The following is a 121,896-nucleotide window of genomic DNA, read 5'->3' as shown; positions in this document are numbered from 1 at the left end:
CGGCTGGAGGCGGAGGGAGGCGCTCAGGGACGCCGGGTGCAGACCCGGGTGCGGGCAGCGCGCAGCGGCAGGAGGCGCCTCCCTGGGCCGGGGTCCGCCGGGCAATGCCCGCCCAGCGCGGCCGCGAGGGAGGAGGCGGGCGGAGGGCGCCTCCGAGCTGGGTCCGCAGCGCGGCGGTACGGCGCGGGTCAGCGGGCCGGGCGTGGGTCCCGCGGGGCGAGCCCGGCAGCGGCGCCTGCGTCCTGGCGCGCCCCGGGGCCGCCTCTTCCTGCCGGCGCCGAGTTTCGGTTTCGCCGCGGGGCGAGTGCAGCCCCGCGCTCCGACGGCCGCGGCTCCCGGGCTGCTGACGGCAGGTGGCGTGCGGGGCGGCCCCTCGTGGGGTCCCGAGGACTTGCCCGGGCCGCGGCCGCACAGACGCGCGTCTCCGGGGCTCGGTGGCTTTCACCGGAGCGGCGGGCGCGGGACCGAGGCCAGGTGGGCGCCGCGGGGTGGAAGGCGTCGGAGGTGGGGCGTGGAGCAGGTGCAGAGGGGCGGGGAGCCACCCGGCCCGCAGCCCGCTTTCTTCGCGGCTGGGGGCGGGGAAGGGGGGAGGGGCTATTGGCCTTGAGTTCTCAGGTGCCCCCTGCCCACCTGGGACTGTGTGACACCAGCGGGTCCGTAGGTAGATTTCAAGCAGGGTGTTTGGAGAAACTGCAGGCCTGGGTGTAACTCCGATGTTGTGTTTGGTCAGGAGGGTTGGACACCTGGTGCATAACAAGAGGGCGGCCTCAGGGACCCCCCACCAGCCCCAAGCCCCCTTCCGTTCTCAGACTCCCGTGTCTGACCTCCCCCAGCCCCTGTCTGGGGGACTGCGTGGGCTTGTAGCTAGTGTGTATGGTTTTCCTGCTGTTCTCTGTGCCCAGAGAGCCCAGGCGGCAGGGGGGAGCCACTGTTCTGCCTCCTGCAGAAGCGTCTGAGTGAGGGGAGGGGGTGCCCGGACCCCTGGGTGGTGGGGCGCAGTGGACGCTGGGCTTGGCCAGGCCAGCGAGCTGCACCACTGGTGTCCATCCCGGGAGGAGGTTGTGCGAAGGAGCCGCTGCTTGGCCTGGCTCCACGGAGTTCTTGGCCCAAAGCCCGCAGAGAAGGGAGTGTCTCGGTGCTCCTGGGTTCTGCCACGAGTCTGAGCCGCGCCTGGCTGGCGTGCACACTGCGTCAGTGGAGGCCGAGCGCGCCCACCCCTGCTGACCTGGGCGTGGGACTCAGCAGAGCTCAGAGCGGGGCGGGCAGCGGCAGAGGGGCAGCGGGCGGCAGGCCAGGTGTCAGTGTCCCATGACCACAGGGGACACAGGTCGCCCTAGCCCGGGGTGTGTGTGCCCCAGGCAGATTGCCGCCGGCTGGGGGCATTTCCATCATGGGGGGGTCACTTCCATCACGCGGGGCTTCTGTTTTGCTGGGGATTTTTGCTGGCGGCTTCCTCATTGCCAGGGGTCCTGGGCCCTTGACCTGGCTGATGCCACTGGCCACAGAGGGGGTCAGGGATGGGGCCTGCACACATGGCAGCTCTGCTAGCCCTGCCCTCCCTGACCCCACGTGGTCACCGGCGATTCCGGGGTGCTGTCGGGCTCTTCCCGCGTGGCATACCCAGTGTTCACCTGGGGTTTCCCCTGTGAGGCAGGTGTGCCTGCCCCCTTCCCAGGTGAGGTACCAGGACAGGCAGCAGCCCCCTCGGGGTTCCGCAGGCTGGACCCCAATACCGGCTCCCATCCTGTGACCAGCAGCCGTGCTGGGGAAGCCCACCCGGCCCACCGGCTCCCCTCTCACTCAGGAGGGAAGGTGCACGGCGCAGAGGCTGGGTGAACTTGCTATGGGAGTGTTTTCTGTAGAATCCCAGGACTGGGTCCATGGGCCTGGCCTGCAGAAAGCCAGTGCAGAGTTAGAGAGAGCGAGAGAGAGAGAGGTCTTCCACCCACGGGTTCACTCCCCAAATGGAGAGAGAGAGAGAGAGAGAGAGGTCTTCCACCCACGGGTTCACTCCCCAAATGGCTGCAATGGCTGGGCCAGGCCAAAGCCCGGAGCCCGGAGCTCTGGCCAGGTCTCCCACGTGGGTGGCAGGGACTTGGAAGCTGGACTCAAACTGGTGCTCACACGGGACGCCCATGCGATGCTGGTGGCGTGGCAGGCGGCAGCTTAACCCGCTGTGCCACAGCCGGCCCCAGGGCAGTGGATCTGCTGGTGCAGATGTTACCCGCGAGGCTGGGATAGGTCCCGGTGCCCCGGAAGTAACCAGCTCCAGGTTGTGGAGGAGCAGCGGTGAGAGGCGGGGCCCTGGTTCAGGTGGCTGGGCCGCTTCTCCCCTGTGTCTCCCCACTCCTTCTGGGATTTCGCTGGGCCAAGGGCTTTCCAGGAGTGAAACCCCCTTGTTCTCAGCCTGATTAGCATCGGAATAGCTGCCGTGGTGCCCAGCCCGGAGGATGGTCCTGGGATGCCCGGGGAGCAGGCTGGGCCCCGGGACTCTGCCGGGCAGTGCTGCGCCAGCCGCTTCCTTTCCTGTCACTTCCCTTCGTCCCCATTCACAGGCGGGGCTGGGGCTGGGGGCTGTGGGGGGGCTGGGGGCTTCTGGTTGGTCCACGGGGGCGTGGCCAGTGATGGGGGCCAGCGCGTGGCCAGTGGGTTGGCGGGACTGAGTCCAGGGGCAGGGTGGGTATCAGTTTCTCTGATGGGGGGCTTGGCATTCCTGAGAAAGTCTGTGGGACAAGTTGGCTGCGGGGGTGGGGGTGGTCTGGGAGCGGCAGGATTCCCGGGAACAGAGGCCGGCATTGACATGTTAACCAGGCAGTTGTGCTCTGAGAAACTAAACGTTGCAAACTGAGGGAGAGATAAGGATGCAGATGTGTCCGAGGGTGAGGGGACTGGGGCAAGGTTACAGGCTCCGGACGGGAGGGGGGAGGAGGAGGAGGAGGAGGAGGAGGCTGTGAGGGCGTGAGGGAAGTGGTTCCTGGGTGGAGCAGGTGGAGCTGGCCTTGGGACCGGGGGCAGGTGCAGGGGTGCCCTGGGCTGGGTTTGCGTTGACTGGGGACCGCGGGGCTGCAGGATTTTCAGTTTCCCAGAAAATGAAACCTAAGCGGGCGGGCGGTCACGTGACGGGAGGCGTGGTTCCCAGCTGCCGGCTCGCGCTTTCGCCTCCAGGTCGGCAGCGGTCGGCACCGGCTGCCAGAAACCCCCAGGCGGGCGGACGCATGGAGTGTCCGGCGTGCCATCACGTCTCCAGCGAGGAGGCCCCCAAGTTCTGCAGCGAGTGTGGGGAGAGGCTGCCACCCGCGGGCGCCCTGCCAGGTAAGGCCCGTGGGTGCACCGGGGGGACACTCGTGCCCAGCAGGCACCCAGGTGCCCCCAGTGTCCTGCGGCTCCGACTCGGTCCCGGGCCGAGGAGGAGGCCGTGGGCTGCCCGGGAGGGCGGCTGCGTCGGGCCCTGCGCCCGAGGTGCCCCTTGCCTTGTAAAGTCCACTTCCCACCCAGAACCCAGGGTCCCCCTTCAGCCTCGGGCTGGGGAGTGTCGGGCAGGGCTGAGAGGTTCTCAGAGGACTTCAGGGGTGCTGCTGGGGTGGGGACCCTGCCTGGGTCTGTTTGTAAAGTGAGGGGTCCCTGCCGGCCCCTCCTGGCTCAGGGCGGCGGCGAGTGACTGATAGGAGCTGGGCCATGCACCTGCCGACGCCGCCTCAGCCGGTGCTGCCCTCTCCGACCCGGGCCCCTCCATCATCTCCCTCTGCTGGCCTCGTCCGGTTCTGTGGTTTTAGTTACTTATATTAAAAAGTATTTATTTACTTAAAGAGTTAGAGAGAGGGGGAGAGATAGAGAGAGGTCTTCCATCCGCTGGTTCACTCCCCAGAGGGCTGCAATGGCCAGGGCTGGGCCAGGAGCCGGGAGCTTCCTCCGGGTCTCCCACGCGGGTGCAGGGGCCCAAGCACTTCTGCCGCTGCTTTTCCAGGCCACAGCCAGGAGCTGGATCAGACGTGGAGCGGCACCCATACGGGACGCGGCGCTGCGGGCCATTGCTTTCCCCGCTCCGCCGTTCTGTGGTTGCAGTGCCGCCCAGGTCCCGGCAGCCCCCAGGTTCTTCCTTTCATCTCAGCTGACCGCACGGCCCTGAGGCCTGGCTGCCCGGAGGACACCCAGCACCGTCCCTGGCTTCTCTCCCTTCCTGCCGCACATCCAATTCCAAGGAGACCCCCTGTCTACACCAGCACCACCTCCTGGCACCCCAGGATGGCTGTGCGCCCAGGTGCATCCCCCACCTGCTAGGGCTCCCCAGGCCGGGCCTCTAGGAGGAGCGTCCGCGTGGTGGGGCCCCGAGGACTCCGGGGCCCCACGGGGCTCTGCCGTGTGGAGAGCAAGGTAGCTCACCTGTGCGCGCCCAGCCCAGCGGAGGGAGCGCCCCAAAACCCTCATTCCAGAGGTGCTGAGAGCGAGGCACAGAGAGGCCTGTAAGTGGCCTGTGGTCACACAGCTGAGCAGCTGGCAGAGACAGGAGTGGGCCTCCGGGGGCTGCTGGTCTGGGGACTCCGTGGACGGCCCGGGCCCGCGGCCCTGTACCTGCAGTCCTGGGAAAGCCTTCCTGGCTGTGAGCCTGGGGTTAGAATTCATCCCTCGGGCTGGGCAGAGCAGGGGCCCCGCGCGTGGCTGGCGAGAGGTGGTGTGGACCATGGAGCGCCCGCCGGCTCCCTCCCGGGCAGCGGTGACCTCTGGAGGCCTCACATTCCTCCCCTGGGCATGTGACGTTCTCTCCAGATGCCCGTGTGCTGGGAACAGAAACCGAAAGCAGGATGTGGGCTGGGAGCCGGCCGCAGCTCCTCCTCCCGGCCGCTGCAGGTCTGCCGGCTGCCCGGTCTCTGTCAGCTGCCTGGTGGTGGGAAGAGGAGCACCGGGGTAGAGGCACGGAGTGGGGGGTCCCTGGCTGCCCACCCGCCCCACCCCGCGCCCTGGCCCCAGGCGGTTACCGCGAGGGCTGAGGGTCTGGGTGATGGATGTCTTTTTCCTTTTTGTGCTCTGAGCTTTCTTGAAGGATCGGGGTTGCTGTATCTGGAGGAATAAGATGGGGAGCCTGAGGCCGGAGTCCAGGCAGGGGCGCGTGCGCAGGCGGTGGTGGTGGGGTGGGCACTGGCTGAGAGGGGGCGCGGGTGCAGGACGTGGTGCCTGCAGGTGCCCTGGGCAGCTCGTGCGGCTGAGGGAGGCCTGTGCCGGTCTCGGCGAGGGACCTCGGGGTGCCCAGGTGGGCGTGCAAGGGGCAGTGGACGTTTCGGTGTCTGGGGCCACAGATGTGGGCTGGGAGAGCAGCGTTTTCTGTCGCGAAGTGGACATAACACGTGACTTGGCTTTTTTTTATTTTAATCATGTATTTATTTATTTGAAAGGCAGAATTACAGAGAGAGAGAGAGAGAGAGAGATGTTCCGTCCCTGGTTCACTCCCCAAGCGGCCGCAGTGACCAGGGCTGGGCCAGGCCCAAGGCAGGCGCTCCATGCGGGTCTCCCATGTGGGCGCTGCTTTCCCAGGTGCCTCGGCAGAGGGCTGGATCAGGAGCAGAGCGGCCGGGCATTGAACTGGCGCTCTGACGGGATGTTGGCATCGCAGGCGCCGGCGAAACCCGCTGAGCCACACTGCCGGCCCCGCAGCGTGCGGGACTGCCCTGGGGCGGCACCAGGCACGGCCTGCTCAGTGCTGGTGGCCGTCGTCCTGGCCCCCCTCCTGAACCTTCTCATCCTCCCGAGGTGCAGCTGTCCGAGCGCCCACTCCTGAGCCGCAGCCCCCCACGTCTCCCACGTCCGACTTCCCGCGTTCCTCCCGACAGGGGCCTCGCCGGCTCTGAAGTGCACGTGTGGCTTCCTTCTGGGAGGGGCCGGGCTCGCTTGGGCTTCACGGCTGCCGGAGGCCGACCCAGGGGGGACAGCGTCACGGTGGGAGGCTCGCGTGGACGTCGCCCGGCTGACCCCTGAGCGAGCACGCGGCTCCTGCCCGCGAGCTCCTGGCTCCCTCCGCCATGACCGATTTCGGGATCTGTCTGGAGGAGGGCGCGGCCCGCTGCGCTGTCTCTGGGTAGCTGTGCCTCTGTGTCCCTGCCCACAGAGCCCGCAGCCAGCAGGGCCTGGTGCGCTGCACGCTCCCGGGGCTGGGGCGGGGCTGGCTCTGATTCTGCCACGGGTCGGGGGGCGAGGACTGAGGCCTGGAGCCTGGGTTCCAGCCCTGCCGGCTGGGAGCGCGTGTTTGCGTCATGGCACGGCACGGCACGGCACGGCGTGGTGCGGTGCCGGGCAGGCTGCTCCCAGTGCTGCCTGGGGAGGACGCCCTGAGCTGACTCGCTGGACGCTGTGGGTGCTCGTGCTTCTCAGCCCCGCTACTTTCCCCTGGACGGTTCTAGAAGTGTACTTGCAGACAGAACCAGGAGGCCTGAAGTCCCCCGCCCCTCTCTGTGCCAGCTCCATCCTCCGGCCAGACGCAGACGGGCCGAGGTCTCTGCGTCAGATCTGTTGGTCCCTCCAGCAGGATGCGGCTGAGACCCCAGCAAGGAAGCCCCGGCCCTTTCTTGAGTCCGATTCTGTGGCCCGGGTGGATGCCAGGTTCTGATTGGGTGCAGCCAACCAAGGCCCGCCCCTCCCGCTGGAGGAGGGGGCGGCAGCCAGCAGAGTCCGGGTGTGTTAGGAAGCCCAGCAGGCACCCGGGCTGTGTGTGTGGCTTCTGACCGTCGGGTCTTGAGTGTGCTCCGTCCCGAGTCCCGCCCCGGAGCTGCCTTCAGCCCACGGCTCCTGAGGGCTCTGGGTGTCCAGGCGCCACGGCCAGCGTGGTCCCTGCCCTCAGAGCTCAGCGTGGGGGCAGGGCAGTGAGAACAGAGGGCGCGTGTGGAGAGGCAGAGGGAAGGGGCTGGGGCAGCGTCAGGCTGGGGGAAGCCCCCGCTGGGACCCTCGGGTGTGAGAGCCGTGGGGTCACTGAGACCCTCAGAGCAGGCAGGGGGTCAGGTGCTCCGTGCTGGCGGGTGACGGCTCAGTGTGGGCCTGGTCCTGGGGCTGACCGACGGGATGGACGGATGGGTCAGGGCCAGGATGGGAGGCGCTGGGCCCCTGGGGACTGGGCGGTGTGTCCTGGAGAGCGGGACATCGGCCCTCATCCTGCTGCGTCCTGGCAGAAAATGCGGGTGTGGACCGGGGGGGGGGGGGGACGTCTGGCTGCCCGGCCTCTGTCTGTCTGGTCGGTCCCCTTGTTGCGTCTGGGGCCGGGTCCCTGGCTCCGTCCTGCCCGCCTGGCTGCAGGGGCGTGGCCTGCCCTTGCCCGTGGGCCCAGCGAGGGGGTCTCAGAGGCAGCCGGGCTCCTGTCTCAGCGCACGCCCTGGAGAGTGCTCATCCCGCTTCCTTCCTGCAGGCTCCAAGAATGACAGTGGCGCTGGCACCGTGGCGGTGGCCTCGGTGGCCCTGGAGGCAGGTGTGCAGTGTGTGGACGCGGCACAGGCAGGAGACGGGGCCCCTGCCTCGACCCTGGGCTCAGGTGATTGGCAGGAAAGCACAGACGAGCCCGGCTCTGACGCCCCCTGGACCGTCCAGTTGGTGAGTCTCCGCCCCCGCAGCTCACCTGCACCCCTGCCCTGCCGGCGAGCTGTGCCCGCTCTCAGGGTGGCTGGGCCAGGCTGGCCCCGAGCCCGCTCACCAACCGTGTCCTCATGGCAGCCGCCCCGGAGCCGCCTGGCGGCACTGCTGCCCTGTGCCCGCCTCGCCCACCACGGAGTCTCCACCTTCTGCCCTGTGTGTGCCATGCCCACCATGGTCTCTGCACAGCCGCTGCCCGGAGGCCTCTGCCTGCTCGGGCAGGGGCAGGTGCAAGGCAGCGCGCTGGCCGCGGGCCACCCTTCCTCAAAGGCTGAGCCCTCGCTGTCTTGGACGAACTGGACAGGATCGGGGGTGGTCTCGGCAAGGCCCTCGCCAAAGCCTGACCTGTTCAGGAGGGGGAGGAGGGGAGAGTGGGAGGGGTCAGCTCCGGGCTCCCCGAGCCCCGTGGTGTGGATTGGGGGTCAGCTCCGGGCTCCCCGAGCCCCGTGGTGTGGATGGGGGATCAGCTCCCGGCTCCCCGAGCCCCATGCTGTGGATGGGGGGTCAGCTCCCGGCTCCCCGAGCCCCGTGCTGTGGATGGGGGATCAGCTCCCGGCTCCCCGAGCCCCATGGTGTGGATGGGGGGTCAGCTCCCGGCTCCCCGAGCCCCGTGCTGTGGATGGGGGGTCAGCTCCCGGCTCCCCGAGCCCCGTGCTGTGGATGGGGGGTCAGCTCCCGGCTCCCCGAGCCCCGTGCTGTGGATGGGGGGTCAGCTCCCGGCTCCCCGAGCCCCGTGCTGTGGATGGGGGGTCAGCTCCCGGCTCCCCGAGCCCCGTGCTGTGGATGGGGGGTCAGCTCCCGGCTCCCCGAGCCCCGTGCTGTGGATGGGGGGTCAGCTCCCGGCTCCCCGAGCCCCGTGGTGTGGATGGGGGTCAGCTCCCGGCTCCCCGAGCCCCGTGGTGTGGATGGGGGGTCAGCTCCCGGCTCCCCCGAGCCCCGTGGTGTGGATGGGGGTCAGCTCCCGGCTCCCCGAGCCCCGTGCTGTGGATGGGGGTCAGCTCCTGGCTCCCCAAGCCCCATGGTGTGGATGGGGGGTCAGCTCCTGGCTCCCCCAAGCCCCGTGGTGTGGATTGGGGGTCAGCTCCGGGCTCCCCGAGCCCCGTGGTGTGGATGGGGGATCAGCTCCCGGCTCCCCGAGCCCCATGCTGTGGATGGGGGGTCAGCTCCCGGCTCCCCGAGCCCCGTGCTGTGGATGGGGGATCAGCTCCCGGCTCCCCGAGCCCCATGGTGTGGATGGGGGGTCAGCTCCCGGCTCCCCGAGCCCCGTGCTGTGGATGGGGGGTCAGCTCCCGGCTCCCCGAGCCCCGTGCTGTGGATGGGGGGTCAGCTCCCGGCTCCCCGAGCCCCGTGCTGTGGATGGGGGGTCAGCTCCCGGCTCCCCGAGCCCCGTGCTGTGGATGGGGGGTCAGCTCCCGGCTCCCCGAGCCCCGTGCTGTGGATGGGGGGTCAGCTCCCGGCTCCCCGAGCCCCGTGCTGTGGATGGGGGGTCAGCTCCCGGCTCCCCGAGCCCCGTGGTGTGGATGGGGGTCAGCTCCCGGCTCCCCGAGCCCCGTGGTGTGGATGGGGGGTCAGCTCCCGGCTCCCCCGAGCCCCGTGGTGTGGATGGGGGTCAGCTCCCGGCTCCCCGAGCCCCGTGCTGTGGATGGGGGTCAGCTCCTGGCTCCCCAAGCCCCATGGTGTGGATGGGGGGTCAGCTCCTGGCTCCCCCAAGCCCCGTGGTGTGGATGGGGGGTCAGCTCCCGGCTCCCCCGAGCCCCGTGCTGTGGATGGGGGGTCAGCTCCCGGCTCCCCGAGCCCCGTGCTGTGGATGGGGGGTCAGCTCCCGGCTCCCCCGAGCCCCGTGCTGTGGATGGGGGGTCAGCTCCCGGCTCCCCGAGCCCCGTGCTGTGGATGGGGGTCAGCTCCCGGCTCCCCGAGCCCCGTGCTGTGGATGGGGGGTCAGCTCCCGGCTCCCCGAGCCCTGTGCTCACGCACACGGCTGTGTGCAGCTTGCCGGTCCCCACTGGCCTTTCTGCTGGGCCCTGCGGGCTGCTCTGTGTTCTTGGGGGGCGGGGGCAGTGACAGCTCTGGGCTGTGACTGAGCGGTGCGTGTGGTGCTGCTTTGGGGTCTGGGGCCGATGGGCGCTCGGTGCCGGGCTGTGTCTGGCGTGTGGCCTGCTGTGGTGTGTCTGTGTGGGATGTGTCTGTTGGGATGTGTCTGTGTGTGTTGTGAGGGACTGCATGAGCCTTGTGTGCAGGAACAGAATGTGGTTCCGAATCTCCCGTCCCGGGGCTGGGCGAGGGCAGTGAGCAGAGCACTCTGGGCTGTGCTGACCTGGGGGTTCACTCTGGGTGAGAGGACGAAGCCCCACGCCCACGCTGTGGGGGCCTTGTGCTGCCCCCCCCCCCCCCAGCAGACAGGTGTGGAAGGCGAAGCCCGTTGATTTGAGCACACTCATGTAGGGCTGTGGCTGTGGCTGCTGCTGCCCTGGCCTGGCCCCACACCTGTCAGTCACCGTCCAGGTGGTCCTGGTGCCGTGGTGGGGGGTGGGGGTGGGGTGAAGGGACCGGCCAGGGCTGCGCCGCCCTCCCTGGGTTTGCCGCTCACAGCGTGGGTCCCTCTAGGGAACACAGAGTCCCAGGTCCCTCCCAGCCCTGCCGGGCGCTGTGTGTGTGGGCGAGGTCTTCCGTGGGTCACTTCCGTGGTCACTTCGCTGGAGAGTGTCGGCTGCAGGAGGGGGCTACTCAGAGTCCTTGCTCCTTTTCTTTCTTTCTTTCTCTTTTTTAAGATTTATTTGAAAGGCAGAGTGACAGAGAAGGAGAGAGAGTTCGTTCTTCCATCTGCTGATTCACTCCCCAAAATGGCCGCAATGGCTAGGGCTGGGCCAGGCTGAAGCCAGGATCCAAGAGCGCCATCCGAGTCTCCCACTTGGGTGCAGAGGCCGAAGCACTTGACCGTCTTCTGCTGCCTTCCCAGGTGCATTAGCAGGGAGCTGGACCAGAAGTGGAGCAGGGGCTGGCGCTGTGGCGTAGCGGGTAAAGGCTCGCCTTGCGGTGCCGGCATCCCGTATGGGCGCCGGTTCTAGTCTCGGCTGCTCCACTTCCCATCCAGCTCTCTGCTATGTCCTGGGAAAGCAGTGGAAGATGGCCCAAGCGCTTGGGCCCCTGCACCCACATGGGAGACCGGGAAGAAGCTCCTGGCTCCTGGCCTCAGATCGGCCCAGCCGTTGCGGCCTCTGGGGAGTGAACCAGGGGATGGAAAGCCTCTCTCTCTGTCTGTAACTCTACCTCTCAAGTAAATAAATAAATATTTAAAAAAAAAAAAAAAGTGGAGCAGCGGGACTTGAGCCAGTGCCCATATGGGATGCCGGCATTGGAGGCTGCGGCTTTAACCGCTACGCCACAGCACCGGCCCCTTGTCCTCTGCTTTAGTTCGGTTTCTTGTTGCAGAACGAAGTGTGGGGCCAGCGCTGGCGGCCGCTGGTGCCTGAGCCCTGCCTGTCGCGGCCTTGGTGCAGGGATGGGGGTGCGGTCGCGCCAAGTGCCGCACGGGCACGGGGAGAGCGTGGCGGCCGAGCCGCACACTGATGGAGCTCTCGTTCCATTCAGAGTAAGAAGAAAAGGAAGAAGAATCAGGGCAGTGCTGCTTCCTCAGCGCCGGGCCCCTCGCCCCTGCCTGCCCCCGGCCCCTCCAGTCTGGTGCCCCAGGACACAGCCCGGCCCCAGCCGCCGCTGCAGGGCACAGGCCCCGAGGAGCCGGCCCCGGGGGACAGCCGTCCCAGACCCCAGGACCTGTGCGAAGGGGCGGGCCTGGACCCCGGCCATCCCCTCGGGGGCAGAGGCCTCTCCGGGGCGGGGCCCAGCCAGGCTGCTGCCACTGCTGCCCAGGAGCTCCTTCCGGCAGAGTCGCCGCGGGACGACGCTGAGCCCGGGCAAGGACCCAGGAGCGAGCCGCAGCCAGCCAGGCAGCCGGAGCGGGCCCCCGCCTCCGGGGTGAGTCACCGGGCGGAGGTGGCCAGGGATGGCAGGGTGCCCCCGCCCCTCTGCTGTGTCATGCAGCTCCCACGTCCCTTCCTTGTCCCAGAGGGGTCCTCAGGGGCCTGCTCCCTGGGAGGGGGCCAGGGAAGGGGCGCCCACACCCAGGCCTGTGGCTGCCCCCTTCCATCTTGGCTCCTGGGCTCTTTGCTTATTTTAGAAGGTTATTTGAGGCCGGCGCCGCGGCTCACTAGGCTAATCCTCCACTTAGCGGCGCCGGCACACCGGGTTCTAGTCCTGGTCGGGGCGCCGGATTCTGTCCCGGTTGCCCCTCTTCCAGGCCAGCTCTCTGCTGTGGCCCGGGAGTGCAGTGGAGGATGGCCCAGGTGCTTGGGCCCTGCACCCCATGGGAGACCAGGAGAAGCACCTGGCTCCTGGCTTCGGACCAGCGCGGTGTGCGGGCCACAGTGTGCCAGCCGTGGCGGCCATTGGAGGGTGAACCAATGGCAAACGGAAGACCTTTCTCTCTCTCTCTCTCACTATCCACTCTGCCTGTCAAAAAAAAAAAAAAAAAAAAGGTTATTTGAAAGGCAGAGCGCGAGCGAGCGCGAGCGAGAGCGAGCGAGGTCCTCCATTGCTGATCGGCTCCCCGATGTCCACTACAGCCGGGGCTGGGCCGGGCTGCAGCCAGGAGTCAGGGACTCCATCCGAGTCTCCCACGTGGGTGCCGGGGCCTGAGCACTGGGCCGTCTGCCGCTGCTTCCCCAGGTGGGTCGGAAGTGGGGCAGCCGGGACTTGAACCGGCACTCACATGGGATGCTGGCAGCTTAACCAGCTCCCTTCTTAAAGATTTCTAATTTTTCATTAGAATTTTAATTTAATGTATTTGAAAGAGAGAAGGAGGTCTGCCTTCCACTGGTTCAGTCCCCAAAAGTGCACACCAGCTGAGGCAGGGCTGGGCCAGGAGGACACCGGGGCCCGGGGCTCCATCCCAGTCTCCCAGGACTTGAGCCCTGAGGGTGAATGTCAGCAGGCAGCTGGCCCAGGACCCCGGCGGGGACAGAACCCAGGCACCCTGGGCGGGTGTGGGCGTCTCAACTGCAGAACCACGTGCCCACCCTGGCGCTGGGTTCTTTCTTCATGAAGATTCATTTATTTGAAAGGCAGAGTTAGGGATTCTAGGAGAGAGAGAGAGAGAGGTCTTCCATCTGCTGGCTCACTCCCCAAGTGGCCGCAACGGCCAGGACTGGGCCAGGCCAAAGCCAGAAGTCAGGTGCTTCTTCCAGGTCTCTCACGTGGGTGCTGGGGCCCAAGCCCTTGGGCCATCTTCCACAGCTTTTCCCAGGCCATAGCAGGGAGCGGATTTGGACGTGGAGCAGCCAGGACTCGAACCGGCGCCCATAGGGGCTGCTGGAGCTGCAGGTCGCGGCTTTAACCCATGGAGCCACAGCGCCGGCCCTGAGCCCTCTCTCTTGCAGGCTGTTGAGGCTAGAGCTCAGCCAGCTGCCGGCGCTGGCGAGGAAGTGAACGGCAAGGCCCAGAAAACCAAGCCGCCGCCAGCGAGTGCCCCCGCTTCCCAGAAACAGGGCCAGGTAGGGCAGCTGCTCCCGGCCAGGCCGGGCCTCCTGGGGGGCCTCCTGGCTGCTGCTGTCTGTTCCTCTCCCGAGCCTCCACCCTTGCAGAGGGAGAAGGGAGCCGGCCGGGCAGGGCGAGTGCCGGGAGCCAAGCAGAGCCCCGGGGAGACGCCGTGGGGGCAGAGGCGGGGAGTGGGAGGGTGGGCGGGAGGGTGGGCGGCCCGAGAATGACTTGTGCAAAGGCCCTGTGGTGGAGTGTGGTGGGCGGGAGAGGGGCTGGAGGCCTGGGAAGGTTCCTGCAGGGGGAGTGGAGGAGCGGAGGGCAGGCCTTAGGCTCGGCGTTGGTTCCCGGCTCCAGGAAGCTGAAGCCCAGGACGCCACAGCTGTGACCGGAGACAAAACGCAGAAAAACAAGCCGGCAAAGCTGGAGGCCCCGAAGAGGCCGGAAGGAAGCAGCAGAAATTGTGCGGCTGCTCTGAGGAGCGAGAGGAGCCAGGAGGGGGGTGCCCGGGAGGCCCCGGAGAGGTGGGTGTGGCCGGCCGGGGCGGGCGGGGCCGGGGCCGGGGCCGGGCGCGGGGCGGCGCGGGCGGGGCATCTGTAGCCCTTTCCTGATGGTGCCTGGGATGCAGCTGCAGAGCGGGGCGCGCTGCGGCACAGCAGGTAAAGCTGCACATATGAAGCCGCCATCCCACGTGGGCGCCGGTTCGAGTCCCAGCTGCTCCACTTCCCGTCTCCAGCTCCCTGCCATGGCCTGGGAAAGCAGTGGAATTTGGCCCATTCACCCTTGGGCCCCTGCACCCACGTGGGAGACCCGGATGGAGTTCCGGGCTCCTGGCTTCGGCCTGGCCCAGCCCCGGCTGTAGTGGCCATTTGGGGAGTGAACCAGTGGGTGGAAGACCTCTCTCTCTCTGCCTATTAAATAAATAAATAGACGAGTAAATCTTTTTAAGGGAAGACAAGCGGGGCATGTGTGTGCACACATGGGCGTGTGCATGCGTGGACGCGTGTGTGTGCGTGTGCACAGGTTGTGGGCGGGACTGGACATGACCGGGTCTCCGTCTTGGCCTCCCTGCAGCGGGCTGAGCCCCGGCGAGGGAGTCACGGTGTACTTCCACGCTATCCTCTCTAAAAACTTCGACTTTGACCCCAGCCACCACAAAGTGTTCATCAGGGGAGGAGAGGAGCTGGGAAAGACCAAGTGGACGGATGTGTGCGAGATGAACTACACCAGGTGAGCACATGCAGGGCCCCACGCACACAGCACGTGTGCACAAGGAGGGCCCCGCGCACACAGCACACATGCACTTGGAGGGCCCCGCACACACAGCACACGTGCACACGGAGGGCCCCGCACACACAGCACACGTGCACACGGAGGGCCCCGCACACACAGCACATGTGAATACAGAGGGCCCCGTGCACACGGCACCTAAGTGAGCACATGGAGGGCCCCACGCACACAGCACACGTGCACACGGAGGGCCCCGCGCACACGGCACCTAAGTGAGCACACGGAGGGCCCCGCACACACAGCACACGTGCACATGGAGGGACCCGCACACACAGCACACGTGCACACGGAGGGCCCTGCGCACACAGCACATGTGCACACGGAGGGCCCCGCGCACACAGCACACGTGCACACGGAGGGCCCCGCACACACAGCACACGTGCACATGGAGGGACCCGCACACACAGCACACGTGCACACGGAGGGCCCTGCGCACACAGCACATGTGCACACGGAGGGCCCCGCGCACACAGCACACGTGCACACGGAGGGACCCGCACACACAGCACACGTGCACACATGGAGGGCCCCGCACACACAGCACACGTGCACACATGGAGGGCCCTGCGCACACAACACGTGTGCACACGGAGGGCCCCACGCACATGGCTCCCCAGGAGTACATGGAGAGCCCAGTGCACACGGCTCCCCGGTCAGTACACGGAGGGCCCTGTGCACACAGCACACATGCACTTGGAGGGCCCCGCACACACAGCACATGTGAATACAGAGGGCCCCGCGCACACGGCTCCCCAGGTCAGTACACGGAGGGACCCACGCACACAGCTCCCCAGTCAGTACATGGAGGGCCCCGCACACACAGCACACGTGCACACATGGAGGGCCCTGCGCACACAGCACGTGTGCACACGGAGGGCCCCGTGCACACAGCTCCCCAGTCAGTACACGGAGGGCCCCACGCACACGGCTCCCCAGGAGTACATGGAGAGCCCAGTGCACACAGCTCCCCGGTCAGTACACGGAGGGCCCCGTGCACACAGCAGCCCATCACGGAAACCTGTGGATGACCTCATGCTCGCTCAGTAAGGTGCCCAGCTCGGGGCAGTATCCCCTCGGGCCCGTCTGGGACCCGTGTCTTGTTTTGGAAGCACTGCTCCGGTTGGCTTTGGTTGCTAGCGCTGGGTCTGCGCCCGGTGCTGTGGCAGCGTGAGGAACTCAGGCTTCCGGGCTGGGGTCGGGGGGTGACCGGCTGGCATCCTGTGTTTGCAGGGACTTGCACGAGAACGGGTCCCTCATCGAAGGCAGCTTGGTCATCTCCAGGCAGCACCTGAACACGGCCATCCCCTACAAGTACGTCGTCCACCGCGGCAAAGACTCCGCGGAATACGAGTTCATCTACAAGCAGCAGCAGAGGTGGGGCGAGCACGTGAACCGCTGCCTGTGCGTGAAGTCCGCCCTCGTGGGCTCGGGAGGTGAGCCGGGGCCGTGGGGACGACCCTGCCCGAGGTTCCCCCACGGACAGACGGACGGACGGCCCGGGGAGAGCCGACACCTGCGCCCGCCCCGCTGGGGCTGTCGGGAGCGCCAGGGCCCTCTGCGGTTCTCCTGGCCGTTCCTGGGCCCTCTGTCCCCAGCCCTGGTGTCTGCCTGCGCCCCTCGTGCCGCCCTCAGCTCCCCTCTGTGCCTGGACACGCGCCGTTGGTCGGGGGAGCCGGGCATCGTGGGCTGGCTTTCCTCTTCTCTGTGCATCTGTGTCCTCGGGAGTCCGTGTCTCCAGGGTCTTGTTTGTCGTGTCTGCGTCCTGAGCGTTGGTTAGCGGGCACAGAAGGGCAGAGGCCTCGCCCCGTGAGTCCCCGGGCCCAGAGCCGCCCCGGTGACTCTGTCCAGCTTCCGCGATTTGGTGCGTTTCTGAGCGCTGTTTCTGTCCTGGGTGGTGGACTGAGAAGCCAGCTCCCCGGCCAGGGTGGGAGGCTGCCCAGGGTGGCCCAGAGAGAGCTGTGGCTTCTGTGGCACTGGAGATGGCCCCATTGAAAGAGCAGGAGGCCGGGGGCTGACCCGGGGCCTGGGCAGGTGTCACCGAGGAGGCGGCCCCCAGGCGGGGCGGGGCGGAGCTGGGCAGCCGGCCACTGCGCCCTCCGCCTGTCCTCTCTCTGCTTCTGTCTGCCTGTGTCCCCGTGGCCTCTGACCGTGGCGTTGCTCTCGTCCGTCTCCCGTCTTCTGGGGAGTGCCCCGTGCTCTCGGCCCTTCCCGCCCACACTGCTGTTATTTGCCGCTTGTGCCCGGAGCCAGGGGTTCAGCCCTTGTCCCGAGCAGGCGGCTGTGCCGGGGGCTCCGTGTGCGGCCGCCGGGACTGGGCATCCTTTGTGGGGTGGAGGAATGGGCGCACGTGCCACCTGGCGAGCTCACGTTTTAAGGGACGTCTTTGCTGGGCCTGCCTGCCGGTCACACAGAGATTCCGTGGCCGTGGACTCTTTGCCTGCCTGTCCCCCTCCAGGGGTCAGACCCCCAGTAGCCGGGGGGAGCGAGTCCAGCGGCCCTGAGTCTCCCGCCCCTCCCTTCCCGGCCGCTGTCTCTGTGTCTCTGCCTCGCGCCGGGCCCTGGGCGTCCCGCCTACAGCCTGGCTCTGGCGTCCCCCAGACTGGCACCAGTACGACGACATCATCCGCATGAGGCCGCCCGGGAAGATTCGGAAGTTGCTGGATAAATTCACGGACAACACGCGGAAGGACCTGGTGCGCGGGAAGCAGCTGGCGGCCGGCGTCATGCTGGACAGCATCTTCAGCGTCCTGCAGCCCTGGAGCCCCGTCAACCTCGGCAGCTTCTTCACGCAGCTGCAGCAGTTTTACGCCGTCGTCCGCGTGCCCATGGTGTACGAGGGCCAAGCCCAGCCCTGGAGGTCACTGCAGTACGAGGAGGCGCAGGTACCGGCGGGGAAGAGCGCCCGTCTGCTGCGCCAGGCCAAAGCCAGGAGCCAGGAGTCCGTCCTGGTCTCCCACGGCGGTGCAGGGGTCCAGGCGCTCGGGCCGTCTTCTGCTGCCTCTCCAGGTGCATTTGCAGGGAGCTGGATCTGAAGTGGAGCAGCCGGGACTCGAGCCAGCGCCCATATGGGATGCGGGCGTCATAAGCAGTGGCTAAACCCACCACGGGGCAGCGCCGGGCCCCAGGCTTCACTCCAGCCGCCAGCAGCCCCACCTGCCGGGCGGGCAGCCTCCCCCACCTGCCGGGCGGGCAGCCTCTCCCACCTGCCGGGCGGGCAGCCTCCCCCACCTGCTGGGCGGGCAGCCTCTCCCACCTGCCGGGAGGGCAGCCTCCCCCACCTGCTGGTGGTCACGTGAACCCTGACTTCCTGGCCAGTCAGTCCGTCCTGCCCGGGAGCACTTGTCAGCCTGTGCCCTTCTTCCTTGTCCCCGCGAGTCCTGCCCAGTACTGGTTCCCCCGGGCCTTGGGCAGAGTGGACATGAGGGGTAGAGGCCCCCTTACTGCCCCTCAGCCCCAGCGCAGTGCGGCCTGGCCCAGGCAGTTTTAGGCAGACTTGGAGCCACCTTGGAGGTGATGGTACAACTGCTCCTGCCGCCCTGCTGCCTGGCTCTCCGGGAGCCGAGGGGAGGAGCTGGGGGAGGCAGAGCCGTGCTCTGCGCGGGGTCCGGCTGCGGGCGGCCCCGTGACGCCCGCGTCTTCCTCCTGGGCCCAGGTGAAGGAGGACCTGTGGCAGTATCTGAAGAAGCAGATGGCACCGTTCCTGGAGGGAAAAGGCGGCGAGCACGCGCCCGGCGACGGCCCGGTGAGCAGCAAGCTGAGGATGGGCCTGATCATCCTTTTCTCGGTGGAGAAGTTTGACCTGTGCCTCCCACCGAGTGACCTGGGCCTGCTCTGCCGCCTGCTCGTGCCGGGTGCCCGCAGCGCCGACGCCCTCCATCACGACCTCAGTCACTTCCCCGGAACCTTGCACAGGTACGTCGGTGCTGCCGTGCGCGGCTGCCTCGCTGACCTGCCTTTGCCTACAAGAGCAGGTGCCAGCCCTGGAGTGGCCGGGCACGCCAGGGTCCCCCCGCGGGGTGGCCAGCGCCCTTCCTCTGCCGTGTTTGTGCCTGAAGCCATTCGCACTATCGGCCGCCCTGCCTCTGGGAAGCCCCGCGGTGCACAGGGTCTGGGGACTTCCTGGGAGCAGCCCAGATGTTCGCCCACGGCACTGCCCGTGCCCTGTGCTTGCAGAGCATGATTGTCACCGGCCTGGAAGGGTCGGAGGTGACAAGGCCAGGGCCTGTGCCAGGGAGGCTGCCTGGGGGCCTCCCTGAGCCCGCCTCTTTCCAGTCTGGTCTGCAGCTCTGATTGGTGGAACCTGAGAGTGACATTCGGGGCCTCCATGAGCGGCAGCTCTTGCTGGGACATCTGGTTTCAGGGGTTTTAACACTGGGGGTGGGGAGCGCCAGCGAGGAGGCGCGCGGGGTTAGCGTGTGCCCCCGGGCCATGTGCGGAGTGAGCGCACGTGTTTGGAAGGACGAGGACGCCCGGGCTCTGCAGGCTGCCCCGGCCTTGGCACTGCCCGGTGCTCAGATCGGCAGTGGCCTGGCGGCCTGGGCCCAGCCTCGCCCTGCAGCACAGCCCTCGGCTCTCTGCTCTCCCTGGGGGGCGGGGGAAGCAGCTCTGCAGCGTTTGCGGTGGGGATTGCCCGGTGTCCAGGGTCCCACTGGAGCACCCCAGCCCGCAGCCATGCGGTGCTCACCTCCCCGCGGGGCGGGCCCCACACGGCCGACGTCGGCTCACCGCGGCGTCCCCCGTGCCTGCAGCTGGCGAATGTTCTTGGTGAACCTGTGTCAGAGGTGCATGGAGAGCAAGGTGGACTCCTGGCTGGCCGTGCTGCCCGTCCTGCACTACTTCATGGAGCTGTCGCCGCCCAGCAGGGACGTGGCCAGCCAGCCCGAGGACAGCTGGGCGGCCCTCCAGGGCATCTCCTTCTGTCCGTTCCGGGAGAAGACGCCAGAGCCGTAAGTGGCCGAGTGGGGCCGGATCCTTCCCCTCAGGGTGCCCCCGCACCGGGGGGCCCGCGGCTGACGACAGCGCCTCGCGCTCTGTGCGCCTGGGACGGTCAGGCTGCGTGGGCTTAGAGAGCCAGCTCCGCGGAGCCTTGTTTGTCCTGCACTGACCAGTGCCCCGGGAACAGCTTTGCCTGCCCGGCTGGAGCAGGGCTGCCCGTGTCCGCCTAAGGCGTGAAGGTCGGCGACTCCTCAGCCGGCCGCTTGTTCCTGGGCACCTGGGCACCGTCCCGCTGGGGAGCTCCGCCCGTGCAGCTGTCGCCTTGAGATGAATTCCTGAGGGCGGAAGTGCTGTGACAGGCTCTGTGTGCGCCTCGCCCGGTGTGGGCTCCGGGCAGCGCAGTGGGCGGGGGACAGACCCTGACCTCGGCCACACAGCAGGGCCTCCCCTGCGTCACAGGAGAGTGATCGCACACACAGAGCCACACCACGGGCTGGGGTGGGGGATGGTCCTACTAAATACTGAGTTCATTTCGTTACAGTTACAGAGGTCATCCCAGGGCCCGCGGCACCGGGTTGAGCCGCTGCCTGCATCCCCTGTGAGCTCCGGTTCCAGTTCTGGCTGCTCCGCTTCCTGCCCGGCTGCCTGACAACAAACTGGCAAGGTGGTGGAAGACGGGCCGAGCGCTTGAGCCCCTGACTCCCACATGGGGGACCCGGATGGAGGTTCAGGCTCCCGGCTTCGGCCTGGCCCAGCCCTGGCCGGTGTGGCCGTTTGGGGAGTAAAACAGTGGATGGCAGATTCCCTCTGTTTCTTACTCTCTCTATTTGTCTCTCTGCCTTCTAAATAAATAGATAAAATTTTAAATGTCAGAGTAAGAAAAAATTAAGTATATGACCTTATAATGTGATTTTATAGTTTAAACAAGGTTGTGCTTTATATTTTTAAAAGATTTATTTACCTATTCGAAAGGCAGAGAGAGGTCTTCCCTCTGCTGGTTCACTCCCCAGTTGGCCGCAATGGCAGGAGCTGTGCTGATCTGAAGCCAGGAGCCAGGAGCTTCTTCCGGGTCTCCCACGTGGGCGCAGGGGCCCAAGCACCTGGGCCACCTTCCACTGCCTTCCCAGGTGCTTTAGCAAGGAACTGGATGGGAAGTGGAGCAGCCGGGACTTGAACCAGCGCTCACGTGTGATGTGGTGCTGCAGGCGGCCCCACTGGAGTTCTGTGTTCTCGTGTGCCCCTGGTTGTCAGTCCTGGTTCAGGTCTGTTTCCTCTGCACAGGAACCAGCTGCTTCAGGTCATGGAACGGAACCAGCACTTGCTGGGCCTGGATCAGTATCTCTTCCGCTCCTGGTTTAGTTTGCTTCCTCTGGGGCAGCTGGTGCACTACATGGAGAACTTCGCCGAGCACCTGACTGGCTGTCCTGCCCGGGTCCTGGACTGTTTCCTGGGGACTGCCTACCGGCTGCAGGAACATTCCTGGGTCGGGTACCTGAACACAAAGGTGCGTGGTCTGCACTGGGCCCTCGGGCTGCGGCAGGGGGCGGCCTGGCCTGGGGCGGCCCTTGCTCCTTGGAGCTAGGAGTGGATTTGAGTTGGGTCGTCTTCCACTGCTTTCCCAGGCCATAGCAGAGAGCTGGATTGGAAGTGGAGCAGCCGGGACTTGAAGTGGCGCCCATATGGGATGCTGGCGCCGCCAGCAGCCACTTAACCCGCTATGCCACAGCGCCGGCATAGTTAAACACAATTTATTTATTTATTTGGAGGGCAGAGTGACAGAGAGAGAGGAAGAGAGAAAGACCTTCCACCCACTGGTTCACTCCCCAAATGGGCGCCACAGCCGGAGTGGGGCCAGGCTGAAGCCAGGAGCTTCCTCCAGGTCTCCCATGTGGGTGCGGGGATCCAAGCCCGTGGGCCACCTGCTGCTCTCCCAGGCCTTTCGCGGGAGCTCCATGGGAAGCAGAGGAGCCGGACTCCAGCCCGTGGGTGGTTTACTTCATTCTGTTCTCAGCAGACATCGACGTCTTACTTCCGCCCCTCCCTGCCGCAGGCTATCAAGAAGGTCTTCCAGATGCTGCTGCACCTGCTGGACATCTGTCAGACCGCGTGAGTAAAGAGCGAAGGGCGTGGTCCCACCGTGGGCTTGCGAGTGTCACTGCTCGTCCCTTTGATTGACAGTGTCATGCTACTGTTGTCCCGGGAGAGCCATTGTCCATCACAGTGTATTCTGTTTCTCCTTGTGGGTCAGTCTTGTAGCCATCAATTAGTTGAAAGGTTTGTTGATTTGAAATGCAGAGTGACTGACGGAGAGAGAGAGAGATCTGTCCAGTTCACTCCCCAGGTGGCCGCAACAGGCAGGGCTGGAGCCGGCTCTCCCACGTGGCCGTCTGCCCTGCCTCCTAGTGGCAGGAGGCTGGGTTGGACGCAGAGTAGCCGGGACTGAGACCGGGCCTCCCAAGGGGTGCTCCGCGCCCTCTGCCCCGCCAGCCCTGGCATCTTCAGTTTTCGAACCACAGACACCCGCTGCTGGGACCTGGGTCGTTTCCACCCGGCCTTCGTCCCGCGCGTCCTCCCGTGTCTGTGTCTTCACCCCTTGAACGTTGAGTCCTTGGGTGACCCGGAAGTCGGGTCGGCTTCGAGTCATGCATAAGGTGACTGCACCATCCCCTGCAGTGGTTTGCTCCCGGGCGTCTGTGGGACGTCGTCTCCCTGTGGGACGGGGCGCCGAGAGTGAGTGGAAGTGCAAGGGGGCTGTGGGTGCCTGCCGAGATGCACTGGTTCGCTCCCCAAATTCCTGCAACAGCCAGGGCCCAGCCCCGCTGACGCCGAGTCTGGAACTCAGCCTGGGTCTGCGCGTGGGTGGCAGGGACCCGGGTACTTGAGCTGTCACCGGCTGCCTCCCGGGCGCTAAACACGAGCAGTGGGGACTCGAACCCAGGTACTCAGATACGAGAAGTGGGCGTCCCACGCGGAGACCGGACGCCCGTGCTGGACGCCTGCCCACTGACGGGGCAGAGCCCGAGGACTTGCTTCCTTGTCACCCTGGTCGTGGGTTTGACCACAGGGCTCGAGAGAACGCTGTAGTCGTCGGCATTTTCCAGGGAGGGGTCTGGTCCGGGGGGCTCGGGGCCGCTGCCCGTGTCCTCGGCGGCGTGGACACGCTCTCCTCGCTCTGGGGCAGGATCGTCCAGGAGGACTTGCTGCAGGCCTGCCGGGCGGTGTGCTTGAGACTCCATGAGCTCGCCTGCGGCATCACCAAGAGCGAGAAGTTCTACAAGATCCCTGCCTTGTCTGCGGAGGCCGTGTGCAAACTGCTCGTCCTGCAGCCCGCCGCGGTGAGTGGGGGTGACTGCGACGCGCCCTGCCGGGCGGGCTCCCCACTCGCTCCCCGGGGGCTGGAACGCCACGTGCACCCTGCCGGGCGGGCTCCCCACTCGCTCCCTGAGGGCTGGAATGCCACGTGCACCCTGCCGGGCAGGCTCCCCACTCGCTCCCTGGGGGCTGGAACGCCACGTGCACCCTGCCCGGGCGGGCTCCCCACTTGCTCCCTGAGGGCTGGAATGCCACGTGCACCCTGCCGGGCGGGCTCCCCACTCGCTCCCCGGGGGCTGGAACGCCACGTGCACCCTGCCGGGCGGGCTCCCCACTCGCTCCCCGGGGGCTGGAATGCCACGTGGACCCTGCCGGGTGGGCTCCCCACTCGCTCCCCGGGGGCTGGAATGCCATGTGCACCCTGCCGGGCGGGCTCCCCACTCGCTCCCCGGGGGCTGGAATCCGACACGGTGGCTGATTTAGATCTCAGATACTTAGTGGACACCTAAGAGCAGGGTCTGTGCCCTGGGTCTCCTGGGACTTAGCTGGGAGGCAGGGATTCACTCGGCTCTACAGCCACAGGGAAACCACGGGGCCTCGAGGCCAGGCAAGGACTCTCCCACGATAACCGTCCTTGTTCCCTGATTCCATATTTCACAGGGGACAGGGACCATTTCTCTCTCTAAATAACCCACACGTCCAAGCCCGGCCGTCCCCACCGAGGTACAGCAAGCAAGGGCCACAGGTGCAGGTGCAGGGCTGTGGGCCTGTCTCCCTGTGTGCACTCTCGGGCCCTGGGCTGATCCCAGCTCCCCTGCACCCCTTCGTCGTCCCGACTTCTGTGCCTGCAGTCAGCCTCGCCCGTCTCTGAGCACTTCCTGTCCTGGCTGTCACTCAGGCCCGCACGTCACTGGTGCTGCTTCATTTCCCGGCAGCATTGGTCCTCTTGGGTTTGTGCGCCTCAGCCTAGAGTGATGTAAGGCCTTGTAGTCCCACTGTCCACGTCTTCTTGCTAATGCTTGTTTATGTTCCTCAACTTGGAAGGCAGAGAGAGTAAGAGAGAGGGAGGGAGAGAGAGGGAGATGAAGGTTCTCGGTCACCCCTCTCTGTCCACCTCTGCTGGCTGCTGGGGAGTTGTGTGTGTCTGGGCGACAGTTCAAGACCGAAGGTGGCCCTGGGTGATCACAAGGGACACTTCTGGATTGTTCTAGAAGGTGCCGTGCAAGGGCCAGCATGTTCCATTCCCAGTTGGGAGCCACCGGGCCACCTGGGGAGGGGCAGGCCAGGCCGCCGCTGGGGCCCTGCCTGGAGGAGGCACAGCTACTCCACTGGGCCTCTGGCCGCCCAGGCAGAGAGTGCTCGGCTCTCAGCCTTTCACGGAAGCTGCTGTGGCTGATCCTTCCCCCCACTGTCTGGCTGGGTCCAGAACTTTCTGGGGAAATCAGAGAGCCTGTCCAAGGTGGGCTTCACATGAGGGCTGTGTGTGGCATCTGCAGGGGGCACTGGGGACAAGTGACGCATGGTGGTGTCCAAAAGCCCAAGTGAGCCCCCCCGTTCTTGCAGGACTCCGTGGGGGGGCCTGGGGCGGCAGCCGGGAGGAGCTCGGGCACGGCCGCCTTCCAGGGGACGCTGGCCGCCACGAGGGCCTGGCTCCAGGGGGTCTTCCAGGAGAACATGCTCAAGAACTCGCATTTCTCTGCCGTCCGGTTCACCTACCCCGACGAGATCCAGGTGACTGCTGGGAGCGGGACACTGCTCAGGGCTCCCGGGGAGGGGTGTGCCGCGGCTGAGCTTCCGTGTGACCGCGTCCTGAGGCCTGTGGGCACTGTGCTCCCTCTGTGGAATGAGGACTGGCCGTTCCCCCAGCAGGGCCGCTCCTGGGGCACGGGAGACAGCAAGCAGGTGGGAGGAGCCGCCGCACCTCTTGCCTGGCATGCGGCCAGCAGGATCTCAGTAGTGGTGGTGGTAGTGATGGTGGTGTTGGTGTTGTGTTGGTGATGGTGGTGACTGTGGTATCGGTGTTGGTGATGGTCGTGGTGGGGGTGGTGATGGTCGTGGTAGTGGTAGTGTTTTTGGTGGTTGTGATGGTGTTGGTAGAGAGGTGATGGTGATCATGGTGTTGTTGATTGTGTTGGTGTTGACAGTATCATTGGTGGTGGTGTTGGTGGTGTGGTGATGTTGATGGTAGTTATGATGGTGGTTGTGATGGTGGCAATGATAGAGATGATGGTGATGGTGGTCATGGTGGTGTTGATGTTGGTGGTGGTTGTGGTGGTGATGGTGTTTGGTAATGGCGGAGGTACAGGTGACAGTGTGATGATGGTGGTGGTGATAGTGTTGGTTGTGATGGTGTTGGTGGTAGAGATGGTGGTGGTGGTGATGGTGGTGTTGGTGGTGTTGATGGTGATGGTGTTGGTAGTTATGGTGTTGGTGGTAGAGGTGGTGTTGGTGGTGGTGATAGTGATGGTGTTGGTGGTTGTGATGGTGTTGGTAGTAGAGATGATGGTGATGATGGTGTTGGTGTTGATGGTATCAGTGTTGGTGGTGATGGTGATGGTGGTGGTGGTTGTGATGTGGTGGTGGTAGAGGTGATGGTGATGTTGGTATTGATGGTGTTTGTGGTGTTGATGGTGTTGATGGTGTTGGTTGTGGTGTTGATGGCATTGGTGGTGTTGATGGTGATGGTGTTGGTAGTTATGGTGTTGGTGGTAGAGGTGATGGTGGTGTTGGTGGTGTTGGTGGTGATGGTGTTGGTGGTAGAGGTGATGGTGATGTTGGTGGTGATGGTGATAGTGCAGTGGTAGTGATGCTGTTTGTGGTAATGGTGGTGGTACAGGTGATGGTGTGATGGTGGAGTGGTGGTGATGATAGTGATGGTGTTGGTGGTTGTGATGGTGTTGGTGGTAGAGGTGATGGTGATGACGGTGTTGGTGTTGATGGTATCAGTGTTGTTGATGGTCATGGTGGTGGTGATGGTGATGTTGGTATTGATGGTGATGGTGTTGGTAGTTATGGTGTTGGTGGTAGAGGTGATGGTGGTGTTGGTGGTGATGATAGTGATGGTGTTGGTGGTTGTGATGGTGTTGGTAGTAGAGATGATGGTGATGATGGTGTTGGTGCTGATGGTATCAGTGTTGTTGATGGTGGTGATGGTGATGGTGGTGGTGGTTGTGATGGTGGTGGTGGTAGAGGTGATGGTGATGTTGGTATTGATGGTGTTTGTGGTGGTGTTGATGATGTTGGTTGTGGTGCTGATGGTGTTGGTGTTGTGGTAGTGATGGCACAAACAGGTCTTGTGGGCTCCTGTAAAAGGCTCCATCTGAGGGCAGCTAAGCGGTTGGGTGGGGCAGCCGGGGAAGGTACGGAAACTGCCTCTTCCTGTGGAACCTGACGGGTTCTTGCCAAAGACATTTCGGTGGGACTCAGATCCTGGGGAGAGGGGAAGACAGAGCTGCTGGGGAGACAGTCTACCACGGGGGCGGCTGGGCTTTCACCAGTCCTCACCATCATCAGAGGAAAAGGCCTCCGGAAGTGGGAGGCGACAGCAGAGTCCCTGGGCTGGGCCCGGATGGGAGAGGTGGGGTCGTCGGGGCAGCCCCACGGGGCGTCCTGGCCAAGCAGGGAGCCGCTCGTTTACAGAGGGGGGAGACAGGGCTCCAGGGGGACGCGTTTGGGTGTCCTTGCAATGTTTTTGTACGAACAGAACTCTGGAGTGCAACCCTTTCGATAAACGACAGTCATGGTGCAGGTGGCCAAGGTGGGGCCTGGCGCAGCGGGGCCTGGGGGTGGAGGCCGAGGTGGCCGCCGTGACTGCCGCCGGCACAGCCACGGGTGGTGGGCCCGGCGTCCTGAGTGCAGCACTCGCCGTGCCACCCCCGGGACCCGTCCTGGTGTCGGGGGCGGCTCTGGCCCGAGCTGCGTGGTGACTGTTGCCTTCCTGTGGGTTTTGTTTTGCAGGTCTGGAGGCGGCTGGTGGAAATAGGCTTCCCCGCGGAGCTGGGCTGGAAGGAGTCCCTGCTGGGAGACCTGGAGGGGAGGCTCAGACAGGTACCGGCGGCCGGGGCGCGGGCCTCAGAGCACCGACAACAGCCAACAGATAGGAGCGGCGCAGGGCCGGCCTCTTGTTGGCAGGGAGTAGAAGGAATCACAGCTTGGTGTTTCTTTCTTTTTTTAAAGATTTATTTATTTATTTATTTATTTATTCATTTAGAAGTCAGAGTTACAGAGAGAGAGGGAAGAGATGGAGAGAAACTGTCCATCCATTGGTTCACCCTCAAATGGCCACAACGGCCAAAGCTGAGCAGGTCCAAAGCCAGGAGCCAGGAGCTTCTTCTTTTTTTTTTTTTTTATTTTTTATTTTTTATTTATTTTTTTTTTTATTTTTGATAGGCAGAGTGGACAGTGAGAGAGAGAGACAGAGAGAGAAAGGTCTTCCTTTGCCGTTGGTTCACCCTCCAATGGCCGCCACTGCAGCCGGCGCACCGCGCTGATCCGATGGCAGGAGCCAGGAGCCAGGTGCTTCTCCTGGTCTCCCATGGGGTGCAGGGCCCAAGCACCTGGGCCATCCTCCACTGCACTCCCTGGCCACAGCAGAGAGCTGGCCTGGAAGAGGGGCAACCGGGACAGAATCCGGCGCCCCGACCGGGACTAGAACCCGGTGTGCCGGCGCCGCAAGGTGGAGGATTAGCCTATTGAGCCACGGCGCTGGCTACCAGGAGCTTCTTCTTGGTCTCCCACATGGGTGCAGGGCCCAAGCACTTGGGCATCTTCCACTGCCTTCCCAGGCCACAGCAGAGAGCTGCATTGGAAGTGGAACAGCCAGGACTCGAACTGGTGCCTGTGTGGAGTGCTGGTGCCACAGTGGCTTTACCTGCCTCGCCATGGCACTGGTCCCCCGCCTAGTATTTCTGTTTTAGATCCATCTTGGTTGTGTTTTTTGTTTGTTTGTTTGTTTGTTTTTTGGACAGGCAGAGTTAGACAGTGAGAGAGAGAGACAGAGAGAAAGGTCTTCCTTCCGTTGGTTCACCCCCCAAATGGCCACTACGGCCGGTGCTGCGCCCATCCAAAGCCAGGCGCTTCCTCCTGGTCTCCCATGGGGTGCAGGGCCCAAGCACCTGGGCCATCCTCCACTGCACTCCCTGGCCACAGCAGAAAGCTGGCCTGGAAGAGGGGCAACCGGGACAGAATCCGGCGCCCCGACCGGGACTAGAACCCGGTGTGCCGGCGCCGCAAGGCGGAGGATTAGCCTAGTGAGCCGCGGCGCCAGCCTTTTTTTTTTTTTTTTTTAATTTATTTGTTCAAAAGGTGGAGGGACACAGGAAGAGAGGTCTTCCATCTGCTGACTCACTCCCCAAACGGCCACAGCAGCCAGAGCTGGGCCGGGCTGAAGCCAGGAGCCTGGAGCTCCATCTGGGTCTCCCACGCGGGTGCAGGGCCCCAGCATGGGGCGTCTTCTGCTGCCTCCCAGGGGCATCAGCAGGGAGCTGGGGCGGAAGTGGAGCAGCCGGGACTCCAGCTGATGCTCTGACGTGGGATGCGGGTCCCGGGCGGCAGCCTAGCTGTGGCTGCTCAGCGCCCGCCCCCCGGTCCTTCCTGCGGAGTTTGACCCCAGAAGAATGGTTCATTGTTTTGTTGGGCTGTTGCAGAGTCTGGCCATCACAGAACCCCAGGAGTTCACGGGGTGAGCCCCCCCCATGCAGGAGCCCTGAGTGGCCTGCTGGGGACGCGAGTCTCACCCGACGCAGTGACCATGGAGAATCAAAAGCGTTCTTCCTTTTGAATTCAGACTGTGGGCCAATTCGTGTTCACTGGTCTGTGTGGCTGTTGCGTGGCTCTTTGTAGACTTTCAGGGGCGTGGAAAAAAGACCAGTTTCTCCGACTTTGCTGCTTTTGCCGGCGGCTCTTATTTCATTCTAACCGTGCCGGTCCGGTCTGGGTGTGGGGCCAGGGGACGGGTGGGTGTGGGCCAGGGAGATGTGGGCAGCCCCAGGAGCCCTCACTGCCCTCCGCGGTTGCAGGAGAGGCCGCTCGCCCAGATCTCCGCCTACTGCAGCACCCGCTGGGACACCGCAGGCCCCGAGGACAGCGTGGCCCAGAGCTTTGAGAAGTGCGTCATCGAAGCCGTGAGCTCAGCCTGCCAGGTAACCGACCAACCTCTCCTGGGAACACGCTGGGGCTCCCGTGGGTCAGCTCGGGGCTGCTAGTGAGGCCGCTGGGTCTGAGACCCTGCGTGGCGCGCGGCGTCGGGAGTGGGTGTCCGCTTCCTGCCCTGTAAGCTCTGCTCCTTCCCCACTCCTGAGCTGACCCCTCCTCCAGGTGGCCCCAAGGTCTCCTGTGCGTCACATGAGGTCATAGCCACACACGTGCTACCTTGGCCCAGTCTCGCTCTTTGCAGTTTTACTTATTTATTTAAATCTTTACTTTTTAAAAAAGTATTTATTTATATTTATTTGAAAGGCAGAGAGAGAGAGAGAGGTCTTCCATCCACTGGTCACTCCTCAAATGACTGCAATGGCCCGAGCTGGTCCAGACCGAAGTCAGGAGCCTGGAACTCTGTCTTCCATGTACTGGTTCACTCCCTAAATGGCCACGAGGCCAGAGCTGGGCCAATCTGAAGCCAGGAGCTTCTTCCAGGTCTCCCATGTGGGTGCAGGGCTCCAAGCACTGGCCCATTCTCTGCTGTTTTTCCCAGGCACATTAGCAGGGGGCTGGATCAGATGTGGAGCAGCTGAGACTTGAACCTGCGCCCATATGGGCTGCTGGCACCGCAGGCAGTACTTAACCCACGGTGCCACGGTGCTGGCCCCAGACTGTCCCCTGCATGCCTGCAACATGTGGGCCAGGGCTGGAGCCCAGGGCTGGGGATTCAGTCCACGCCTCCCTCTAGGGCGGCAGGGACCCGAGTCCTCACACTGCTGTCACTGCTTCCCGGGGTGTGCCTTCGAGGGGGCAGAGGGAAGGCTGGAGCCCGGGCACTCGACGCGGGTGGGGGCGCCCCGCTGCCTTCCCCTGACCCTCAGCTCGTGCGAGGCGCGCTCTCGCTCTCTCTCTCTCTCTCTCTCTCTCTCTCTCTTGTTAAGCGCTTTATTGCGGTATCGCTTGCGCACTGTGCAATCCACCCCTGGATGTAGCGTCCCGTGGTTCTGGGCACCTCCGCAGACCCGTACAGCCGCCTCCGCGTCACCCCAGAGCGCTGTCACAGCCTCCAAAGCGGCCCAGAGCCGCCAGCCTCTGCCGCTCCCGGCCCAGCCGCTGCCTCCCCGTGTCTGCGGGGCTCTGGGCGCTGTCACTGCAGGAGCTCCTGGGGCTGCGGCCTTTGTGTCTGCCGATTCCTCTTAGCCTGCGGGAGTGTGAGTGAGTGTGTAAGTGTGTGTGAGTGTGTAGTGGGTTAGTGTGAGAGTGTGTGAGTGTAGTGTGTGAGAGTGTAGTGTGTTAGTGTGAGTGTGTAAGAGTGTGTGAGTGTAGTGTGTGCGTGTAGTGAGTGTGTAAATGTGTGTGAGTGTGTAGTGTGTGAGTGTAGTGTGTGAGTGTGTAAGAGTGTGTGAGTGTAGTGTGTAAGTGTGTGTGTAAGCGTGTGGGTGTGTGAGCATATTGTGAATGTGTAAGTGTATGAGAATGTGTAAGTGATTGTGTGTGTGAATGTAAGAGTGTGTATGTATGTGAGAGCATGTGTGAATGTAAGTGTGAGTGTGTAAGTGTATGTGAGTGTGTGTGTATGTGTCAGACTGTGTGAGTGTGTGTGTGTACTCCCTCCTCGTGGACGAGTGTCCTCTGTCCGCTTGTCCACAGCCGGGTGAGTGTGTGTGAGTGTGTGTGTGTACTCCCTCCTCGTGGGCGAGTGTCCTCTGTCCGCTTGTCCACAGCCGGGTGAGTGTGTGAGTGTGTGTGAGTGTGTGTGTGTACTCCCTCCTCATGGACGAGTGTCCTCTGTCCGTCTGTCCACAGCCGGGTGAGTGAGTGTGAGTGTGTGTGTGTGTGTGTGTGTACTCCCTCCTCATGGACGAGTGTCCTCTGTCTGCTTGTCCACAGCCGGGTGAGTGAGTGTGAGTGTGTGTGTGTACTCCCTTCCTCCTCGTGGACGAGTGTCCTCTGTCCGCTTGTCCACAGCCGGGTGAGTGTGCGTTCGGCTGCTGGAGGCATTGCCGGGCCAGTCTCTGTAGCTTCAGGTCCTCTCTCCTGGGCTGTAACGGGTCCCGTGGGAGCTGCGTCAGGGGCTGACGAGTGGTCACGGGGATGGGCAGTGGCTGGCTGATGGCTCACGGTCCCCGCAGTGGGGGCTTCGCAGTGGGGGCTCCGCGTCTGTTTCCCAGCTCGGATTCTGGCGGTGCCAGTGGGCGTGGCTTTGACTTGCAGATCTCTGATGACCGCGGCTTCGGGCGTCTTCTGTGTCTTGCTTGCAGGAGTTCTGTGTTGCTCCTTCCCTGTGGGGGTCTCCGGGCAGCTACTCCATCTGCGTCTTCTCCCATCCTGGGGGCTCGCTTTTCACTGTGGGGGGGCGGTCAGGCCATTCATGGAGGGCTTGGGAGGGTCTCGAAGAAGCGCTGAGCAGGCGGGGCCCTCCCTGGCCTCCTTGCTCGCAAGCTGTGCTGGTTTCCTCTTCTGAAGCGCAGAGATGTTTGCTTTTGGTGAAGTCCAGTCCCTGTTGGGATCAGAGACTCCCTCGGCACACCCGGGCGTGGGGTTCACCCTCTCGCTCCCCTCTGAGGCCGTGGCAGGCTCAGCTCCCGGCCCCGGCCTGGGATCTGCCCGAGGCCCTTGCTGTGTTTGGGGTGTACCTGCCCGCGGGGCCCAGCTGTGCTGGCGCTGCTCCTGAGGGCAGCGTGCTGGCCCCCTTGGACGACCTTGGACTTGACCGCAGCCATGTGCGTTTTCTGCGCTGTCCGTCCGTTTCTTGGCCCGTTCACCGCCCTTTGCTTTCAGTGCTTTAGTTCCGGGGTTCAAGTATGCGCTGCTTCCGTTGGGTTTCTTTCCAGCGCTTTAGGCTCCTGCTGTGGCCGCCGAAGTTGTTCCTTCCCTTCCTCAGCTCGTTCACTGCGAGTGTGCAGAATCCCAGCTGCCCGGTGTCTGTCCTGCGGCTGTGCTGGTGAGAGTGAGTGTGCACGCGTGTGTGTGCGCACGAGTGTGTACCTGAATGTGAGCATGTGTGCACACGAATGTATGCACATGAGTGTGTACATGAGTGTGTATCTGCGTGTATACACGAATGAGCATGTGTGTACATGTGTGTGTATACATGAGTGTACACGAGTGTGTGTACCTGTGTGTACGCGTGAGCGTGTGTGCACGAGTGTGTGTGCACACGAATGTATGCACATGAGTGTGTATCTGCGTGTATACACGAATGAGCATGTGTGTACATGTGTGTATGTATACATGAGTGTACGCGAGTGTGACTGTGTACCTGTGTGTACGCGTGAGCATGTGTGTGCATGAGTGTGTATGAGTGTACATGAGTGTGTACATGTATGTGTGTGTACATCAGTGTGTGTGCCTGTGGGGGTGTGTGCACGAGGGTGTGTATTTCCGCGTGTGTCTTTGTGTCTGTGCATCTGTGTGTGTGTTTCCGCGTGTGTCTGTGTCTGTGTGTGTGCGTGCATGTCCGTGTCTTCACGTCGCTGTGCTGGTCACGGAAGCAGCTGGGACGCAGGAGGAAGCGGGCGCTCCGAGAACCGTTCGGTGCTGGCTCTGCCGTCGCAGCCGAGGCCCGGGGTGGTCGGTGCCGAGCTGCTGGGCCGCGCACGCGCCCGGCGCCTCAGCGGCTGCCCTCCGTGCCTCTGCCCTCAGTCTCAGACCAGCGTCCTGGAGGGCATCTCCTGTCAGGACCTGAGGAAATTCGGCACCCTCGTGTCCGCCGTGATCACCAAGTCGTGGCCCCGACGCCACGGGGAAGCCACGGACGACTTTGATGAGATTCTGAAACACCTGCTCACGGGGCCCGACGTCAAGCATCTCTTCAAGTTGTACGGTACGTCCCGGGGGCGGGGGCCGGCGCGGGGGGGCTCATGTTCATCAGAGGAAGCAGACTGGGTGGTGGAGGGGCCCAGGAAGGCCCGGGGTGCCCTCAGTATGAGACACCCAGCACCGGAAGCCAGCACTGGTCGAGTGCCTGCTGGGTACCAGCTCCCATGCTGAGACAGTGTCTGATTTTTTTTTAAGGTTTATTTATTTATTTGAAAGGCAGAGTTGCAGAGCAAGAGTGAGAGACAGAGAGAGAGAGAGAGAGAGAGAGCGCTTCCGTCTGCTGGTTCATGGCTGCAACAGCTGGGCCAGGCCAAAGTCAGGAGCCAGGAACTCTCTCCGGGTCTCCCGCGGGGCCGCCAGGGGCCCAGGCACTTGGGTCATCTTCCACTGCCTTCCCAGGTGCACCAGCAGAGGGCTGGACTGGAAGTGGAGCAGCCGGGACTTGAACCGGCGCCCACGTGGGATGCTGGCATCGCAGGCGGTAGCTCAACCTGTGGCCCTCGATGCTGGCCCAGACTCAGCGTCTGACGCCGTGCTTTCTGCGTCTGCTTTAAGCCTTCGGTTTCCTGGTGAGGAACTGGAGACGAGGCTGGCCACCGCCGGCAGCACCAGCGTCTCACGTGGGCACTGATTCGAGTCTCGGCTGCTCCACTGTCTTCCCGGTGAGGCAGCTTGGGCCACGAGTGGGCATGGCAGGGCCTGTGGCTCACTCACTGGGGGGCCCCCTGCACCCTTGCTTCTGCGGTTGGGACGGAGCTGCCGCGTTTCTTTTCAACGGTGCAGATAAGCGTGGTCCTCTCGCAGACACCGGGAGAGAAGTCTGCAGGTTAAACTAAGCACATCTAAGAAATTCTACCCCCGGTCCCGACCCTGAAGCTCACATTCCGGGTTTGGCGGAGTGGCGTCCTCACGGCCCTCGGCTGGCCTCCGGCGGCTGGGCTGCAGGCGCTCTCTCCCCGCCGTGGAGGAATGGGCCCGGGGCGCTGTGGGGCGAGGCGTGTGCTGGGCGCAGCCTTGGCAAACCCGGGCAACGCTGCCCTCCCGGCTGGTTTGGGCCACTGTGGAGCCATCGGCGTGAGCGAAGGCAGCCGGTCGGGTCTCCCAGCCACAGCGCCAGCCGTCTGGAAGCCTCCCGGGCTGGGCCGCGCAGGAGTCGGGCTGCTGGCTGAGAGCGGGCCCCGACTGAGTCCCCCGTGTCCTCCCCTGCTAGGAACCGACGAGAAGATACTGGCCAACATCACGGAGGAAGGCAAGAAGCTGATGGCCGCCGCCGACTCGGTGTTCACCATGGCCGCCGCCGGGCTCGTGTCGGGCAGCGTTCGGGTCGGGCACCTGGAGCTGATCCTGGGGCACAGGGCCCAGTTTCTCGACGTCTGGCGACTGCGTAAGCGCGGGCGGAGCCGCGTGCGGCAGGGTGCAGAGGAGCCACGGGCTGCAGCGCCTGTGTGTGCACGTGCGTGTGTGTCTGTGTGTGTATTCTGTGCACTGTATATGTGTGTAGCTGTGTGACTCTGTGTATCTGTGTGTAAGTCTGTGTGTCTGTATATGTGTGTGTGTGTGTCAGTGTGGATGTGTGCGTGGTTGTCTGCATCTTTGTATGTATCTGTGTGTGTGTATCTGCATATGTGTGTGTCTGTGTCTGTGTATGTGTGTTTATGTATGTGTACGTCTGTGTTAATTACTGTGTGTGTGTGACTGTGAATGTGTGTCTGTGTGTATCCATGTGTCTGTGTGTATCCTGTGCATCTGTGTATATGTTCATGTGTTTCTATATATCTATGTCTGTGTGTGTGTCTATCTGTGTGTGTATCTGTATCTCTGTGCTTATGTATCTGTGCAAGTGCGTGTCTGTGTTTGGTTGTCTATATGTTTGTGTGTGTGTGGTTATCTGTGTGTGTGTGTGTGTTAAAGTCTTTATGTTGCATGTATCAATGTTTTTATGTGTGTATGTGAATATGTCTACATATGTGTGTCTCTGTACATGTCTGCATATTGTGCATGTCTGTTAATATCTGTGTGTATTAATGTTTTTATGCGTATATGTGTGTCTATATGTGTATATGTGTCTGCATGTCTGTATATGTGTGTTAATGTTTGTGTGTGTCTCTGTGTCTGTGTGTGTATATGTCTGCATATGTGTGTATGTCTCTGTGTATATATGTGTGTGTGTGTCTCTGTGTGTGTGTCTCTGTGTGTCTGTGTCTGTGTGTATACGTGTGTACTCTGTGTGTGTGCATGAAGGGTGACCGTGTGGGCTCTGTAGAGTTGCTTTCTTGCAGTGATTCTGGGTGGCCCGTGATTCCCGGAGGAGCCCTGGCCTAGGGAGTGTCCGTGCTGGGTCTCAGGGCCTGGGGGCGTGGGTTCAGCAGTCTCGGGGGCTCGCGTGCGCCAGGCCCTCCCGGGCAGTGCAGGGGCCTTCAGAGCCAGGCGGCAGACGCGGCGCTCTGGGGGGTGCTTTGCCCTGTTGATCTGTGTGACCTGTCGCTGTGTGTTGTTTCCAGAGAGAAAAGCGTCTTCCCCCCGAGAGCGAGAGGACCAGTGCGACATGGAGGAGTTGCTGGGCTGGAGGAGCGCAGAGCTTGACTTCCTGAAGACCGAGCGGAGACGCGTGGGCAGCCTCCTGAGTCAGTGTGCGAAGGTGCAGCACCTGGTGCAAGGTGGTGTCTTTTTCCTTTCTCTGTTTGTTTGAAAGTCAAATTCACTCGCGAGAGAGGGGGAGAGAAGTCCTCCATCCACTGGTTCACTCCCCAAATGGCCATGATGGCCAGGCTGAGCCAGACCAAAGCAGGAGCCAGGAGCCTCTTCCAGGTCTCCCACGCGGGTGCAGGGCCCCAAGGACTTGGTCCATCTTCCACTGCTTCCCCAGGCCATAGCAGGGAGCTGGGCTGGAAGTGGAGCAGCTAGGACTCGAACCTGCACCCCAGTGCGGTGGCTGCACCTGCTGCCCGCGGCGCTGGCCCACCTGCTCCTTTCTTAAATCTGGTCCTGTTCCCGTCACGGTCGCTGCCTCATCCTCCCAAGAACACTGAGACTTTGACTAGGTGTTTTCTTCTTCTCAAAAATATGTACTTACTTGAAAATCAGAGTGACAGAGAGAGGGGGGGAGAGAGAGAGTGACAGAGAGAGAGAGAGAGAGACCCTCTTCCCAGATGCCCACAGCAGCCCCGATGGGGCCAGGCTGAAGCCGGGCGCCAGGAGCCAGGAGCTCCGTCGGGTCTGTCACGTGGGTGCGGACTCAGGCCCTCCGCCGTCATTCGCTCCCTCCCGAGGCGCATCAGCAGGGAGCTGGATCAGAAGCAGAGCAGCCGGGACTTGAACCGGCGCCCACATGAGATAGGGGTGTCCCAGGCAGCGGGTGAACCCGCCACACCATGTGTTCGGCCCCAGGTTTTCATCTTCCTTTTATTTACTTATTTCAGAGGCAGAGAGACAGACGGCTGCCATCTGTGGGTCACTCCCCAGGTTCCCAGTGACAAGTCTGGGCCAGCCTGAGGCTGAGAGCCAGGAGCCCAGGTCTCCCACCTGAGTGGCAGGGGCCCAATTATTGAGCCACTGCTGCTGATTCCAGGGTCCGCCCTCATACAAAGCTGGAGTCGGGATCCCCAGCTGAGGATCGAACCCGGGCATTCCGTTGTGGCATGTGGGTGTTTTAACCAGTGTCCTAACTGCCGAGCCAAACACCTGCTCCAAACTTTTTTTAAATAAAGATTTATTTATTTAAAAGTCAGAGTTACAGAGAGAGAGAAGCAGAGGCAGAGAGAGAGAGAGAGAGAGAGAGAGAGAGAGAGAGAGGGAGCGGTCTTCCATCTGCTGGTTCACTCCCCAGATGTCCTCAATGACCGGGGCTGGGCCAGGCTGAAGCCAGGAGCCAGGAGCTTCTTCCAGGTCTCCCACACAGGTGCAGGGCCCCAAGGACTTGGCCCATCTTCCACTGCTTTCCCAGGCCATAGCAGGGAGCTGGATCAGAGGTGAAGCAGCCAGGACTCGAACCAGCGCCCGTATGGATGCCGGCACTGCAGGCGGCAGCTTTACCTGCTATGCCACGGCGCCGGCCCCCAAACTTTTCTTTCTCTTTTCTTTGTCAGTTTCATGTTTCTTCCACCTTGATTTTATATTTTATAAAATATTTTTCCTTTGGACTTTAAAAAATATTTATTTGAGAGAGGGGAGAGAGAGACAGATCATCCCTCCACTGTTCACTCCCCAAATGCCTTCAACAGTCGGGGCTGGGCCAGGCCAAAGCTGGGAACCGGGAACTCAGTCCAGGCCTCCCATGTGGGCGGCAGGGACCCGGGTACATGAGCCGTCGCCTGCTGCCTCCCAGGTGCGCGTTACCAGGAAGCCGACTGCAGAGTGGAGGGGACTGAGAAGGGACGCGGGTGCCCAGGCAGAGTGGGGCTGCTGCACCCAGCGCCTGCTCCCCCAGATGGCTCCCCTCACCTGCCTTCCGTGTCGGGGACCCCTGTTTGTTTCTGTGAAAGGAGATGCCTACAAACGGGTTGAGACGGGGAGAGTGAGTTGGGCTTCAGGACCACTGGACAGACCTCCCCGGTCTCCTCTCAGGTTCCTGGCCTCCTGCCAGCAGGCCTGGGCCTGGCCGCCGCTCGCTGTGGGTTCTGGGGGTCGCGCTCGCCTGTGTGCGTCAGGCCCCGGTCTCAGTGTCGGTCTCCTCCCTCCTGTCTGCCTGCTCCTCCCCTCTGGTGGGATGCTCCCCCTCTGGTGGGATGCTCCCCCTCTGGTGGGATGCTCCCCCCGCTGAGTGCCACAGCCTCTCCACCTCCTGTGAATGGGTCCAGGTCTGGAATGACCCCAGCCCGACAGCCTTGCCCTCTGGAACACAGACGCCTGGGTGCTCGCCAGGGGGCAGGAGGTAGGGGCTGTCTGCCTGCTCTGTCTTCTCAGGGCTGAACCGGACCCACTTTTTTATTTTAAAGTGTATTTAACTACTTGAAGGGGCGAGTGACAAACAGAAAGAGAGAGAGAGAGACTCTTCCATCCTGCAGCAGCCAGGGCTGGGCCAGGCCGCAGCCAGGAGCCTGACGTCCACCCAGGTCTCCCCTGTGAGTGCCAGGGGCCCAGCTTGAGCCACTGCCTTCCCAGGCCCGTGAGCAGAGAGCTGGGAGCAGCGCCCCCTATGGGGAGCCGTCGGCATTGCAGGTGGCGCCAGCCCTCGGACCACGGCTTAAGTGACTGACAGCCTTCCTGTCTCTCAGCGCTGCCACCCCCGCCCCGTCCTGGCCACTGCGTGTAGGGACCCCTGGCCTGGCCCCTGGCGGCCCCAGTCCCCCCGCACCTCTGTGGCCGGGGGATCCCCGCCCTCACCCTCGCCGCTGTTCCCACGGCAAACCTGGTTTGCAGCTTCCGGAATGCTGCCGCTGTTGCCTCCTGTCCGATCCTTCCCTCCTGCTCCGTTCAAGGCTTCTTAAAGCCAGTTCTGCTGTCTTTGGAGTGGGATCGGGGAGGGTGGAAACCCTCGCGTGTTTTCAGCCTGTCAGGAACCCGCGTGGTACAGTGCGTGACCGCGTGACCGTGTTTGTGGAGGCACAGAGGGACCCGTGAGGGCTTTGTTATTTCTGTTTTAGCTGCAGAGCCAGACAGGATTCCCCGGACTCCCCAGTGCCCACGACAGCCCCCACCTTCCCAGGAGCCGAGACTCCACTCCTGGTCTCGCGTGGGCGTCGGGGCCCCAAGGCCGTCGCGCTGCCTGGCCTCCAGCCGGAGGCGGGGCCCGGAACCCGGCACCCCCGGGGGCCTGGGGGTCATGTGCTCACTTGAGTTGTACTGAGAGGAGATGGAAGGTTCTGTGAGCGAGGGCTGACGTTGGACGTCTCCTTCCTTTTCAAAGTGGACTTCGGCGAGATGGCCGTGAGGCACGCGGAAGACCTCAGCCGGGGAAGACTGAATGCGGCCGTGACCGTGAGGCTGCCCGGCTCCTCGGGCGAGGAGCTGGCCACACACTACCGCCTCAGCCCCCAGGCCCGAGGCATGGCCGAGCAGATCGACCTGCTAAAGGACAGCCACGTCTTCCAGCTCTTCTGGGAGGAGGCCGCACAGTCGCTGGGCCGGCCGCTGCGCCTCCCAGAGCCGCTGGGCGCGGCCGAGGATGAACCGCAGCGGCCAGTCGTGACGCTGGACGCGGCCCACGACGCTCTATTTTGTCCCTGCTATGAGAGGTTTCTCAGGTTTTACCGGAACCTGAAGTCAGGAGAGGTCACCCTGGCGGAGGTGGACGTGGTTTTCAGGGACTTCGTGAGCAAGTACAGTAGCCTGGCCCTGGAGCTCCGGGCCATGAGTGCTGTGGACGGGCAGAGCATGAGGGGCTGGATTTATGGCCGTGTCCAGCAGATCGAGGAGTACCACAGCCTGCACCGGGCCGTGCACTCGGCCAAGGTCATCCTGCAGGTCAAAGAGGACCTGGGGCTGACCGGCAGCTTCAACATCCTTTACACTTTACTCAACTTCGTAAGTCGTCTGCTGGGGGCCCTGGAGTGGGCTTCCCGGGGAGCTGGCGGGGGGGCCCAGAGCGGGCTCCCGGGTAGCTGGTGGGGGGGGGCCCAGAGCGGGCTCCCGGGGAGCTGGCAGGGGGGCCCAGAGCGGGCTCCCGGGGAGCTGGCGGGGGGGCCCAGAGCGGGCTCCCGGGGAGCTGGTGGGGGGGGGCCCAGAGCGGGCTCCCGGGGAGCTGGCGGGGGGGCCCAGAGCGGGCTCCCGGGGAGCTGGCGGGGGGGCCCCGGAGCGGGCTCCCGGGGAGCTGTTGGGGGTCCCCAGAGCGGGCTCCCGGGGAGCTGGCGGGGGGGCCCAGAGCGGGCTCCCGGGGAGCAGGCGGGGGCCCCGGAGCGGGCTCCCGGGGAGCTGTTGGGGGTCCCCAGAGCGGGCTCCCGGGGAGCTGGCGGGGGCCCCGGAGCTGCCTTCGAGCTGAACGCGAGGCCAGGAGGTCCCAAGCTTTGTTTTTGCCTTGCTTGTGATCGAGGCTGCTACTCAGCCAGTTGGCTTTCTCTTCTCTTCTCTTCTCTTCTCTTCTCTTCTCTTCTCTTCTCTTCTCTTCTCTTCTCTTCTCTTCTCTTCTCTTCTCTTCTCTTCTCTTCTCTTCTCTTCTCTTCTCTTCTCTCCTCTCCTCTCCTCTCCTCTCCTCTCCTCTCCTCTCCCCTCTCCTCTCCCCTCTCCCCTCTCCTCTCCCCTCTCCCCTCTCCTCTCCCCTCTCCTCTCCCCTCCTCTCCTCTCCCCTCTCCCCTCCCCTCTCCCCTCCCCTCTCCTCTCCCCTCTCCTCTCCCCTCTCCTCTCCCATCTCCTCTCCCCTCTCCTCTCTCCTCTCCTCTCTTCTCTCCTCTTTCTTCAGTTTTTCTTATTTGTCAGAGAATTAGGGAGGGAGGGAGAGAGACGTCCTCATTCACGGATTCACTCCCCAAACGGCCACAATGGCCAGGGCGGGGCCAGGCTGAAGTCAGCATCCGAGAACTCCATCTGGGTCTCCCACATGGGTGCAGGGCCAGAGCCCAGGCTGTCCTCCGCTGCCTTCCCAGGCTGTGAGCAGGGGCGGGTGGACGGTGGAGCCATGAGGACAGAGCTGGTGCCATGCGGGATGCCGGCCCGACCAGCCTTTGGTTGGCTTGAGGGTCACGTTTTTGAAGGGCAGCCTCTTCAGGTTATAGAAGCTAAACAGGAAACTGCTGCCGATTACCCAGTCATGCCCCCTCGACCTAGCGAGAACCAGCGAGGAGGCAGAAGGTGTATGATGTCATACGTTATAGCAAGGACAGCCAAATGCTCAAAATCTAGCAGATTTTGCACTTGACCTTGACCCCCACAGCATCAGTTCTCAGGTTACTGGTCTGGGCCTGTTTCTTTGTTTAACAGCAGACACCCACACACTTGTTGTGGAGAGGAATAGATTTTACTATTAAAAAGGTTTAATTACTTGTTTGAAAAGCAGAGTGACAGGGAGAGACAGAGTCAGAGAGAGCGAGAGAGAGAGAGAGAGAGAAATCTTCCAATGCCCAGCATAGCCAGGGCTGGGCCAAGTTGAAGCCAGCAGCCCAGAACTCCCTCTGGGTCTCTCGTGTGGGTGCAGGGGCTCAAGCACTTGGGCCACCTTCTGCTGCTTCCGTTAGCAGGGAGCTGGATCAGAAGTGGAGCAGCCGGGACTTGAACTGACGCTCTGATACGGGACACTGGTGTTGCAAGCAGTGGCAGCCCACTGCCCCCAGTGCCGGGCCCCGGGAACAGATCTAAAACTCTGTGCGACATTCTTAGCTGCATGCGGGGCCATGGGGGTTCGATGGGGGGTGTTGGGCTGTCCATCCTGGTGGCAAACGCGTGGCCCACTGAGTGGCCAGGGCGTCAGGGAGGGCGGTGCTTTTGGGACGGCCGCTGCTGCACAGACGCCGGCCCATTAGCTGGTCCCGGGCCACAGCAGGGCTTTGTCTTGCAGACGGATGACTTCGACAAATTTCGCCACGAGAAACTGGACCAGATCAGCCCGCAGCTCATCCAGGCCAAGAAGGTGCTGCAGGACATCAGCGAGCCCCGCTGCCAGTGCCTGAGGGAGCTGTCCCTGTGCAGGGAGTTCATCGGCTGGCTCCGCGACGCCCTGGCAGGTGAGGCCCGCGCGCCACGCTCGCGGGGGGTCGGGGGGCAGGGCCCCGTGGCGCTCCAGCTTGTAGGAGGCGTCACCTGCGTTCCGGAGCCGTCTGGGCCAGGTCCCCTCCCGGACTGCTGGTGGAGCTCCTATGGGGCGGGATGCCCCGTCTCTGCCATCAGACTCTGCCCTTGGCCGCTTTAGCCTTTGCTTCCAGTGGAGACTGACCAGGGCACCAGGGGGCGGGGACCCTGCGGCAGCGTCCTCCACAGGGTGTGCGTCTGCGCGGGCCAGGGCTTGGTGGCCCCGGTAGTTCTGAGGCATCACTGCCTTGGCAGGGAGCGGAGGGGGAAGGTGTGGGCAGGCGGCAGTGCCCAGGCGGGGGGGGGGGCGTGATGGAGCCGCACTGGCCCCGCTGCCTCCGGCTGTGGACGCTAGTCCTTCACCCCGTCCCTTGGTTAGTAATCAGGGGTGACCGTGCCTGTTTCTTGAGAGGAAATGAGGTATGCAGACGCCCGGCACCGTGCCTGGGCCCACGTGGCTGGTGAGGAGAGGTGAGAGCCCACATGGCTGTGGGGGAGAGGTGGATGCCCACGTGGCTGTGGAGGAGAGGTGGATGCCCACGTGGCTGTGGAGGAGAGGTGGATGCCCACGTGGCTGGTGAGGAGGGGTGGATGCCCAAGTGGCTGTGGAGGAGAGGTGGGTGCCCACGTGGCTGTGGGGGAGAGGTGGATGCCCACATGGCTGTGGGGGAGAGGTGGATGCCCACGTTGTTGGTGAGGAGAGGTGGATGCCCACGTGGCTGTGGGGGAGAGGTAGATGCCCACGTGGCTGTGGAGGAGGGGTGGGTGCCCACGTGGCTGTGGGGGAGAGGTGGATGCCCACGTGGCTGTGGAGGGAGGTGAGATGCCCACGTGGCTGGTGAGGAGAGGTGAATGCCCACGTGGCTGGTGAGGAGGGGTGGATGCCCACGTGGCTGGTGAGGAGAGGTGGATGCCCACGTGGCTGTGGAGGAGAGGTGGATGCCCACGTGGCTGTGGGGGAGAGGTGGATGCCCACGTGGCTGTGGAGGAGAGGTGAGATGCGGGTCAGTGATGTCCCCACACCCTGGGAAACTCACTGAAAACACAGAGTGGGTAAAACCCTGCAAACCCATGAGTGGGCGTCCGTAGCGCCACGTAGGACGACTGCCGAGACCGGAGCCTGGGGCCCGCGGGAGCCGCCCCGCACTGGCCTTCTCTGCTTCTCCCCAGACATCAATGAGCTGAAGGTGTTTGTGGACCTGGCCTCCATCTCCGCCGGGGAGAATGACATCGACGTGGACCGCGTGGCCTGCTTCCACGACGCCGTGCAGGGCTACGCGCCCCTGCTATACAAGCTGAGCGCCACGGCGGACTTCCCCGAGTTCATGGACCATCTCAGGGAGCTCTGGAAGGCCCTGGACAACGACCAGCACCTGCCCAAGAAGCTGGTCAGTCTCACTGTGGCCCGGAGGTGGGGCCAGCCTCGCGGAGCAGTGGGCAGCCTCAGGGGGCGACGTGGGAGTGCGCACCCCTGGCTGCCGGGACAGATGGGTGCTCGCGAGAACAGTCTTGCTGCGGAGGGCACTGCCTTCCCGAGCTTGTTGGTAAACGAGACACGACGTTGCCTGCCCCACCAGCGATGCCGGGGAGTCACACCGGGGACGTGCCGAGTGCTGCCGGGCGGTATCTTGGCTGCAGCGATGCCCACTTCTTGAAGCGCTGCTTTTGACCTTTTGACCACTGACAGAGACGGATTATTGTTTCCTCGGGAGGAAAAGAGCTTTTCGGGGGGGGGGGGCGGGCTCTCGGCTCCAGGGTCTGAGTGCACCCCCGTAAGTAGTAGTGCCTGGTCCCAGGCAGCTGGTGCTTACCCGGCAGAGGACAAGGACGGCACGAGCAGGGGCCTGCGGGCAGGCGTTTCGCGGACTCCCATGCACAGGAGTGCCGCTCTCGCGGTTCCCGGTCTCCCGGTGGTGCCAAGGAGCCACGAAAGGGCCTTCGGACCCAGGGCACCTTGGCCCTGCTGCGTGGGGCTCCCTGCCCACAGAACAGTGGCCCTCCACCGGGGAGCCAGGCCGTGGCCGGCTGTTCTCACCTGTTTCTCCACGAGTGACGGTCCCGGCCGTGAGGGCAGGGGGGCACAGCTGGTGCAGAAGCAGCCCCCACCTGAGCCACAGGGTCCTGGCAGGCACACAGTGAGGCGCCTGGGCCGGCCCCGTGCCCCGAGAGGGCTGAGCTGAGCAGGGGGCGGGGCGGGGGTGCCGCGGGCAGGTGGGCGGCTAGCACAGCGCCGGCCTGAGTGCCCGTGTCGTCCCCACAGCGCGATTCCGCCAGGAACCTAGAGTGGCTGAAGACGGTGAAGGAGAGCCACGGGTCTGTGGAGCTGTCCTCCTTGTCCCTGGCCGCGGCCATCAACAGCAGAGGCATCTACGTGCTGGCGGCACCCCGAGCCGGGCACAGGGTGGGTGGTCCGCTCGCGGGGCTGCCGCGGGGCGGGGCGGGGCGGGGTGCTTGCTGCCCTGCCCTGCGGCGGCGGCTACACTGCGATGTTCCGCAGATTTCCCCCGACGCGGTGCTGCGCCTGGACCTGCCCCAGGGCCAGGGCTGGCAGGACGAGGTGCGCAGGTACACCCTGGAGGAGCTGAAGGAGCTGCTGAACAAACTGATGCTGCTGTCCGGCCAGGGGGACCACAACAGCTCCGAGGTGGAGCGGTTCTCCGAGGTGGGCGTCGCCCGGGCCGCGGCAGGGGCTGGACCTGCGGGCTCACGGAGACTGCAGCGCGGAGCCCCAAGGCAGCCCCTTCGGAGAGGACGGGGTGCGGGGGTGGGGGCGCCCCGGAAGGAATTCACCCGCCGTCCTCACTGAGGCGCGCGGTGGCCCCAGGGGGCCCCGTACCCCCAAGCCGCCGCCGTCCACTTCTCCAGTGCCCGAGAGAAGGCAGCTGTTTGGCCGTGTGCGGGGAAGACAGGCCTCCCGTGCTAAGGGCCCAAGGCCCCACCTCGGGGCGGTGCGGGAAGCTGTCACCGCCCCGCCCCCGCTCACGCCCCGCCCCCCCCCCCCCCCAGGTGTTCTGCCGCGTGCAGAGGCTGGTGCAGGCCTTCATCGACCTGTACTCCGCGGGAAACGTGCTGTTCCGCGCCTGGACCGCCGAGGTGCGCTGCTCCGTGACCAAGGTCGCGTCCATCCGTCTGGACTTCGGCCTGGAGGTGCTGGCGCCGCTGACGGGCCGCGGGGACGAGCTGGAGCTGCTGGAGGCCGTGTGCCGGCAGATGGAGCGCTTCCTGGCGCGCTGGGAGGCCTTCGTGACGCGGCAGCGCGAGGAGCACTTCTACCTCAACTTCTACACGGCCGAGCAGCTGGTCTACCTGAGCGCCGAGCTGCCCCGGGCGCCCCCCAGCGAGGCCGCCCTCACCATGCTGGGCTTCCTCAAGGGCGGCTGCACCCCCGCCGACGTCTCGTGGGCCCTCTCGGGGAGCGGCGGGGAGGGGGCCCGGGCCCGCGCCAGCGCCACCCTGCAGGAGCTGTGGCCCGCACTCCTCGCCGAGTTCAACCTGGAGAAGCAGCTGAGCCTGTTCCTGGAGCAGGCCGTGGGCTGCGTGAGCGCCTTCCTGCCCCACTGTCTGGACCTGGACGCCGTGGGCCGCTGCCTGGCGCGCCTGGCCAGCCTGGGGGGGCCCCCGGTGGAGCGGCGCCTTCCCCAGGGCCTGCAGGCGGGCCGGCCCAACCTGATCCTGTGTGCCCAGGCCGAGGTGCTGCCGGCGGCGCTGGCCGTGTACATGCAGGCGCCCGGGCAGCCGCTGCCCACCTACGACGAGGTGCTGCTGTGCACGCCCGGCACCAGCTTCGAGGAGGTGGCGCTGCTGCTGCGCCGCTGCCTGACGCCCGGCTGCCGCGGCCGCCGGCTCTACAGCCTGCTGTTTGCCGACCGCCTGAGCTACGAGGTGGGCTGCCGGGTGGAGGCGTTGTTCCACAGCCTGTGCGCACGGCACCACCGCGACGACTACCAGCTCGTGCTGCTGTGTGACAGCGACCGCGAGCACTGCTGCCTGCCCTCGGCCTTCAGCCGGCAGAAGGTCCTGGTCACCCCGCAGGCGCCCCTGGACACCATCCAGGCCTACCTGGCGCGGCACTACCAGGTCCCCCAGCAGACCCTGTCGGCGGCGGCCGTGTTCAGGGACCGGATGTGTGTGGGCATCGTGGCCTCCGAGAGGGCCAGTGTCGGTAATGAGAGTGGCGGGCCTGCGGGGGGGGGGGGTCCCATTCCCCAGGGACCCCCGTGCCCCTGTCCATCCAGCAGAGGGGACCCTTGAGCCTGGGGGTGGGGGTTGCCTCATCTGTAGGGCAGGGTCCTCCCTGGGCTGCAGGGCGCCCCCTTACCCTGTGACCTAACTGGACACGTCCTGTGGACTTTGCGGCCTCGTCCTCCAAGCCCACTTCTGCAGTTTACTTGGTTTTTTATAAACTCTTCAGGCCTTCTTGGAGTTCATGTTGGGTGTGGGACCCGGGCAGGCAGAGCTGTGCGCTGAGTCTGACCCCTGAGGGACCCCTCAGGGACCAGGGACGCAGAACTGGGCACTGGCACCCTGACCCCTGAGGGACCAGGGATGCACAGCTGGGCGCTCTCTGACCCCTGAGGGGCCAGGGGAGGCAGAGCTGGGCGCTGTCTGACCCCTCAGAGACCAGGGACACAGAGCCGGGCACTGTCTGACCCCTCAGAGACCAGGGACGCAGAGCTGGGCGCTGTCTGACCCCTCAGAGACCAGGGACGCAGAACTGGGCGCTCTCTGACCCCTGAGGGGCCAGGGGACGCAGAACTGGACGCTGTCTGACCCCTCAGAGACCAGGAGAGGCAGAGCTGGGTGCTGTCTGACCCCTCAGAGACCAGGAGAGGCAGAGCTGGGTGCTCTCTGACCCCTCAGAGACCAGGGACACAGAACTGGGTGCTCTCTGACCCCTGAGGGACCAGGGACACAGAGCTGGGTGCTGTCTGACCCCTCAGAGACCAGGAGAGGCAGAGCTGGGCGCTGTCTGACCCCTCAGAGACCAGGGACGCAGAGTTGGGCGCTCTCTGACCCCTCAGAGACCAGGGACACAGAGCTGGGCGCTGTCTGACCCCAGGGGCCCCCGGCCGGCCCCGGCCCTCGCCTGACTGCCTGCTGTCGCGCTGTAGGGAAGTCGCTGTACGTGCGGAGGCTGCACAGCAGGCTGAGGCAGGTGCACGGGCAGCGGGTGCCCCTGAAGACCATTCGCCTGATGGAGCCCGAGGTGGACGAGAGCTGCGTCCTGAGCAGCCTCGTGCCCTTCCTGAACGCGCCGTCCCAGAGCACACCCATGATCTTCCACTTCGACGTGACCTCCTCCGTGAGTGCTGGCCCGCCCCCCGGCCCTGCTCCCGCCGCGCGCAGGATTCTCCGTCTTCTTCCGCACGGTGCTGAGCCGCGTCGCTGGGTCGCAGCACGGAGGTGGACCAGCCGGGCTCACCTGGGCGTCCGGCGCCGCCGCAAACGCACCTGCTCTGTCCGTAGGTGCGGGTGGGCGTCGAGGCATTCCTCTTCAAGCTCCTCGTGTTGCAGTACTTGATGGACGTCCACGGGAAGATGTGGCTGCGGAACCCGCGCCACCTGTACCTCGTGGAGATCCTGGAGGACAAGTCCGCGCTGGCCAAGAGGCCGTCGAGACGGGTACGCGGGCTCGGTGGAGCGAGGCGGCTTGGGGGCTCCCAACTCCGCTCAGGGAAGCGCCTGAGTGCCCTGTTAGTACGGAAACACCAACTTTTCACTCTCTTTTTAAAGATTATCTCACTTATTTAAAAGAGTGATAGGGAGGGACAATGAGAGAGAGCTTCCATCCGCTGGTCCACTCCCCAGATGGTCAACACCCAGAGCTGGGTCAGACTGGAGCCAGAGCCTGGAGCTGTCTCGAGTCTGGTGGAGGGCAGGGGCCGTCATCTGCTGGCTTCCCAGGCGCATTAGCAGGGGCCGGATTAGAAGCAGAGGCACCCGACTCAGAGCTCCGGTACAGGATCCGGCCCCTCCACTCTGTCTTTATTTACTTATTTTTGTCTTTAAAGATTTATTTATTTATTATAAGATTGATTAATTTATTTTAAAGGCAGAGTTACAAAGAGGCGAAAAAGAGAGAGAGGTCTTCCATCTGCTGGGTCACTCCCCAAATGGCCACAGTGGCCGGAGTGGTCCGTTCCAAAGCCAGGAGCCGGGTCTCCCACGCAGGTGCAGGGTCCAGGGACCTGGGCCGTCCTCCACTGCCTTCCCAGGCCACAGCAGGGAGCTGGATCAGCAGTGGAGCAGCCGGGACTCAAATCTGTGCCCGTACGGGATGCGGCGCTGCAGGCCATGACGTTACCTGCTACACCAGTGCCGACCCCAGATTTATTTTACTCATTTGAAAGGCAGAGTTACAGAAAGAGGTAGAGGCAGAGAGAGAGAGAGAGAGAGAGAGAGAGAGAGGTCTTCCATCCGCTGGTTCACTCCCCAGATGTCCTCAGTGACCAGGGCTGGGCCAGGCTGAAGCCAGGAGCCAGGAGCTTCATCCAGGTCTCCCAGGCGGGTGCAGGGCCCAAGCACCTGGCCCATCCTCCACTGCCCTCCCAGGTGTGTTAGCAGGGAGCTGGATGGGAAGTGGAGCAGCCGGGACTCACTGGTGCCCGTATGGGAGGCCGGTGCTGCAGGCCGGGGCTTTAACCCGCTGCCCCACGCGCCGGCCCCTCCACTCTCTTTAATAACACCTCGCAGGTGTGTCTTCCTCACTTGGGGTTGCTGCCGTGGGGGGGGCCGGGCTTCCCTTCCTGATGCAACAGACAGGGAATGGCACTTCCGTCACAGAGCTTGCTTAGCCGCGAGCTCCGTCTGCCCCACGTGCACATAGTAGGTGTTACTGAGAACTGAGTTAAGCGTGTGGCTCCCGCAGGTCAGCTTCTGCAAGACCCTGGTGCCGACCGGAGTGAGGGGTCCCACGGAGTGAGGGGTCCGAGACCGGAGTAAGGGGTCTGACCGGAGTGAGGGGCTCGACCGGAGTGAGGGGTCCAACCTGAGTGGGGGGTCCGACCTGAGTGAGGGGTCCGGCCAGAGTGAGGGGTCCGACCTGAGTGAGGGGTCTGACCTGAGTGGGGGGTCCGACGGATTGAGGGGTCCCACGGAGTGAGGGGTCCGACCTGAGTGAGGGGTCTGACCGGAGTGAGGGGTCCGACCTGAGTGGGGGTCCGACCGGAGTGAGGGGTCTGACCGGAGTGAGGGGTCTGACCTGAGTGAGGGGTCTGACCTGAGTGGGGGGTCCGACGGATTGAGGGGTCCCACGGAGTGAGGGGTCCGACCTGAGTGAGGGGTCCGACAGAGTGAGGGGTCCGACGGAGTGAGGGGCTCGACCGGAGTGAGGGGTCCGACCTGAGTAGGGGGTCCGACCTGAGTGAGGGGTCCGGCCAGAGTGAGGGGTCTGACCTGAGTGAGGGGTCTGACCTGAGTGGGGGTCCGACCTGAGTGAGGGGTCCGGTGGAGTGGGGGTCCGACCTGAGTGGGGTTCCGACCTGAGTGGGGGTCCAACGGAGTGGGGGGTCTGACGGAATGAGGTCTGCGGGCAGCCGCGCGTCTCAGTGACCCCCCGAGAGGGGCTCCCTCGGAGGGCGGGGGGCTGAGCGGTAACGCTGCCCTCGTGTCTCCTTCCCAGGGCACGCAGGCCCCGCACTTCAGCCTCCTCGACGTCTTCCCGAAAGTCACCTGCCGGCCTCCCAAAGAAGTGCTGGGCGTGGGGCCGACTCCCGGGCCCGGGCTGGACGAGCGGGAGTTCCGCAGCGAGACCTTCCAGAGGCCTTACCAGTACCTGAGGCGCTTCCACCTGCGCCAGGACCTGGACGCGTTCCGGTACCAGCCGGGCTCGGTGGAGGGCGGCCCCGGGGAGTGCCTGCAGCTCCTGCTGCTCCACTGCGGCGTGGCGGACCCGTCCTGGGCCGAGCTGCAGAACTTCGCGCGCTTCCTGAACTGCCAGCTGCGGGACTGCGAGGCCTCGCTCTTCTGCGACTCGGGCTTCACCGGAGACACCCTGCGGGGCTTCAAGAGCTTCGTGGTCACCTTCATGATCTTCATGGCCAGAGACTTCGCCACGCCCACCCTGCAGACCTCGGACCAGAGCCCCGGGAAGCACCTGGTCAGCATGGACGGGGTCCGGGAGGAAGACCTGGCCCCCTTCTTGCTCCGCAGGAGGTGGGAGTCGGAGCCCCACCCGTACGTCTTCTTCAACGACGACCGCGTGTCCATGACGTTCATCGGCTTCCACCTCCAGCCCAACCAGGCGGGCGGCGTGGACGCCGTCAATCACCTGAACGGGCAGGTCATCAAGAAAGACGTGATGACGCAGCAGCTGTACCAGGGGCTGCTGCTGCAGAGGGTGCCCTTCAACGTGGACTTCGACACGCTGCCCAGACACGAGAAGCTGGAGCGGCTCTGCCTGGCCCTGGGCGTCCAGTGGCCCCACGACCCCGACGAGACGTACGAGCTCACCACGGACAACATGCTGAAGATCCTGGCCATCGAAATGCGGCTCCGGTGCGGGATCCCGGTCGTCATCATGGGGGAGACCGGCTGCGGGAAGACCAGGCTCATTAAGTTCCTCAGCGACCTGCGTCGTGGGGGCGCCGTGGCCGAAACCATGAAGCTGGTCAAGGTCCACGGGGGCACGACGGCCGACGCGATCCGCTCCAGGGTCCAGGAGGCCGAGAGGGTCGCCCTCCGCAACAAGGCCCAGCACGGGCTGGACACCATCCTGTTCTTCGACGAGGCCAACACGACCGAGGCCATCAGCTGCATCAAGGAAGTCCTGTGTGACCGCTCGGTGGGAGGCCAGCCCCTGGCCGAGAACTCCGGTTTGCACATCATCGCGGCCTGCAACCCGTACCGCAGGCACACCCAGGAGATGATCCGGCGGCTGGAGTCGGCCGGCCTGGGCTACAGGGTCAGCGCGCAGGAGACGGCCGACAGGCTGGGCTCCATCCCGCTGCGGCAGCTGGTGTACCGGGTCCACGCCCTGCCCCCGAGCCTGGTTCCCCTGGTCTGGGACTTCGGGCAGCTGAACCTCAGCGCCGAGTGTCTCTACATCCTGCAGATCGTCCAGAGGTCGGTGGACCGCGCCCGGATCGACGAGGGCCACACGCGGGTGATGGCGAAGGTGCTGTGTGCCTCGCAGGCCTTCATGAGGAGCAGGGAGAACGAGTGTGGCTTCGTCAGCCTCAGGGACGTGGAGCGCTGCATGGCGGTGTTCCACTGGTTCCATGAGCGCAGCGAGGCCCTCCTGGGCAGGCTGGACTCCTTCCTGGACGAGGCCGGCGTCAGGAAGGGCGGCCAGGTCGAGAGAGACCCGGTGCTCTGGGCCCTGGTGCTGGCTCTGGGGGTGTGCTACCACGCCTCTCTGGAGAAGAAGGAGTCCTACTGGAGGGTCGTCTGCAAGTTCCTTCCCGAGCCGTACGACAGCAGCAAGGCCGTCCTGGAAGAGATAAGCCAGACACAGGCGCTCTTCCTGCACGGCGCGCCCCTGCGGCAGGCCATCGCCAGGAACTCGGCCCTGCAGGAGAACGTCTTCATGATGGTCGTCTGCATCGAGCTCAGGATCCCGCTCTTCCTGGTGGGGAAGCCCGGCAGCTCCAAGTCTCTGGCCAAGACCATCGTGGCGGACGCCATGCAGGGCCCGGCCGCCCACTCGGAGCTCTTCCGGGGCCTGAAGCAGGTGCACCTGGTGTCGTTCCAGTGCAGCCCCCACTCCACCCCGCAGGGCATCATCGGCACCTTCCGGCAGTGCGCCCGCTTCCAGCAGGGCAAGGACCTGCAGCAGTACGTGTCCGTGGTGGTGCTGGACGAGGTGGGCCTGGCCGAGGACTCGCCCCGCATGCCGCTGAAGGCCCTGCACCCGCTGCTGGAGGACGGTTGCATCGATGACGACCCGGCCCCCCACAAGAAAGTGGGCTTCGTCGGCATCTCCAACTGGGCCCTCGACCCCGCCAAGATGAACCGCGGCATCTTCGTGGCGCGCGGCAGCCCCAGCCAGAAGGAGCTCATCGACAGCGCGAGGGGCATCTGCTCCTCCGACGGCCTCGTGCTGGCCCGCGTCCAGGGCTACTTCGCGCCCTTCGCCCGGGCCTACGAGGCGGTGTGCCGCAGCCAGGACAAGGAGTTCTTCGGGCTCCGGGACTACTACAGCCTCATCAAGATGGTCTTCGCCACGGCCAAAGCCTCGCTCCGGCCGCCCGCCCCGCGGGACATCGCGCAGGCCGTCCTGCGCAACTTCAGCGGCAAGGACGACCTCCCGGCGCTGGACATATTCTGCGCCAGCCTGCCCGAGGCCCGCTGCGCCGGGGAGGTCAGCCCCCTGCAGCTCATCAGGCAGAACATCTTCGGGGACGCGCGGGCGTCGGGCGCGGGGCCGGCGGGGCCGGAGGGGCCGGAGGAGCCGGAGGTCCGCTATCTGCTCGTGCTCACCAGGAACTACGTGGCCCTGCAGATCCTGCAGCGGCTGTTCCGCGCGGGCCAGCAGCCCGAGATCATCTTCGGGTCCAGCTTCCCCAAGGACCAGGAGTACACGCAGATCTGCAGGAACATCAACCGCGTGAAGGTCTGCATGGAGACCGGCAGGATGGTGGTGCTGCTCAACCTGCAGAGCCTCTACGAGAGCCTGTACGACGCGCTCAACCAGTACTACGTGCGCCTCGGCGGCCACAAGTACGTGGACCTGGGCCTGGGCACGCACCGCGTCAAGTGCCGCGTCCACCCCGGCTTTCGGCTGATCGTCATCGAGGAGAAGGACGTGGTCTACAGGCAGTTCCCCGTCCCGCTCGTCAACCGGCTGGAGAAGCACTACCTGGACATCCACACGGTGCTGCCGCCGTGGCAGAGGGGCGTCGCCGAGGAGCTCCAGGCGTGGGTGGCCAAGTTCGTGGACCTGAGGCCGGACCAGCTGCTGGCCAGGCACAAGTACAGCCCCGCCGACGTCTTCATCGGGTTCCACTCCGACACCTGCGCCTCCGTGGTGCTGCAGGTGGCCGAGAGGCTGGGCGCCCGGGACCTGACCGGCGAGCACTACCAGCAGGTGCTGGAGGAGGCCAAGCTGGCCCTGCTGGGCTGCGCCACGCCTGACGCCGTGGTCCGGCTGAGCGCGTCCTTGCTGGGCGGCTTCACCGCGCAGGGGCTGTCACGGGAGTACTACAGCTGCCAGCGGCACGACTCCTTCGCCGACTTCCTGCAGGCCCAGCTCCGCACGGTGGATCCGGAGTGCCGGGCCGTCTTCACCGAGGTGATGACCGCTTGCCCTCCTGAGGGTCCCGAGTTCCTAGTGTCGGGGCCGCAGGCTGGGATCCATGGCTCCTTCGACGTCCACGTGAGGGGTGGTGCTGGGTTCACTGGCACTGCTGGTCATTCCCCGTATTAAGTGCCAGGACGCAAAGTTCAGTTTCACCAAGTTTAGAATACTTTTTTTTTTTTTAAAGATTTATTTACTGGGGCCGGCGCTGTGGCCTGGCCTGCGGTGCCAGTATCCCATACGGGCTCTGGTTCGAGTCCCAGCTGCTCCACTTCTGATCCAGCTCTCTGCTGTGGCCTGGGAGGGCAGTAGAAGACGGCCCAAGTCCTTGGGCCCCTGCACCCGTGTGGGAGACCAGGAAGAAGCTCCTGGCTCCTGGCTTTGGATCGGCGCAGCTCCAGCCGTTGCAGTCAATTGGGGAGTGAACCAGCAGATGGAAGACCTCTCTCTCTCTCTCTCTCTGCTTCTGCCTCTGAGTAACTCTGCCTTTCACATAAATAAATAAATTTTTAAAATTACTTATTTATTTATGTGAAAGGCAGAGCAATGAAGGGAGGGGAGGCAGATCCTCCATCCGCTGGTTTACTCTCCAAATGGCTGCAGTGGCTGGGCTGAGCCAGGCTGAAGTCAGGAGCCCAGAGCTCTGTGCAGGGCCCCGAGCACTTGGGCATCTTCCGGTGCTTTCCCAGGTGCATTGGCAGGGAGCGGGATCGGAAGTGGAGCAGGCGGCACTCGGCCATCGCTCTGAGATGTCGGCATTACCGCACCACAATGCTGCTGCCTGCAGAGAGGCGTAACAGCGGTCAGGGAGGGGGGAGGGAGGGAGCGCAGACCCCTAGCCAGTGGCTCTCCCCCTAAATTCCTGCGGCAGCCAGGGCTAAGTGGAGCCCAGGCCAGGGGCTGGGAACTGAATCCGGGTCTCTCACGTGGGAGTCGGGAACCCGGTCACCTGAGCTGTCAGCGCTGCGTCCCGGGCTGTGCGTCCGCTGGAGTCCGGCGCCAGGGCTGGGCACAGGCCCAGGCACTCTGATGTGGTGGGAGGACGAGGTAGCCACCAGCCTGACGCCCGCCCCTGCGGTGCCCGTTCTGCACCGCGTTCCCTGCCGAGTGCCGAGCTCAGGGCTCTGAGGACGTGGAAGGGAGTTGACGGAGCTGTCTTTGGTCAGCACACGAGGGTGAGGAGAGAGGCCCGGGCAGGTCCCGCGGTGTCCCTGGATCAGGACACTGACCAGTGCTGGGCCGCAGGTCAGGGTCCAATGTCAAAGATTTCCTTTCAAGTCCCCTCGAGCTGACCCTAAGGAGGGACTTGGGAAAGCTCAGGAGGCCGAAGCACTCCTAGGGCAAAAGTGACCAAGTGTGAAGCAGAAGGGCAGGGACCGTGGACGGAGCTTCAGGTTCAAGGCCGTGAGGAGGGCCTGTGCACAGCCCCGAGGGGCCCGAGGTGTCCCACAGGAAGCAGTGCAGGAGGGAGTGAGCGGGCAGTGGTACCAGGTGGACAGGAAGCACTGGGCGGTTAGGAGGCCGGCTCCGGGCTAAGGAGAGGAGCAGGTGGACGTGCAAGGCGGCGGGGGTCACCCAGTGCACAGAGCGGTCTGGGGCCAGCTCCCGGGCTCCTCCTTGTGTGGTCGGTTCCCTTCATCTGAGGGAGAACCCAGGAGCGAGCCGTGACGGCCTCTGGTGGGGGCGCACCTGCGGGAGGCTGGGTGGGCCCAGGCTGCAGCTCTGGTGTCTGTGCTGTGGACGTGGCCCGTGGGTTCTGCTTGCTTTCTGTGTGCGCACTGCCGGGCCCACGCCTTTCCTGTCCGCCGGTGACCCGCCTCTCCCGCCCTCGCAGGTCACCACGTTCTCCAGGCTGCTGACCAGTCAGGACTGCGAGTGTCTGGGGGCGGAGCTGGCCGGCCGGGCTCCGAGGCCCACGGTCCTGTCGCTGCAGCAGTTCGACACCGAGTACTCCTTCCTCAAGGACGTCCGGTGAGGCGCCGGGCGGCGGGCTCGCCCCGCTCCCCCGGGCCCCTCTCCGCCGTCACAGGCTGCCTGCCCCACACACGCTGCCCTTCTGCGCCCTGGCGGCCTGGCCGGGGTCTTCCCTCCGCCGGGGAGCCCTCGCGTTCCCTCCTCTCCGGGGACGTCAGGAAGGGTTCGTGGACGGGAGCTGATTGGGTCCGTCCTTCTGCTTCCAGAAACTGCTTAACGAAGACGGCCAGGTATAAAATCCTCATCATCCAGACGGACTTTGAGGACGGGGGCCACAGCGCTCAGCTCATCGCGTCGGCTAAGTACGTTTTTCCTGTTTTTCTCATAAACTACGGGAAATGCCGCCTTTCTCCCCAGACAGCAGCGTAGTCTCAGAATAGGTACGGAGACGAACGTGAGAAACCTTCTCTCCTTTCTCTCCTCAACGTGGGCCAGAGAGACAGAGACAGAGAAGACGAGGCTGATGGCAGTACCGTAGCTGGAAGATGGGAGAGGTGTAGGTAACAGGGCACCGACCGGGGAATGGCGCGGGCTGGCGCTGTGCCCGTCTGTCAAGCCTCACCAGTCACGACGCCCGCATCCCACCCACATCGGTGCCTGGCTCCAGCTGCTGGCTCTGGCTTCCTCCTGGTATAGAGCCTGGGGCAGGGGCGATGGCTCGAGTGCAGGGGTCCCGCCTCCACGTGGGAGGCCTGGACGGGGCTCCCGGCCCCCGGCTTTGGCCCAGCCCAGTCCTGGCCACTGCGGGCAGTGCTTGTCGGCCTCTCGGATGTGTAAATAAAGATACGGGTGTGGAAGAGTGCCCGAGGCGCACGTTTGCAGCCGTGCTTTAGAAGTTGTTGACTCTGCATTTCTTTTGACTTTTTACAAGTTCCAAGACCCAGCAGTGTGCACAGTCTTTGTTAATCTTTTTTGGACATTTTAAAGTGCTCATGGGAGAATGTCAGGATTTCCAGAATTAACTATGTTCCTTTATTACTAAAAGTAAAATTCACGTTTTAAAAAAAAAATTATCTACTTCAAAGGCAGAGTTAGGAGGAGAGACAGAGACAAAGAGAGAGAGACAGAGAGAGAGAGACCATGTGCTGGTTCACTCCCCCAGTGGCTGCAATGGCCTGGTCTGGGCCAGGCTGAAGCCAGGAGCCTGGCGCTGCCTCTGGGTCTCCCATGCGGGTGCAGGGGCCCAGGCACTTGGGCCGTCTTCCACTGCTCTCCCAGGAGCATTAGCAGGGAGCTGGATCAGAAGTGGAGCAGCCGGGACTCGAACCGGTACCCGTACGGGAAGCTGGTGCTTCAGGCGGGGGCTTGACCTTCTGTGCCGCAGCGCCGCCCCTAAGGAACTCGAGTGTGGGGCTGTGAGGCTGACCGAGGCTCCGGACACCGGACACCGTGCAGCCGCTCTCGGCCGCGTGTGCTCATTTGCTGGCCTCGAGCTGATCCGTCTGTTGTTTGAGCAGGTATTCTGCTACAAATGAAATCAACAAACTGCAAGGACAGGAGGACTGCGTGCTGGTCTACTTCATCACAAAGCTGTCGCGGATGGGGAGCGACGCGGCCTACGTGGGATTCCACGGAGGTGGGGCTGCGGGAGCGGGGAACCTGTGTCGGCGCTGGCTGCACCGCGTCTCGCGGGGTCGGTGCTGTGCACGGCTGAAGTCGAATGTTGGTCTCATCAGGACTCTGGCCTTGAGTCTTGTCCCTGTGCTGAGTCAGCATGGGAGTCCCTGTGCTGAGTCAGGATGGGAGTCCCATCCCTGTGCTGAGTCAGCATGGGAGGCCCGCCCCTGTGCTGAGTCAGCATGGGAGGCCCGTCCCTGTGCTGAGTCAGGATGGGAGGCCCGTCCCTGTGCTGAGTCAGGATGGGAGGCCCGTCCCTGTGCTGAGTCAGCATGGGAGTCCCGTCCCTGTGCTGAGTCAGCATGGGAGTCCCTGTGCTGAGTCAGGATGGGAGGCCCGTCCCTGTGCTGAGTCAGCATGGGAGTCCCGTCCCTGTGCTGAGTCAGCATGGGAGTCCCTGTGCTGAGTCAGGATGGGAGTCCCGTCCCTGTGCTGAGTCAGGATGGGAGTCCCGCCCCTGTGCTGAGTCAGGATGGGAGTCGCGTCCCTGTGCTGAGTCAGCATGGGAGTCCCTGTGCTGAGTCAGGATGGGAGGCCTGTCCCTGTGCTGAGTCAGCATGGGAGGCCCGTCCCTGTGCTGAGTCAGGATGGGAGTCCCATCCCTGTGCTGAGTCAGCATGGGAGTCCCTGTGCTGAGTCAGGATGGGAGTCCCATCCCTGTGCTGAGTCAGGATGGGAGGCCCGTCCCTGTGCTGAGTCAGGATGGGAGTCCCATCCCTGTGCTGAGTCAGGATGGGAGGCCCGTCCCTGTGCTGAGTCAGGATGGGAGGCCCGTCCCTGTGCTGAGTCAGGATGGGAGGCCCTGTGCTGAGTCAGCATGGGAGTCCCCGTGCACGCTTCTCATCTACTGGTTCACTCCCCAAATGGCCACAACAGCCGGGGCTGGCCAAAGCCAGGAGCCAGGAGCTTATTCCCGGTTTCCCACGTGGGTGCAGGGGCCCAGGGACCTGGGCCATCCTCTGCTGCTTTCCCAGGCCACAGCAGGGCGCTGGATCAGAAGTGGAGCAGCCGGGACTCGAATCGGCGCCCATATGGGATGCTGGCGCTGCAGGCCACGGCCTTACCCGCTGTGCCACAGCGCCGGCCCCTCTGTGTCCTCACGTTCATGCTGTGGGGAGCTCAGAGGACATCTCCCACGGCAGCACCAGTGCCCTGGCACCCGATGCCTGTCTCCGGCAGGAAAGCGCCGTCTCCCAGTCTCTAGGAATGGTCACCCTTACTCGTTAGAAGAGAAACTGGTCTTCTAGAGATGGGCAAATAGTTCCATGCTTTCTCAGCCGATGGCAGGCGCACCGTGCCAGCGCCTCCTGCGTGTCCTGACGGTGACGCGTGCAGGACGGTGACGCGTGTCAGCCATAGGCCACCTCTGTCTGTCCTCCACAAGCTGTTTTCTCCCTTTTTAAAACTGAGCTTTCGATGAAAGCTATTAATATGCATAGGATGGGTGTGGCGGTGGCCGCGCCCTGTGCAGCGGTGGGACTGACCCCTGGGACGTCCGGAGGCCACGGCGAGGTTCCCACGGCGCCTCTCTTCCAGGGCTGTGGCACTCGGTGCACATAGACGACCTCCACAGGTCCACGGCGATGGCCTCGGATGTGACCAGGCTGCAGAACGTCCCCATCAGCCAGCTGTTCCAGCAAGGAGACGGCCCCGAGCGTGAGTCACGGCGGCAGGGTCGAGGGAAGGCGGCGGGGCGGGCGGCGGACAGCGCTGTGCCTTCGCCACCTTTGAGCACAACACCTGCCCTCGGCAGGAGCCGGGGTGTGTGTGCTGCCTGGCTGGCTCCTGGTCACAGGGCACAGGCCCGGCGGGAGGCCACAGCTCCACGTGGAGGAGGGATCTGCAGGTGCAGACGGCCCCAGAGCACGCGTAGCAGCGGTCAGAGGCAGCGCTGGTGGACCAGGCGGCCGCATCGGGCAGCCAGACCTGGCGGGAGGCCGCGGGAGGCCGCGGCTGCGCTGCCCGAGCCGAGCCTCTCCTGAAGGCTGACTTGATGGCGCCCCCTTGGCTTGCAGCGAAAGGCGACCATGAGGGGGACATGGAAGTGGATGAGGCTGAGTCAGGGGCCGCGGAGGTGGTGGAAATGGAGACCGAGAGTCCAGAGGGGATGGAACATGGCGCCCCGGCCCCAGCAGGCAGCGACGTGAGTGCCACTTGCTCCTCCCACATCCCCGCAGGAGCTGGAGAAGATGGGGGGTGTGTGTGTGTGTGCAGGCTGGGGTCTTCCCGTCCCTCTGCGCTGGATGTCCAGGGGCCCTGGGGCGAGCTCTGGCGTCCCTGTCTGCACGAGGCCCCCGGGGGTTCAGCTTTGCTCCGTGGCTGCCGTTGGAGCCCCTGGTCGGTGGCCACTGTGTAGGGGTGGCAGGCGTGGCCCGCCAGCTGGCTGGGAGTGGGACCTTGGCCCACGGTGACCGTGTGTGTGTGCCCGTGGTGACCGTGTGTGCCCGTGGTGACCATGTGTGCCCGTGGTGACCGTGTGTGCCTGTGGTGACCATGTGTGCCCGTGGTGACCGTGTGTGCCCGTGGTGGCCGTGTGTGCCCGTGGTGACCGTGTGTGTGTGCCCGTGGTGGCTGTGTGTGCCCGTGGTGACCGTGTGTGCCCGTGGTGACCGTGTGTGCCCGTGGTGACCGTGTGTGCCTGTGGTGACCATGTGTGCCTGCGGTGACCGTGTGCCCACGGCAACCGTGTGTGGGGCCACCGTGCTTGTGCTCGGCCTGTGCGGGGGCACTGAGCACTTGACCGTGGCCGTCGGCAGGTGCCCCTCCTGGACAGCACCCAGCTGCTGCAGAGCTGCATGCAGAGTGCCGTGGGGATGCTCCGGGACCCGGCCGAGAGCGGCCAGCGCAACATGAGGAGGGTGGAGCTGCTGCTGGGGCTCCTGAGCGGGGACGGTGAGCGCCCGGCCCGGCCCCGCCCCTCCCGCCTGCCCTGCAGCCCGGCCGGCCGTGCCAGAACCTCGGAGCGGGCGGCTTCCCATGCGGACGGGGGCGCGGGGCGGCGATGGCGGGGGCGGGGGCGCGGGGCGGCTTCCCATGCGGGCGGGGGTGCGGGGCGGCGATGGCGGGGCGGGGGCGGGGCCGGTGTCAGCCTCCCGCCCCTTCGCAGCCGCCTTCCTGCAGGTGCTGAAGGTGCGGCTGCACGGCCTCCTGAGGAGGCAGGAGGAGAACCAGCTGCGCAGTCAGGACTGGGTGCTGAGGGCGGCGTCCAACCAGGACGCGCTGCAGGAGGCCGGCACCTTCAGGTACTGGGAGCGTCTCCGCGCCCTGCGCCGCCCACCGGGGGCCGAGGCCTTTCATTCTGAGCCCCTGCGGTCCCAGCCGGGCTCCGTGTTCCGGCGAGCACAGCACGACCCTGGTGGTGGTGGTGGTGTGTGTGCCCTGAGCTCTCTTCCCTGGTGCTGCGCCGATCCGAAGCCAGGAGCCAGGTGCTTATCCTGGTCTCCCATGGGGTGCAGGGCCCAAGCACCTGGGCCATCCTCCACTGCACTCCCGGGCCACAGCAGAGAGCTGGCCTGGAAGAGGGGCAACCGGGACAGAATCCGGCGCCCCGACCAGGACTAGAACCCGGTATGCCGGCGCCGCAAGGCGGGGGATTAGCCTAGTGAGCCGCGGCGCCGGCCATGACGAGGTTTTTAGCAGAGTGGCCGAGTGACGTTCCCAGGCCTCTGCTTGGTCGTGGGACCCACAGAAGTAGGACCCAGGGGAATCACTTAGTGTCCATGGTCCTTTTCTTTTATTTTTTCCTAAAAAAATATTTATTTAGTTGAAAGATGAGAAACCTGTCGGGAGGCGCAATCCTCGAATGCCTACAGCAGCCGGGACTGGGCCAGGCCAAAGGCGGAAGCCTGGAGCTCTGTCCTGGTCCCACAAGGTGGCGGGGCACCAGATGCCTGGGCCCTGACCTGCTGCCTCCAGGCCCATTAATTGGGAGCTGCAAGCAGAGACAGAACGGCTGGGACTCGAGCCGGTGGTCTGATCTGGGGAGGTCTGACCTCCGTGACAGGCACTGGCCTCACCCACCGTCCACGATGCCAGCCCCGGTTTTGTCAGTTCCCTCAGAGCTTCCCTTCACCACCCCTTGGGGTCCTGCAGTCCCTGTCCCGCGGCCCATCGCAGCTGGCCATCACCAGTGACGTCCCACTCAGTTCGCCTGTCTTGGGGGCTGGCTTCAGGTGCCCGCCCACAGAGTCCACCGACCCCTGTTGCCGTGGGGTTTGTTTTTAAAGATTTATTTTATTTATTTGAAAGGCAGAGTTACAGAGAGAGAGAGAGAGAGAGAGAGAGATAGAGAGAGGTCTTCCATCCGCTGGTTCACTCCCCAAATGGCCACAATGGCCAGAGCTGAGCCGATCTGAAGCCCGGAGCCAGGAGCTTCTTCCAGGTCTCCCATGTGGGTGCAGGGGCCCGAGCACTTGGGCCGCCCTCCACTGCTTTCCCAGGCCACAGCAGGGAGCTGGATCAGAAGAGGAGCAGCCGGGACTCAGCCGGGGCCCATACGTGATGCCAGCACTGCAGACCGGGGCTTTAACCTGCTGTGCCACAGCCCCGGCCCCTCGCCCTGGGTTGTCTCCCTGGGGAGGGTCCTTTCTCACCCTTAACGTACCTGGGATTCCAGCGCCACCCTGGTGCAGCGTGTGGTGCCCCGCCCAGGGAGCCAGGCGGCGTCCGGGACCGCGGCCCCGTGGTGACTCAGACCACAGCGGGGCCCTGTCTCCCGTGGCACTGCAGGAACTCCCTCTGGAAGCGGGTCCAAGGCGTGGTCACCCCGCTGCTGGCCAGCGTGGTGTCGTTCATCGACAGAGACGGCAACCTGGAGCTGCTGGCCAGGCCGCGCCCTCCGGCCTGGACACGGGCTCTGTGGATGTTCATCTTCACGGACACCAAGCTGCTGGACATCCCCCTGGTGACGAGTGACACCAGGTAACGGGAGGCCTCCCTCTGCCCCGGGCGCTCTCCCGAGGAGCCGATGCAGTGTAGGCGTCGCTGGGAGAGTCGTGGCGTGGTAGTGACCGGCGACGCCCGTCAAGTCCAACGAGCCCTTGTCCCCTCTTTCCTGTTCTCGGAGTTAAAACGGCCGCTGGGTGCGGGGTCCCCTCCTGACCCCTCCTTCCCTGGGGAGAGCCACTCGGCCTAGCTGCAGGCTGACCAGTTTGGGAGGTGGGTTGGGGAAGAAGGTAGAAGACAGGTGCTGCTGGCACCCAGGAGAGGCCCCTGGCCACGGCCCCCGCGTCCAGGAAGGGCAGGTGCAGCCACCAGCAGGCCCGGTTCTGCCAGACGTCAGGCACCCTGCTCGGCCCTGTCTGGCTTTGGTTTTGTCTGTGAGCCAAGGGGTCGCGAGGTCTCCCTCACATAATTCTCTCTGGACGGAGACCCTGGCCCCTGGGTAGCCTCGCCCCTTGTCCTCGGGGCCTCGGGGAGGGGCCGGTCCTGTGCGTCGGGCAGGCCTCGCGACCGTGACCTGTGTTCACTTGCCTTGCCGCAGATCCAAAGGCGAGGTGACCTCCATCTTGGTGCAGAACCACATGAGCCTCCCCGAGGGCGCCGACACCCCGTTCAGCTGGAGGATCAAGGACTACCTGGAGGAGCTGTGGGTGCAGGCTCAGTACATCACCAATGCCGAAGGTGAGGCCCCGACAGGCGAGCAGCCCGCGCGCCCCCGTGAACACGCAGGCGGCGGCGGCCCCGACTCCCGGGGCTCTGGTTCCGCTCGGCACGCGGAACGGCCTCGGGTACACGTCATTCCTCACGTCAGTTTATTTTTTTAAAGACTTGTTTGCTTATTTGACAGGAGCAGCAGATGGAGGGAGCTCTTCCATCCGCTGGTTCACGCCCCAAGTGGCTGCAGAGGCCGGGCCGGGCCGGGCCAAAGCCGGGAGCCTGGAGCTCCATCCGGGTCTCCCGCATCGGTGCAGGGGCCCAGGGACTTGGGTCGTCTTCTGCTCCTTCACAAGGAGTTAGCATCGATCTTCCATTTAAAAATTTCTGCTGGCAGGGCATTGTGGTACGCAGGTTAAGCCACCGCTTGGGATGCCAGAATCCGTCCCAGAGGGCTGGTTCCAACCAGCTTCCTCCTGACGCGTCTGGGAGGCAGCAGAAGATGGCCCACGTGTTTGGGTCCCTGCCACCCAGGTGGGAAATTCAGATGGAGTTCTGGCCTTGGTCTGGCTCATACCGGCTGTTGTGGCCATCTGGGGCATGAACCAGTAGATGGAAGCTCGCTCTCTCTCTCTCTCTCTCTCTGCCTTTAAACACACAAGTCTTTAACAATAAATAAGTAGAGTTTCTGCGGAAGGAGTGACGGGGGCACCTGGGCTCGGGCCTGTGCGTCTCACAGCGAGGGGAGCCCTGTGTGCTGCCCAGGGCTGCCGTGCAGTGGACCGCGTGTGGCCGGGAGAGAACTTTTCCTGCCGCTCCGTGGCCATTCCCATTCCAAGGTTCCTGGGCACCTTGGGTACCGGGATCGGGAGGTGTCACCAGTGAGCTTCGCTGGCCCACGCTGGTCCCCAGAGCGGAGTGTCCCCCTCCACACAGAGCCGGCCGGGCAGTGGCCACAGTCGTCCCAGGGAAGCCAGCGGTGACCAGTGCTGGTGGAGGGCCATCCGGTCAGCGCTCGAGCTCCCGGTCGGAGTCCTGAGCGTGCTTATCCTGGCGAGCAACTCACTTCCTCCTGGGGGGGGGGGGGGGCGTGCGACCCGGCGGCCGGCACCTTCATCTAGGGGGCAGACCTGCCTGGTCCGCGAGCCAGCCCCGCACAGCGGCCACTCCTTCCCCATCACTCGGGTCCAGGGGCTCCCCACGCGTGCACGGGCAGTGAAGACCCCGTCCGTGCCCGGTCTTTTCCCGCTGTGTGACCCGCGTTGGACACAGATGTATCCTGTCTTGTCCGCTGTCAAATGTCATCAGTGTCTGGACAGCAGCCATCTCTGCATGGCCGCGGGAGCAGGCAGCGGCTGCCCCGCGTCTGGGAGCTCCGGCCACGGCCGTTCAGCCTCTCAGAGGCTCCCTCTGCCCGCAGGACTGCCCGGGAAGTTGGTGGAGATCTTCCGGCAGACGCCTCTCGGCAGCTTTGTCGCGCGGCTCCCTGCGGAGCAGCAGCGGGAGCTTCTCCAGTGCTTCCTGAGGGACTTCGTCCTCTTGAGCATGAGTGTGTCCACGGGGGAGGAATTCAAGGTAGAGGCGGCCGCGGGTCTAGAGCGCATCTCGCGTGGGAGGGCCCGGCGGGCTCTGCCCGGAGCCGGTGCTGTCCTGTTTGGGGACCGGAATGTGGTCTGTGCAGGGTGCCGGGGGCTAAGTGCCACGTGAGCCTCCTGGGACACTCAGGGCCAGGGCCTCCTGGACGCTGAAGAAGCCAGGAGCCCAGAACGCCATCCGGGTGCCCACGTGGGTACAGGGGCCCAGGGACTTGGGCCTTCTGCTCTGTCTTCCCAGGACCATTAGCAAGGACCTGGACTGGAAGTGGAGGAGTCAGGGCTTGAACCGGTGCCCTTAGGGGATGCTGGCAGTGGCTTAACCCAGCGCACCAACGCCAGCCCCTGGAACACCTTCTTACGTGTTTAGTTTCTCTGCAAGAAAGTTATGTAAATATTTAACTGATCCCTCAGGGTAACTGAAAGACAGAGACTTTGACCACATGACAGTTTCAGACTGCACAGCACAGAGAGGGAAGTCCCCACTGTGGGGAGAATGTGCCTACAGCCGGCACGACTAAAGGGTGCCCCGGGCTGGGCACCAGCAGAGACAGGCCCTGACCTTTATTTAAGATTTATTTTATTTGTTGGAAAGAGTTACAGGGAGACACACACACACACACACACACACAGAGCTTCCATCCCCTGGCTCACTCTCCAAATGGTCAAAATAGCCAGGGCTGGGCCAGGCTGAAGCCAGGAGCTTCATCGGGTCTCGCACGCAGGTGCAGGGGCCCAAGGACTTGGGCCGCCTTCCGCTGCTTTCCCAGGCCACAGCGGAGAGCTGGGTTGGAAGTGGAGCAGCCGGGACTCAAACCGGCACCCGTATGGGATGCCGGCGCGTCAGGCCAGGGCGTTAACCCGCTGCGCCACAGCGCCGGCCCCAGGTTGCAATTCAAGGACTCAGAACTCCTTGTCTTTCCAGCTTCTGCAGATGGCTCTGTGGGCCTGCATGCGGGAGCTCAGCGCGGCCGCGGGCCAGCCGGAGGACGGGCTGTCCCTGCCGTGGGTGCTGCTGGCGCAGCAGCACTTCGCGAGCCGGCTGCAGAACCTGTCCCGCATCCTGACCCTGAAGCCGCAGGTCCTCCCCAGCCTGGCACAGAAGCACGACCTGGCCGGCAGTGAGATGGTACGGCTCCCCCGGGGCCTTGAGCCAGCGTTGGGTACTTCTGCCTGCCCCCCCCCCCGTCCCGGGCACGGAGAGCGCGGGGCTGTGTTCCGGACGGGAGGCTTCTCCGTGCGTCTCATCCTTGGGCCTACGGCTGGGTTGGGTTACAGATCGGGGCCCAGCAGGGTGTGGGTGGGGCTCTCCTCCGCGTGCCTGACCGGTCCCCTTCCTCGCAGACGCTGGATGTGTTTGCGGCCATGGCCTGTGCAGAAATGCTGACCAGAGACACCCTGCAGCCCAGCGCCCGGGACTGGCTGCAGCAGGTGAAGAGCCTGTCCACGCCGCTGGAGCTGGTCTGCTCCGAGGGCCACCTGCAGGGCAGCGGGCACGAGGCCAGGGCCGTCAGCCGGGAAGTCAGGTGAGGCCCAGAGCCGGCCCTGCCCGTGCCGAGCCCTGTGGGGGAGGCAGCGCAGTGGGGGCTGCTTTCCCACTCGGCCCCCGGGAATTCACAGAACCTTGCTTAGGCCCAGCCGTCGCTGACGCTGTGCATCTGGGGAGGGGGCACTGCGTTCGCGGGGGCCGTAGAAGGGGCGGGGTCAGGAGGCTCGCACACGAGGACAGCTCGGAGCAGGTCGAGGGGACAGCAGTGAGAGAGGGGGACGGGCCGCCAGGGTCTGCCCTGCCTCCTGAGAGTCCATTCCTGCCCGGGCTGTGCCGCTCAGGTGGGGACCCTGCAGTGGGTGGTGGACGCGGTGGCAAGCAGTGTCCCTGAGTGGCCGCTGAGCTGGCATCTGCGGGCGGCAGTGGGTGGACAGCAGGGCTGGCCCTTAGCCCGCACCGGCCGTGCCCTCCCCGCTCTGTCCTCGCTGCCCTCGGGTGTCTTGGTGGGAGCTGAGCGGCCCCTCTTGGACAGCCCAGTGGCCGTGCCCTCCCCACTCTGTCCTCGCGCCCCTCTTGGACAGCCCAGTGGCCGTGCCCTCCCCACTCTGTCCTCGCGCCCCTCTTGGACAGCTCAGTGGCCGTGCCCTCCCCGCTCTGTCCTCACTGCCCTCGGGTGTCTTGGTGGGAGCTGAGCGGCCCGTGTTGGACAGCCCAGTGGCCGTGCCTGCCCCGCTCCGTCCTCGCGCCCCTCTTGGACAGCCCAGTGGCTGTGCCCACCCCGCTCTGTCCTCACGCCCCTCGGGTGTCTTGGTGGGAGCTGAGCGCTCCTCTTGGACAGCCCAGTGGCCGTGCCCGCCCCGCTCTGTCCTCGCGCCCCTCTTGGACAGCCCAGTGGCTGTGCCCACCCCGCTCTGTCCTCACGCCCCTCTTGGACAGCCCAGTGGCTGTGCCCACCCCGCTCTGTCCTTGCGCCCCTCGGGTGTCTTGGTGGGAGCTGAGCGCCCCCTCTTGGACAGAGCCCAGTGGCGCCGGATCTCCTCCGTGGCGCTCTTCGTGGAGCACGTGCTGCTGGGCGCCGAGAGCCAGATCCCCGAGCTGTGCCCGCAGGTGACCTCCTACGTCTTCTCGCTGGACAAGGTGAGTCGCTGGGCCTGCAGCAGGGAGCTGATTCCCCAGAGAGAAGAACCGGCCGCGGCCCGGCAGTTAGAGGCGCGGGAGGCCGTGGAGACCCAGGCTGCGGGAAGACCACTGTGTATGAGGCAAACAGAGAGAGAGAGAGAGAGAGAGAGAGAGGCAGCACTCCCATCTGCTCGTTTCCTCTCCAGACGTCTGTCTTGGCCCCAGGCCAGGAGCCAGGACTCAGTCCGGGGCCTCCACCCCTTGAGCCGTGCCTCCCAGGGTCTGCCGTAGCAGGAAGCTGGGGTCAGGAAGAGAGCTGGGGCTGGAGCCCGGGCGCTCCAGTGTGGGACGCCGGCATCTTAAGCCACCCCTAAACACGTCGCTGGGTTCCATTTCTCCAGCATGGCCTCGACAAACCCGTGTCTCTAGAGAGGCAGAGGACAGGGTGTCCCCAGCAGGCTGCCCACCCTCAGTGTCCCTGTTCACGCTCCTTGTCCAGGCTGCTGAGTCAGGGCGTGCCGTCGGGAGGGGGGCAGCTTTGCGCGTCGCCTGCGTAGAGGGCTTCCTGAAACCCCCGGGAGCGTGAGGGAGTGGGTGCTGCCTGGGCTCTGGGGGCGCTGTCACATCGCCGTGGACGCGGGACAGGGCGGGGACACCCTGCTGCTGAGGCTGGGGGCAGCACTGCGCTGTCGGTGGGACATGGGAGCAGGAAGCCCCAGCGCCTCACAGAGCAGCTGGTGACCGCGCCAACGGAGCCTCGGTGCAGGGAGCTGCCGTCTCGTGAGCGCCGTCGCCGCAGCCAGGGCCGCTCCCGGGAGCCCTTGCGGCGGGCCTGGAGCTCTTGCCGTCGGTGCGTGAGCTGTGCAGCCCTGGAAACGCCCTGGGGCACCGAGGGCAGCTGCCGTGGAGCCCGGTGCAGCCGCCCCCCCGACCTGACGGCGTGCCCTCGCTCCCACACGCTCACACCAGACGGGAGTCAGGCACCCAGGCTCCTGCCGTCTCGTCCTTCGTTATCCTCAGTGCACAGCTTCCATCCCACGGCCTCAGAAGGCCGCCCCGGTGTCCCGGCCCCGGGACAGAGAGAAGGGGAGTGGGTGCCCCCTGGCCTCAGGCTGTGCCCTGCGCCTGGCTCCCGTCCTGTCCTGAACCTCCTCCCCGGGCCTGATACGGAGCAGAACTCACAGGCGCCTCTGACACAGGAGAAGGGGGCGGGAGCTGGCCGCTCGGACACCCGTGGCCGCCCACCTGGCCGCTCGGACACCCGTGGCCGGCCCTCTTCCCACACGCACCGCCTGTGGCCTCTCCAGTCTGCCATCCCTCCCCCAGCTGGGGCTGATCCTGGGAGTTCATGGGTGGCTCAGAGTCGTCAGGGGTGAAGCTTAAAAATAAACTCTAAGCAACGCTTTCAAAGGCTGGGAGAAAAGGGTCTGGGAGAGCCGGCGATGGTGGGGGGATTCTGCCACGGCTTGAGGCCCCCACCCGCCGCGAGCCTCATGTGAGTCCCAGCTCCTGTTCCAATCAGCCTCCTGCTACCGGGCTCCCCGCAGGCAGCAGGTGGTGGCGCAGGACTCGGGTCCCTGCACCAACGAGGGAAACCTGGGTGGAGCTCCAGCTGCTGCCTTTGGCCTGGCCTGGTACTTACGGGGTGAACCAGCAGATGGAAGGTTGCTCTCTCTGCATTTCAAGTGAAATGAAAATAAGTTAATTCTTTTACATTCATGGTTTGGAGAACAAGGACTGTGGGTCACTGGGGATGAGCGGGGCGAGGAGCCCATGGGGCTCGGTGACTTCCAGGCGTCCACGCGTCGCCACGTCCAGCCTCGGGTTCCAGAGCAGAGCTGTCCGCCCCTCCTCTCCCGTCCAAGCCCAGCCTTGGGTTCCAGAGCAGAGCTGTCCACCCCTCCTCTCCCGTCCAAGCCCTGCGTCCACGTGCAGAGCTGGAGAACCAGTGCAGGAATGCGGGGGTGGGACCGTCTGCACTGAGGCTGGCCAGCTCTGAATACCCCTCACCCAGACAGCAGGTGGCAGGGGGCGCTGTGCAGAGCTTAGCGTGGGCGGGCCAGACCTGTCAGATCAGGACCGCCGGCTGCAGGAGCCCCGTGCAGCCGCCGCCTCGCCCCCGCTGCTAAGCATCCCACACGGGCGGGAGCCGTGTCTGCGCGCGCACACGCGTGTCCTCCTCCCTGGGCCGGTGGGAAGGGAAGTGCAGAGTTGCTTGGAAAAGTGGTCTCAAAAAAATATTCCCGGGCGAGCGCCGCGGCTCACTAGGCTAATCCTCCACCTGCGGCGCCGGCACACCGGGTTCTAGTCCCGGTCGGGGCGCCGGTTCTGTCCCGGTTGCCCCTTTTCCAGGCCAGCTCTCTGCTGTGGCCAGGGAGTGCAGTGGAGGATGGCCCAGGTGCTTGGGCCCTGTACCCCATGGGAGACCAGGAGAAGCACCTGGCTCCTGGCTTCGGATCAGCGCAGCTCCGGCCGTAGCGGCCATCTGGGGGATGAACCAACGGAGGGAAGACCTTTCTCTCTCTCTCTTTCTCACTAACTCTGCCTGTCAAATAAAAAAAAAATTCCGTAAGTGCTGAGTCTGCGTGAAGCGTGGTGGTGGACCCAGCCGTGGCCACTGCACGCCTGCTCTTAGCAAAGTTTGTGTTTCTCCCAGCGTGGCAGGGGCGGGCCTTACAGAGAAGGTGCTGGAAGAGGGAAGGGGCAGGTGTGGAGGACTGGGTCCTGCTGGCCGCGAAGGTCACGGGGGGGGGGGCGCGTTGAGCTGAGGAAGCCGCCAGCCAGCGGGTCCCACGGGCCTGGCCCGCCGCAGGGCGCCGCCTCGTCCCTGTGTGGCCCTGGGGGCCGCCCTCCCCGTGGCTGCCACCTGCAGCCCGCCGAGAGCTCGGTGCCATCCTCTCTTGCAGTGTCTCCAGGAGAACTCCGACTTGAAGGAGCACAGGCCCTTCCTGGCCGTCCTGGCCACCCTTTGTGAGTGCAAGGACGCGGCCAGCAAGGCCCTCGCCAGGTGAGGCCAGGCCGTGGCCGCCGCGGGGGGCGGGAAGGGGCCGTCTCCCAGCCGCGCCAGTGCTGCAGCACTGACGGTCCCTCCCGGCTCCAGGTTCGGGGTGGAGCCGTGCCCCATCTGCCTGGGGGACGCCCAGGACCCGGTGTGTCTGCCGTGCGACCACGTGTTCTGCCTGCACTGCCTGAGGACCTGGCTCGCTCCGGGCCAGATGCTGTGCCCCTTCTGCCTGACGGACCTGCCCGACGGGTTCCAGCTCACCGTCTCCCAGGAGCACAGGTGGAATCCGAATGGGGTTTCCGGGGAGCCCCGTGTGGCAGACACCTGGCCTGAGAGGGGGATGATGGGAAGAGGACCCTCCCCTCAGCTGCCCGTGCGGGCGTCTGGGATCGTAAACTCTCTCCCCGAGTCTCTGCCCCGAGCCAACGTGTGTGGACTTGGGAGAGGGCGGAATTGAGGAATAAGCCAGAAAGCCGGGTGTTACAGGAAGACACAGCTGGTGGGCCGTCCTGATGGTCCCTGCCCCGGGACGGGGACAGAGCAGCCGGGTAGAGCCACTCACAGCTCCCTGTGCTCAGCTGGCCTCAGCCCTGCCCGTCACAGCCTCGGCCCTCCCCTCACCCCATTGCTGGACCCCCTTAAAGGCGGGCACGCAGCAGCCTGGGCAGGGGGCCGCTGAAGGGCCGTGCCAGCCCGTCCACACGACCGAGGGGCTCCCCGAGGTCCGGGATGCTGAGCTCTGTGGGTCCCAGTCTTGAAGGCCGGCCCCAGGCTGTCTCCTTGGGGCGCGGTGGGGTCCCGGCCTCCAGCCGCTGGGTTTGGAGGGGCCTGAGCCCGCGCGTCCCTGTCCTCAGCATGGCCATCGCCAAGCACGCCCAGTTCCGGCAGCTGTGCAACAGCTTCTTCGTGGACCTGGTCTCCAGCATGTGCTTCCGGGACGACTCCCCGCCGCACAGGGACGTGGTCCAGGGCCTGCTGTCTCTGCTGTTCGTGCAGAAGGAGCTGCTGCGACGTGAGCCGCAGGGTAAGCTGCCCTCCGGTCCAGCCCGCACCCCCTGCTTCTTAAAGATGGATTGATTTGAACGTCAGAGTTACAGAGAGAGGGAGAGACAGAGAGGTCTTCCGTGCGCTGGCTGACTGCCCAAATGGCCGCAGTGGCTGTGGCTGGGCCCGGCCGAAGCTAAGAGCTCCCTCAGGGACTCCCACGCGGGTGCAGGGGCCCGAGCACTTGGGCATCTTCCGCTGCTTTCCCAGGCCACAGCAGGGAGCTGGACGGGAAGTGGAGCAGCCGGGACCCGAGCCGGCGCCCCGTGGGATGCCGGCATTGCACACGGCAGCTCCCCCGCTGCGCCACGGCGCTGGCTCTGGTGCGCCCTTCCTCGTCTCACCGTTGCGCCCGTGATGTGAGCAGTGAGCTCCGTTCTCTGCCCGGTTTCAGGGCCCCGTGAACACACGAAGTCCCTCTCTCCGTTCAATGACGTCGTGGATAAGACTCCCGTCATCCGCTCTGTGGTCCTGAAGCTGCTGCTGAAGTACAGGTGAGAGCGGCAGGCGTGGCGCTGAGCCCCAGATGTACAGGAGAGAGCGGCAGGCGTGGCGCTGAGCCCCAGATGTGCAAGAGAGCGGCAGGCGTGGTGCTGAGCCCCAGATGTGCAGGAGAGCGGCAGGCGTGGCGCTGAGCCCCAGATGTGCAGGAGAGAGCGGCAGGCGTGGCGCTGAGCCCCAGATGTGCAGGAGAGCGGCAGGCGTGGCGCTGAGCCCCAGATGTGCAGGAGAGAGCGGCAGGCGTGGTGCTGAGCCCCAGATGTACAGGGAGAGCGGCAGGCGTGGCGCTGAGCCCCAGATGTACAGGGAGAGCGGCAGGCGTGGTGCTGAGCCCCAGATGTACAGGGAGAGTGGCAGGCGTGGTGCTGAGCCCCAGATGTGCAGGAGAGAGCGGCAGGCGTGGTGCTGAGCCCCAGATGTACAGGGAGAGTGGCAGGCGTGGTGCTGAGCCCCAGATGTGCAGGAGAGAGCGGCAGGCGTGGTGCTGAGCCCCAGATGTACAGGGAGAGCGGCAGGCGTGGTGCTGAGCCCCAGATGTGCAGGAGAGAGCGGCAGGCGTGGCGCTGAGCCCCAGATGTGCAGCAGAGAGCGGCAGGCGTGGCGCTGAGCCCCAGATGTGCAGGAGAGAGCGGCAGGTGTGGAGCTGAGCCCCAGATGTGCAGGAGAGAGCGGCAGGCGTGGCGCTGAGCCCCAGATGTGCAGCAGAGAGCGGCAGGCGTGGTGCTGAGCCCCAGATGTGCAGGAGAGAGTGGCAGGCGTGGCGCTGAGCCCCAGATGTGCAGGAGAGAGTGGCAGGCGTGGCACTGAGCCCCAGATGTGCAGGAGAGTGGCAGGCGTGGCGCTGAGCCCCAGATGTGCAGGAGAGCGGCAGGCGTGGCGCTGAGCCCCAGATGTGCAGGAGAGAGTGGCAGGCGTGGTGCTGAGCCCCAGATGTGGAGAGCGTGGCAGGCGTGGCGCTGAGCCCCAGATGTGCAGGAGAGAGTGGCAGGCGTGGTGCTGAGCCCCAGATGTGCAGGAGAGTGGCAGGCGTGGTGCTGAGCCCCAGATGTGCAGCAGAGAGCGGCAGGCGTGGCGCTGAGCCCCCAGATGTGCAGCAGAGAGCGGCAGGCGTGGCGCTGAGCCCCAGATGTGCAGGAGAGAGCGGCAGGCGTGGTGCTGAGCCCCAGATGTGCAGGAGAGAGCGGCAGGCGTGGTGCTGAGCCCCAGATGTGCAGGAGAGAGCGGCAGGCGTGGTGCTGAGCCCCAGATGTGGAGAGTGTGGCAGGCGTGGTGCTGAGCCCCAGATGTGCAGGAGAGAGCAGCAGGCGTGGTGCTGAGCCCCAGATGTGCAGCAGAGAGCGGCAGGCGTGGCGCTGAGCCCCAGATGTACAGGAGAGAGTGGCAGGCGTGGAGCTGAGCCCCAGATGTGCAGGAGAGAGCGGCAGGCGTGGCGCTGAGCCCCAGATGTACAGGAGAGAGCGGCAGGCGTGGCGCTGAGCCCCAGATGTGCAGGAGAGAGCGGCAGGCGTGGCGCTGAGCCCCAGATGTGCAGGAGAGAGCGGCAGGCGTGGCGCTGAGCCCCAGATGTGCAGGAGAGAGCGGCAGGCGTGGAGCTGAGCCCCAGATGTGCAGGAGAGAGCGGCAGGCGTGGCGCTGAGCCCCAGATGTGCAGCAGAGAGCGGCAGGCGTGGTGCTGAGCCCCAGATGTGCAGGAGAGAGTGGCAGGCGTGGCGCTGAGCCCCAGATGTGCAGGAGAGAGTGGCAGGCGTGGCACTGAGCCCCAGATGTGCAGGAGAGTGGCAGGCGTGGCGCTGAGCCCCAGATGTGCAGGAGAGCGGCAGGCGTGGCGCTGAGCCCCAGATGTGCAGGAGAGAGTGGCAGGCGTGGTGCTGAGCCCCAGATGTGGAGAGCGTGGCAGGCGTGGCGCTGAGCCCCAGATGTGCAGGAGAGAGTGGCAGGCGTGGTGCTGAGCCCCAGATGTGCAGGAGAGTGGCAGGCGTGGTGCTGAGCCCCAGATGTGCAGCAGAGAGCGGCAGGCGTGGCGCTGAGCCCCAGATGTGCAGCAGAGAGCGGCAGGCGTGGTGCTGAGCCCCAGATGTGCAGGAGAGAGCGGCAGGCGTGGCGCTGAGCCCCCAGATGTGCAGCAGAGAGCGGCAGGCGTGGCGCTGAGCCCCAGATGTGCAGGAGAGAGCGGCAGGCGTGGCGCTGAGCCCCCAGATGTGCAGCAGAGAGCGGCAGGCGTGGCGCTGAGCCCCAGATGTGCAGGAGAGAGCGGCAGGCGTGGTGCTGAGCCCCAGATGTGCAGGAGAGAGCGGCAGGCGTGGTGCTGAGCCCCAGATGTGCAGGAGAGAGCGGCAGGCGTGGTGCTGAGCCCCAGATGTGGAGAGTGTGGCAGGCGTGGTGCTGAGCCCCAGATGTGCAGGAGAGAGCAGCAGGCGTGGTGCTGAGCCCCAGATGTGCAGCAGAGAGCGGCAGGCGTGGCGCTGAGCCCCAGATGTACAGGAGAGAGTGGCAGGCGTGGAGCTGAGCCCCAGATGTGCAGGAGAGAGCGGCAGGCGTGGCGCTGAGCCCCAGATGTACAGGAGAGAGCGGCAGGCGTGGCGCTGAGCCCCAGATGTGCAGGAGAGAGCGGCAGGCGTGGCGCTGAGCCCCAGATGTGCAGGAGAGAGCGGCAGGCGTGGCGCTGAGCCCCAGATGTGCAGGAGAGAGCGGCAGGCGTGGAGCTGAGCCCCAGATGTGCAGGAGAGAGCGGCAGGCGTGGCGCTGAGCCCCAGATGTGCAGGAGAGAGCGGCAGGCGTGGGGCTGAGCCCCAGATGTGCAGGAGAGAGCGGCAGGCGTGGCGCTGAGCCCCAGATGTGCAGGAGAGAGCGGCAGGCGTGGCGCTGAGCCCCAGATGTGCAGGAGAGAGCGGCAGGCGTGGCGCTGAGCCCCAGATGTGCAGGAGAGAGCGGCTGGCGTGGCGCTGAGCCCGTGCAGGGCCTGGCTGCCTGCCTTCTCCGCCGGGGCGCCCCCGGCTGCCCCTCTCCTGCCCGGCAGCTGGGTCCTGAGGCACGGGTTTGGCAGGAAGGAGCCGGAGTCCCGCGAAGGGAACGCGAAGCCAGGAATCCTGGTTCTCCCCTGGCCCCACGGCTACTCTTGTGTTTTGAAGATTTGTTTATCTGAAATCAGAGTCGGGGGGGGGGGGATCTTCATCCATCCGCTGGCCCACTCTGCAGGTGGCTGCAACAGCCAGGGCTGGCCAGGCGCAGCCGGAATCCTGGAGCTCCGCCCAGGTCTCCCACGCGGGGACAGGAAGCGCGTCTTCCCCAGCTCTCCCAGCCGCATCAGCAGGGTCTGGATTGGAAGTGGAGCAGCCAGGGCTCCAACCTGTGCTCACGTGGGATGCCGGCAACACAGGCAGCGGCCCGGCCAGCCGCTCCACGGTGCCGGCTCCGGCTGCCCACTTTTGTGGTTTTCAGGATGAAATTGGTCAGCACGGGGCCAGGCTGGAGCCGGGAGCCTCATCCGGGTCTCCCACGTGGGTAGGAGGGGCCCAAGCACTTGGGTCGTCTCCTGCTGCTTTTTAGCAGGGAGCTGGATCAGAAGTAGAGCAGCTGGCACGCGGGCCGGCCCCGGTGTGGGTTCCCGGCATCACAGGCAGCGGCTCTACCTGCTGAGCCACAGCGCCGGCCCCTCAGGAGTGCTTTTAGGACCTCCCGAGACCTCTGCGGTGTTGTTCCTAGTGCAGGTGGCGGATTTTCAGATGTCGTAGAAGACACGAGGTCCACATCCGTGGCCGTCAGTGAACGTGTTTTCTAGGTAGCAGAGGTCAAGGCGTGAAAGCGCCCGGTGGACCAGACCGCGCCGACCCTGGTGTGGGCTCCGGTTCCACACTGCCGGTGGCCTTCGGCCTCGGTGCAATACCAGGGAGGCAGCGCTGCGATTTTCCGCAGATTCGGAAAGTGTTCCTCCCGGAGGAGGCCAGGTCCTCCTCCTCTCTGCGGTGGCCGCCGGGCGGCAGAGGCCTTTGCCGGAGTCTAAGACAAAGGCTCTTCTCCCACTGGCTTCTGTCCTAGTAGTGTTTTTAAAATTTTAACCTGAGTTTATTATTGTTATTTTAAATGATTTAACAAGCATTTTTAATTTTTTCTGTTGTCATTCTAGTAGTATAAATCGCTCTAGGTATGGCCACAGGGACAGACTCTCTCAGATCTTCATCATTTCTAGGATCGTAAACAGGTCCTAACACCAGAAGCTTTGCCAACGGCTCGTGTGAAATTTGCCATTGTAGGGGTGGCGCTTGGCCCTGAGCCGAGATGCTCTTACGCCCCCTGAGCCCGGGTTGAATCCGGCTGCGCTGTTGATTCCAGCTCCTTGCTGTCCTGTGCGCAGGTGCCCGGGTCCCTGCCGCCCAGGTGGGCGACGTGGGTGGAGCCAGGTCCTGGCTTCAGCCTGGCCCAGCGCCGGCTGTTGCAGCGTGTGGGCAGTGAGCCAGGGCATGGGAGCCCTCTGTCCCTCAAATAAGTAAATAAGAAGGTGAAGTGGGGAGCTTAAGGCTCTCCCGTGCCGTGCAAAGTGTGCTCCGCGAAGCCGTGTTGCGCCGGGTGGCCGCGTGCTCGCGCGTGCGCGGATCCGAGTCCGGCCGAGCACCCGCCGCTCACGGCTGTGCGCCCGCAGCTTCCGTGAAGTGCAGGACTACCTCCAGGACTACCTGACCTTGCTGGAGAAGAAGTCGTTCTTGGTGGAGGACAAGACCGAGCTGTACCTGCTCTTCCTCAACTGCTTGGAGGTGGGCGAGCGGCCGGGCGCGGTTCCGCCGGGCGGGCGGCGGGGGAGGGCGGCCTCGGGACACGCACGGCCTCGCCGCGCCGTCCCGCCCGCGTTCCCTGGCCTTTGTGCGCACGTCCTTGTCAAACACACGCAGCAGCCGGGAGGGCGCGAGACCACGTGCAGCGGTCGGTGGGGCACAGCACTCCCAGGCGAATCAGTTCTGGCGTTAATCCGTGCGTGGTTTGCGCCCACGAGGAGTGGTCCCCACAGACCCCTGCCCCACACCAGGCCCTGGCCCTGGCTGTCAGGGAGCCCAGCCACCGCCACGCTCTTGATCTGCAGTCTCTTCATATTTTTATTTCCAAAAAGATTCTCCCAGCCTTCCCTTCTCCTCCCCTTCCTTGTCCCCAAATCAGAGGAGGCGTGGTCCTCCCGGCCTCGGAGAAGGCGCCGGCCGGGGCCCTCACAGGCGCCCGCCTTCCCTGCTTGCCTGGCCCGCAGGACTCCATGCAGGAGAAGGCCAGCGCCCGCCCCAGGAGCGAGGCCCTGAGCCTCCTGAGGGAGGAGAGCCGCTTCCTGCAGGCCCAGCGCCGGGGCGGCCCGGGCCGGGAGCGCGCCCGCGAGGCCTCCGTGGCGTACCTGCAGGAGGTGGCCAGGATCCGCCGCTGCCTCGACAGGGCCGCCGGGCTCCTCTCGGAGCTCCAGGAGGGCGCAGGTGAGGCTCCCCGGGCTCGCGGGCTCGGCTCGGGCGTAGGGCAGGCTGGCCCGGGGGCTGTGCACGGGGGCTCCCGCAGCTGGGCCCCTCCCGTTGGCTGCCTCTGTCCTCGTGAGCGCCCCCAAGTCGCCTCCTCGCTGAACCCGCAGAGATGGCCGAGGCGCAGCGGAGCTACCTGTCGGAGGTGGAGCGCTTCTGTGCCCGAGCCCAGAACGACTGGTACCGCGTGTACCTGGTGCGCAAGCTCGCCAGCCAGCGCGGCATGGAGTTTGTGCAGCGCCTGTCCGCGCAGGGCCACCCGTGCCAGTGGGTGTTCCCCAGGGAAGTCGTCACGCAGCAGGTGAGATGCGGGGACCCCGTGTGCCAGGCCCACCTCCCCGACACCCAGGGAGGGGGCACGTGCGGGTCGCCTGGTCCTGTGCACCTCAGCATGTTCTTAGCCTAGCTTCTGAGACAATGTGTACATGCGTGTGCATGCGCGGGCATGTGTGCCTGCCTGTGTGTGCATGTGCACGTGTGTATACCCACGTGTGCACATATGTGCATGTGTGTTCCCGCGTGTGTGCATGTGTCTTCCCATGTGTGCATGTGTATGTGCGTGTGTGCACATGTGTCTTCCCGCATGTGCACATGTGTGTGCACATGTGTCTGCCTCAGCATCCAGCGGCAAAGCCTATGTAGGTGTCACCTTTAAGCAAACCTGGCGCAGGGACGGCAGCAGAATGTCTCTGCGGCCTTTGCTTCCCACAGATGGGCGGTGAGCGAGCCGGCCCCGAGGCTGCGGTCCTCTTAGGCCGGGCAGGCAGAGCCGAGGGCAGAGTCCGGGCTGGGGCGGCGCTCGGAGCGCGTTCTCAGGGCCTGGGGTACAGAGCGGCCTTGGAATCCCCGGGGCTGTCCCTCCTCACCCCTACCTGGGGCTCAGGGTGACACAGCTGAAGTGGCCCGAGGCCTGGGGCGGGGTCCTCAGTCACCCAGCGGGAGCAGCTCCTCGGGGGGCGGCGTCTGCTTGCCCCGGGGACTCCCGGCTCGGCCACTTGTCGGCCCGCAGCGACCCCTGGCCCGTTGCCCTGTGCCCCCTCGCCCGGCCCCCTGACGTGACGCCGTGCTCCTGGCCTTGCAGGAGCACGTGGGCCAGCTGGATCGGTTCCTGGTGCACGGCGAGGAGTACAAGGCCGTGCGCGACGCCGTGGGCAAGGCCGTGCTGGAGGGAAACGCCTTGGGCATCGCGGCCGCTCTGAAGGTAAAAGCTGGCTCCGGTTCTGCGTGGCACCATGTGGCACCGCGTGGCACCCCCTTCCCTCCTGCACGGGAAGGCGAGCTCGGCCCCCACGCACGGCTGGCCCCCGTGCACACCTGACCCCCACGTACACCTGGCCCCTACGCACACCTGGCCCCCACGCACGCCTGGCCCCCGCGCATGCCTGGTCTCCACGCACACCTGGCCTCCACGCACGCCTGGCCCCCATGCACGCCTCCACGCACGCCTCCGCGCACACCTGGCCCCCACGCACGCTTGGTCTCCATGCACACCTGGCCCCCACGCACGCCTGGTCCCCATGCACGCCTGGCCCCCACGCACGCCTGGCCCCCTCGCACGCCTCCACACACGCCTGGCCCCCACGTACGCCTGGTCTCCACGCACACCTGGCCTCCATGCACGCCTGGCCCCCACGCACACCTGGCCTCCACGCACACCTGGCCCCCACGCATGCCTGGTCCCCACGCACGCCTGACCCGCTGGGCTCGGCCGCAGGCCACTGTGTCCTGCTGCCCCTGCTGCTCCGTCTGGCTTGTCTACGTCCGTGGCCTCCCCGAGACCCCGCCGGACACCAGAATGTTCGAGGGGTCGCTCAGACCCGAAAGGTGCTGGCAAAGCTGCAGAATCCGTGTGTCTGCGTGTCCACGATTCACATGTGGGCTCGCCTGCCTGTAATCTGTGTCTGCGTGTCCACGATTCACATGTGGGCTCGCGTGCCTGCCTGTAATCCGTGTCTGCGTGTCCACGACTCACGCGTGGGCTTGCGTGCCTGCCTGTAATCCGTGTCTGCGTGTCCATGACTCACGCGTGGGCTCGCCTGCCTGCCTGTAATCCATGTCTGCGTGTCTATGACTCACGCGTGGGCTTGTGTGCCTGCCTGTAATCCGTGTCTGCGTGTCCATGACTCACGCGTGGGCTCGCCTGCCTGCCTGTTTTGACGCGACGGCGGGTGCTGAGACTCTGAGCCTAGCGGGCCGTGGCCTGGCCTCCTCTGTGCGTCCCCGTTTCCCCTGGCATGGTGCCAGGAATACCTGGCTTCCAAGAGGCGGCAGGTGGCGAGCCCGTGCCGTGCGACAAGCCGGCCGGTCGCCCTGGGTCTAGGCTGACGCTGTCCGGAATCTCGCAGCCCCGGCGTCCTTTGCAGGAAGAGGGTCCCGGGTGTCTGGGGCTGGGAGGGCTCCTTCCCCGGTGGCCCCTGGCTGATGCCCACCCCCTCCCTCCGCGTGGCCCCTGGCTGATGCTCGCCCCCCTCCCTCCGCGTGGCCCCTGGCTGATGCTCGCCCCCCTCCCTCCGCGTGGCCCCTGGCTGATGCGCCCCCACCTCACGCCCGCCCCCCTCCCTCCGCAGGCCTGCAGGAAGCCCCCCGCCCAGCAGGCGGCCCACCTGCTGCTGGCGCTCTTCCAGGAAGTGGCCGTTTTGTACAGGTCCCGGGACGTCAGCCTGCACCCCAAGCCAGAGGTGAGTGGCAACAGCCGGGGCTGTGTTCAGTCCCACTTTTTTTTTTTTATTTTATTCAAAAGGCAGAATTACAGAGAGAGACAGGTCAAGGTCTTCCATCTGCTGGTTCACTCCCCAGAGGGCCACATCAGCTGGGGCTGGGCCAGGCCAAAGCCCGGGCCAGGAGCTTCCTCCAGGTCTCCCACGTGGGTGCAGGGGGCCAACGACTTGGGCATCTTCCACTGCTTTCCCAGGCGCGTTCGCAGGGAGCTGGATCGGAAGCGGAGCAGCCGGGACCTGAACCGGCGCCCACACGGGACGGCGGTGCTGCAGACGCTGGTTTAACCACTGCACCACAGCGCTGGCCCAGCCCCGTTATTCTTTGCCTATTTATTTGAAGGGAGAGAAAGAAATCGACCTTCCATCCGTGGGTCCACTCCCCAAACACCAGGCTGCAGCCAGGGTCCCAGTGCCCAGCGCAGGTCCCCGTGTTGGAGCCGTCACGGCTGCCTCCCAGGGTGTGGATCAGCAAGAAGCTGGGGTCAGCCGCAGGGCTGCGACGTGCGTGCAGCCATCAGGGTGGGATGCGGGCCTCCCAGGAGGCGTCTGCTGCTGCGCCCAACTCCCACCCTCTGGTCTCAGCTCGAGAAACGTGAGAGACACAGTTTCTGTCCCCAAATGCCTACACCTGCCGGGTCTGGGCCAGGGCAGAAGCCAGAAGCCAGAACCTCAAGTCAGCCGTCCCATACAGGCGGTAGGGACTCATTACTGAGCCACCCCCGCTGTCCCCGTGGGGCCGGATCGGCAGCCCCAGGCCGGGAGTGGGAGCCAGGAGGGCAGCCCCAGGCCGGGAGTGGGAGCCAGGAGGGCAGCCCCAGGCCGGGAGTGGGAGCCAGGAGGGCAGCCCCAGGCCGGGAGTGGGAGCCAGGAGGGCAGCCCCAGGCCGGGAGTGGGAGCCAGGAGGGCAGCCCCAGGCCGGGAGTGGGAGTGGGCTGAAAACCCCCTCTGCAGGAGCTTTTTTGAGTAAAAGTCTCAAACACAAATTACGCCTCTGATGGACATTTTCTCCCTTACTATGTGGAAGGAGTGTTTCTGTTTGATTCAAAGCTTGTAGCACTATAATCAAGTCAGAACGGCTGGCGTGGTGGTGCAGGGGTGCGGTGGGCTAAGCCGCCACTTGGGACTCCGTGCCGGTTCGAGTCCCGGCGGCTCCACTTCCAGTGCAGCTCCCTGCTCTGACCCGGGAAGGCAGCGGAGGTGCAGCGGGAGACCCAGATGGAGCTCAGGCTCTGGGCTTTGGCCTGGCCCAGCTGTGACCATTGCCCTTTGGGGAGTGAACCAACACATGGAGGGCTCGCTCGCTCGCTCTCCCTCTCTCCCTCTCCCTCTCTCCCTCCCTCCCTCCCTCTCTCTCTCTCTCTCTCATGCTGCCAAATGAACAAATCCATCTCTCTCTTTAAAAAAACAAAAAAGTGCATAACCTACGCTAAGGTTTCCCAAAACAGAGTTGGAAGTGAGTGTGTGCATGAACAGGCGTGTCATCCCTGGCGGCCCTCTGACCGCCTGTGCCCTGGGAGCGTGTGTACGTCTGCCATCGACGCGCACAGCTCAGGGGCCCTCGGAGTCCGCAGCGCCTGTGCGATCTGTCTCGTGTTCGCGTGTTGTCCCGCAGCAACGCGAGGCTCTGAACACCTTCATCGAGGAGAACCAGGTCCTTCTTTCTCCGGACATGCGAGCATTCGCCGTGTCCCTCGTGGCCAATTCCCTGCCCCTGCTGAGGACGGGCCCCGGGGACAGCAGCCTCGAAGGGGCGGTGGTGGAGCTGGCCGTCCACTCTGCAGCTGTCCTCCTGAGCGGACACGGCGCCGTCTTGGGACCCCTGCGGAACCTGGCCTTCTCCCCGGCCAGCATGGCGGTAAGGCTGGGTGGTGGCTGCGGGAGCTGTCGCCGCAGGTGCCGAGCCGCGGAGGTGGGGCGCAGTGGGGCCTCTCTGCCTCTGTGTCTCACTGGGCCCCGCAGCCCCCCGCGGTGGTGGGCACCCGCCTTGCTCTTGGTTCCTTCACAGAGAGCCGGTGTGGTTTCGTCCTGGGGTCAGGTTCAAGTTCGCGTGCTTTCTCTGGGCCTCTGCCGGAGCGCGTGGGCCGTCAGTCCGCTCAGCCCCCAACCACGGTCTCTCTTCTTTACTTCTCAGGGAGCTTATCTTCCCACAATGCCCGAAGACCTGCTGGCTCAAGCCAGGAGCTGGAGAGGCCTGGAGGGCCTGCAGTGGTACAGTAAGTGCCGGTGGCCTCGGCCTCACGGGCCGCCCGTGGCTCGCCAGGCCCTGGTTAGACGCAGGACCCCGAGCTTATTCCCGAAGGTGCAGATCCGGCCCGGCTGCCTCTGGCACCCTGCAGCATTGGTGTGGCTCCAAGGACCCGGCCCCCTGCCGGCCGCGTGGCCCAGCCACTTCCCTTCTCTCTTAAGGGAGCGCCCCTTCGGGATGCGCCTGTGCCCTCTGGCGTTTGCCATCCGGGGTCGGCGCTCGCTTGTGGCCCCACACGGTGCAGCCAGGTTGTCGACCTGAAGCCCGGAGCTGGGTGAGACCCTGCAGCCCAGGCCGTGCCGTTCTCTTGAGAAGACTGGAGGCTGCAAAGTTGTAAAACTCGCTCCCCGCAGGAGAGAAAGGCACACGCTCATGACCCCTCGGCCTCAGGCGCGGTCCCCGGGGTGCGGCCAGAGTGCAGCTTTGCTGCGTCCCCTCGCAGCCGGGCGTCCGGCCCTGCCAGCTGCAGGGTGTCATGGAGCCAGGCTGGGAAAGCAGCCGGGGCTCAGCGCAGGGCACCCACTGTGTGTCCGCCCCGCGGGGGGAGGGTCACAGCAGCGGGGACACCCCAGGAGCCAACGTGAGTCCTGTTGTCCCCTTCACAGCTTGTCCCAACGGCCACCCGTGCTCCGTGGGGGAGGTGAGTCCTGTGTCCTGGGGGCTTCTCCAGGTCTCAGCGGGGTGGCCTGGGGAACGCGGGTGCCTTCTGAGGGTGGCACAGGGCGTGGCAACCACCTGTCCAGAGGTGCACAGGGCTTCCAGTGGGGTTCCCCCACCTGGGCACCGCAGACACAACCCCTGTTGTGTGACCCGGCCCGTACGTCCCCTGACGAAGCCGCAGGCCTCACCTCAGCTCAGCAGCTTCCGGGAGCGCCCCTCTCCCTGACTGTCCCCCCACCCTCTTCAAGACGGCCGCCAGCCTGGGGTCTGTGACTGGGTTACAGAGAGGAGGTGCTGTGCCATGGGCGCCTGCAGAGGGCGCTGTGGCATCCACCTCCGCACTGCTAAGGAGCTGCCCGGGCCCTTCGCGGGTCTGGACCCGGAGCCCTTGGCGGTGCCACGTCACTGCGTAAATAAGAGACCAGGAGGGGATCCTGATGGACTCCCGCGGGGCCACGAGAGACAAAGCCTGAATGTTACGTAGTTGTCTACAAAGAGTGTGTAAGAGTCAAACCCTCTGCCGGCCGGCGCCGCGGCTCACTAGGCTAATCCTCTGCCTGCGGCACTGGCACACCGGGTTCTAGTCCCGGTCGGGGCGCCGGATTCTGTCCCGGTTGCCCCTCTTCCAGGCCAGCTCTCTGCTGTGGCCCGGGAGTGCAGTGGAGGATGGCCCAAGTGCTTGGGCCCTGCACCCCATGGGAGACCAGGAGAAGCATCTGGCTCCTGCCTTCGGATCAGCTGCGCCGGCCGCAGTGCGCCAGCCGTGGCGGCCATTGGAGGGTGAACCAACAGCAAAAGGAAGACCTTCCTCTCTGTCTCTCTCTCACTGTCCACTCTGCCTGTCAAAAAAAAAAAAAAGTTCAGAGGGCGGCGTTGTGGTGCAGCGGGTTAAGCCGCCGCGGCCAGTGCCAGCATCCCGCATCGGAGTGTCGGTTCCAGTCCACCTGGGAAGGCTGCAGACGATGGCCTGAGTGCTTGTGCCCTTGGCTTTGGGCTGGCCCAGCCATGGCTGTTGGTGGCCTTTTGAGGAGAAAACCAGCAGAGGGAAGTGCTGCCTCCCCCCCCCCCCCTTTCTCTCTGCTTTTCAAATAAATAGCTTCATTTAAAAGAAGTCCAAATTCGCCCAAGTCCGACCTGGCTGGTGCCGAGCGTGGGCCCCGCCCCCACGCCGCTCCCGGCTGGTGGCGCCCGTGTGAGTCGCCTCTGTCTTGTCCTAGTGTGGCAGGCCGATGCAGCAGAGCCGGTGTGTGGACTGCGGCGCCCAGGTGGGAGGGATCAACCACAGACCCAACGCCGACTTCCACATCATCACGTATGTAGGGCTGCCCACGCGTGGGCTTGGCCGTGGCCGTTGCAAATGCAGCATCACGCAGAGCTGCCGGGCATCTGGCCCCGACACAGGGCAGAGCGGCCCTCACCCTCCCTGGCCCTCACCTCCCCCGGCCCTCACCTTCCCTGGCCCTCACCTCCCCCAGCCCTCACCCTCCCTGGCTCTCACCCTCCCTGGCTCTCACCTGTCACTGGCCCTCACCTGTCGCTGGCCCTCCCTGGCCCTCACCTTCCCTGGCCCTCACCTCCCCCGGCCCTCACCTTCCCTGGCCCTCACCTTCCCTGGCTCTCACCTGTCGCTAGCCCTCACCCTCCCTGGCCCTCACCTGTCGCTGGCCTTCACCCTCCCTGGCTCTCACCTTCCCCGGCCTTCACCCTCCCTGGCCCTCACCTTCCCCGGCCTTCACCCTCCCTGGCTCTCACCTTCCCCCGCCCTCACCTTCCCCGGCCCTCACCTTCCCTGGCCCTCACCTTCCCTGGCCCTCACCTTCCCTGGCTCTCACCCTCCCTGGCCCTCACCTTCCCTGGCTCTCACCCTCCCTGGCCCTCACCCTCCCCCGCCCCCACCCTGACACACCTGATGAAGCAGGTGACTAACGGGGATTCCAGCAGTCCCCTCGATACCAGGCCCCCAGTCCCACCCCACCCCCACACCGAAATGCAGAGTCGCGCGAGGCGCTTCTAGAGTGGCGTGGGTTTCCCTGTGACTGCGACTCCCCCCAGGTGGCCAGCCAGGCGTGGGGGACGCTGACGCGGTGGCTGTGAGGCCGCGCTGTCTGGGGAGGAATGACAGCCGGGGAAAGCGCCACATGTCCAGTCGGGGTTTTCCCCCGAATATTTCTGGTCCGAGGTTGGTTGAATCCACGGAGGAGGACCCCAGGGCTACGGTGCCGACTTCAGGATCCAAAGAGCTGAGTCCTGACCGCACCCTGGCTGGGAGCCCGGGGTGTGCTGCTCCTCGGGCCCGCGGGGACCTCTGGGTCTCGGGCGGCGGCCGTAGCTCCGGACGCTGCAGCCTGTTGTCCGGGAAGCCCTCGGCTGCTGTCTGCAGTGCAGTGGGTCCGTCTGTCACACCTCCTGCCTGGACGTGATGTGAAAGCCGTGGCCGCATCTTGCACCCCATTTTTTGGCTTGAGAAAATGAGGACGGTTCCCACGTGGCTGCCAGCTGTCCCCAAACCCAGCTGTCCGTAGCCTGCCCGCGCTCTCCCACCAAGACTTCGGTGCCAGAGGCCTTCGTCCCGACCCCGGCCTGGGATCAGCACCCATGGCCGCTTTGCACCGAATGCCGTGGGGTCGGTGGGCCAACAGAGAGAAAGGCTCGTGGGAACACAGTGTGCCATGGACACTGTGAGCCTCGCGTCCAGGCGCGGGGGACCTGAGGCCCCCACGAGGGCTGGGAAGAGCCGGCCCTCTCCAGGTTTCCCCGTGTCTCCTCTCGTCCACTCCAGGAGCGACGCAGACAGAACTCAGACTGGACACGTGCTGGGGGACCCGCAAAACAGAGGCTTGGCGGTGGCGCCTGACCGGGAGCTGTCCCCGGTGGCCTTCGTCCTCATCCGGTTACTCACTCATTTGGCCTTGCTCTGGGGAGCTGCCCAAGACCCCCAGGTAGAAAACCGCGCTTTTGAGCCGTCTGCCTCGCTGTGGGAAGACCCTGCCCTCACTCGGTCGCTCGGGGCCTCGGTCTTGCGAGGCAGAGTCCTGTGGGTGGTGCCTCCCGCGTGGCACGCCACGGCGCAGGGGGCGGCACACCAGGCTGTATCAGAGCCACAGCCGCGTAGCCCGAGCACAGCTGGGGGTAGCCAGGCCGCGTCCTCTCCGCTTCACCCTTAGTGCCAACCGTGGTGGCAGACGGGGCTGCGTGGGGCTGTCCTCTGTCACTCGGGGACCCGGGTCTGGCCCGCCCGCCCACCTCTGCTTCTGCTGTGTCAGCCAGGTCGCCCTGCTCCCTCTGGGGCCGCGTCCGCCCCGCAGCCCTGAGCCCACACCCAGCCCCCTCTGGGGCCGCGTCCACCCCGCAGCTGCCCTGAGCCCTGCCCAGCTCCCTCTGGGGCCGTGGTCCGCCCCGCAGCCGCCCCGAGCCCATGTCCAGCTCCCTCTGGGGCCGCGTCCGCCCCCGCAGCCGCCCCGAGCCCATGTCCAGCTCCCTCTGGGGCCGCGTCCGCCCTGCAGCCGCCCCGAGCCCATGTCCAGCTCCCTCTGGGGCCGCGTCCACTCCGCAGCCGCCCCGAGCCCATGTCCAGCTCCCTCTGGGGCCGTGTCCGCCCCGCAGCCGCCCTGAGCCCACGTCCAGCTCCCTCTGGGGCCGCGTCCGCCCCGCAGCCGCCCTGAGCCCCGCCCCTGCCTGCAGGCTCTGATGAAGATCGTCAAGCCTCCGGTGCGGGACCTGCGGGGCTTCCTGCAGCAGCACGTCCTGCGGGACCTGGAGCAGCTCACCAGGATGCTGGGCAGGAGCGCCGACGAGACCGCCGGCGTGGCCCACCTCGTCCTGGGCAGCCTGCTGCACGAGCGGCACCCCGACTCCAGCCAGAGTACGGAAGGGGGGGCGGGGGGGGCACGGAGACGGCAGCCAGAGCAGGCAGAGGCCCTGAGGGACTGGCGCGGGAGAGAGCTCTGCCTGCCAGGCGAGGTGCGGGTGGGTGCTCGTTGGCCGCGACCGGGAGACCTAGGCTGCCGGCTGCTGGCTGCCGTCGGGCCGCCCAGCCAAGGCAGCGCTGTGTGCTCAAGACCCCGGGCCACAAAGGCCCCTGCTGCCTCCACGTGCCGCAGCCTGTGCTGACCAGGGGCACTGTGTCCCGGGATATAAGCAGCCTACAGAGATGTTTGCTCAGCCCACTTGTCTATTTTAAAAATTCAGGTCTGGGCCGGCACTGTGGTGTAGACGGTTAAACCTCCGCCCGCAGTGTCGGCATCCCGAGTGGGCGCTGGTTCAAGTCCCAGATGCCCCACTTCTGATCCAGCTCCCTGCTAATGCACCTGGGAACGCAGTGGAAGATGCCCAAGTGCTTGGGCCCCTGCACCCACGTGGGGGACTCAGAAGAAGCTCCTGGCTCCTGGCTTCAGCCTGGCCCAGCCCGGGTCATTGCAAGATCTCTCTGTCTGTCCCTGTCCCTGTCCCTGTCTCTGTCCCTGTCTCTGTCTCTGCGTTTCAGATAAATAAACCAATGTAAAATTCAAATCCATAGCAACAGCAAGGCCTGTAGGCAGCTTAGTGACTTGGTTCTCTCCGAGGGTTGAACCGAGTGATTTTATTTTCCTCGTATTTATCTGCAATAATCTTCAAGCTGCCACGGTGGGGACGTGGTGGGGACAGAGTTAGAGTAATCACAGCAGCGACTGCTGCCCGGAACAGCGGATGCCTCCCCCGTCAGCACGGACGCGTGTGTGATCCCGCAGCAGGCGAGGGCCCCGCTGTCACACTGCGAGAAGCCCAGGACCCCAGAACTCTGCACGCGGCGCCCCTCGTGGGCCCCACCTGTGGCTTCTGGTGGTGGTAGCTGGGCTGGCCGAGGGTGGTGCCAGGCCCTGGGCCCCGCGGCCGCGCTCTGTCCTCGGGCAGGGCTGTGGTCTCAGCTCCTCTGTGGGTGAGCGGGGCTCCTGGAGCCCGACGTCTCCCCACAGAGCACCCAGTGCGTGTGGCCCCGTGCTGAGGTGAACCAGGGCAGCACCCGCGCCCCCCCCCCCCCAGCAGCCCCGGTTCTGTTCCTGCTTCTGTGTGCTCTGTGCTGTGTCTTCGGAAACCCACGCATTTTGGTTTTCTTTAGGGCCGGTGCATTTCGACGCGCACCTGTCAACTAAGGAACAGAGGAACGACTGGGAGAAGCACGTGGAGGCCTTCATCCTACCCATGCTGGAGGTCAGTGACTGGCAGCTGCCGGCCATTCAGCTGCGGGCGTGGGGTGCACGGGGCACAGTGGCCACTGTCGCCTGGGAGTGCCACCAGAGGCCCTCGCGCAGCCCCAGCCTTCGAGCTCCCCACCAGAGCCCGGTCCTCCCACTGCCCTTGCGTCAGAGGAGAGAGCTAGGGAGACGCTCCCCAAAGCCGTCCTGACGGTTGTGGATTGATTGTGCCTCTGCCTGCTGGGCACGCTCCCGAGACGACCAAGCCTACAAGGAGATTAAAAAAAAAAAAAAAAGCGGCAAGAAAATACAGGTTTCTGAGTCTAGGGTATTGGAGGCGACAAAAATCTACAGATAGAGCAAGCCGGGCACGCGCCCTACGAGGCCCCCTGGTGGAGGCACTGGGGGTAGCAGTCGCTCCCTCCAAAATCCTCCGGTTGTCTCCACCAGCACCTGGACAAAACCCTGCTCAAGGTGAATGCTCTGATCAGCCAAGACGAACGCATCAGCTCCAACCCTGTGGCCAAAATCGTGTACGGCGACCCGGCGGCCTTCCTGCCCCGCCTGCCCCGGGGGGGTGTGGTTCACTGCTCGAAGGTCTGGAGCTGCAGGAGGAGGGTCACGGTGGAGTACCTGCAGCACGTCGTGGAGCAGAAGAACGGCAGAGAGACCGTGCCCGTGCTCTGGCAGTTCCTGCAGAAGGTGCGTGGGGCCCCCGCCGCCGCCGCCGGGCCACACGGCGGCTTCCCCGGAGGTCCTGCGTGCTCCCGTGCAGGTCGTTCCTAGAGACCAAAGTCTTCCCCGTTTTCCAATCTTGCTGGAAGGCGTAGTAACAGCTCGTCTCCACTGGTTCGTTCCAAAGGCCCAGGACAGCGGGGGCTGGGCCAGGCTGGAGCCAGGAGCGCCATCGGGGGTCTCCCCGTGGGGGGCACCGCCCCCTGCTCCTCCCAGGTGCATGTGAGCAGGACAGAGATGGGGCGTGACCCCAGCACTCCAGCAGGGGTCGGTGTCCCGAGTGGCAGCTTAGGCTGCTGCGCCACAGCGCCCGCCCCCGAGATGCAGCGCGCACAGGCTCCTGCGGTGCCTGGGTTTCTGGTGGACCTGGGGCAGGGACTCAGCTAGAGCTGCACACGAGCAGGCGAGTGCGGGACGGGCAGCCCACACAGCTGAGAAAGGTGGTGAACCAGGGGGCCGGGAGCGGATCGCTGGGTACGCAGCAGGAGGGGAAAGATGTCTCCCTGAGGGCCAGGGAGCACTTCCTGTTAGCACTGATCCCCCCCGAGGGGACCAGGAAGCACTTCCTGTTAGCACTGATCCCCCCCGAGGGGACCAGGAAGCACTTCCTGTTAGCACTGACCTCTCCCTGAGGACCAGGGAGCACTTCCTGTTAGCACTGATCCCCCCCGAGGGGACAGGGAGCACTTCCTGTTAGCACTGATCCCCCCCGAGGGGACAGGGAGCACTTACTGTTAGCACTGATCCCCCCTGAGGGGACCAGGGAGCACTTCCTGTTAGCTCTGATCCCTCCCTGAGGGGACCAGGGAGCACTTCCTGTTAGCTCTGATCCCTCCCTGAGGGGACCAGGGAGCACTTCCTGTTAGCACCGATCCCTCCCTGAGGGGACCAGGGAGCACTTCCTGTTAGCACTGACCTCTCCCTGAGGGGACCAGGGAGCACTTCCTGTTAGCTCTGATCCCTCCCTGGGGACCAGGGAGCACTTCCTGTTAGCACCGACCTCTCCCTGAGGGGACCAGGGAGCACTTCCTGTTAGCACTGACCTCTCCCTGAGGGGACCAGGGAGCACTTTCTATTAGCACTGACCTCTCCCTGAGGGGACCAGGGAGCACTTTCTATTAGCACTGATCTCTCCCTGGGGACCAGGAAGCACTTCCTGTTAGCACTGATCTCTCCCTGGGGACCAGGGAGCACTTCCTGTTAGCACTGACCTCTCCCTGAGGGGACCAGGGAGCACTTCCTGTTAGCACCGATCCCTCCCTGAGGGGACCAGGGAGCACTTCCTATTAGCACTGATCTCTTCCTGGGGACCAGGAAGCACTTCCTGTTAGCTCTGATCTCTCCCTGGGGACCAGGGAGCACTTCCTGTTAGCACTGATCTCTCCCTGAGGGGACCAGGAAGCACTTCCTGTTAGCACTGACCTCTCCCTGAGGAGACCAGGGAGCACTTCCTGTTAGCACTGATCCCCCCTGAGGGGACCAGGGAGCACTTCCTGTTAGCACTGACCTCTCCCTGAGGGGACCAGGGAGCACTTCCTGTTAGCACCGACCTCTCCCTGAGGGGACCAGGGAGCACTTCCTGTTAGCACCGACCTCTCCCTGAGGGGACCAGGGAGCACTTCCTGTTAGCTCTGATCTCTCCCTGAGGGGACCAGGGAGCACTTCCTGTTAGCTCTGATCTCTCCCTGGGGACCAGGGAGCACTTCCTGTTAGCTCTGATCTCTCCCTGAGGGGACCAGGGAGCACTTCCTGTTAGCTCTGATCTCTCCCTGGGGACCAGGGAGCACTTCCTGTTAGCACCGATCTCTCCCTGAGGGGACCAGGGAGCACTTCCTGTTAGCACTGATCCCCCCTGAGGGGACCAGGGAGCACTTTCTATTAGCACTGACCTCTCCCTGAGGGGACCAGGGAGCACTTCCTGTTAGCACTGATCCCTCCCTGGGGACCAGGGAGCACTTCCTGTTAGCACCGACCTCTCCCTGAGGGGACCAGGGAGCACTTCCTGTTAGCACTGACCTCTCCCTGAGGGGACCAGGGAGCACTTTCTATTAGCACTGACCTCTCCCTGAGGGGACCAGGGAGCACTTTCTATTAGCACTGATCTCTCCCTGGGGACCAGGAAGCACTTCCTGTTAGCACTGATCTCTCCCTGGGGACCAGGGAGCACTTCCTGTTAGCACTGACCTCTCCCTGAGGGGACCAGGGAGCACTTCCTATTAGCACTGATCTCTCCCTGGGGACCAGGAAGCACTTCCTGTTAGCTCTGATCTCTCCCTGGGGACCAGGGAGCACTTCCTGTTAGCACTGATCTCTCCCTGAGGGGACCAGGAAGCACTTCCTGTTAGCACTGACCTCTCCCTGAGGGGACCAGGGAGCACTTCCTATTAGCACTGATCTCTCCCTGGGGACCAGGAAGCACTTCCTGTTAGCTCTGATCTCTCCCTGGGAGCACTTCCTGTTAGCACTGATCTCTCCCTGAGGGGACCAGGAAGCACTTCCTGTTAGCACTGACCTCTCCCTGAGGGGACCAGGGAGCACTTCCTGTTAGCACTGATCCCCCCTGAGGGGACCAGGGAGCACTTCCTGTTAGCACTGATCCCCCCTGAGGGGACCAGGGAGCACTTCCTGTTAGCACTGACCTCTCCCTGAGGGGACCAGGGAGCACTTCCTGTTAGCACCGACCTCTCCCTGAGGGGACCAGGGAGCACTTCCTGTTAGCACCGACCTCTCCCTGAGGGGACCAGGGAGCACTTTCTATTAGCACTGACCTCTCCCTGAGGGGACCAGGGAGCACTTCCTGTTAGCTCTGATCTCTCCCTGGGGACCAGGAAGCACTCTCGGAGGGTGTTACCGCGTGGACGTTTTTCGGGTGGACAGAGGGAGTCACCGCGTGGATGGAGGGTGTCACCGTGTGGATGGAGGGTGTCACCGTGTGGACGGAGGGTGTCACCGCGTGGACGGAGGGTGTCACCACGTGGAGGAGGGTGTCACCGCGTGGACGAAGGGTGTCACCGTGTGGACGGAGGGTGTCACCGCGTGGACGGAGGGAGTCACTGCGTGGACGGAGGGAGTCACTGCGTGGACATAGGGTGTCACCGTGTGGACGGAGGGTGTCACCGCGTGATTTCCCTTCTGCAGGAAGCAGAGCTGAGGCTGGTGAGATTCTTGCCTGAGATCCTGGCCCTGCAGAGGAGTCTGGTCAGACAGTTCCAGAACGCGCCAGACGCCGAGTACACATCCATCCGAGGGTTCCTCAGCAGTCAGGCTTCAGGTACGAACGACCCACCAGGACTGCCTGTGCCGGCGTCCCCGCAGGGTCCCCGCCGTGGCGGCACGGGGCAGGGCTGCGGGGCCTCGGGGTCCCGGCCCCTGACGCCTGAACAGGAAGGAGACGGTGCCCAACCCCAAATCCCACCAGAGGCTCTGGCCGCAGCGGGGAGCCCTGTGCGCGCGCAGGCACAGAGCTCAGCCACATAAGGCAGCCTTGGGGACACGCTGGTGAGCGCGTGGCGGAGGCAGGCTTCCGCCAGAGCCCGCGCCGTGTCCCTGGGCCCTGGTTGGGCCGGGGTGACCGCGGGGCTCTTAGTGAGCGCCTCGTCCCACAGACGGGCGGCAGCACCAGCTCCACCAGCAGATCACCGTCTTTCTGTCCACGTGGAACAAGCTGAGGCGATCCCTGGGGACCAACGGTGAGTGCCCCGGCTCCCTCACGCTGCCCGCGGCAGGCGGAGCGTCCGCCCATCTTGAACCCCTACGTAGGGGAGTTGAGGAACGCGTACGAGGAGTTGAGAGCGTCTGTAACTCCTCAGCACATCGAGCAGAGCGCGGGGCCCAGCCCCGCCCCGTTCTCCCTCCTCTTCCTCTCCGCTTCCTCCCGGGGGCCTCTGCGCGCTGACAGCCCCGGCGTTCCCAGGTGAAATCAAGCTCCCCGAAGACTACTGCCGTTCGGACCTGGATCTGGACTCGGACTTCGGGGTCGTCCTGCCGCGGCGCCGGGGGCTGGGCCTCTGTGCCACCGCCCTGGTCAGCTACCTGATCAGCCTCCACAACGGGATGGTCTGCACGGTGGAGAAGTTCTCCCAGGAGAACAGGAGGTGGGTGCACAGGCCAGCGGGGAGCCTGGCCGCTCCGCCGGTCCCTGAGCCAGGCCCCCCCCCGCCCGGGGTCCCTGGTTGGCTTTCAGCCGCTCAGGCTGACGGGACCCAGCCACGAGTGCCGTGTCTCCGTGTCCCTCAGCTACTCCGTGGACGCCTCGGACGTGGCCGAGCTGCACGTCATCAGTTACGACGTGGAGCGGGATCTGACCCCACTGATCCTGTCCAACTGTCAGTACCGGGTGGAGCAAGGCGGGGAGGCCCTACAGGAACTGGACCTGCACAAGATCCAGCGGCAGGTCATCAGCCGCTTCCTGCAGGGCAAGCCCAGGCTGACCCTCAAGGTGAGCAGAGCCGTGCGGCCGCGTCCGGCCGGCCGGCGTGTGTGTGGGGACCGCGACAGCCCAGGGCGAGGCGGGGCCCCAGGGCCGCTTCCGCCTCAGCCCCTTGCTCCCACGGGGCTCTCGCATCAGTATCCGCAGTACTCCGCCAGGCGTGGCTCTGAGTCCCCGTGGACCCGCTGGGTTTTTCTCCTGGGGTCAGTGGCGTCACCCTCCAGCCTGGAAAAGCTCACCGTGGGCTGTGCCTTCCGTGTGTGTCTGTGTTCTGGCCGCCACAGCCCGCTGCAGCAGCTGCCCTGGATCCGGCTGCCTCCAGAGGAGCCCAGTGCCACCCCCAGAGGGCCTTGTGGGCCTCCACCGCTTAGGGGCGGGGCCTCCACTCCTCGGTCTGCAGCCACTCACCCCTCGCCTGCGCTGCAGCCTGGTGACCGCACCCTGGCAGCCCCTTTTCCCCACACCCTGCAGGCACCTGCCTCCCCTGTGCCTTTACGGGGGCCACACCAGTTCTTGCTAGGACGGTTTGCTCCGCCCCCTGCCCAGGGGGCAGGAATTGTCTGAGCCCAGGCTCTCTGCCTCCCGATACTGCTGCTGCCTGGCCGAGGGCCTGCCATGCTCGTGGTCCGCGCCCAGGGGCTGGGGAAGGGCACGAGGCCGCAGGGACCCCCACGCAGCCAGCCTGGCCGTCGTGGCGGGCCGGATCCCTCGCGCGGCCGCTCCCGCGGGCTGAGCGCCGCGTCCCAGCAGTGAGGAGCTGTGCGCTGTGGCCCTGCCTTCGTCCAGCAGACGGACTTGTCACCGCCAGGACCTGCACGCCGGCTCCACCCTGAAAGCTCTCTCTCGTCCCCACCCTCCCCCCGCAGGGCATCCCGACGCTGGTGTACAGACGGGACTGGAACTACGAGCATCTCTTCATGGACATCAGGAACAAAATGGCACAGGTGGGCACGGGCACTGTGCCAGGGCGGCGCTTCGTCTCCGCTGGGACGGCCCCCGCCTCGCCCCAGCCTCGCGCTGTCTATGGAGGGGCGGGAAGCACAGCAGCCCCCGCCCCATTCCCGTGTGGACACGGGCGGTCGGTCCTGGCGGGGCGGCTCTCTCTCAGGCGCCCAGAGACCCGCTGGTCCCGCTCTGACTTGGACGTCGCTGGGCAGCTTCTCCCCGTCCCCCCGCGTCCCCCCGCGGCGGTTCCGAGGGTCCTGCGAGCTCACTGTGGCCCAGTTGTGGGATGCTGCTTGGTGGGCGCCACGTCGGCTGTCCCTGTGGTCATCAGGGAGTCAGCCCTGCCTGTGGCCTTGGGCAGGGAGCCCACCCACGGCCGTGTCTCGCTTCTGGCTCCCAGAACCCTCTGCCCAGCTCGGTCGCCAGCGCCATCACTGGACAGCTGCAGGCCTACAGTGACGCCTGCGAGGCGCTGTCTGTCACCGAAGTCGCCCTGGGCTTTCTCAGCACCGCCGGCGGGGATCCCAGCATGCACCTGAACGTATACACGCAGGACGTCCTGCGCATGGCCGGGCAGTCGGCTCTCGTGGTGAAGGTGGGTCCTGCGGGGGCCAGGGACAGTGCCGCCCACGGGACAGCGCCACCCACGGGACACCCGCCCATGGGACGCCCGCCCATGGGACACCCCCACCCACGGGACACCCACCCACGGGACGCCCGCCCACGGGACACCCCCACCCATGGGACACCCCCACCCATGGGACGCCCGCCCATGGGACATCCGCCCACGGGACAGCGCCCACGGGACACCCCCCGCCCATGGGATGCCCGCCCGCGGGACACCCCCACCCACGGGACACTGCTGCCCACAAGATGCCCGCCCACGGGACACCCACCCACGGGACACCCCTGCCCACAGGACACCCCCGCCCACGGGACACCCCCACCCATGGGACACCCGCCCATGGGACACCCCCACCCACGGGATGCCCACCCACGGGACATCCACCCACAGGACAGCGCCCACGGGACGCCCGCCCCGTTTGGTGGCAGAGGCAGGGGCCCCAGTCCAGCTGGTCCCCAGCGCGACAGGAGGGTTAGGACGGGCGTGCGCGCCAAACGCTGACCGTCCAGAGGGAGCTCTGAGGACACAGGCCACAGCACGCGCCCGGGCGGGAGAGGCGGCGAATGAGAGGCTGGGGCGGAGGCGGCGTCAGAGCGAGGGCGGCCGTGGCAGGCGGGGTGGGGCCTCCGCCTCCCCTCCCCCCTCAGGGAGTCCCTTCCTCCTGCAGGCCCTGAGCGGGTGCCAGCTGAAACACACCGTCGCCCTGTGGCAGCTGCTGTCCGCTCACAGGTCCGAGCAGCTGCTGCGCCTGAAGAGGGTAAGCCTGGCCTCGCCCCCCCCCCCCCGCAGGGCGCCCCCGCCCTCAGGCTGCAGCGCAGTCCTCTGCCCTCACTGCAGGACCCGTTCGGGGACCTCAGCCCGCGGTACAAAGAGGACCTCAGCCCGGAGGACGCCAGGCTCCTGCGCGCGTTCCTGAAGCAGCCCGGCCTGGACGCCTTCCTCCTGGAGCTGCACGAGATGATGGTGCTGAAACTCGGGGGCCTGCAGCCCGCGGACGGCTTCAACCCCGCCTGGAGGTGAGCGCCGCCCGCCCTGCTGCTCCGGCTGCTCCGGCTGCTCCTGCCCCGCCCCTGCTCCTGCCCCGCCCCCACCCCCGCCCCACCCCCTCCTGCCCTGTCCTGCACCTGCCCCACCCCGCCTCTGTCCTGCTCCCTGCCCCGCCCCTGTCCCCCACCCCCCCTTCCTGCCCTGTCCTGCACCTGCCCCACCCCGCCTCTGTCCTGCTCCCTGCCCCGCCCCTGCCCCCCCCGCCCTGCTCCCTGCCCCCCCGTCCCGCCCCTGCTTCTGCTCCGCCCCTGCCCCGCCCCACCCCTCGCCCAGCTCCCTGCCCCGCCCCTGCCCCCTGCCCCCTGCCCCGCCCATGCCCGTCCCTGCTGGCTCTGCGGTTGCTGTCTATTGAGCTCTCTAAGGGTTAGAAGAGTCACATATCCTCACACTGACGAGGGCACCTGTGCTGTCAAAGGGACGGGCGTTTGGAAGTTATTAAATTTGAAAGGCGGAGAGGGAGGTCTTCCATCTGGCAGCTCACTCTCCAAGTGCCACAGCAGCCAAGGGCTGGGCCAGGCCAAAACTGGGGGCCAGGAGCGCAGTCCACATGGGTCTCCCACGTGCGTGGCGGGGACCCAGACACGGGAGCCATGACCTGCTGCCCCCTGGGGTGCACGTGGGCAGGAAGCCAGAAGGGAGGGCAGAGTCAGGACTTGAACCCAGGACACAGAGGTCCCGAATGGCGGCTAAGCCACTCCAACACAGGCTACCCTGAGGCGTGCGGTTTTTTTAAAGATTTATTTATTTGACAGGCAGAGTTAGAGAGAGTCAGAGAGAGAGAGAGAGAGAGAGAGGTCTTCCATCCGCTGGGTCACTCCCCAAGTGGCTGCAATGGCCACAGCTGAGCCAGGCTGAAGATGGAGCCAGAAACTCCATCCAGGTCTCCCCCTGGGTGCAGGGACCCAAGCACTCAGGCCATCTTCTGCTGCTTTCCCAGGCCACAGCAGGGAGCTGGACCAGAACCGGGACACGAGCCGGGGCCCCTGTGGGATGCCAGCATCGCAGGCGGCAGCCTGACCCTGCACACCACAACACCGGCCCCTACTTTCACTATTTTTAATAAAAAAGCATGGGCCAGTGCTGTGGCATAACGGGCTAAGCCTCCGCCTGCAGTGCCGGCATCCCATATGGGCGCCGGTTTGAGTCCTGGCTGCTCCACTTCCCACCCAGCTCTCTGCTGTGGCCTGGGAAAGCAGTAGAAGATGGCCTGAGTGCTTGGGCCCCTGCACCCACGTGGGAGACCCTGAAGAAGCTCCTGGCTCCTGGCTTCGGACTGGCCCGGCTCTGGCCGTTGCAGCCATCTGGGGAGGGATGGAAGACCTCTGTCTCTCCCTCTCTCTGGCTGTCTCTCAAAAAAATAAATCTTTGAGGCAGACTGCAGAGTTGCCCTACACCGCGCACTTGCTGCTTCTGCGCGCACGGGCTGTGGATCAGGTCTTTCTCCCTGGACTTGGAGTTTGCAATCCGGGTCCCCACAGGGCGCTTCAGGAAGGCTGTGAGAGGGGGATGAGGAGAGAAGTTTGTCTTGGTGCAAACACTGAGGTCCCTGCACAGTTTCTTCATAACGCGCGCTCTCCATGAACTCATTGAAGACACGCACATACATGGATCTAAGACATTTTTGCACTAAAATAAACTTGTTTTAGCTTTGTTTGAACTTTTTGAAATCGCCCCATGTAAACAGGAAGTGGGGTGCGTGGTCCTGAGTCACGTGACTGGTGGGCCCGGCCGCCGGGTTCCAGTCTCAGGGGCGCGGGGCCCTGCGGCAGGGAAGGCGGCTGAGCGCTGCCCTGGCCCCTTCGTGTTGCAGCCTGAGAGACACCCTGCTGTGCTACCTGGACGCCAAGGAGAGCGAGCTCCCGGCGGTGGAGGCGCAGTTCCCGGAGCAGATCCTGCTGTCCAGCTGCGTCGCCGTGTGGAAGGCGGCCGCCGTGCTCAAGCAGGAGCGCCAGCTGCAGTAGAGCCGCCCGGGCCGTGGTGAGCGCCAGCGTGAGCGCCGGAGCCCCTCGGTGAGCGCCAGCGTGAGCGGCGGAGCCCCTCGGTGAGCCACGGCGGGAGTGACGGATGACGTCGGGAGTGATGGATGACGTCGGGAGTGACGGATGACGTCGTGAGTGATGGATGACGGGCCCCTGCGTGGGCCGGGCCTCAGGGAGCGCTCAGGAGGCCGTGGCCACAGCGCGCCACGTGCGCCACCCTTTCTGGAACGCGTTCCGGCACTTTCCGCGTTGTGCGTGCTGTTCACGAGGGGCTGAGACGACGGGGAGCAGGGAAGCGGCGCCGCCCTTTATCGCAGGAGAGGAACGCGGTCGCCCCTCGCGGTCGCCCCTCGGCCTCGCACCCAGGACGGGGCTGTCCCCAGCCTGGGGACGCGGCCACCGAGCCCTCCGTCCGGGAGGGAGGGGACGCCCCGGCGACTCGGCTTTCCTGCCTCACTGCACTCACGGAGAGAAGCGGGTTCCTGCCTCGGCCCCGCCCCTCACCTGGGCGCTGGGCGCTGGGCGCGCATCCCTGTTCCCAGAAGGCGAGAAACTGCCAGGCTCCTCGTCTTCACACAAATTCCGGGCGAGCCGGGAGCCTCTGGGAGGAGCCGCGGCCGGATTCCCGGGGGCCCAGCCCCAAGCTGTCGGGACGCTGCCAGGGTCTCCGTCTCCCCACGTGGCCGGGGGCTTTGAAAAGTGCCTGGAAAACGTGGGTTATGTCTGTGGGCTGCAGCATTTTTTGTGCCAAAGTGTATTTTTAACTCCTTCTTCCACGGACTTTTTGAAGTCTCCCCGGACCTAAGGGCACGGATCAATGGCCAGAGCGCCCCCCGGTGTCGGGTCTGAAAGTGCCGCGTGGGGGCCGCTGCGGGCGCGGCGTGTGAGGAGCTGAGGCGCAGCCCCTGCGGGGTCGCGGCCAGGGCGTCAGCTGAGGCCAGGGCGGCCTCTGTCCCAGCATCGCCCGAGCTGGTGCTGTCCTAAGGGTCACCTTCCTCCCCCGCCCCCGGCCCGCGTGGAGCTCGGCACCTGTCAGCGGCGTAGCGCAGGTCGGGGGCCACGGCTTCCACCCTCATTCAAGGGAGTTCGTGACTCGGCCTGAATCGGGCCCCTGGGAGACGCCAGCTGAGAACCGGCCACAGACTCCGGCGGGTCCGACCCCGGGGAGAAGCTCCCTCAGTGCCCCCTCGTGTTGGGGTGCCCGACGCGGCCTGAGCCCAGCCACGCCCCACAGACCCGGCCTCCGCCTGTCCCTCTGCCTGGAACTCCTTGGCTACCTCAGCGCTGGGGTGCAGCTGGGCCTGGGCGCCCACCCCACCTCCTCACCGCCCATGCCTTAGCGGGGGTGGGGAGGTCAGGCGCCAGTCTCGTTCCTTCCCTCTGCCCCCCGTTACGGGTTTCCAGTTAAAATGCTTGCAAAGCCTTAGTGTCGCCTTGTTAGTGGGAGCACGCAGCCTAGCACAGGCGGTGGGTTCCACTGTCCCCGCATCCTGTTTTAATAAACCCGCGTTGGTTCTGCTCAAAGACTCCTCCCTGGGGCAGCGCCTCCGCGGCACGCAGGCACCAGCGAGGCTTCTGGGAGTGGTTGTGGTTCCTGCTGACGTGTCCGTGACGCAGAAGGTTCCGGCGCTGTGGCTCAGCAGGTGAGGGGGAGCCCGTGCCTGTGGACGAGACGGCAGAGCTGCGGCCCACGTGGGGCTGGCACGGACGCGGCCCGCGGGGCCCCACCTAAGCGATGTCACCACAGACAGCGCGACCCTGCTGCCCATGGCAAGGCCCCAGTCTCTCAGCTGCGGTGTGCGGAGAGCTCCCGGCCACAGGCAGCAGAGGCAGCGGGAGGGGAGCCGGGGCCCTTCAGCGGCCCACCCAGTGCGTCAGGAACACCACGGGTAGCGAGGTGGCGCACGCCGCCTGCCCCGGCCCTCATCCTCCCTCCCATGGAGGTCCGTTCTCCGGACGTCACCCTAGAGCCCGCTCCCTGCCCGGAAATCCGCACAGCTGGTCATAGTCTCCTGTAAGAGGTCCCCGCGGGGCCGGGGCCGGGGCCGGGGCCGGGGCCGGGGCCGTGGTGCGGCCGAGCTAACGCCTCTGATGCCGGCGCCCCACATCCGAGTGCCCTCTGCTTCCAGTCCAGTTCCTGGGGTCAAGCGCCTGTGTCGCTGCCGCCCACATGGGAGACCTGGGCTCCTGGCCTGGGCCTGGCCCCAGTCCTGGCTGAGTTGGGGAGTGAACCAGCGGATGAAAGATCCGTTATCTCCCAGGCAGATGAGGGTGAGTGAGCATCTGGGAAAGACCTCACTGTGTCTGCTTTCTTCTTTTTACTATTTTATTTATACGAGTTACAGAGAGAGGTCGAGAGAGAGAGAGAGGTCGAGAGAGAGAGAGAGGGAGGTCTTCCATCCACTGGTTCACTCCCCACATGACTGCAATGGCCACAGCTGAGCTGATCTGAAGCCAGGAGCCTTTTCCAGGTCTCCCACGTGGGTGCAGGGGCCTAAGGACTTGGGCCACCTTCTACTGCTTTCCCAGGCCACAGCAGAGATCTGGGTCAAAGTGGAGCAGCCAGGACTTGAAGTGGCACCCTTATGGGAGGCTGGTGCCACAGACAGATCTGCCAGCTGCCACAGTGCCGGCCCTGGAGACAGACTTAGTGGTAACAAGTCACTGTTAAGCCAGCAGGTAGAGGGGCCGGCGCCATGGCTCACTCTGTTGATCCTCTGCCTGCGGCACCGGCATCCCATATAGGCGCCGGGTTCTAGTCCCGGTTGCTCCTCTTCCAGGCCAGCTCTCTGCTGTGGCCCGGGAGTGCAGTGGACGATGGCCCAAGTGCTTGAGCCCTGTACCTGTGTGGGAGACCAGAAGAGCCTGGCTCCTGGTGCAGCTCCGGCCATGGCGGCCATTTGGGGGGTGAACCAACGGAAGGAAGACCTTTCTCTCTCCCACTGTCTAACTCTATCTAAGCAGGTAGAGTGCCCAGGTGCACCCCTGCACCGCACACGTGGTCTGGGAGGCAGCTCCACTGTGTCCTCAGCTGGGCCCTGAAAGGGGAGAAGAGGAAGGCCTGAGGCCTCCGGATTCCGGCTGCGATTGGCATTCAAACTAATTTGCATTTTCCCCACCCCTCGGGGCTCATTAATTCTGCTCACACAGGAGGAATCCGGTTCCCAGCTGGAAAAACAAAGGCGGGCACCGAGGACGCCTGCTCTGCTCGCTTATTTAATTTGGGTTTGTGTATGTGTTCACTTAAAGGCAGAGTGAAGGAGCTGTTCCATCTGGGATTCACTCCAAAGGCCAGGACAGCCAGGGCTGTGCCAGGTGGGAGCCAGGAGCTCCACCCTCGGCCTCCCACGGGGGTGCAGGCGCCCAAGCCTTCCCCAGGCCACCAGCAGGAAGCTGGGTGGAGGCGGACCGGCCTGAGCCACAGAACCAGCTGCCTGCTCGCCTCGGAGCACGAGGGAGTGTCCTGGAAAGACATCAGGGGCCAGGGCGGCCATCAGGGCCCCTGCTGGGCACGGGCTGCCCTGCCCGGAGACCCTGGCCCCTGCCTTCACACCTGCACTCAGGGGAGGGTTAGCCCCAGTAGCTCTCCGGTAGCTCAGGCCGCGAGGGACTGAGTGACCACACCTGAGGGCCCCTGGGTCCTGGCCACTCTGTAACAACAAAGTGGGCACAGACCACCCAGCGGGGCCTCTGGGAGCCCCGTGGCTCCCAGTCCCAGCCCAGCGACCTTGGGCGAGGTGCTCAGCCTCCTGCAGGCTCCGGGGAGGGGCAGTGTGGATCACCGGGACCTGCGTGGCGGCACAGTCAGTTACGCTGCCACCTGCGGCGCGGGTTCGAGTCCCGGTTCCCTGCTGATGTGCTGGGAGGTCAGTGGAGGAGGCCCGGGTGCTTGGGCCCCTGCACCCGCGTGGGAGACCCGGATGGAGCTCCTGGCTGCATCTGGGGAGTGAACAGCGGATGGAAGACCTCTCTCTCTCTCTCCCTGCCTCTCCTCTCTCTTTCCAATAAATAAATAAATCTTGTTGATCACTGACGCGCCGGGAAGCCACGAGACGAAGCCGTGACCCCAGCGCCCGGCTCGGCGTCGGCCCCACGGGGGCGCCGGGCTCATTCAACCGAGGAGCTCGGGCCGGGTCTGCCAGCTCCAGACGCGCCCCACTTCCCTCGGCGCGCGAGGGTCCCTGCGCAGCAAGATCCGGCCCCGGTGAGCCGCGCGCAGGGAGACCCGGGGCCCCGGGGGCCACCGAGGCCGGGAGCCGCGGCTGGCTGTCGTTGCTCTGAGGGAGCGGGGTCCAGCCGGAGCCAGAGGGGCTGCCCGGCGCGCTCCCCACAGGGCCTGGGGCCGCCAGGGGCACAGCCGAGGCGGCGGCGACAGGGACGCCGGGTGGGACGGGCGGCCGGATCGGCGGTCCGGCGGCTGCTCTCGCTGGCCACGGCCCCGGCCGTCCGCGGCGAACAGATCCAGGCCACATGGCGCGCAGGGTCGCCTCGGGGCCGGAGGCGTGCGTGTGCGGCCGCACAGGGCCCCGCGTTCACGCCACGAAAGTCCCGGCACCGCGGCGCCATGACAACGAGGAAGGCGGCGCCTGCGCGGGGGCACCGGAAGTGACGTTTCCGGAAGGGCGACCGGGGCCCAGCCATGGCCCAGAAGGCGGCGGAGCGGCCCCCGGAAGAAACCCTGCTGCTCTGGAAACGGTACTGGGATCCGGGAGACGCGGGCGCGGGGCCGGGGCCACGCTGCTGTCCGCCGGCGCTCGGACCCTGTATCCCTGGCTGTGGCGTTGGCGCGGCCGGAACGCGAGCGGCCGAGGCTGGGAACCGCTTCCGGCGCCAGGGCGAAAGGGCCTTCGGGAGTTGTAGTCCGCCGGCGGCGTGGTTCCCGCTTCCGGCCCCGCGTGTCCGGGGCGCGCGTGGGCGGGGTCCGCTGGCGCCTCGCGGTGCGGTGCGGCGGGGCAGGCCCCGCTTTGGGTGGGAGGGAGGTCGCGCGGAGGGGAGCGCGGGGTTGGCAGTGGCCGCGGCCCGCTGTGACCCGTCCGCCCCCCTAGGGAGCAGGCCCGGCTGCGGGCCCGCGTCGTCGACCGGGACACGGAGGCGTGGCAGCGGGACCCCGGCTTCTCGGGGCTGCGGAGGGTCGGGGGCGCCGACGTGTCCTTCGTGAAAGGGGACAGCGCCAGCGCCTGCGCGTCCCTGGTGGTGCTCAGCTTCCCCGAGCTCCAGGTAACCGGGCGGCGCAGCCCCAGGGCCCGGACCCTCGCCGGCCCGGCCCGGCGTGGCGTGGCCGGGGGCCTCTGAGTGGCAGAGACACGAAGGGCATCCTCTGATGGTCAAGGCTCCACCTCCTGGTCTTTGCCTGCGTCTGGCGTGGTCAAGGCTCCTCACCCCGGAGGCGGCGGCAGCACACCCCTGGGTGCCCCCGCTGGGAAGGACCCCTGCCTTCCCCTCACGCCCACCAGCATCCGTCCCCTGGGCACAGCCCCCTGCCCTGCAGAGCGCTGTCCCTGGAAAGCCAGGGGTTACCAGGGGTCGGGTCACGTGGTGAATGCCCTGCGGCCCTAACCCTGCGGGCTCAGCGCCCAGCACCGGCGCCCGCCCTCCCCCTGCTCGGCCACTCGGGTCTGGCTGCCCGGTCTTTCCCCAGCTTTGCTCTTCCATCACGTGGCCGACGCCTGCCCACCCCCCACCGCCCGGTGTGGGCCAGGAGCCCCCCTCTCGGTTCCCTCCCCGGTCAGCTCGGGGTGCCAGCATGGTCAGTGGTGAGGGCCTCGGCCAGGTGGCCCTGTCAGCTTCGTGCTGTGGCCTCGCGTGACCTGGTCACCTCCCCAAGGCCCCGTCACAGTGCCGTCACCGTGGGTTAGCAGGCCAGCGTGTGGATTTGGAGCGGACACGGGCGCTCAGACCGGAGCCGTCGGAGTCCCCTTGGCCGCACCGGCAGGAGCCACGTCGGCACCTCCAGTGGCCTTGGCACCAGCCGCACCCCCGCGCAGCCGACCTCGAGTCTTGTGCACACGGGTGCGTGCGCCGGGCCTCTGCTGCCCCCGGCTGCGTGCCCCCTCATCCATCACGGCCTGCTCCTGAGACAGCAGGACACCCCCGCCCCCGCCCCGGGGCTCTGAGCTCTGCGTGGAAGGACCCCTCCCATGCAGTCAGCCCGAATGTGCAGGGCCCCTACCTTGGGGGAGGAGCCGCCCGGCTGTGGGCGGGCCCCAGCGCTGCCCCCTCCCCCAGGCCCTGGCCTTGGCCTCAGCCTCCTTGTTCTAGCTCGGAGGTGACAGTAGTGTTAACGCCCAGCTGACAGGCTCTGCTCGGGAGTAGGTCACGCGTGGAGGCAGTGAGCCCCTCTGTGAACGCCAAACCCACTGAGCTACACACCTGGAGCCGCGATGTCCGTGGAGTCCACGGTGCACTTCAGTAAAGCTCTTAGAAACTGCGCGTGGGCAGGGCCGGCATTGTGGCAAAGCCAGTGAAGCCGCTGCCCCTGGCGCTGGCGTCCCACATGGGTGCCTTTTCGAGTCCTGGCTGCTCCGCTTCCAATCCAGCTCTCTGCTAATTTTCTGGAAAAAGCAGTAGAAGATGGCCCACATCCTTGGGCCCGTGCAGCCCACATGGGAGACCTGGAGGAAGCTCCTGGCTTCGGGCTGGCCCAGCTCTGGTCATTGCAGCCCTCTGGGGAGTGAACCAGCAGGTGGAAGATCTCTCTCTCTGTCTCTCCCTCTCTCCGTAGCTCTTCCAAGTGAAATAAAATAAATCTTAAAGCAGGAGCGAACGCACAGACATACTTCTGGAAAGCAGCTCCGCGTTCTGTCTCAGGCCAGGCGAGCTCCAGGCCCTCGGCCTGCTGGTGGTGCCCAGGGACGGCGCCCAGAGTTGAGTGCGGCAGCTGGGCTGAGTTCGGCGCCCCCTGGCCCCCACACACACTCCCAGGCTTGGGTGGCACCGGCTCCCAGCCCTGGCGCCCACGCCGCCGGACGTGCAAATGTCCTGAAAAATTGAAAAGAAAACGTTGCGTGCCTAGATAGCTTCCAGTGACGCAGCTGTTGCTGATTTTGTCATGTGTGCGTGTGCATGCGTGTGTCCAGGGTGGTGGCAGCGCCCCCCCCCGCCCGGCCATCAGCTCCTGAGAGTGACATTGTCCTATGTAACGGCAGTGTCGGAGTCGCACCTGCATAAAGCCATCAGCCGCCCCCCGCGGCACATGTCCTCACGATGCATTCCTGCCGTGTCTGGGAGCCCCGTGGTGGTGGGGCTGCTGGGGCTGGGTCGGGCTCCAGAGGTGTGGAGCCGGCTGGGCCCAGGGATCCGGCTGGGCTGCGGGGGTCCGGCCCGTCTCCTGCCCGTCCCCAGGCGTGGGCAATGGGGTTTCCCTCCTCTTCTCGTTGGCCTCTCAGGCCGGGAGCATTAGTAGCCACCGTCACCTGTGGGGACTCCGGCCGCACCCGAGCCCCACGCGTGTCCTGCACACAGTGCTCCACCTGCCGTGTTCACCGTGAACCCGGATTGCCCTGTCTGCCGTTGGATCGGACCCTCCGCACGGGGGGCGTCGGCACATGGGATACGTTCCCCACTGAGTCGTTGGCAAGCGTGTTGGGAGCTCCAGGCCGGTACGGGGGCAGCTCAGGTGAGCCGCCCGCCTGTCCTCAGGGGCGTCCAGCTGCTGACCAGGTCCCACAGGAGCCGTGCGAGTTGTGATTTGAAAGCCAAGAGATTGGGGCAACTCAGTAACGGAAATGTGGGAACATGGAAGGTTCTGGAGAACGTGGCTCCACATTCGGGCAGCCGGACCCTGATGCGAACCCTGGGGTTGGAGCCCCGGGCTCTGCGCAGGTCCCTCTTCGTGCTGCAAGCAGCCAGTGCCGGGGCCTCCCTCGTCCCTGACGCTGTGGCTGAGGCTCTGCCAGAGAGGCCCTGGGAAGGACCCGCCCTGCTGAGTCCTCTCTGGTCGTCCCGGCCAACCCCGCGGCCGCCTCTGCCCCTCCACTGCCCCCTGTCTGCACAAGGCCTCCAAGTCGTTGCACCTGCTGTTGAGGGGGGGGGGCTCACGTGGCTGCAGCTGCCCCCCTCCTCCTGTTCCAGGGTCATCCGCAGCCTGGGGTTTACTTTTCGAGCTCCCCCATCCCCTGGGACCCTGTTCCCTTGCCGAGTCTCCGGCTCTGAGAGTGCACCTGCCGCACCTGCCGTCTCCCTGAAGCCAGTGCGGCCGCCCTTGCCCTGGGGGCCTCTGCGCGGGCGGAGCCTCTTCCCCCGATGGGCAGAAGCACCAGAGTGCAGCGCTGTCCTGCTCCACTGGGCTCCAGCGCCCTGTGCAGGCGGGGCAGGGCGGGGTGGGCGGGGCTGACCCTGGCCAAGCTCCTGACAGAGACCTGGCCCAGGTGGGCACCCTTGGGAGGACGTGGAGTTGAAGCCCCACAGCTGGTGCGAGGGCAGGTCATGTGTCCCTCTCAGTCCTGTCCCCTGCACCTCCCGCCCCTGGGTGAGGCACGGCGGGGGCCCAGGGAGAAGTTCTGGGCTCGGGAGGAGGAGGGGCCAGTGGCCGAGGGCCGCCTGCTGACCGGCGCGCCCACACCCACGCCTGGGGCAGGTGGTGTACGAGGAGAGCCGCATGGTCCGCCTGACCGCCCCCTACGTGTCCGGCTTCCTGGCCTTCCGAGAGGCGCCCTTCCTGGTGGACGCGGTGCAGCGGCTGCGGGAGAAGCAGCCCGACCTCATGCCCCAGGCAGGTGCCTGTCCCCAGGGTGGGGGAGGGCCCTCCGCTTCCCCCCACCCGGGAGGGGGCAGCCCCTACAGAGCACGTGAGCTTCCTGGAGGAGATGCAGGACCCTGGCTAAGGGGCGAGCGCCGCTCAGCTGACCATGACCCCCCTGTGGTCTGCAGGTCCTTCTCGTGGATGGGAACGGGGTGCTCCACCACCAAGGTAACCCCCCAGGACGGCCCCCTCACGCTGGCCCCGGAGCCTCTGCCTCCTGCCTGGGCTCGCTGTCGCTGTCAGGACCCGCGGTGCCCCCATCCCCGCCCCTGCTGCCCACAGGGCCTGCAGTGGCCGGTCTCCAGCTGCCCACCCAGAGCCGGCTGGCCAGGCCCTCATCCGTGACCTGGGCAGGGGCACCTGTGCCCTGTTCCCTGGGTCCCTCCCCAGATGATAACCAGGGCTGGGCCGACACCAAAGCCGGGGACCAGGGAGTCCATCTGGGCCTCCCACACGGGAAACAGGAGCCATCACCGCTGCCGCCCAGGGTCTGAGTCAGCAGGAAGCCAGAACCGGGCGCTCGGACACGGGACGCCGTGACGCAGCCGGCGCATGGCCCACCAGGCCAGACGCCCATGGCCGACGAGCTGATCCACTCTCACAGGCAAACCTAGGGGGGCAGCGTGGCCCTGCTGGCAGGCAGGTGTGGTCAGGGCCAGCCGCTGCCCTTGGACCCGCCGGCTGCTGGGACCATAGGCCTGCCGTCGGCATGGAAGGAGATCCAGATCCAAAGGATAGAGCCCCAGGGGTGGCTGCCGGGGGTGAAGGGGGGCACGCCGATCTGGCTAGCCACCACCCCATACCCCATAGTCGGGACAGAGAGGCCTGGGTCTAGGAGTCTGGTCTCCACCCAGCTGCCCCCTCGGGAGACTCCGGGAGAGGCCCCGACGGCCCCTCATCCCGCACCTGTGTCCAGGCCTCCGGCCCCCTTGCTGCCACCTCCCAGCCTCCCCTCCTCTGCCCCCGGCAGGCTTCGGGGTGGCCTGTCACCTTGGCGTCCTCACTGATCTGCCCTGCATTGGGGTGGCCAAGAAACTGCTGCAGGTGGACGGGCTGGAGAAAGACGCTGCCCACAAGGAGCAGGTGAGGGGGAGGGGTGGGGCCCTGGGGTGGACGGGGCCTGGAGCCCCTGGGGGTGTTGCTGTGCCCAGGGCTCACTGACCTCCTCAGGGCCCCCCTCCTCGCCTGTTTTCCAAGCTTTTCCCTGTCTCCTAGATTCAGCTCCTGCAAGCGGGGGGAGAGGCCTTCCCTCTGATTGGAGGCTCTGGGACGGTCCTGGGAATGGTGAGTGGCCAGTCAGAGAGGCAGCGGGGCTGGCGGCAGGCTCACGCGTGCGCACCCCCCCATACATGCATGTGCACTGTGCGCACACACGGGCGTGCACATGTATACACGTGAGCACAGGTGCACTCCCACATGCTTGCACACTTACATGCACATGCAGGCACACACGTGCACACGCACGGGCGGGCACATGCCTACACACATGCACGCCACCAGCACACGCACTTGCACCTGCGTACACCAGAGCTGTCCATTCCTGCCAGGCTCCCTTGACCCCAGCTCACCTAAGAGGTCTCTGGGTCACCCTCCCTCCACCCTGCAGCAGGAGGGCCCGAGGCCTGGAAGCCCTGCCCTGACGTCCTCAGGCCCCGCCAAACTCCAGTGCCCATCAGAGACTGGGCCCCTGAGGCTGCCGGCCCAGCGCAGCCCAGCCACCGGACGCGTCCCGCAGGGCCGTGACCTCCCCTCTGTGCCGCAGGCCCTGAGGAGCCACGACCGCAGCACCAAGCCGGTGTACGTCTCTGTGGGCCACAAGGTGAGCCTGGAGACGGCCGTGCGCCTGACCCGCCACTGCTGCAGATTCCGGGTCCCGGAGCCCGTGCGCCAGGTACGGGTGTCGTGGGGGCGTGGCCTGAGCCGGCACCTGCGGCTCGCCACCCGCCCTTCACCCACTCCCCATCACCCTGGGGGTTGGGGTGCAGTGGGGACAGAAGGATCCGGGTGGAGGATGCCCATGGGCAGCACCAGGTGCTGAAGTCAGGAGAGAGCCAGGGACGTGGCCCTGTGGGACCCGTGGAGCCTGTCCTGGGGCCTGTGCCCCGTGTGTAGCCCCACGGCCTCTCTGAGCCCCCTCCCGTACCCTAACCCCATGTGGTTTGCAGAATCAGTTACGGTCAGCACGGGGTGGGGGGGGAGCCGCTGTCCTCGGGCCGGGGGGGGGTCGCTGTCCTCGGGCGGGGGGGGCCGCTGTTCTCGGGCGGGGGTGGACGCTGTCCTTGGGCTGAGAGGGAGCCGCTGTCCTCGGGCTGGTGGGGAGGAGCCACTGTCCTGTGGGGGGAGCCGCTGTTCTCGGGCTCGGTGGGGAGGAGCCACTGTCCTGGGGGGAGCGCTATCCTCGGGCCGGGGGGGCGCTGTCCTGTGGGGGGCACTGTCCTGGGGCCGGGAGGCCCTTGCAGCGATGCTGTGGGCTCAGGACCAGCATGCGGGGTGCTCCAGGGGACGGGCGCAACAGGGCCCGAGGGTCAGCCCTCTGCTGAGTCAGCAGGGCAGTGGAGATAGAGCTGAGCGCAGGGGCCACAGCCTCCACGAGGGTCAGCAGCAGGGCAGCTGCAGGTCCAGGAGGAGGCCCACTGGGGGCGGGGCACGGTGGCCCAGGAAGTTTGGTGTGCTCGGGGGAGGTGTGGCCTGCGCCCAGGCAGCGGGTGGGACAAGTGGGTATGGCTGAGGTTGTCGGGTATTCCAGAGGCTCCCCTGAGGCCGGCTGGGTGGGCGAGCAGGTCTCCCCTGGTGCGTGCCCACGGCCTGAGCAGAGGCCGGCTCTGGGAGCCACATGGCCCAGGGCCCCCGACTCCAGTGCAGTGCCCAGGCCAGCCTGCAGGGGGCAGCCGCGGCCCGCACAGGACTCGCAGGCCTCAGCGTGGGCTCCTCCGTCTGGCCCCTCCACGTCCACAGCTTAGCTGGAGCCGAGGGTGAGTGGCCCTCAGGCCTGTGAGGGTGTCCCCGGCCCCCAGGGGGCTTTTCCTCTTCCGCTGCAGCCCACCCGTGTGGACGGGGGAGGCAAGCAGGAGATGCCCGCTCCAGGCTCTTAGCCCACGGCCAACCCTGGTCCCCCGGGAGAAGAGCCCGTGGGCAGGCGGGGTGGGTGGGCTGCCGCACTGCGGCTGTGCTGTGGGCCCCGTCCAGCAGGCCCGGCTGTCCCTGCAAGGGCATCGTCCTCTTCTGACTGCTCGCCAGTTCCTCGGACAGTGAGGCCTGGGCCCCCACCCCCGTCACAGAGCCTGCCATGCTCCTGCTGCCAGGGGGGTCGGGGGCTGCCCCCCAGAACACCCGCTGCCCGCACCCCTCCCTGTGCTGCTGGACGAGAGCCCCGTGGGGTGAGCTGTCCTGAGCCAGGGTCAGCGGCCCCAAGGCACAGTGCAGCCCCTCTGAGCCGGGCTGGGGGCCTCTGGGGCCAGGGCCGCAGGGCTCCCCGCTGCGGTAGAGCCCCGTTCCTTGTCCCACCTGCCGGGGTCCGTCCCTGTCCCTCCCTGCACCCCTCTTTGTTGTGGTAACTGCAGAGGTGAGTCGGGGTTCCAGCTGGGGAGACAGTGAACCCCGAAGTGAGGTCTTCAGAGGGCTTTGGGGATAAAACTGCACAGCCGTGCGGTCCGGCTGCCCGGGTGGCCGGAGCCCCTGCTGGCCCATCCCTGGCCGACGGCTCGGGCCTGCACGCGCTGCCTCTGCAGGCCTCAACCCTGAGGCTCGGCTTTTAAAAAAAGGACAGAGGGGCGGGGGAGAGGCACAGAGAGAGGTCTTCCCTCTGCCGTTCACCCCTGCATGGCTGCAACAGGCGGGGCCGGGCCAGGCCAAAACCAGGAGCCCGGGACTGCATGCAGGTCTCCCACGAGGGTACGGGGCCCAGGCACCAGGCCGTCTTCTGCTGGTTTCCCGGGTGCGTTAGCAGGAGCCGGGCCAGATGCAGAGCGGCTGGGGCTCGAACCGGCCCTGCGGCGTGGGTGAGACTCTCGGGCGGCAGCACCGCCGCACCGGCCCACCCCGGGGGTCTTGGCAGCCCCCTCCCCAGTACACTGACGAGGCTGCCGCTTCTGCTCCTGGGCCCCGGGCCCCGAGGGAGCCTGCAAGGGCACTGGGCATGGGCTGTTGTGCACGGGAGGGCGTGTCCGGAGCCCAGCCCCGCCCCTCACTTGGGCCCCTTCTGTCTCCTGCAGGCCGACATCCGCTCCCGGGAGCATATCCGCAGGACCCTGGGCCCCCCCGGGATGCCTGCGCCTGCGCAGGGGAGGTGAGCACCTTGGGGCCCCGTGGACCCCATGTGGGGCGTTGGTGGGGGCTGGGCCGTCCCTGCTGCAGGGCCAGGCCTGGCAGGGCACCGCTTCCGGAAGCTGCTAGGAGACCCGGGGTCCTCGCGAGGGGAGGATGGCAGTGTGGACCCCACGTCTGACGGGAACGCTCTAGGAACAACCCTGTCACACACACACAGCCCTGGGGCCAGCCCATCTCCACACAGGGCCTCTGAGCCTGCAGGGCGCCGGGTGGTGGGTGCCAAGTGGAGGGCGTGGCCTGAGGGGCCGCTGCGTGTTTTGTGCCCTCCCAGCCTCAGCTTCCTCTCGGCACCTGCAGCCACTGCGCTCTCAGCTCTCGTGCAGACCCGAGCCCCTAGCAGCCATGCGCAGGGGGGTCGGGGTGCAGGGTGTGACCCACTGCACAGGGGGGTTGGGGTATAGGGTGTGACCCACTGCACAGAGGGGTCGGGGTGCAGGGCGTGACCCACTGCACAGGGGGGTCGGGGTGCAGGGCGTGACCCACTGCACAGGGGGGTCGGGGTGCAGGGTGTGACCCACTGCCTGGAGGGAGGTCGGGGTACAGGGTGTGACCCACTGCACAGAGGGGTCGGGGTGCAGGGCGTGACCCACTGCCTGGAGGGGGTTGGGGTGCAGGGCGTGACCCACTGCACAGGGGGTTTGGGGTGCAGGGCGTGACCCACTGCACAGGGGGGTTGGGGTGCAGGGCGTGACCCACTGCCTGGAGGGAGGTCGGGGTGCAGGGCGTGACCCACTGCCTGGAGGGAGGTCGGGGTGCAGGGCGTGAACCACTGCACAGAGGGGTCGGGGGTGCAGGGCGTGACCCACTGCCCAGAGGGAAGTCGGGGGTGCAGGGCGTGACCCACTGCCCGGAGGGGTGTCGGGGTGCAGGGTGTGACCCACTGCCCGGAGGGAGGTCGGGGTGCAGGGCGTGAACCACTGCCCGGAGGGGTGTCGGGGTGCAGGGTGTGACCCACTGCCCGGAGGGGTGTCAGGGTGCAGGGTGTGACCCACTGCCTGGAGGGAGGTCGGGGTGCAGGGCGTGAACCACTGCACAGAGGGGTCGGGGTGCAGGGTGTGACCCACTGCCCGGAGGGGTGTCAGGGTGCAGGGTGTGACCCACTGCCCGGAGGGGGTCGGGGTGCAGGGCGTGACCCACTGCTTGGAGGTGGGGAGATTGGGGCGCAGGTGTGACCCACTGCCGGGGGGTGGGGGGGAGGTCAGGGCGCAGGTGTGACCCTCTGCCCAGAGGGGGAGGGAGGCCGGGGTGCAGCGAGTGGTGCAGGCTGTGCTTGGCGGGGCTCTGAGCCTCCGCACAGAGGGGGCTGCCTGGACCCTGCCTGGGTCTGTCCCACCCTCCCCAGCACTGCCCACTCTTCTTGGCTCCTCGGCCGCCTGAGCTGCTGTCAGAGCTAGGGGGATGGGTGGCTGGGACCCCCGGGTTCCCAGCGTGGGGGCTGGCCAGCCTGACTGCAGGCCGGAGCCTCGGCCAGTCTCGTCCCGCCTGGCTGTCTGGCCTGGGCCCATCGGCAGGCCCCAGGGATCCAGACCCCAGGCAGCTTCCGGGGACCACCTGGAGCGGGGCCTCGGGCCGGCTCTGGCATTGATGCTGCCCCTCTCTCAGTGTCACTGCACAGAGGCCACAGGCACATCCCGCAGGCAGCGCAGGAGAGCCTGCGGGGGAGGATGGTGCCCTGCGGACCACAGTGGAGGCCCCAGCACAGGCCTAGAGCTCCACCCCCAGGCCCCGGGAGTGGTGGAACTGGACGCCGTGAAGACCCCGCCACCCCTCTCCGGTCTCAGGACAGTGCCCGGGGCTGGTCCCTGGGGACGGTGGGGGGCTGCCCTGTACACAGGAGGCGCTCCCAGCCCCAGAGACGCTGACCACGCCGCCCCGGGGAAGCAGCAGGCACTGCCCGGCTCGTGGTGAGGTGGGGTGGGGTGGAGGAGCCGTGGCCACGGCGCCCCGGGCTGGGCCGGACCAGAAAGCAGGAGCGGCAGGGCCCCGAGCGGTGCGGGGGAGCCGGGGTCCGGTGCGTGGGTGGCCCGGCTGCCGGGACAGCATCGGCCTCTGCTCCACCGCACCTTGGACTGTGCCTCTGCGCGGGTTCACTCTTCCTGTTCTCTGTGGGGTTCATGCGTAAGCCAGACCCCCCGCCAGCCGCGCTGAGCCACCCCTGCCGCTGGGAGGGGTCCAGGCTGGGGCGGCCGCACTGGTCCGGCCCCCGTCCTGCTGTCCCACCCAGCCTGGCTGCTGAGCCGAGGCCCCGCCCCGGGCCCTGCTGCTGCCTGCTCCAGGCACACTTTGCCTCTCCGCACGCCAGAGCTGGGGGCTCACGGCGGGCGCCACCATCTGCCCGCCTTACTCCTTCCAGAGCTTTCCCACCCAGAGCTCCCTCAGGACCAGGGTGGGGGCGTGGGAAGTGCATGGCTGGCCCTGCACAGGGCTGGCGGGCTCTCCCGCCCCTGCCCACTGGCCTCTGGCGGGGCTCAGAGCTCCCTCCCGTGGGCGAGGCGTGGGAGGGGCTCGGCAGGGCGCTGGCCCCAGTGACACCTCGACGAAGGAGGCCGATCGCTTGCTGACGGCCCTCACGCTGCAAGGCCGAGCTGGCTCCCATGAGAAGGTCAGGGACACCTCCGAGCTCCCCCGAATCCCCTCGGTGCCCGCCCCGTGCCAGCAGGAGAGCCGCCTGGGCCGGGTGCCCTGTGGTGTCCCCTCCCGAGGAGCAGGCCAGGGTGGTGGCGGTCCTGCAGCGGTGTCTGCGTGGCCGTTTTGAGCCAGAACTCAGCATTTCGGCCCCTTCAGAGCTTAGTGGCTGCGCCGTCTCAGGCAGCCATGCCTGCTGCCCCCGGGAACCCTGCACCCGTCGACAGGTGCTCCCACGGTCTCTTCCCTGTGGACCCTCTGCCCGCCTCTGGTCTGGCCGTTCCAGGGACTCCTCAGTGGGCCTGGGGCGGGGCTGGTGTTTGTGGCACTGTTTCCCTCCTCCATCCATCGGCTGGTCCTGCTTGGTCGGTGTCCTTCCGTGGCTGCTGGCCGTTTGGGTGCTCGGAGCGCTCCCTTGGGTTTGTGTGTAGAGGGAGTTTCTGGGCCACACGTCGACTGTTTCTCTCTGTAGGAAACCCTAACCGTTGTCCACGTGTATCCTGGGAGAGCTCTGCTCGGGTCCTGATTGGGCTGCTCTCTGTGGCTGTGTTCGAGAGTCCTGTGTTCTGGGGATTCCATCCTTACCAGTTACATGGTTTACAAACACCTTCTCCCGTGGTTTGTGTTTTCATTTTTAAAAAAGCTCTGTTTATTTATTCAAAAGATAGAGTTACAGAGAGGCAGAGAGAGGTCTTCCATCCACTGGTTCACTCCCCAAACGGCCACAATGACTGGGGCTGGGCCAGGCCAAAGCCAGGAGCCAGGAGCTCCTTCCAGGTCTCCCACGTGGGTGCAGGGGCCCCAGCACTTGGCCCATCCTCTGCTGCTTTCCCAGGCCACAGCAGGGAGCTGGATTGGACGTGGAGCAGCGGGGATGTGAACCGGTGCCGATCTGAGATGCTGGTGCTGCAGGCGGCGGCTTTACCTGCTACACCGCAGCCGGCCGCTTGTGCTTTCCTTGTGGAAGAGCAGACAGTGAGCGGCCAGCTCTGGCGAGGGCCCCTGCCTGCGTCGCACCCTGGCGATGGCCTCCTGCGTGGTACACGGTGAGACGAAACCGGAGTCAGGCGTCCAGCAGCCCCTCCAGCCCTCAGTTCCTTCCAGGGCAGCACCCCAGGGGCCGCCCTCCGGACCCACCTCCTCCTCACCCTGCACACCCGGCACTCCCGGCCCCCACACAGCAATCCTTGGAGACACACGTGGCTCCTCCCCCGGACCACACGGATCCAGCACCATCCCATTCCGCCTCCCTGTGGCCCGGGCAGCATCGCAAAACCCAGCTGACGGCCGCTGATGCCTGGACTGTGAATTCCGTTGCCTGGGTCTTTGTGCCAGCGCCACACCGCGCCGGGTACCGTGATGTGTAAACCCAGGGGTGTCTGATGCTATTGTGGGGAGCTGAGTAACTCAGGGTGTAGAAAGACAGCAGACTCTTTAAAGATGGTTTTATCGAAAGTCGAAGTTAGAGAGAGAGGGAGAAACAGATCTTCCATTCCCCAGATGGCTGCAACGGCCAGCGCCAGGCCAGACCAAAGCCAGGAGCTTCCTCCAGGTCTCCCGCGCGGGTGCAGGGCCCATGGACTTGGGCATCTTCCACTGCTTTCCCAGGCCATAGCAGAGAGCTGGATCAGAAGTGGAGCAGCCGGGACACAAACGGTGTCCATATGGGATGTTGGCGCTGCAGGTGGCGGCTCTACCGGCTACGCCACAGCGCCGGCCCCTACAACTAAGCCCCGTATCCTGCAACCCTGCTGTGCTGTTAGCTCTAGAGTGGGGGGGGAGGGGGGGCTCTGTGAGGTCACGTCTCGTGCAGACACAGAGCTTTACTTGTGCGTCTTCCTTTCCAATGTGAATGCCTGTTTTCTTGCCTGATTGCTCTGGCGAGGCTCTGGGCCACGGGCACAGTGGTGACGGTGCCATCCTGGTGTCCTGCTGTCCGTCAGGCTCGGGCACTTCCCGCCCACCCCTTCATCCTGACAGCGCTGGGTCTGGTCAGGTGGGCTTTCTGATGTCCCCCTTCCCTGAGGGGCGCTCGGCCATTGGTCTCACACTTCTGAAGCTCTCAGCTCAGCCATGATGTCACACCCGTCTACACTGCCCAATGTGGATCGCTGACCCTGGCCCAGGCCACAGAGCCAGGATTCAGGTCAGGCCCCGCCCACACCTGCCATCCCCGCTCCTCACCTGGCGGACGCCGGCGACGCCTACCAAGTCCGGGGTGAGGCACAGTGTGACTGGGGGCGTGGGGGGAGAGCATAGAAATGGCAGAGCCCCCCGGCCCTTTCCCCAGGGCTGCCGGAGGGACGCAGGGCAGGGGGGAGGGACCCCAGCTCCCCACCCCTTCCCTCAGCCCCTCCCCAGTCGCGGGTGGCCACTCCGGGGCAGGCGGCCGAGACCCCCGCCCGCTCCCTGGCGCTGGGGGCCTGAGTGCCGAGGCGTCTCTGTTCTTCCCACAGAGCCTTAAAAATAGGGCCGAGTGACGTCCGTCCGCGCAGACCACAGCCCGCGCCCCGAGCTAAGAATATTCCTGAACCTCTTAATAATTCAAGTCAGACCCAAATAGATCTGTGGGCTCACCTGTGGGCCCCCTGCCCCTCCCGCCCCGCGCCAACAGGGCCGGAGGAGCTGGGTGGCCTGGCCTCGGCCTCATCAGGCCCCCTGGGCGCTGCCCAACCAGCCGGGACCCCAGCCTGTCCTCCCCCCACCGTGGCAGCTTCCAACAGCACAGGACCCAGGGCGGGAGGGGCCCTGCCTGAACAACCTGGAGCCCCGCCCGCTCCTGGTGCCCCAACCCCACCTCCTCGGGAAAGCCCAGACGTCCTGCCTCCTGCTCAGAGGCCCCGAGGCCTTGGCCTGGGGCTCTGTGTCCTGCAGCACAGGCGCTGGGGCCAGGCCATGTCCTCTGGGCACCTGTGTGTGCGCCTCGGGCCCTCAGTGGCACTGCCCGGGCCTTTGAGGCGGCAGGCAGTGTGTGGCTGGAGCCCCCAGGCCCGGCCCCTCCCCGCAGGGGCGGGGCCCCAGTGCGCGCACCCCTCAGGTAAGGCGCCGGGGGCTCCCAGGCAACGCGGGGGGTGGGGGTGGGGAGCAGGGGTCCCAGCAGCCCCTGCAGCAGTGCCCCGAGCAGGCCCTGCATGGACTTTTACCGAATTATTAATTAAAGGCAAAGGCGGGGCGGCGCTGACAGCCAAATGAATCGCACGCGGGGTAATTAGGCGAGGTGTCGGGAGATGATGGAGCGCGGGCCGCTATCCCCGGCTCACCTCCCGGGAAGCAGGAGCGCCTTCTCCCGGTGCCCGCAGCGTGGGCGGCGGCGGCGGCGGCGGCTGCAGCGGGGGCGGGGGCAGGGACAGGAGCGCTGCAGGGGCCACCCCACCCCCTGCTGCGCAGGCTCTGGACCCCTCCCCTTCCCTCCCGCGAGGGGATTCGATGGGGCAGGGGCAGAGGCGGGTGGGAGGCAGAGGGAGGGAGCAGGGGGGTCCGCACAGGTAGGGGAACAACTCAGGACCCGCCATGGGGGGCGGGGTGCAAGGGGGGGACTCCAGGCAGAGAGGCCGCAGCCCCGGGCCCTTCCCAGACCTGCAGGCTTCGGTTTTTCATTACTTGCTGCCCTGTATCAAAGCCGCAGGTGTCCAGGCTGGGAGTGGTCACGTGACCTCGGGCAGCCCCGCCCTCGCGGGGGGCCCAGGGCAGTGGTGGCCGCAGAGGCGAGGCCTGATGCTCTGGGCTTGTGCTCGCACACCTGGCCCACACGTGCGCGCGCTCATGCTCTGGTCACCGTTGAATCAGACCTGTGTGTGTCCCCAGCGCCTCGCACACACGCGTCCCCGCCGAACAATGAATTCTCCCCCCACTTCTTTGCTGGTGCGACCGCTCGCTTTTCCTGAACTCAGTAACGGCCTCGTTTTGTTTACCTGCGTGTTGCTTACTTACTCATCCTGGCGCTGAGCACTGGGGGGTGATCTGCTGTAAGAGTAGGAGCCGCAGGCCCCGCCCCGGACCCTCTGAGCTCAGCCTCCGCCCACCTCCGTGAACTTGTGCAGTCGCCCTGGGTGCAGGACCAGGAGGGTCAGGGTGGCCGGTGGGCCACAGCAGCGGGCCGTGTCACTTCTGGGGCCAGGCCATAGCATATTGGGGGGGCGGTGCTCCCTCTCTTTCCCAACCCACTCCCCCCATAGGGAAGTCAGCTGTGCCATGGCATAGGCGCTCAGAGACGGGACCACATGCCAGGACCAGAAGCCTCCTGCCGTGAGCCGTGCCCCACTCAAGCCTCCAGAAGCCCGCAGCCCCGGCCGTCACCTTGTTGGCAGCTCACGAGACCCCGAGTCAGAACCACTGGGCCGGTCTGCGTCCAGACCCCCCCCACCCCACCCACCCCACCCACCGCAGAGCCTGGGCAAGACAGCGCATCTTCATTCGGGGGTAATTTGCTATGAAGCCACAGATCGCTGGCTGCGGCACTCCTGGACTCCGGTCTGGGTTGCCCGGTACACCTGCCGCCGCCTCTATCCCCAGGGTCTCTCCTTCACCCTGGGAGTCTCCGGCTCCTGTACTGAAGCCCCCTCCTTTGCGGGCCCATGCTCGCCTGCCTGCTTTAACCAAGGGCTTCCAGAGAGAACTAGAAGTCAGCGCTCCCAGCAGGAAGATCAGGGAAACTGGTGATTTTTTTTAACTGCCCACGAGAGTCCTTGTCTCGGTTTTTTGTTTTGTTTTAGTTTCTAAGGCGCACAGACACCATGCTCTGAGCCGTCAGGTGTCCACGAGTGACTCCCAGCTGCCCAGGGATCCGCCTGTTCCTCCTGGGAGAGCGCGAATGTGGGAGGTGGCTGCCGCTGTCCTCGGTGCTGAAGCCAAGGCTGGTGGGCCTCGGCCTGCGGGTCCCAAGGCGGCCGTGGGAGACCCTCCAGCCTCTCTCCACCTCTGCCTGCTCCCTGACTCAGCCTGGGGTGTGGAGCCAGGAGACCCCGAGGGACGGCCACCAGGCCTTCCTCAAGACCACCCCCTCCAGCCCTGCTCCTGGTGCTGGCCCTCTCCCCAGAGGGCTCTGCAGATGGCATGAGCCTGGGTAGCAGTGTGCAGGTCTGAGATCTCTCCAGGTTACACACGCAGGAACCAACTCCAAGCAAAAGCGAGGCCCTGTGAGTTCACCCCAGGGCGGAGCTGGCCCTCCGCGGCCCGCCACATGGAGTGGCTGACCCTCTACCAGGCCTGTCCCTGGTGTGGGCTCCGTGGCTGCATTCCCAGGGTCACTTGCTCTCGCACTCAAGCCCACCTTGGCCAGCTGGTTTGAGTCACAGGCCTTCCCCGAGTGTCACCGGGGCCTCCGCCCCCTGGTGGGAGGGGTCTCAGTGGAAACTCCAAGCACTCCCTAGAAGAAGGTGCACCTGTCTGGGGAAACTGAGGCTGGGGGCCTTCTGCAGAAGGGGGAGTGTCGCCAGGGCTCCAGGGGGGTGGTCTCTTCCCACCAGCGCCCGTCTTATCTCTGGGTAATTCTCTTCCAGTGCCAGCAGGGACCGTGTGACTCAGGCTCCATTATTAACCTGCCAATCTTGTTTCTGGGGCACAGACGCTAACAGCTTAGGGGACCCACTTGGCATATAACGAGGTCTCCATGACAAATTACTTGGGCATCAATTAACTGCCTGGGGAAATGTCAAACGGGACTCGTCATGCTGGCCGGGAGGAGGGGCCCGCTGACCCGGAGTGGTCAACCTATCCGGGCTCGGCCTCCAGCAGGGCTGGAAATGAGGAGCCCAGAGAGGGGCGGGGCCTCTCCTGCACCTGCGGGGGCTCCGTCCGCAGCCTCGGCTCTGCCTCATGCCAGGCACCTGCCGCGTGTGCAGCCCAGTGTCTGCGGCGTGCATGGCTCTGCAGGACCCAGGGCGGGCGGGCAGCGGGGAGAGGAGGACAGGAACGCATCCCAGAGCTGGGAGCTGAAGCAGTGGCCAGGTCCCAGGGAAGAGTGCGGGAGGTGCCCCCGAGGCCTGGGGCAAGGAACCCTGTTGGCAACAACTGGCAGATGCAAGCAGAAACCGGCCTCTGCTGTTGGCAGGCGGGGCGATTCTGAAACTTTGAAAACCGCTCTCCCAGAGTGGCCCAGGCCAGCAGCGCTGCTGGCTAAATGCGCTTCCCTCCGCCCTCCCACAGGGACCCAGGGACGGGGTGCAGGGCGGGTGTCAGGGCAGTGGGGGCATCCTGGGGAGGTAGCCTGGGCTGCACCTGCCCTGTGCTGTCCCACACTCAGCCCCACATCCGCCCCCCGCCCCAGGCTCTGCCCAGCCCAGGCCCCCTGGTCCCAGCCACCACCCTGCCCCCCACCCCCACCCCCGCGACGGAGTCGATGCCCCATCCCGGTCTAGCGGTGGGTGATTGGCAGCTGCCACCTCCCAGCCCCCAAGCCTCATGCCTATTCATGACACTGACATATGGCACCTCGGCGGGGGGCGGGGGGGCCGAGGAGGCTGCCAATTGAGAGAGAGCAGCGTGTCCCCATTCGGGCCCTGCCGAAGCAAAACAAATGCAGCATGCGCGGGGCGCAGAGGCGGCCCGGGGGCGTGCGCGTGTGCGGCCGTGTGCGTGTCTGCGCCGCGCGCCGGCTGCGGACAAGCGGGGGCGGGAACCGCGCGGGCTGCGGGCCTGCAGTCCGCTTCGGGTCTCAGGCGCTCGCGGGCTCTCGGCCGCGGAGGTCCGCGGGGGTCAGGCTGTCCACTCCCCTGCCGCAGACCGGCCCTGGTCCTCCACTCGGCGGCGGGCACGGAAGCCGGGCTGCCCCCTCCCCAGCAAGCCAGAGGCCCTGCAGCCCCGCGGGCAGATCCCCGCGCTGTTCTATTTCTTTCTGGAATCAGGACGTTCTACCGAACTGCACGCCACAGTCCCCAGGGCGCGGCGCCAGGCCCGCGGCGGCTGTCCTGAGGTGGCGCCGCCCCACTTCCGTGCGCGGGGGGCGCTGCGGCGCCGCGCACCTGCCCCAGCCCCTCCCCAGCTCAGCGGGACCCTCCCTGCTCCTGGGGCTGGGACAGGACCGCCTCCTGACGCGAGGCTGCGAACCAGACCTCTTGGCCAAGTGGCCACGTACACCCCAAAAAGGGTCGGTGGGCCCAGGGCCGTGGCCATCCCCTAGCAGGCCGAAGGTGCCCTGGGCTGCCCTGCAGCTGCCACCATTCTGGGCAAAAAGTCACTGGGGCTTAGGGAGGGAGCTGGGGGGGGGCTGTTGGGCTCTGGACCTCCTCCCACCCCACCCCCAGCAGGCCCCTGCAGGGCAGGCCCGGGGGCTGGGGTTGGGGCGGTGCCCCCACCCTTGGCCTTTCCTGGGGAGCTGCAGGGTCCCATTCTGCGGCAGGTGCAGACGGCTAGCGAGCACCCTCCCCATCCACTCCCTCCAGGGCAGCTGGGCCAGGGACTCCCTCATCCCCACCCTGGCCCCCTGGCCGGGCAGCTGGGTGTCCTGAGCCTCCCAACCTCGCCCGGGATGAGGGCCCCGCCCGGCCCTGGCTGGCAGCGCTGGCCACCGCGGCAGGCACCGCTGCGCATCCGGGCATCTGCTGCTGCCGGCTGGGGCAGATGGGCTGCTGGTGAGCTAAGTGTGTGCGGGGGCAGGGGTGCCATAGGAACCCCTTCCCGCGGGGAGCGCGGGGGCGGGTGAGGCAGGCTCCTGCCTGTGCGGGGAGCGCGGGGGAGGGGCGCTGGCTGTGCATGGGCTCCCCAGCTGGGGCGAGGCCCGGGAGCTGCTTCCCGCACCAGAGGCGCAGGGTCTGCGGGCCCAGGCGTGCAGACAGGAGCTGGACGCTGGGTCGCCCGGGCCGGGGCCCCTCAGGGTGGCAGGAGCCTTGGCTTATCTTCCTGAGCTTCTGCAGGGCAGGGCCACACACAGATCCCTGCCGGGGTGCTGGGCAGGGAGGACACCACACAGACCCAGGGTGTGGGCGTCGTCCACTCTGACTCCAGAGACTGGGGGCCAGTGGGCAGAGCAGGAGCCACGGGGTAGGGGCCTGCAGGCTGCTCTGCCCCACCCCGGCTGCCCCCCACGTCCAGCCTGCTGGACCCAGGACCCCTGGAGACCTCCCCCCAGGAAGGACGAGGGGTGGGAAAGTCAGCAAGAAAACAGCCTAAGCCCCCAGCAGCCCTGGATGTGCATTCGTGGAGGCCCCAGGAGGCCCCTTGGCCAAACAGCCTCCCCCAGGCACGGAGGGCGTCTCCCTCGCGAGGCCGCGGAGCAGCGCCGGGCCTGTCCCCGGTCTGGACACCACGTGCTGGAGGCCACACTGACAGTCACAGCAGCCATTCTCCCCATTACACAGAAGAGCAGACTGAGGCTTAGAGAGGCTGGGACGCTGCGTGTGGGCTGGAACGTGAGCCCAGAGCCCCGGCCACTCAGGCCAGCCCCAGGAGTGCCTACCCTCGGACTCACTGTCAGGCCACACCCCCGGCAGACCCACGTGCTCTGGGAAAGGCTGCCTGGGGCCTCCAGAGGCACGGGGAGCCTGGTAGGTGGGCTCTGAGGCCCCCCCATCTCAAGGCGGCCCCCACCCCTCAGCCACCTTTTTAGTGTCTTTTTCTTTCCAAAGTTTGGCATTGCCACTGATCCCTGGCCCATGCCCGGAGGCCCTCGAGGGCGCAGCCTGTGGTGGCCAAGGTGCCTGAGGCTCCCTGGGGGCCTCACCTGGGTCCAGTCCTGGGCAGACTCTGTCACCTCCAGCTGGCATGGTCTCCGCTCAGTGCCACCTGACTCGGGCCCGGTGCCGAGACATCTGTCCACAGTCACCCTCCCCAGCTGCCTCATGACCCGAGGTGTGTCCTTGACATTCTGCTTGGGCACAGGGGAACGCTCCCGGGGACGGAGGGCCCGGAGCTCACTGTCCAGGGAAGCGGGGGAGGTCACCGCCGTCCTCCAGGGGTGAGGCCCCCATCCCTGGGAGCATCCAAGCAGGGCAGGATGGCAGTCATGGGATGGAGCTGGGGGGAGGGGGGCCCGTGCTGGGGACCCGTGTCCTAGATGTGACCTAGAGAGGGGCACGGCCGGTGGCTCCTCCTGGCCCCTGCCCTCGGGAGCTCCCAGAGTGCCAAGGCGCACAGCGGGACCGGGGTGCCGGGCACTCGTGGCACCTGGCATTGGGACACCCCTGACGGTGCAGGGGGGCCGGAGGTGGTGGAGAACCCCATCCGGGCAGGCCTGCCCATGCCTTATGCCCCCCGCCCTGGCCCCGCCTGCTCTGTGCCCATGTTTTAGGTCCTCTGAAGTGGACTGGACTGTGGCCCTGCCAGACACGTCCCCCAGCTCCCTGGGACATGACCTGCGCTGGCGGACATAATGAGGTTGAAGACCTGCAGATGCAGCCGTCCTGGGCAAGGGTGGGCCCTGGCTGTCCCTGCAGGAGAGAGAGGGAGGGCGGAGGCTCAGCCCGCACCAGAGACTGCAGTGTGCACCCAAGACACCAGGACACAGCCACCAACCAAGGGACACCAAGGATGGCCCCAGTCTCGTGGCCGGACAAAGGCCAGGCAGACCTCCCCTCGGAGCACGCAGAAGGGACCCACTTTGTCACCTCGAGACTGGGAGACCCCAGGGGGAGACCATGACCCGGCCCAGCCAGTGTCTGCCTGGCGCCGAGGGCAGAGCAGGGGTCTGAGGAGCTGTGGAGCCGGAGGGGGCTCTGCCCGCCCAGGGCAGCCCCAGTGGCCAGCTGAGTGCTCGTCCCGCTGGGCACAGCTGGCTTTT

The 121,896-nt window shown here is 65.6% G+C and overlaps 3 protein-coding genes across 11 annotated transcripts; all 3 read left to right on the top strand.

Annotated features, from left to right (window-relative positions):
• The first annotated feature begins 275 nt into the window (after window positions 1-275).
• Window positions 276-98,011, top strand: RNF213 (ring finger protein 213). Of its 2 annotated transcripts, none has more exons than XM_070060184.1 (68): window positions 276-474; window positions 3,166-3,312; window positions 7,385-7,566; window positions 11,194-11,577; window positions 13,038-13,151; window positions 13,492-13,658; window positions 14,209-14,364; window positions 15,655-15,857; window positions 17,023-17,306; window positions 18,077-18,336; window positions 19,173-19,370; window positions 20,641-20,863; window positions 21,410-21,465; window positions 22,541-22,694; window positions 24,235-24,402; window positions 26,629-26,718; window positions 28,689-28,811; window positions 32,455-32,635; window positions 33,842-34,015; window positions 35,133-35,288; window positions 38,477-39,093; window positions 41,057-41,222; window positions 42,457-42,674; window positions 43,547-43,687; window positions 43,784-43,948; window positions 44,293-45,448; window positions 46,398-46,588; window positions 46,753-46,908; window positions 48,908-52,516; window positions 54,357-54,493; window positions 54,703-54,798; window positions 55,954-56,072; window positions 57,650-57,769; window positions 58,129-58,256; window positions 58,870-59,005; window positions 59,220-59,355; window positions 60,842-61,033; window positions 61,596-61,735; window positions 63,129-63,283; window positions 64,226-64,429; window positions 64,645-64,826; window positions 65,806-65,926; window positions 68,815-68,915; window positions 69,009-69,191; window positions 69,767-69,936; window positions 70,351-70,450; window positions 75,094-75,205; window positions 75,688-75,901; window positions 76,051-76,241; window positions 77,022-77,141; window positions 78,508-78,618; window positions 80,270-80,512; window positions 80,789-80,870; window positions 81,508-81,542; window positions 82,780-82,874; window positions 84,342-84,501; window positions 85,244-85,424; window positions 86,658-86,749; window positions 87,184-87,435; window positions 90,607-90,739; window positions 91,074-91,157; window positions 91,382-91,562; window positions 91,705-91,906; window positions 92,764-92,841; window positions 93,243-93,437; window positions 94,135-94,224; window positions 94,305-94,483; window positions 96,325-98,011. In XM_070060184.1, exons 2-68 carry the CDS (start codon window positions 3,216-3,218, stop codon window positions 96,473-96,475), a joined length of 15,390 nt encoding a protein of 5,129 aa, XP_069916285.1. In that variant the 5' UTR covers window positions 276-474; window positions 3,166-3,215; the 3' UTR covers window positions 96,476-98,011. The 2 variants fall into 2 exon arrangements, with proteins under 2 accessions (XP_069916285.1, XP_069916284.1); XM_070060183.1 differs by having other exon boundaries at window positions 21,374-21,465.
• Window positions 98,012-100,697: 2,686 nt separating this feature from the next.
• Window positions 100,698-114,027, top strand: ENDOV (endonuclease V). 8 transcript variants are annotated; one of them, XM_051830611.2, is made up of 9 exons: window positions 100,997-101,188; window positions 101,539-101,710; window positions 105,069-105,203; window positions 105,362-105,401; window positions 106,204-106,316; window positions 106,449-106,517; window positions 106,996-107,124; window positions 109,445-109,518; window positions 113,020-114,027. In XM_051830611.2, exons 1-9 carry the CDS (start codon window positions 101,133-101,135, stop codon window positions 113,078-113,080), a joined length of 849 nt encoding a protein of 282 aa, XP_051686571.1. In that variant the 5' UTR covers window positions 100,997-101,132; the 3' UTR covers window positions 113,081-114,027. The 8 variants fall into 8 exon arrangements, with proteins under 8 accessions (XP_069916289.1, XP_051686570.1, XP_069916287.1 ...); XM_051830609.2 differs by lacking the exon at window positions 113,020-114,027 and adding an exon at window positions 111,162-112,795; XM_051830613.2 differs by lacking the exon at window positions 113,020-114,027 and adding an exon at window positions 112,657-112,795 and having other exon boundaries at window positions 101,000-101,188.
• Window positions 114,028-114,166: 139 nt separating this feature from the next.
• LOC138845990 (uncharacterized) lies at window positions 114,167-119,878 on the top strand. Its single transcript, XM_070060185.1, has 2 exons — window positions 114,167-114,402; window positions 114,641-119,878. Exon 2 carries the CDS (start codon window positions 118,607-118,609, stop codon window positions 119,627-119,629), a length of 1,023 nt encoding a protein of 340 aa, XP_069916286.1. The 5' UTR covers window positions 114,167-114,402; window positions 114,641-118,606; the 3' UTR covers window positions 119,630-119,878.
• The last annotated feature ends 2,018 nt before the right edge of the window (window positions 119,879-121,896 follow it).

Source organism: Oryctolagus cuniculus, chromosome 17 (genome assembly GCF_964237555.1).
Source record: "Oryctolagus cuniculus chromosome 17, mOryCun1.1, whole genome shotgun sequence".
Classification (NCBI taxonomy): domain Eukaryota; kingdom Metazoa; phylum Chordata; class Mammalia; order Lagomorpha; family Leporidae; genus Oryctolagus; species Oryctolagus cuniculus.
Note: the sequence above shows the minus strand (reverse complement) of the source record. Positions and strands in the feature narration are given on the sequence as shown.

Bases quoted from the DNA above. Each gene is read 5' to 3' on its own strand.
- RNF213 (XM_070060183.1), top strand. From the start codon at position 3,216: ATGGAGTGTCCGGCGTGCCATCACGTCTCCAGCGAGGAGGCCCCCAAG. The intron at 21,466-22,540 runs GTGAGTAAAGAG...GCTCTGGGGCAG, and splicing joins CTGGACATCTGTCAGACCGC to GATCGTCCAGGAGGACTTGC. The intron at 69,192-69,766 runs GTGGAATCCGAA...CCCTGTCCTCAG, and splicing joins ACCGTCTCCCAGGAGCACAG to CATGGCCATCGCCAAGCACG.
- ENDOV (XM_051830609.2), top strand. From the start codon at position 101,133: ATGGCCCAGAAGGCGGCGGAGCGGCCCCCGGAAGAAACCCTGCTGCTC. The intron at 101,189-101,538 runs GTACTGGGATCC...CCGCCCCCCTAG, and splicing joins ACCCTGCTGCTCTGGAAACG to GGAGCAGGCCCGGCTGCGGG. The intron at 105,204-105,361 runs GCAGGTGCCTGT...TGTGGTCTGCAG, and splicing joins AGCCCGACCTCATGCCCCAG to GTCCTTCTCGTGGATGGGAA.
- LOC138845990 (XM_070060185.1), top strand. From the start codon at position 118,607: ATGGCACCTCGGCGGGGGGCGGGGGGGCCGAGGAGGCTGCCAATTGAG.